Consider the following 144,179-nt stretch of genomic DNA (forward strand, 5'->3'; position numbering starts at 1 on the left):
TCAACAGAAATTATTGTGAGTTGTGATTCTTTTCACCACACTGAGCCATTACAACTGATTTTAAGAAATTATGATTCTAGAAATACTCCACGCATCTACGTGTTGTCTCTTTGCTGATTTTGTAATAAGCGATAACCCCCGTGACAAGACACTGAAATCTTCCATAAAGGAAGTGTGGGTCACATAATATGCACGTTAACGTCGTATTTTTAGATAATAAACTATATCGCGGTTTAGTATTTACAAACTCCGCGCGTGTGCCAACAAAGCGGTGGAAGCCAGCCGTATAATAGTAAAGTAAAATAAACTTAAGAAATGTTACTGTGCTTTTTTCGCTGTGGCAGCTCTATATATTTTTTAAGCGAATAACAGATGACACCATACGGCAAGAAACACGGTCTGTGTTTAAACAACACTCTCTCTAAGCTCTGGGTAACACCATGGAACAGTCAAAGTTAGTAAAAACATCCAACGCAGGATTGTTTGCGCTTAACGTGCCAGATTAAATTCTGTTGCTCGCGCCTTCCCAGCGCTGTGAAATCCGGATCAAAGATCACCGTTACACCGCGTGAACCATCCGACAATGAGGAGGGCCTCAATTCAGACATTCTGAGAGAAAACACAGCAGACACATAGATAAATAACACTCACACTTACTTGCGATCGCTTTCCGTTCCTCGCTAACATGACCGAACGTCACAGCAACCACCCCTAAGATACGGCAAGTGACCCGCAGTAAATTACCGTATTACTGTGAACACGGTCGCAGAGGCGCATACTGCTCCTGACCAGCAGGTGGCGCCACCTGACAGAAGAAATGCATACAGGAGGGGCCTTTTTTTCTGTGTTCTCACCAATGAAAGCTGCCTTCCGCTTCTCCCTTGTTCACAACAGCAGAAAACTCTCAAAAACATTCTAAACTCTTATCAGGGACACAGAGTTGAGTGTCATAATCATAATACTGCACACAATAAACACTGCAAAAGGAACAGCTTAGCCATAAGTGACACACACACAAACATACAAACATATTTCCTCCACTATTTACTGATTTAACAACATAAGCTGAATCAGATTAAAACATACACGAACGTCTTTACGTTTCTGCAATCCTTCCTGTTAAAGAGTAAACAAATTTCTTCTATACTACCAAAAGTTATTTATAATCTATTATCAAAGATTCCTTTATTGTCACTGTACAAGGAAATTGGCACAGAGTTTACATTTCAGAAGACTATTAGCTGAGTCTGCTGAAATGACAAGTGGTGGAGGAACTTTTTAAAACCCTTACTTTAAGAAAAGTAGCAATGAAACAGTAATAAAACACCCTGCTATGCAAAAAGTGTAAAAAGTAAGAATACTTTTTCTGCAGAGAAATATTTGCCATCAGTGTTAAATTGATTAATAGTACTGCTGCATGTGTTTAAGGCTGAGCTCATTTAAAAACTTTATATTCTGTTTAATATAAAGTATCATATTCTATAAATGGTGTATTTTTAGTGGTTGCCCTGTGAGGACCACAAGTCTAAAGAAAAATTATTTTTTTTAAACCCCTATAAACAGATATTCATGAGATCAGAAACACCAGCCTTTAGTGTGTGACATGGTTAACTGTCAATCTGCAGGGGATTAAAAATATTAAAGATGAACTGTTGGCAAACAACTGTTACACCTGCACTTGGTCAACTTAGTAAATGGACTGGTTCTTGTATCACAGTTTTTTACTCCACCTGAGTACTCTAAGCATTTTATACAACATGCCTCAATCATCCATTCATGCAAGCACATTTTTCTATGCTTAAGTGTTTTCTATCTAACATTCACACATTTATACTCTGATGGATGCATTAGAGACAACTTTGGTCCGGCATCTTGCCGATGGATATTTGGCATCTACACTGGAGCAGCGAGGGATTGAACCACCAAGTTTCCAATTAGTTCTTACCTACCTAATGAGCTAAAGGTAGCCACTTACAAGTTTTGTTAGCCTGGGCATGAGTAGAGCTGCCATCTCATCAAGACTTTCGTGCTAGTGTACTAAAGGAGTTATTAGCAATTTTTTTCACACTTCCATCCTCTTTACACTACACATGTTGCCCAAGGTGGTTAGTAAGAAATTATTTTAATTTATGTCTACTTACAGATTTGGCAAGTGCTGCTAGGTTCTTTGTCAAGAAGCAGTTAAGATAAACAGTAGGCAAATGGTTTGTTAACACTTTGTTAAACTTTAATGTTTATTCCTATGTGCTCAGTGACAGATTCTGTATGTAAGTCTCAGCTGTCAGAGATCCACCAGCGTACAGGAAGAAGAGTGAGGTAACACCAGCATAGTGATGCTTTGCTCATTATGCCATGACATGCTAGACACTGCCAAGCCTAGCCTAGAAAAGAAAAAGAGTTTTCATTCCCTTAATGACTCCACACCTGTAAGACACATGCTGGGCTGCTTTACTGGTTTTTAACAGCCTGGAAATGAAAACCCACTGTTTGAACGCAATATTGCAAAAGAGCTTTCAAGGAAGGAGGAGGTCCAGATCACTGACTCACAAAACAATGAGGTTTACAGACTAAAAACTGTGATCTCATTTCTTTTGGGCAGGGCCAATCCCTGATTGTGATCAAGTGTGCCACTCCCTAAATCCAGTTAAACTACATAAAGATGAAGGGATCAAGGAACGCAAAAAAGTGTTTTTTTAAACGGTGTTGCATATATCATACTGCAGTTAATCTCAGCAAAGAATGAAATCCTGCTAGCTACTATGACCTCCACAAACAGTGACTGAATTTTCATTTAAAATCAGCAAGAAAAAGAATCATTGAGAGATGCAAGAATCTTAGAAAGAGAAAGGTCTTTCACAGCAAAAGGAAGGACTCCAGTTTAAAGGCAGTTTTATGTTCATTCTGTTCAAACACTTCTTTGTACAGGAAGCCAATTCTACCAAACTTAATGTACACATAGGGATTACCTATTGTTTAAGTATTTACTGGATTTTATTATTTATCTCCTGCATTTTGACAGACAAACAAACTATCCACAGTGGATTCTGCATCTCGATGACTGGACTATGCAAGAATTTTAGTTTATTTACAAATTGTCTAACTACGTGTTGAATATAAATATAGAAAGACAGTCAGCTGTCAGGCCACAGGTAGACTGGGTGTTTTGGTTGCTGGCCTGCTTCTCTGGGGGGGGGGGGGGGGGGGGGGGGGGGGGGTCTGGGGAGGATCGGGCCTCTCAGTTGCATGGTGGGCACTCCGCTGGCTGTGAGGCAGTTCTTGGGGCTGGGGGTCTGGGGCCCCATCCTTGGCTTGTGCTGGTGTTGCTGGCCTATGTCTGCTGCCTCTGGTTCCCTGGCACTCCTGCCCTTGGCTGTGGGAGCTCCGTCCAGCTTCCCTCTCCCCCTGCTGGGGTGGACACACAGGTGTCATTGGGATGTGTGGCCTCAGGTCTTCAACGCTCTTACGATATCGTGGACGCTGGGGCCTCCAGGGTCTTTCTACAGAATTTAAAAAAAAAAAAAAAAACACTTTTCATTCCCTTTCTTGCTCACACACATATTGTGTGCTTCAACAGTGTTCCTTGTCATTAATAAATAAAACCTGATGAAGATGAAGATGATGAAGAGGTAATTTCATGACACAAATCAGTGATGCAAATTTAAAACACACTTTAACTGAAATATAGCAAAAGTACAAATTGTTCTGATAATTCAGGGATGCTGCTATGACTTAGAAAGTAGCTGCTTATTTTTATTATTTCTTTCTAACTAGCATAAAAAACATTAGCTAATGTAGATTAGATCACTAGAAATTTCAGAGATTTTCAGAACTTTCAGAGATACAAGTCTGGTGGCATATTGGTAATTGCCAGCCAAGAAGCTGATGCACTTTATTATATTTATTGGGTAAAGATTTTTATTGATATTCTGGTCTTATTAGGCTTCATTGTTTGTTTACAGTCCAGCTTCAGTAAAAGCAAGTCAAATGAACATTTACTGTCAATGGCCAATATTGACAGGTAAAAGTAGACCATATTCACCTTTAATATTGCTATGGATCAGTTTATGCCTTTTATTAGGTTGCAAATTCTATTTACTTGTTACATTTAACTTTTGAGTGACAGCACAAACACAGAGAGAGGAGGATGGGGGAGGGAAAGAAAGGGAGAGAGCAGTATGAAGAAAGCAAAGAGAGAGAAAGTTAAAAGAAACAGGTAAGATAGGACATGTAGCCAAAGTCAACAAAACGTTATAAAGCTTCTGTTTTCCCTGCATTTCACATAATGAATGTAGATCCCCAACCTGCTGTTAAAGTAATTACCGTAAGATTATATTTTTCTTCATTTTTAACTGAGTATGTTTATGTGTGATTGTCAGTACAAAGGTTTGAGGAGAATGAAGTGAGAGAGGACAAAGAAATTGTATGATAGCAGGAAGAGCCAGGTGAGCAAATTTGCAGATAGTTAACCCTGGAGAACCCATGGGGTCAAATTTGACCCCATGGTTTCCCTAGAAAACCAATGGGGTCGGCTCTGACCCCATGGGTTCTCCAGGGTTAAATGGAAAAACAATTATTTTTCACATAATTCACATAGAGTTTATGGATGCTTTGTGTGATTTCCAATTGCATATGATACAAATGGTAGCACTTAACATTTAAAGGTTTGTACTTAGAATCTCCCCTGGTTTCTGTGTTCACCAGCTTTGAATATCCAAAATGGTACTCTGGTAGTTTGGGGGATTTTATACTTTTGGAAGCAGAATTCAATGTACACAAGCTTCAGCTGACAGAGGTCCATTAGTTTACAGGAGGAAGAGTCAGGTAACACCACTGTGGTGACACTTATTATGTTATGACATGCCATGACAAACCCAGCCAACCCTAGCCTCCACAACTGTAAGACACCTGCTGGGCTGGTTTACTGGTTATTAACCTTCTGGAAAGGAAAACCTCTTGCAATACTGCAAAATAGCCTTCAAGCAAGAAGGCGGTCCAGATCAGTGAGTCACAAAACAGTCAGGTTTACACACTAAAGACTTGATCTTATATTTATTGGGCAGGGCTGCACTGGGACCAGAAAAAACCAAACAAACAAACAAAAACTCAGTTCTCATATTGTGGCTCAGACTGACTGTACAGTGTATCAACTGTGCCGACAAAGAAAACTTTGAAAAATCTCTTTGGATTGGTCACCCTTGATTATTGTAAAATCAGCTACACTCACCAGTGCACGCACCGCCCTGTTATCCTCCACCCCAGATCATTTTGGGGGCTAAAACAGTTATCCTGGACCTTTCTTTAGTACCTGGTGGAAATGCAACTAGGTTTTCAAAAGGTTGTTGGTCCCCAGGGAAGTTTCTTTGCTGAACAACTCTGAATACCAGAAATAATAGCTAATTATTGGTCATTTGTACTTCTGGAGAGAAAATTAAATCAGATTTTTATTGGTCCATCACTTTAGTTCAAAATATCTTACTGAAAATATCCTAATGATGATTTCAGAAGATTAATAATAAAATAAAATATAAGTAAGTGGGAATGTGTTCATATTGTGGCTGTGTGGAGCAACCAAGCCTCTGGAGGACACAGACAGACCAACATTAGACTGTTACAAGCTCAAGTCATTACTTAATTCAAAGGACTATTACATAAGTGCTGATGTTAGTGATTATGGTGAGCAGAATAAATGGAAGAAGAGAATACCCTAAAGATCACTTTGAGTAACGACTAAGGACAGAAGCATTTATCATCTCATCATAATAAGATGGTCAATAAGCCTTGCTTATTGACCTGTAGATTAGAAGTCTCCCAGCAGGCAGCCCATTATCAAGAGGACAATAGAGCAGAAAGAAAACAGAAAGATAAATTTGCCAGCAGCTCAGATTTCTGTGGAAATGGAATCCCGCTTAGCACTCAGTATTAAAAAACAAAACAGAAGGTTGTTGTGTATTAATTTGAGTATAAATCAGAAGAAATATTGGACATTAATTAAGATCACTTCTGTGGGGTGATGAATTTGTTTTGGGTTGTTAGACATAACTACTGATGTTATTCATTTCACTGCTTGCCACGTTGCATTATTTTAAACTGGGATGTTAAATGGAAAATCCATTGTGCTTTGATTGCTGTTATGCTAACCCAACACTAAAGCTAAAAAAAAAACTGATTTTAACATTTATAATGATTGCTATGAAATTTTACCTTCAAATATCAAATATTTTTGTGGGGGGCATTTGTGGAATGGTACATCTGGCAACTTTCAAACAGGCAAGGAAACCACACCAAAACATGTCCAGAAGTAGTAGTATTATCCACATGCAATGTCCAATGGGAAGTGGTAGGAAGGGGCAATACACCCTCCATGAACATGTCCCACTGAGCCAAGGGTCAGCAAACCCCAGACCCAAGCCCAGGCAGACACAGACTGACCATGAAAAACTTTGTGTTATAGAATATTAAATACCACCTAGCTCCTTATTGCAATACCGGGCATTAGGTACAGTATTTTTGTGTGACTAATATACTTTATTTTAATTTTTGTATTAGTATATATTCTTTACCTTCTTAAATATCCTTTTATAGATTCTCTCTTCCTTTCCTTTTCATGTTTATTTTTGTTCTTCTCAGTACCACAGTACCACCTAATTTCATTGTACTCGTTACAGTGACAATAAAGCTATTCTGATTCTGACATACCTTCAGAATCTAGTCTCTAGCCACTTTTCAAATTTGAAGTGTTTTATTAGTGCTCAAATATGGGACTTTTTCATATATTAACTATTTCAAAACTATTTATATATTGAAAAATACTTGATATATAAATGTTCATGTTTTTAACATTTTTTATGCATATCAGTGTTAAGTGTTAAGTTGATTTAAGATGGAATGATATATATGGGTTACTGAAAGCATTTCACTGCAACAGAATGCTTGGTATTACACTATGAACTTTATAGAAGGTTGTGTTTCCTGGCTTAATTTTAATTGTTCTCTTTCTGCCAACAAATTATTTCAAAATGCTTAGACCTGCATTGCAATTTTATAGAATCAGGAACAGCTGCAAGGTTCTGTCACGGTGACCACAAGTTCAGAGGAACTTCATTTGGAGAATCATTAAAGAATTTCGGTTTCTGCTTGACCAATTATTTTTTGTTTGTTTTGTTGTTGTTGTTGTTTCTTTTCTTGGGTTTCTTGGCTTTACTTATGAAGAGTGTTGTCTCCACCAGGAGTAGGTTTTCCCAGAAGGAAGATAGTGTGACAGGTGCAGGAAACCAGATCCAGCACGTCAATTATCAGAGGTGTTTGCGCAACAGCTCACTTACCCAAATGACCAAGCTTGCCAGATGAGATGCTTTATGTTTCCATGGAACTGTTGTTTACAGTGGGTAGTGTGAAAAGCTGCAAGCTCACAAACAGAACTGAGTTCAGCTGACAGCACATAAAAAATGTCTTCATATGTCTTTATTTCCATTCATGCAAACTGCTGCTGGAGACCTCTGCATTACTCTGCCAAATCGAGCCCTGCACTCACAAATTTCAATGTGGCCCACTTATCAGTTTAGGTTCCATAAATTTTGTCCCACCTAGTTGTTGCTGAGGTCTGCACGCGTGGCGCACATGCTAAAATCAACAATCTGAAGCAAAGGTATTCTGAGAATGACGGGGAAGTACTCCTTTATTAACTGTTAAGAGACGTTCATGCATCCTTCTGCCAAGTTTATGACGTTTTTGTAACTGGGAACTGAATCTGCGTAAAAAAAAGAAAAAAGAAAAAAATTGAAGAGGAAAATGTAAATAAATAAAAAGTCCAGCAGAGCTATTGCTATTGTCGCTCTTGAGTTTTTTGTTGTTTGATGTTCTTGAAAGCGGAGCTGCTGCCCGTTGTCATGCTGATAAATGAGCTAGTGTCCAAACACTGACGTCTGTCCCACACTGATGCTCCATCAAAGGCATCTCCATATTCGTTAAATTCGTTCTGACTACGCCCCGATTACCGGGCGTGTCTGCACTGTGCTGATGGAGATTCCGGGGTTTTTTTGCAGCCTGCTCCACCTGCTTTAAACCGTAGCGAGTTTGAATCCGATTTAGTCTAACAGCAGCAGCAGCAGCAGGATGGCCTCCAACACTGGGACTATGGCAAACCTTCCCAGCGGGGTCGGAATATGTACCACCATCCCCGACATCCTGTACCTCCCAGAACTGGTAAGAAACGGCGATTGTAGGAACTTTTCTCTGTCACACAGTTTTTACTCACAAAACATGCAGAAACTTTCTTATCCAGAGAGTTGGACTGTTGTTCAGATTGAAAGCCCTTAAAAAATAATTTAAAAAAAAAAAGAAAAGAAAGAAAATAATTTTTAACCATTTTCTACTTTTTATTTCAGTGACGGTTTTTGTTTTCTGAAACAGAAGGACAAAATTGTTTCATTTCTGGTTAACTTGTGGTTCAAAATATATTTATATAGTAGGTATAGTATAAAAGTAAGTTACAAATAAGGTTAACCTTCTCACTTTCTGTTCACAGCAGTAGTAAGAGGAGCTGATTTACAGCCACTTTGCAGAGAACGTGGTTCCGAACGTTTTTGTGCTGTCCTGTGCCTAATTTTAAGTTGGCTTCACCCTACTGATAACTGAAATTTATAGGATGCTGACTGAGGGTTAATGATGTGGGTAGGATAATCTTCCTACATGAGCAATATTACAATTAATTATATTCCAGTGAATATGTCATGAGCCAAACATCACAATAGGCGGATGACAGACCGAGCAGGTTGGATTCCTATGATGACTCTGTGCAGTGGAGGAAAACAGATATGAAAAGAAAAAATGTTTTCATAAGCCACATTTAACTTAAGGAAATGTCAGCAGTGGAGGAATGTAGCAGGTGTTTTCACATGAATGTGTGCATCAACTCAAACACCCTAACACAGACGCAAAGGGTGTGAACAGGTGGAGTTCAGACAGTGATGGCAGACGGTGGAGGAGGGTCAGGCTCCCTGAATAATGCAGTCTGTCAATCATTAAAGGTGTAGAGTAAACGAAGGCAGTCATGCCTGTACTGCATGCCCAAGTAGAAGTACAGGTTCTACAAATAACTGCAACACATGTTGTGGAAACATATAATTTCCTTAAACTAAAGCATTATGATAGTCCCAGATCTAACTAAGGCTGTCATTTAGGAGCTTCTAAGCCCTTGTGGAGATTTTTCACATGTGTTCCAGCTCTTCTCATGTATACATGATGTATACATGTTGTTGCAGGTTTTTGGTGGTCTGGTGTGGATCTTGGTGGCATGCACACTGGTAGTGCCAGAAAATCCTCAGGGCTGGGTCATGTTTGTCTCTGTCTTCTGCTTTGTGATGACTTTTATCTGGATGGTGGTGTTCGCCTGTGGGAGACATCATAATAAAGCCAGCTGGGCAGCAGCAGTAAGTCCTCCACAAATCATATCACACACACTTTCACTTGTCCTTGCTGCTTGGCAGCTGTCTGATTGTTGAACTTTTATCTCTATTTTTGTTATAAAAGTAGTTATAAAGCATCTTGAGGCTATTGTTCTTGATTTGGTGCTATATAAATAAAACTGACTTGAAGTGTGTTTGCTGACATTATAATGATACATTCATTCCTGTTTATGTAGCTCTATCATACCTTTTCTTGACTCCAGTAGCAGGAAGTACCCCTGGCAGATAGAGGATCCAACTTATACGCAATAGAAACTGACCAGCCTGAAGTCCTACCTCGTTGTTTTGTCTGTTATAAACTGTAGTATAATACAGCGAACAATATTAATATGGTTGCTTCAGAGAAACACGGATAGTTCTAATTGCAAATAAATGCAGTTAAATGATGGTAGATATACAGCATCTACCTTCATCATCAACCCTGACACATGCCTCACTTTAGAGGTAAAAAAGAGACAGGAAAACAGAGATTTTGGCAGAGTTTTAAGGAAAACGCAACCTTCCTTATAATTCTATATAATATACATATAGTACATATAATTATATATAAACCACAATTAAATGTTACAATTTAATCCAATTTACTTTTCCTTCTTGAGCTTGTGTCCATTCTATATCATTGTTCTGAACTTTTCTTCTGCAGTGGTTAAATGACAAGCATCAGTGCAAGATTGCTTTGACAATCTTCTTCGGTTGCTTTCCGTGGTGCTCTGACACCTGATATTTAAGAATTTGCAGCTACAAAACAAGCTTTTCGATGCAAACACACACAACACAATAGCTTTACATGCCAGTGTTTGACAGGATTTTCAAACACATGCCAGTGTTTGACAGGATTTTGCAACTATATGTGTGTTTTGACTCTATGCCAATGCAGGCAGTCACCATTTTGAAGACATCACCACATAACAATGAATGTCTTGTCTCGCTCTTTTTCTTCCTCCTCTGTCAGGACTTTTTGTATCACGGCATTGCTGCATTCTTCTACCTCAGTGCTTCAGTGGCGTTGGCCAAAGTGACGCTGGATCTGAGCGGAAAACAGGGCAACAACACAACTACAGAATCACGCAACTACAAGTTGGACGTCTCTGCAGTGGTGAGTCAGGCTGTTGACCGAGTTGTTACTTGTTGTTACTTGGGTGACACAAAGAAATGAATGATTATAAAGCTAATTAAATAAAGCCCACGGAGAATTACACACTGGTTGCAGTTTTCTTTCAGAGTTGGCTCTCAGTGAGTTGAAATAGTGATACAAGAGGTAGTCGTATATTTCAGTGAGGCAAACATAAAAATACCAAATAGTTTTTATTGCATTAACTCTTTCAGGCTTCATTTTTAATTTTACTTTAAATGTACTGATTTTTTACTTTACTTTGTAGATGTTTTGTTTTTGTTTTGAGGTATTTAACCTATTTTAGATCATGTTCCGATTAGTTGATTCCTTTGGATCTTTTAATAAGAAAAAATAGGAAGAATCAGAAGAAATCAAGTCAGTAGAATATTTGCACAGATCTTCATGAATTTCTGTCTGTCATGGATGTAATATTTGATCAACTCCATAGCCCTAACTTAAAAAAAAAATAACATAGGAGGCTATCATTACCTAGTAAAATGATCCCAAAATACTAAAAATAACTTTGAAATGTCACCTGCTTTACTTCTGCAGTCTTCTGCTGTGTAAGTATCGACTCGCTTAGTAGACATTTTTGTCGCTAGTGGTTTTCTATCCATTTGTAATCGTTTTGTGTCTATTTGCATTAATGTTCTATGTCTTTGTAGTCATTATATTCTATTATTTCTTGTTAATTAACTTGTTTTTTGTCTTTATACTAAGCTAGGCTAAAGTGGTTTTAATCTAGATGTTAAGTCTCAACAAAAAAGAGAATGTTTGGCACATTGTCAAACAACGGCTTTGAAACTGAAGCCAGCCTATTTTTTAAAATATGAAACTACTTAAGAATAAACTTTTAGTGCACTCAAGGTGGTGAAGTGGAGACTATTCTAAAACCTCTTTCTCCAGGGCAAATATTTCATTGCATTGCAGCAGCACCAGCAGATCTGCTTTAACATTTAGCTCTATCATACAAGATTTACTCTCAACACATTACTCTCAACAAATGACTTCTAATCAAAGATGGATATTATGAACAATTTAGCTTCAGTAATACCTGGAGGAAATGTTATATGTTGCTGTTAACAATGCTTAAAATCTGATACTGTGTTGGTTTGGATTTTTTTAAGGCTTTAAGTTTCAGTGGTTCAAAGATCTTTTAAGGTTTTGATGACCTTCTGACCTCCTGATGTTCTCTGTCTTTGCAGGTTTTCTCATATGTAGCCACTCTTCTCTACTTCGTCCACACAATCCTGTCTGCCATCCGATGGAAATCTTTCTAGAAGCTTCCTCCCTATAAACCACCATAACTGCACTATAACTGAACTGAATTTCATTTTGTACATACGGAAATGCGGATATGACGGGGGTTTGGTGATGAAGACTGTCAAGTTACTGATCTGGCTTTTCCCTCTGCTAAATGAAGGACAATCTGGATCTCACTGTGCCTCACACTGCCTCATGTCTACTGTTAACTTCCAGAATACCATACCACAGTATCACTACTTACAGCCACAAGATTAAAACCAGGGGCCACACAGTGTGTAGGGACTGGATATTTGTGAATGTGCTGGGATGCCAAGCACTGGAATGCGAAAGGTGGATCCTTTGCACTCCTTATCCCAGTAATAATGGGGTCTGAGATTAACACCTTAGATTAGTTTCAGATTTCATTTGCCATTTTAAATAGTTCTCATTTTGCAAACATTTTTAAGTTGACATAGTTTTCCAATAAAACCCTGCTTTGTAGTAAAATAATCAATGCTACGTATATGTCAGTAGTTTTAATGTTGTGGCTGTTTTGGTAAATGGTAAATGGCCTGTATTTGTATAGCGCTTTACTTAGTCCCTAAGGACCCCAAAGCGTTCATAATCACTACTCAAGCTCTCATTATATAGAAATGTCAGAACGCCAAAATAAAGAATAACCAGGATAGGAACAGAATGATTGTATAGCCAGACATAAAAAGATTTATCACTGCCCTGCAAAACTGAGCAAGCCAGCTTACTTAGAAAGACTGAGGGACTAGAGAGACAAGCTACACATTAACTTAGCATCACTTTTATTTGCTGATATCAGAACACCTGATATCATTTGGTGAGGAGTGAACTTATCACTTGAATGATCATTCTGCTCCACTCCATGAAAATAATATTTGACATATTTAGTTTAAATTAATGTGATAATTAATTTATCAGTGATTAATTTCAGGTTTCTATGGGTCCTTTACTCCTTTTCTTCTCATCATTATTATTTGGATAACTTTGTCCTTTAATGAAAACCTTTAGATTAATATTATTGTTCTGCTCTCAGCTGACTAAAGAAAGGATCGGGTGGGGAAACATTTATATTTTTGTAGGTTTATTCACATTGTCAATAAGAAAAAAAAGAAATTCAATTGCTGAACACTACAGGAAAACAGATTATATTTTTTCTTTTTTATTATAAGCCTTTTTAACTTTCAGCTTAACTTTTGTAATTTTTGAACAACAAACTAATTTCTTTGAAATTAAATAAATTTGGGGTTTTTTCATGAAATATGTGAAGTGTTTCTGTATGCTATATTACCAGATTTTTGTAAGGTGAATACAATACATTCAGATAGAGATTGTGGTTTGTTGAATAGTTATGCTATGTGTTGAGTGCTTACAAATTTTATGCCAAGGAGTCCAGACCAAGTCTGCTGTGACACACACAAAAGGGGATTTTGAGAACTTGTTTTTGTATCAGTTTGTGAACAGATTTTTTCAACATAATGCAGTTCATGAAGTGTGACTGATCAATATGTGGTATATAGAAACAGTATCCATTACATCACCAACTTTGAGCTTTGAAACTTTGAACTAGGACTGTAGTTGCGATTTTAATGTAAACATGGGGAACCAACCTTAAGAAGGGTCAAAAACTAGTTCCAGAGAAGAAGTTTAGCTAAATACAAAATAATTTGTCAATAATTTATTAATGAATAAAGAAAATCTGGTCCGTTCAATCAAATTTCATTTATATAGTGCAAAATGATAACAACAGTTGTCTCAAGGTGCTTTATATTTTAGGGTAAAAACTCTACAATAATATAGAGAAAACAGAAACCCCCAAAATCAGATGACCCCCTACGACAGGGGTGGGGAACCTTTTTTATATGAAGGGCCATTTAAATGTTTATATATTTCTCAGAGGGACATACTACTATGAACACATACCTAGCGATCCAAAAAGAAAGACCAAAAAAGCTACATGAGGTTTCAGCTCGCCAACACACCTCACAGCAGCCGGAGGTGATTGCGACAACACGAGCTTGACACAGGGGTCGAGGGGACACGAGAGAGAGGGAGACAAAGACATGACTAAGACACACAAAGGACAAGGGAGACTTAAACACAAGTTAGAACATAATACAAAAAAGGCACAAAACTCAAAATGCTGGTTCAAGATGAACCAGAGCTATGACATAACCAACTGCAAAAAAATAATGATGAGATTAATTTAAGATAAGATAAGATAAGATAACCTTTATTAGTCCCACGCGTGGGAAATTTTGTTACAGCAGTGGACAGTGCAAAGTTACATGCAAAATTAGAAAAAAGAAAAACACTGGAATAAGATATCAATAGATACTGTACACAACTGTACACAATAGAATAGAATAGAATAGAATAGAATAATATATACAATCGAATAAAATAGAATAAAATAGAATACAAATGCTATATACAATTGAGTATAATACAACGATGCCAGAAAAGAGTATTGCACTTCGTTTGCACTTAATTTGAGATTACAGAGCACATAAACTGCTACTGTTCTGAAGTGCGTTACTATTTAACTATTAATTACTGAACTGGCCAAATGGTTACATTCTTGGGGGCCCTTGGGATTTACATGTAAACAGAACAGCTAGAAAGAGACACAACACAAGATAGAAATGGATAGCAGCCATGAATATTTCACGTAGCAGAAGCTTGTGGTTTTTCTTTTCTGTTTTTAACCACAGTAGCATTTTACTGCTGGAGCAGCAGAACAGCATGAAGCAGAAGCATTAATGATTTATATCAGTTAAATAACAACAATAGCATTTGTCCTGAAAAGCAACTGATAACTATATTTTAATCACTCGAGCAATTTCTTCTGACATAAACACATAAACAACAAGATCCTTATAGCGTTATTTCCCGCCGTTATAAAGCGTTGAATTCATTTGACAGCTGTACAAACTTAATCAAATTTTTAAAAAGTAGTGTGGATGAGTCATGTCCAGATATAATGTCCAGGTTTGATCTTTTTATTCTGACCAGCAGTTAAGAGTTTAAATCAAAGAGAACATGAAAGCAGGTTTTATCGAAGTACAGCAGAGAGCAAATACAGAACACAGTGCCTCATACACAAACAAGATGTGTTTCCATCACTTCAGAGATGCACATTTACAATGGCATATTAATTTCATGGAAAATTCCCATGATCATAACCAGTACTTATTTAAAACTTACCATAATCCTAAACCTCGAACCTTGCTTCATGTCAAGAAAATATAAGTACACATGGAGCCATACTGGCAGTGTGGCAGGTCAGTGAACTGTAGCTGTGATGGATAATTGATGAGAGAAGGCAGGAGGTGATAATAGCAGAGTATTTCCATGAAACTGAAGACGAGAGAAGCCCTGGGATGATGCAGTCTGTCTAAATGACTATGACATTCTAATCTCAGACAACAAACAGTTGATAAGCATTATGGACAAAGATACTTCATGTCTGTGCCTCTTTTGTGGATAGTCTTGATGTTTTAGACAGCAGTGATCTTCCAACTTTGTGTCACCATTTTGGATTTTGATTGACATAGATAACAAGAACATATAATAAAAATTTGACATTTGGCTAAATAAATGGAACACAACAACCCCTCATGCTCAAAGCTCTATAAAGATAGAGGGAACAGTTTGGTGCAGTAATTGGAACTGACCCACACAATTCATCCAACCCCACTCCAGCAACTTTGGTTGCTGATTTTTAACTGCATACCAGAACAATATATACATTTCTTGTCCGACAGCAGTCTGCAGAATGATAATGGTTGTAGAGCAGGGGTGTCGAACTCCAGGCCTCGAGGGCTGGTGTCCTGCAGGTTTTTAGATATCACCCTGGGTCAACACCCCTGAATCAAATGATTAGTTCATTGTCAGGCTTCTGGAGAACTTCATGACATGTTGAGGAGGTCATTTAGACATTTAAATCAGCTGTGCTGGATCAAGGACACATCTAAAACCTGCAGGACACCAGCAGATTTCCAAGAACACAAGAGAAATGTTTCTGGGGAGACAATAACCAAACCAAACGAACCAGTTGCAGGAACCAAAATATGCTAAGAATTGCGCTGGGAGACACTTAAAAGAAGTGGGGGATCTATCGGTTTTGGGAGGAAAGAAAATATGAGAGTAGGGTTGCCAACTCCCTGAAAAATAAATAAGGGACACCTCATGGCCAGGGCTGGGCAACCCGATTGTCTTCACCCTTCCCAGTGTGGGGAATTTATTAGCTCTTTTTTTGGTGTGTGAAATTATTTTTTTAACCATTTGACAAAGTGCGTCCCTTTTCAGCTCAATACTTTTGTTTCTTTTCTTTTTTTTTTGCCTGTCCCGTTTGGTTCTTTTGCCATCAGAATTATTGTCTAAAGGCAAAGAAAGATGCCCAACGGATTTACTTTACCAAATGGACCATCCCAGCCTTGCCGTAATGGTCTATTTGATTCACCTTTTATTGTTTATTTTATTTTCACTTGCTGAATATGGGACAGACATGACTGGGGGAAAGAAAGAGGAGAAAGAAAGAGGGAAAGAAAAACAGCTGAGAAGAGGGACGGGGGAAAAGGGCAAAAAACAAAAACCAACAGACAAAAAATACATATATCGATCACCTGGATCACCTGTTGGGAAAGAAAAAAGAAAACAAGCAGAAGAAAACGAGAGTAATAGAATAAACAACATCACAATGATATATGGGAATATGACAGTAAATACTAAATATTAAACATTATTGTGCAGCACGTAAGATCAACAGCGCACAGTGTGCTTTGAGGTAGGAGCCAAAAAGGGTGTAGTTTGTGTGTGTGATCACCCGTGTGTACACCTGTGAGCATGAACGCGCTTGTTTTTAAAAGGTTCCTTCATGTAATGATCTGCTAGAGGGTGTGGGGGGCCACAGCCCCGTCCTCCAGGGCATGAAGCAGGTATGGAGGAGATCAAAACTCCAGACATCCAGAGGCCCCCAGAACACAAGAGACCAAGGAAGACCAACAAAGGGGCAGCCGCACCACTGTCCCAGAAAGAGCTGAGGAGAGTCCCAGATGAGGGGTCACTCAGCAGCCGCGGAGCAGAAGCCAGGGGGGGGTTGCAGTGACGTGCCCGTGAGCTCCGCCGGCAGCCAGCTGTGCCTGAGTGACCGAGCCCCAGGCCGAGAGGCCGAGGGCACCCCATCCCCGAAGTGGCCCGAGCGAGCCCCAGGCTCCAGGCCCCGATAAGCAGCCACCAAGGAGTGAGCCGGTGTGTACCTGGACGCCCATCCCCGGACACAAAGAACCACCAACGCACCGATGTCTGAGGGCGTCTGCCACCGGCAGGGGGAGTGGTGGGGGGAGATAGGCCTCCAAACCTTGGAGGGCCTGAGATGTCCCCAGAGAGGTGGCGTCTGATACCCAACCTGACATATAGACACAGACATACAGGCACACACAGATACAAACATCCATTCCCACCCTCATGCTCTCATAGGCAATTACTCCACACTCAACCAACGTGGAGACAGACATAAAGAGACACTGTACACACAATCACACTCCCCAAGCGTACTCTATACCCCAGGTCTAGGTACCCTTGCCCCTGGAGGGGGAAACTGCACCCAGACCCAGGTGGTGTTACCCTTTTCCCTGCGGTGGGGAGAAGCAGACTGCCCCGACTCCGCAGCAGCAGGGAGGCCCCACATTCCAGACCCCAGTCGGACGGCCAACTCCTCCTTCTAGCCCCCCCGCTCCAGCAGGCCGCAGAGACCGGGGGTGTGAGAAGACTCCAAACCTCCCTCCACCCGCTCATATGTAGTGTTGATGTATGTGTGTTCTAAGGTGCATTTAAAACCCAGGAGGGCATGGAGCTACCTGCCAGAGAGAAGCAGGTAAGCGCATAGCCCCAATACTTTTGTTTCTAAATACGGAACGATTCCGTTTTTCAAGGGACGGTTGGCAACCCTAGATGAGAGTGTGTTAGCTTAACTATTAGCCAAAAAATCCGTCATCAGTATTATATGAATCATGATAAAACACACCTACCATGTTTTGGGTTCCTGCAACTGGTCCGCCGAGTTATTGTCTCCCCAGAAACACTCCCGTTGTGCTTTTGGAACTCTGTTTTTTCCCATTTGTGTTTTCATTTTTCCTATTTCTGTTGTGTTTTGTGTGCTTTTGCAGCGTTTTTCTTATTGCTGGTGTTTTCTTAAGTTGCAGTCCATTTGGCCTCTCAGGGCCACCGTAGCTCTCTTTATCCAACACCATATTATAACAGCGCACCGTTCACAAACTGTTTGCTCCTCCTGAACATCAACACCTGGCATTAATTACTTGTGCCTACCTTAAATAGATTCACCGTACCAGGAAACAACACACACACACACAAAAGGTGACCCCTAGCGGCAGCTATAACAACCCCCAAAATGGCCCCTAAGATGGTTAAAATGCACATTAGTTTAGGCACAAAGAAAACTTCTTGTCCTTCTGTGCTTGATACTGTTGACCATAATATTCTATTAGAGCGATTAGCACATGCTGTAGGTATTACAGGTACTGCGCTGCAGTGGTTCTATCATATCTATCTAACAGACTCCAATTTGTTCATGAAAATTTAGAGTCCTCTTCACACACTAAGGTTAATTATGAAGTTCCACAGGGTTCAGTGCTAGGACCAATTCTGTTAACATTGTACATGCTTCCCTTAGGCAGTATCATCAGAAGGCATAGCATACATTTTCTTTGCACTTCAGATGATATCTAACTTAATCTATCCATGAAGCCAGATAATACACACCAACTAGTTATGAAGCAGGAATGTCTTAAAGATATAAAGACCTAAAACAGAGGTTATTTTCCTCGGCCCTAAAAACCTTAGAGATACGGTCGTAACCAGATACGTACTCTGGATGGCATTTCTTTGGCCTCCAGTAACACTGTGAGGACTCTTGGAGTCATTTTTGACCAGGACTGCTTTCTTCCATTTGACAATATCTCTAAAATTAGGAATATCCTGTCTTAGAGTGATGCGGAATAACTTGTTCATGCTTTTATTACTTCCAGTCTGGACTACTGTAATTCATTTTTTTAGGATGTCCTAAAAACTCCCTGAAAAGCCTTTCAGTTGATCCAAAATGCTGCAGCAAAAATACCAACAGGTACATTGTAATGTTTTTTCTTTCTGTTTATCCAACTTTTTATTGCTTTGTTTTGTTATATCCTCCTGAGAACCAAGGAAAAAGATTCTTCCGATTTAACTTTTTTTTGTAATTTCCTGTGTCTTTGGGGTCACCCAAACACATGAGATATCATTGGAAAGCCCAGAATGTCCTTTATTTACTACATTGGGCTGGTTCTCAGGAGGATTTATCATGTCATGTTAACCTGTACCGTTGCCTCATGTACACCAATATCCTCTGCAGCCACCTTATGGTGAAACTGCTGTACTACAGGTAAGGCATACACTTATTCACATTGGCGTCAATAAAAGCAAAACTGATAACAGCCCTAAAATGTGAATACACACAATGCACCTGTTTCTATTATTAGCTAAAAAAAAAAAAAGAAAAAGATAAAGATTAAAAAAAAAGAACAATAAAAGTCAGTCATTAATTGTTACTATCTTACAGTTAACTTTAAGATAACTTTTTTTTACAGTATAAAATAAGTAGAAACAAGTCTGAAATAATATCCAAAACTATTACCACAGCCCATAAGATATCTGAAAACTAGATATTTATTCATTTATTATTAGTGAAAGGGAAATGTACTGTTTTATTTTTTACTACTGCAAAGAAAAGAAAGAGCCTTCATTTATTTTATTTAAAAAATGCTACACTTGTAATTGGATGGTCCCCAAGTAAGCTCTGACATTAAACATGATCTTCAAAAGACAAAGGATTTTTTTTTTTATTATGGTTGGTAGCATGAAATCCTAGAGGTTTCCTGTTATTGAAAAATTCATGCTACAAATAGAACTGAACATACATTAGAAAAACTTATGTTTAGAAGGCTAGTTGTGCTGTGCATTAAACTATTTAATAAAAGGCAATAACATATACATTTTAAATATTTATTAACCAGTTTAAGAAATATATGTTGTAATCTAATAATCTACAAACAGAAGATTTTCAAAAGTGCTCAAGTTATAAGTATTGATAAATGCATTAATTACCAAAAAATACAAAAATTTAACAAAACCAAAAGTATTTTTGTAGCAAGTATAATTCCAGCTAAGATAAACAGGTATTTATATAATAAAGCCTCCACTTACAGACTGTTAATACATACACTGATACACTGAACTAGAAACTGATGTTGTGATATATGTTGATGAAAAGAGACCCATAACTCTACAGTCCATTCATGTGGAATCTGAATTTATTAAAGTATTAACTTTCATTTAAACTAATATTTGTTTGTAGAACGCACAATGCATTTCTGAACATCAGAAACTATTAATCACACACTAATATGGACATTTGTAAATTTTGTTTTGTTGTACCAGCATCCTCTGGTACCAGAACGCCTGGAGTAAATACACACAGTGCAAATAAAACTGAAATTCGAGACCTCCAAAGGGGCTGGTGAGCACTGCTGAGCAGGGACACTGCTTAACCCAGTTTGGAGATAATGATGCTACCTTTGATCCATAAGGTGTCAATGTCTTTGAGTGATGTCACTCTGTGGTGAAAATAAAACAGCTGCTGGCCATCCACAAACACACGAAATCTGCTTTGTTCACACCGAATCTCAATCTGTGAGGACAGAGGGAATGTTTATTTAATTTTACATTCTTTTTCTTTCAGGAGAGGTGTGCATTGAGTAGTTGCCATTCATTCATGTACTCCTTGTTATTGCCGATCATTTCATGACACTCGGTAACAATAACATATCCATAGAATGTACTCTATTTTGCGCTAACATATTCTACACATGTAATTTATATGTATAGCATAAACTCATAAATGCCATTACAGTATCAACAAGTTTATGGTACCTTGAAGGGCTGGTCTCTGATGAAGGGGAAAAAAGGAACAGCTTTGTCAACATCTCCCCAGGATCCAGACATGCAGGCTCTTCGTAGCACTTGTCTGTCCTTGAATCGAACACACATCTCCAGAGCCACATCAGGTGGAGGCTCCCTGGATGTGCCACAACCACATGTCAGGGCAATGTAGAACCTAACAGGGGGATGGATATACAGTATGAATCTGGCCACACCTTTCCTTAGATTATCACATAATAAATGAATTTTATATGCAGTGGTTTCTCAAAAGGGAATCCTACAATCAGGCATCGTTTTGGACTTGAATAATGGAGAAATCTCTGTAGGTGAGGCGATTACCATACTGATGTCACTGACTTTAAGCCCATCTTACTGGAGGTCCCTCATTACCCCTCAAAGTCACAGAGACCTTTTTTAAATTCTGTCTAGATAACTTTTCTTCAGCATTCACTTCAAAAGTCTTTAAGGCAGCTGTCTCAAACTCAGAGCTGCTGGGGGCCACTGCTGGCACTGTCATCTCATTTGAGGGCCAAGTATTCAATCAGAACAAAAAAGAAAACATCCACAAATATTTCCAAAAATGTAGTTTTTTTATTTTAAATATTGTATAATAAGACAAAACTGCAAATGTAAGCACAATTTTTTTCTCATGCTTAACTAACTCATCAGGCACTCTGCACTGGCTGCAGTGGTTATTATTATATTTACATGCTTTAATTTTCCATTTCTCGTCAGTAGCAACTCGTACTTTTTGACTCTCCTTTTTCTCCCTCCCTCGCCCTCACACACACACAACGGGAGGGGCTGTCCCACACGTTCTCCCTGCAGCACAGACTACACTGTCCATGATGCAACATTCTTAAAGGACCTGTAACACTCTGCTCATGTTGCCTTCATATTAAATAATTTTAAAGGAATAGGTATGGCGGGAAGAAGGATCTCATATATAGTGTGGTTATACTGTGGGAAGGATGGAAAGTCAGTAAAACATTTCTACCTATCAGGATGGGGATTCACAGTACCAATCACTATGATCCTTTTTCCCAGCTGCATTCCTCCTGGTATATGACCTCTGAAAGGAACTGCCTGCACACACAAGCATTTGCATAGAGCAACAAAATGCTGAAAAAACACAGTTAATTAAATTTGATTTAAATAATGAAAGACAAGAAATGCATGCAAGTTGAAAACTAAAAAATCAAAAGGCAAGCAAGTGGTGAGCCTAAATAATTTTGGATGAATCTAATGGAAATATATGGTACAATAAAATTACAAAAATTACTGAGAATTCAAGAATAAAGCTGAAAATTTTTAAGACAAAATGATAAGAATACAAATATGCTTTTTTGTTGAAAAAATTAAATTCACTTCTGTAGCACCAAATCACAACAACAGTCACCTCCAGGCACTAACTTTCTATATATTGTAAGGTAGTCACTGTATAAATGGTAGCATAATCTGACCAGAAAAGGCTAAAGTGTTACTTTATTTCCAAAATGTTTTCAAAGTAAAGTGTAAATTGGATAAAAATAAAAATTTTACAAGATCCACTGTAAAATAAATAGAAATATACACATTTTATATTATATTGTGACACTAAAATAGCACCAGTTATTATTATTATGGATGGAAAATATATGTAATCATATTTTGTTTGTTCTTTTTTGCTTGTGTATTAACAGTGACACAAAAGTCAGTCAGTACTTAAAGTATTTATGCTTTGTATTGTCATAATAATACTTTTTTTTTTAGCTTTATGCACTCAAAGAGCGACTAGCACATGCTGTAGGTATTACAGGTACTGTGCTGCAGTGGTTTGTATCATATCAAGATAACAAGATGTATCAAGATAACAACCCCCAAAATGGCCCCTAAGATGGTTAAAATGCACATTAGTTTAGGCACAAAGAAAACTTCTTGTCCTTCCGTGCTTGATACTGTTGACCATAATATTCTATTAGAGCGATTAGCACATGCTGTAGGTATTACAGGTACTGTGCTGCAGTGGTTTGTAACATATCTATCTAACAGACTCCAATTTGTTCATGTAAATGGAGAGTCCTCTTCACACACTAAGGTTAATTATGAAGTTCCTCAGGGTTCAGTGCTAGGACCAATTCTGTTAACATTATACATGCTTCCCTTAGGCAGTATCATCAGAAGGCATAACATACATTTTCACTGCTGTGCGGATGACACCCAACTCTACCTATCCACGAAGCCAGAAAACACACATCAATTAGTTAAACTGCAGGAATAGAATGTCTTAAAGATATAAAGACCTCTAACTTTCTGCTTCTAAATTCAGATTAAATTGGGGTTATTTGTACTCGGCCCTGACAATCTTAGAAATATGGTATCTAACCAGATTCAGTGCACATATTGAACATTTTCCATTTGCACAATATCTCTAAAATTAGAAATATCCTGTCTCAGAGTGACGCTGAAAAACTAGTTCATGCATTTATTACTTCCAGGTTGGACTACTGTAATTCATTATTATCAGGATGTCCTGAAAACTCTCTGAAAAGCCTTCAGTTAATCCAAAATGCTGCAGCAAGAGTCCTGACAGGGACTAGAAAGAGAGAGCAGATTTCTCCTGTATTGGCTTCCCTTCATTGGCTTCCTGTTAAATCCAGAATTGAATTCGAAATCCTGCTCCTCACATACAAGGACTTAAATAATCAGGCCCCATCTTATCTTAATGACCTTGTAGTACCATATCACCCTATTAGAGCACTTCGCTCTCACACTGCAGGCTTACTTGTTGTTCCTAGAGTATTTAAAAGTAGAATGGGAGGGAGAGCCTTCAGTTTTCAGGCCCCTCTTCTGTGGAACCAGCTTCCAGTTTGGATTTGGAAGACAGACACTATCTCTACTTTTAAGATTTGGCTTAAGATTTTCCTTTTTGCTAAAGCATATAGTTAGGGCTGGATCAGGTGACCCTGAATCCTTCCTTAGTTATGCTGCAGTAGGTGTAGGCTGCTGGGGGATTCCCATGATGCATTGAGTATTTCTTCTTCAGTCACCTTTCTCACTCACTATGTGTTAATGGACCTCTCTGCATTGAATCATACTTGTTATTAATCTCTGTCTCTCTTCCACAGCATGTCTTTATCCTGTCTTCCTTCTCTCACCCCAACCGGTCGCAGCAGATGGCCCCGCCCCTCCCTGAGCCTGGTTCTGCCGGAGGTTTCTTCCTGTTAAAAGGGAGTTTTTCCTTCCCACTGTCGCCAAAATGCTTGCTCATAGGGGGTCATATGATTGTTGGGTTTTTCACTGTATGTATTATTGTAGGGTCTACCTTACAATATGAAGCACTTTGAGGCGACTGTTGTTGTGATTTGGCGCTGTATAAATAAAATTGATTTGAATTGACATGAAATGACATGAAATTCAAATATATTGTGTTTATTTATTACACTGAAACTGATTAATAAGCTATTAATAATGTAACTGTTATTGACATGATGCACAGCCTATTTGTGATTAAAATAATAAACTTTAAATTTTAAATTTCCATCAAAGGTGAAATAGTGTTTTGTTTTATTTTGTTACTTGCAGCCTTCACATCAAAGTGTGTTTGCTTGATATTCATGTGACATTACCAGTTTTCTCTCAGTGTCTCTGTCAGGAGGGTCAGTATTTGCTTTTCTAGGCTCAGTCCCACCTCTCTGTGGTAAATTCCATTTCTGAAGGGAAACAAAAAAATAATTGCAACTTCACCGGAAGTGTAGATAGATAGATAGATAGATAGATAGATAGATAGATAGATAGATAGATAGATAGATAGATAGATAGATAGATAGATAGCGTGACAATAAATACATCACAATTACATAGACAATTATTTCGGTTTACAATAGAAAGCTTGGTATTTACTTCACTCCTTCCTGCTGGCCGAATGAAGTCAAAGCATAGGTCACAGTTTGATCACGTGCTCTCAAAGCGTGAACAAGGCAGGAAGCTATTTGAGTTGAAGTTGACCTTCAAAATATAAGCTTCAGATTTTAACTCGTGCTATAAACTTTGTAATAACAAATCAGAAGCTCACTTACGAGCAATTTACATGTTCAGTTGATTTAGGTGAAATTCACAGACTTGAAAGGCAGCGGATGAATTTATTTTTCGTGTTATAAGCCAGCGCAGTTTATAATTTCCCAGAAAAGAATGAAGTCAGTATTTTTACAGACCGGAGCTGAATAATAGTTTGATTCTTCTATCACGACCATCAACCCTTCTACGCTTATTGTTAAACCAATTATTAATTTGCTCAAGAACTGATATTGGAAAAGTAAAGCTGGAATATGGGACAACCATAATATAATTTAGATATAAGACTTAAGTTGATTGTATTAGTTTTATTTTTCTTTCTTTGTGCGCGTGTGTTTATTTTTATTTAAAAAACAAACAACCATGGGGCCTTTATTTTGGTGGCTCTAAGCGGAAGAGTCGCTTTACTTACTTCTGCCATTTTAAAACTACCTGTACGAGAACAGGTTGATAGTTTTCAAAACCAAGAAAGCTTAGGTTGTGTCTAAACAGCCACCTGAGAAATAGATCCGAAATCAAAAACGGAAAGTAATGAAGTAGTTTATCAGCCTGCTTCGTCTCTGTGTCCCCTCTCTGCTTCATCGTTGTGGTCACTTACCTTCCTGCCCTGCGCTGCTGTCAAACTGTGTGTTTCAGCCATGTTAACCTGAAGGGAACAAAAAGCAAAGAAATAAGCTGCAGATCCAGTTTGTCTGCCTCTCCTGTCAGCTGAATGAACGGTGACGCAAAGCTTAATCTCAGCACAGACACACACACACACACATTTTTGATAATCAGCTGCCCTGCATGCCTTCCTGTTTCTAGTCAATAACAAGTGCGCTCATTGTGAGGTTACAACTTAAGGCAAAATAAAATAAATCCGCTTCAAGCAAAGCAAATTAAATACAATATGTCTTATTTACTTCAAAAGCTTCAAGTTTACAAGTCTCATATTTTTCATACTGCCAAGACTTCTCGAAAAAAGTGCCTGAAAGAATGCAGTCAATTTATTTACCTTCATGTCTGAGGATAAAGTGCAGAGTTCACGCAAAAGCTCAGCGGGAGAAGATACATTTGTTCGATGGTGTGCCGTGTCAGCTGTCCACTGAATATTTATACTACCAGAAATGTTTCTTAAACCAGGTAATCAAACTTGGTCTGCATTTCTATATTTATTAATACAATGCAGAATATAGATATGCAGAGTAAAACAACTCAAGTGCACAGAAGAAATAAAAAAAAACAAAAAAACAATAAAACTGATTTGACTTTGAGCTAGCTATAAATCTATTCGTTCATCACTCAGTAATTCTCAAATTGAGAGCACCAATCATTAAAAATAAAGACAACCAACAAATATTTTTACTGTTTTTCAAGGGGAATATATTTTGAAGCTGTACAGTAGGACAGTGCATGAGGCCAAATACAAACAGAACCACTAGACTTATCTTAATGGTTACTGCCTTTAGATACACAATAGTTTTTAATCGGATACAATCAGTGTTCCTATCCCATTTGAGATCAGGATCTAAAGAATAGACTCAATCCATAAATACTCACAGTGTCTGCAGCCGAGCTGTGGAGCTTATTTTTACCTGTCTGTGGGCCTGAAATTGCATTTCTAATGTGATTTAGAGAATACTGAAACACTTCTTGTTGTGACTTTTCTGAAGTCACAAATGAAGAATCAAAGAATGGGAGGAAGCAGAGGACATGGAGTCACAGGAATGGGCTGAGCTGCAGGAAACAGGAAATGCAAGCAGCCTTAGAACAAGAGGCTACAGAGCACTCGCTGCATACCGTTACCGTGTTCTACATGCTGTGCACCACATGAAAGCATCTGTTGGTAGCTATAGTTTCTTCTGATTACACTAAACAGATACTTATCAGTGACCTATTGTTGATTCTGATTTGCTGTAATAACAGAAACAAAGCTGGCAGGGATATTCACATATGAAGAAGCTCCACCCCTTCTAACCAGAATGAAAATGTGATACTGTGCATATGTTAGTGTGAGAATACCTGTATGAATTGAAGGAATGACATACAACCAAAGCAACAGCAGGAAAAGCTACAACCTAAATAAAATGCGGGTTTATGAGATTTTCAAATCAGTACATGCTGTTTTGACTGACATATTTTATGCAGCATCCAAACAGTTTTGGAAAATGACAAAATGGCTACAGTGACGTTTAAAACTACAGATAATGAATGTAACAACATTTCAGACATCTTCAAAGAAACAAAATGACTATAAAGAGATGAAAAATGCTTACAAGTTATTAAAACGCAGAGAGAAAATTGGTACAAAGAGAAACAAAATAATATCCAGCACTGGAGGACACAGTCTATAAGGTAATTTGGTAAAGTGAATGCTATCAAGTGGATTTTCCTTCAGCACATACCAGTGTTTGTTGTTGCAGTATTCTAGAACCTTAGCATCCACCAGGTCTCTAGAAATCCATCTAGTGTTAGGGTTCAGTTAACACAGTAAATGGGCCTTTCTACTACAAGGCTCATTCCCCAGTCACACACACATTCATACAGTGCTTTCATCTATGCATAAGCACTTTTTCCCCACACACACACTCAAACCCTGATGGATGCATGAGGGGCAGAGAAGGTTATGTATCTTGCATACACATGGACTGTAGGAGCTGGGGATTGATTGGTTGTGGCTCTAGAATTTGAGAGTTAACATACATCCCATCATCCATCTTGTTCCACTTAATGAATTCAGGGTAGTCAGGGTATTCACAGGGAACAGTGCTAACCACCTCACCACCGTGGTTCTCTACGCCAGTACGTTTTTTATAGAATTTCCCTATTTAAAAAATCCCACCCATCCATCCATTTAGACAGGTTGGATCACATAAGTTGGATGAGGCCTGTAATCAGAGTAATTGACAGAGTAATGCCCCAAATATGACTAATACCACTAAGGCAGGATGGGATGTACTGAACTGCCAGGTCATGCAAGTATACAAAAACCGGACTCACTGGTACTTTGACATTTTGATACAAAGGCAAATATATCAATTTGTAAAAACTGTGACATAAAGCAAGAATGGGATGCCATTTTGAACAAGCCTTTATTAAAAGTTTGAATATACATAAAAAAAAAACATTTATTGCAACGTATAAAAATTACAAAAACAAATAAGCAGTGAAAAAGTTTATAGTTAATTTAATTTAAGTATTTTTTTAAACTGTCTTCAGGTAAAAAACATTAATATTTTTAAAAAACACTCAAAACCAGCAAAAATTCAGATAACTGAGAGATAAATACAGTCGTGTAAAGCAAAGATATAAAAGGTCCTATTAATTTATATTTTAAAAAACAACAAGGGAGAAATGATTTATTTTAGCTGCATTGATCAATGTCTCTCAAATTAATTGCCCTTTCCAATGAAGTATTCAACGTGACACAAATCACGTAAAATAATGCTAGCACCTACCTGAGACTGAAATACTTACTCTGTCTTACAAAGAGTAAAACATTCATTTAGAAATTCTGCATGACTTACTTTAAAATGCCAGTGTAACAAATGGACAGCTCAGTACTTTATATAGAGTTGTCGTTATGTCTCATAAAAGATATAACGTATAACTAAGAACAGGATAAGCTTCAAGTGCTTTTACACTTTTCATAACAATATGTCATCAAATGTCAGATATACAGTTTTCCTACTACCTTCTAAACCAGTTTTCCTAGTGGGAATGAGAGCGATGCTCCCACAGCCAGACCCAGGACCAAGAAGAAGGTCATCAAAGAGCCAGCTGTCTCGCAATCCTTACACCGCACCAACCTGAAGGAGACGAAAACACACAGTTACAACACTATCCAGTACAGTGAACACAACACACAGACAAGTCAGTTCATCTTTTTCATTTATTCTTCAACAAATACACATGAAAGTTTTTCACAAACCATCAGTACAAGTGAAGTGCTTGCGTCTTCATGTTGCCTGTATTACTTTGGTTTACTTCCTGTTTTATTTTGAAGGTTTAAAACCTCGCGTGGCTTTCTGTTTCCCCCCGTTGCCTTTCTCTTCCCTCTCTTGTTAATGCCTGATCAAGTTCAGTGTTAGTCTCCTTTTTTCCCTGTGTTTAGTCTGTTTTTGTTGTATTCATTGTCGAAAGTTTTTTGTCATTTGGGATGTTTTTCTCTCAATTATTGTGCAGCAGTTTGTTATTTTTCAGTTATTAGTTAAAGTACCTATTTTACTTCCTATAAATGCATCCTAGTTTGCTTTTTGTTCTGCAGTAGGGCTGGTGGAGGATTTCAGGGACCCCTGACCAATGTTCCCTCTAATTTTTCATGTGTTTGAGCAAACACACAAAGTCCCCGAGCGGTCCCTTGGACCACTGTGAGCAACAGTAGACATGTACACTGTGGTCACGCCGGCGTCGATTCCATCCAAGTTACATGGTTTATTAAAATAATCAAATTACAGCATTTACATTTATATTAGACTACTTTTAATTAAGTGCTTTAGCCCACTTACAATGAAAATTAAAAAAAATCTTGTTCATGACCTGTGTAGTATGTTAACACTATTGGAAGTAAAAATAACTTGAACTCCAATTTTGAAAACACAACTTTCTTTCTTTCTTTTTTTATAAAGCTCTGACTTGTATTATGAGTATGAGTCTGTGGTCTGGGAGAGAGTCCTGTAACTCTGTCTGCAAAATACAGTAAATAATGACCAATGTTGGGCAATTAATTATATAGTTACTTCTTCAAAAAAGTAACTGAGTTATGCAAACAACAAAGTTTTTTGCAGCTGTTTACCTAAAAATGCAGCCAAGGCATTTTTTTAAATAAACATTTCAAACTATTTACAGAACAATCAGCTGTTCTGCATCAAATTTGATGCCACACAAATTATTTGTGCCACTCCAAAAAATCATTTGTGTCCACTATGAGATAAAGGAGAACAACAGCCTGATACCTGCAGGCCTGACAACAGGAGATGTATCACTCCTGTAACACCTGTGACATTCAGCAGTCGTCTCATTGTTCTGACACACACAACAAAACTATTGACTACACTACACACTAACTACACAAGATTTGCGCTAAACGTCGCAAATCTCTCACATCTCAATACACCGCCGTCACCCCTAAAACTTCCCCCTTCCTAAACAACTAAATGCCATGTTGCCATATCATTTTTTGATTGGTTGACACGGTACTTTTTTCGACCAATAGGAAAGGATGGGGTTTTTTTGGTTTTGGTTTTGCTCACAGGCGGAGAGTGCTTTCAAGTGTTTTCCTTTTAAAACGCAGTTTTTACCGTTTCTTCCCGCAGTAAATATAAACAACGACAGTATTCAGGAAGAAAACCAAACATTGCAGATATTTTTATCATAACTCTGGTTTTACGTGGCCTATCAACACAATTTAAAAACTGGTATAAAGTCCACACTTTTTCCATCAATTGTTCCATCTGTCCTGCTCCCATCTCCAATGGTTGTACACGTTGTCATTAACGTGGCTTCACTCCACATCAGCCACGCCGCTTTGCTAGCTAAAACACCGGTGTCGGCACATAAGGACGCTGTCATAGCCTGTCAACGACGTTGATTAGCTGCGTATATACGAATGTGAATCGCATTATTGGCTGGACTATGGGATAAGGTGGCATCGTTCTAATCCCATACTCTGTCAGTGCGCCCCAGGGCAGCTGTGGCTACAATGTAGCTGGCATCACCAGTGTGTGAATGTGTGTGTGAATAGGTGGATGACTGAATGTAGTGTAAAGCGCTTTGGGGTCCTTAGGGACTAAGTAAAGCATTATACAAATACAGGCCATTTACCATTTACCATACGGGAGCAGCCAGTCACTTACTGACTAACACTGCAAAACAGAATTGTTAAAGTTTTAATTTTAATTTCAATTCAGGTTAGATTTTTTTCTTTTTTTGTGCACAACGCAGATTTTCTGTGCGCAGAGACCTTGTCCGCAGTGCGCAATTGCGCACGTGCGCAGCTTAGAGGGAACTTTGCCCCTGACCCTGTTCAAAATTCACACCAAAAGATTTTTCAGTTGCACCATCCAGCCACTAGGTGCCACAAGACATTCTTCTTCTTCTTGGGTTTTGTTCAGCCAGAAAATTGTGCTGAATGTCTTTGTTTTGTTCCACTGAAGTTTGTGACTTGAATGACATGTTTCACAAGAAACACAGGAATGGTGTGCATGTGTCAGTGGGTGTAGTGTTCTCAGTCAGTGGTAACATACATATAAGGTGCCATATAAAACAGGTGGTCTGCACCTTTGGCAGATTTATTTCTTTATTTCGGCTGAAATAAATCCTATGTTACATTTTATGTGTAGCTCATGTGCCCAACATGTGGGGACTCAGAGCTGTGACTGGCTTCTTGTGTCTGTAATTCTTGAGTTTGTTAAAGTGAAGCAAGGATTCAGTTTTCACCTACTTTCAGGTACAAACAGTTAATTTAATTTAAATATTCAAACAAATCAAATAAAACTCCAATGGAAATTTTCTCATTCTTATTTTTTATTTTAGATTACTGTTTTATAGAGAGATTTTCTTCTCACTCTCACACAGTAGACGTCCCTCACTATGCACCCGTGGCACTTTGACCTTATCCTGCTGCTGTAACACAATCATGTTCCTCGTGGGATCAGTCAAGTATTGATTTATCTTGTGCTTCAAGCTCCATCACATCTGCCTCATTGTAATCAAGTTGTGGAAGTTTTCACGTGTTAGCACACTGAGTCGCATCATTAAAGAGCAGTTTATATCCTATAGAGGGATTTTTTAAAAATTGGGGTCTGTTGAGGACTCACTGTGGAGCGTAGGCCATGCAGAGGCTTGCCAGGTATCCATTCGAGAAGGCGAACAGAGCCATGATGACGACAAAGGCGCAGTCGTGGCGGAAGACGGCGGTGAGTTTAGAGTCCTGGACATTACATAACATGACCAGAGGGATGAAGACCAGGCGAAAAAACACGACGGCAGGAAACCAACGACTCTCCTTCGACGGCTGCACAAAAACATACAGAAATCGGTCACTGAAGTAAACTGTAACATCGCAACTTCAAAGTCAGATTAAGTATAACATAATGACTCAATGAGTACTGTGTGGATTTCAGCTATCAGTCCTCTGGAGTCAGTAGACACACCTGCATTTCCAAATCACATGACTGATTTAAGATGATCTAGCAGCAAGATGCAGCCTCACTGAGTCTCAGTTTCAACTTGTGTCAAAAGTCTGGACTTTAAACTATAAAGTTTGTGGATTTTGTCTGTTATTGTTTCACATCACAATAACAGATAACCATGCAACAAAATAACCATGCTTATATTGTCTATAATGTGGACACATGTAACTGTAAATAACTAGAAGCTTTTTAGATATTTTATGATGTAATAACGATGCTATCAAACTATTTAAATAATATATTTAGACTATGGAGACTGTAAAAATTCCAATACTAAAACATTTTTTTTATTGTTTTCATAATCAAAATGGTATTTATTGAAATCCTTCAGTAAAGGCCGTTTTCCACAGGAATTCTTTGAAGTGGAAAAAAACACCTCCAGTCCTCTCGAAACAATGTTCCATTGGTTTGTTGATTTCTATCTTAGAAACAAAAATGTTTGAAGAAGGCAGGCTGCAGACTCACCCACTGGATGATATATGGGGTTGTGCGACCGGCCAAGTCCATGACATTGAAAACAATGAAACAGCAGACACAGGTGAACACATTGCCTGTTAGGAAGAGAAAGCAGAGGGTGGACTATAAGGAAGAATTCATGGGTGAGTGAGGAATTTTTGCAGAAGGTTTTCAATGGCCTGAGGGTTTCTCTTTCTCTTTAACTTGGTTAGACCATTACAGAAACTTGTGCTGAACACATAACCTGCTCTGGAGTCATATGGCCAACCAGATGCTTCTGTAGTCTGCAGTAATGCTGTAATGATGTCTTACCCCATTCAGCATTGTCGTAGACAGTCCTTACTCGCACTGTGATGACAGGAAACACCGACAGGGTAACAGCAAAGACACACGTCACGCACAGAGCCATCAGCCAGATCTGAGAAACACAGGAAGGTGTTAGTCAGTGATTCCAGTAAGGAGGCATTTGGGAAAGACCAAGAGCCTAGCGTGTGAAGATAAGCTCCAGGAATACACGAGGAACATTTTTCATCTGAGGTTAGCAAAAGTTTATCAGCTCTTTGATAGAAGACTTTGTACAACCTCTGAGAGCCAGTTTCCACTATTACATTAGAATGCGCCATCATAAAAATTTTGGGTTGTTAGATATAGAGCCACGGACCAGTATGTCTCTATGTAGGCAAAAGTCTAAACAGTTTAAAACATGTTATTGTGATCAACAGAGGAGGTTTGAGGGGTTTAGTCAATGCTAGCAGAAGAAGTTTAAAAAATGGACACCCAAGCTAACGTTTACCTTCTTAAAGACAGCCAGGACTGAGGAACGCTCCTGATTCTCCTCTTGCTTACTGAGCTTTCCGTTTGCCTCCAGGTCCTTTTTATTTTTTTCTTTGAAAGGAAAAATCAAAAGAATCAGTTGTAAGCCTCATTAACACTGAACGTAGCTCGGCTAACATGACAGCTATCTAACATAACGCTGAAAAAAAATCATATTTTTATTCATTATACTCAATAAGAACCAACCTGTGCTCTCAAGGAAGACCTCCTCCACTTTATCAGGCTGATGTCTGTTCAGATAGAAATCAGCAAACTTCTGCAGAGGAGTCAACATTTTCAGAAGACTGTAATGTGGCTTTTCTTCCACTGACATGATTCAATTAATTTTTTTAGTTAATATATGACAGAGATTTTTCAGTTCAGTTCAAAACAGTCATTTTCATGTCCTTTTGTGATAGTGATTTTATGTGGTGTCTCCATACCAGGCGTGGCAGCAGCAGGTAGCATACCAGAGTCCCCAGAGTAGCCACACAGGGTGTTATGAAGTATCCCAGTGCAGCCGAGCTTTGATCTGATTTACCTGCAGGCAAACAGCTTCATTTACACCTCCAAACTCCAATAATTTTACATTTTTTTACAGTGTGATACTGGTATATTTAGATAACTAACGATGAAATAAAAAAATAAATACATTTTGCCTGTGAGGAGGATCAATACTTGCCTAAAATAGAGAAGAGCATGGCTAAGGCGGCAAAGATCCCAGCGAGGCCCTGACCACTCATGAACAGAGTGCTGTAACGAGAAGGAAAGAGGCCCACCATACCGAAGAGACTGCCCTGCAGCACTGCTCCGCACACTGCACTCACACAAAGTTACATTAGTTACATTATGATTAGGACTATAATTCTTGTCACATTTTTGATAAAGACAATAAGCCTGAAAAGTATTTACAATTTAATGTTTGAACTACGTTGTGATTTGCCAGTGCCAAATGTAACATTTAGGGATCTGATACAAACATTTTACAGCTGCTACATAGTTCATCTGTAGTTATAAAAAATGTTAGTGCAATTATGTGATCATTTGAGTGAACCTACTGTTAATGAACCAGATGGTTGCCATAGTAATGGCAAAGAAGTTGTCCGGCTCCATGGGGACCTTGACCAAAGCAGCAGTGAGAGAGAAAAGGAGGAAGATGCCGACCAGGCTGAAGGGCACACGAACACGCTCCCTCACACTGCACAGAGACATGTCTTCATTACCATCAGATAACAGCGCAGATAATCAGACTCTTTAGTTTTCAGGTAAACCTGGTCCTGTCCTGTCCACTAAGGACAGCTTGGTTCAACTTTTATTAACATTGACATCATATTTCTGTCAGTACCAGCCAGATATGCTTACAGACTATTGCAGTAATTCCTAACAACTTTACAGAGATTTGGAGCAAATGTGCTCGTTCATTCAGTCAGTTTAAAGAAAAAAACATTAACATTACTACTACTGCTACTGCTTAAAGCAAAAAAATACAAATAAATACATTAATCATATAATTAACTCTAATTCAAAAACTCAATGAATGTAAATTCTTTGTTGTTACTATCCCACCCATCTGCAACAGCGCACCTAGAACGCTAACATCATGGAGGGAGGGTCAAGGGTCAAGTCTGGAAGACTTTGCGGCTGTCTAAGCCAACAGCATCTATTCTATGTTTGTAATAGTCCACTGTGAAATCTGAAAAGCTCTGACGACCAAAATGCTTTCCCTCTTGCCCTCACTGTGTCTTGGATTTCACTGTAGTTATAGTCAGTGTAATACTTGCTGGAAAGCATTTATTAAAATGAACATGTTATATTGTCATTGCATGAGAAACTAGGGTCACTCATAACATTTTAGTAAATTTATGTTTCTGGATCTATTTATTTGTTATCTTTATCCTTTTACAAAGTTAGGAAAGTAGATTGCATCTTTGTATTATGGTTATGATGTTGTCTTACACATAAAGAGTGATACATGGCCTCTTCTTCATAGTAATAACTACAGCTTATTTATTTCACTTCGGTATCAGAAGATACCTGAAGCCAAAGTGTCAGTAAAGTAGTGGAACTGCGGACAATGGAATTTTGGCGTCCTAGAGATTTAAAAACTTTAAAGGTCTTGTTCTTGTGACTCAAACTTAATCTAGAAGAGCCATTCAAGCAGTTTTAGTGCTCTTAACACTCACCGCTGATACAGGAAAGAGTTGAGAAGGGTAAACAGCAGCAGTGGCAGTTGGGAAAGCAAAGCCATCCAGCTGTCATAGCTATAGTCTTTGGAAGAAGTGCCTGATGTGCCAGTTGAGTTGAGACGTTCATTGAAATACTTAAAGAGGAAGATAGAAAAAGCAATTTACTATAAAAGGACATACTGTACATGCTATGAGATTCAAGTAACAGCATAAACACAGAAAGAACAAGAATGATTTGAATCCCTGTGCAAAATCGCAGACATGTTTTTTTTTTTACTTATTTTCTTCATTTATCTTCTCAGTAGTGTATCATGAAAATCATAAATAAGAATAAAATACAAGCAGTTTATAATTAAAATCATCATTACTTCATTATTTTAATAATAAAATCATTTAATTAAAATGTATACATTGAAACATCATCTATAAATAAAAAAAATCTATTATAAACCAATAGTAGCTAATCTTGTAACAAAACATTATGCGGAAACTTACCTGCCTACATACACAATTCATTTTCAAATTTAACAATGCTAACATGTTAAATAGACGATAGTCATGATGGTCTCAATTTAGAATAAAGAATCTGCTGCTAAAAATGTGGAAAAAATGACGTGAACATGAAACCTTAGATGCTGTGATGAAAAAGTTCCAGGGCAGCAGAGTTCCTAGACCGAGCACAAAGATAATCAGGGCCACAGCCTGTCCACTGTGAAAACAAAATACAAGTGAGAAGAAGTGCCAACCAGTGTAAAAGAATCCTCCAATGTAAAGGAGGATTCTTTTAGATGTGTGTATATCTCTAGAAATCAGACTCACCGGTCAACAGGTGCACTCTTTTCATTCGACATCCTGATAGTTTGTCACGTCTCTGCGGATGTCAATAGAAGACCCTTAATAATAATTAAAATTATGTGTTTCCATCACATGTACTGACTGAGTACATGCTCCGTTGATTGCAGGAACAGAAACTTTTTTTTGTTCTTGTTTTTTTTTTGTACAACCATTTAAAAATACTAGTATAACTAAAATTAGAGAACGGTCAGGTGTCACAATAAGTTGCCCCACAAATTATTTGTGACTGTAAAAATTTGTTTGTCTGCCACAAGACAGAGGAGAACACCACAGGGATAAACCCTGCAGGTCTGACAACAGGAGGTGTATCACTCCTCCGGTTTTCTACCTGGAGACAGTGTTTACATTGCAATCTGCCTTTCTGACATTCATTAGTACCCTCACTGACACACAAAACAAAACAAGAACAACACAACACACCAATGCTAAACGCCACAAATCTCTGATATTTCAAAACTCTCTCTCTTTGCTGCCGTCACTACCAAAACCTTCCCCTCTTCTTAAACAACCAAATCCCACGTATTGACATTTTTTTTATTGATCGGCATGGTACATTTTTCCACCAACAGGAAAGAGGTGGCTTTTTTCTGTCTTTACTGTTTTCGCACTGTCCTTAAAAAATGCTTTTTATATCTTCTTTCGTTACTTCTTTCTAGTATTTAGAAAAAAGCACACTTATATATATATATATATTATCATAACTCTGGATTTTGTAAAATGTAAAAACCAGTGTATACTTTGAAGTCCAAACTTTCAACACAAGCTGAAATATAAACTCAGCGTGGCTGCAGCTTGTTGCTATTTCAGCTTAAATCAGTCATGTGATTTGGAGGTGTCCGTGGACACAGAAGGCTAATAATACTCACCTTCATTCCATTTCCAGAGTGTAGCAACCAACCACCTGTGTGAAATCTGAAATGCCCATGGTGTTGACTCAAAATGTGCTCTGGCACAATCATAGGCATGGGTTGCTACTGAAAACAAGAGTTGTGCCAAAAAGTGATCGCCTGCCAAAAACTGATTTCCTGTATTTGCCAAAACGGATTGCTCATATTTAAAATGCTATAAATAAGTTGTTGGTCTATAATATGTAAAACATATGTCAAAATTAACCCTCATGAATGACATCAAGTAATCATGGGCCACAAACAACATCCCTGTAACAAGAAAAGCCAATCAGTTTTTGGCAGTGACTTTTATATATCCTTTATTTATCCAGTTAAAAAAAATCTTGTTGACATTAAAATATATTTTTTAAGAGTAATCTGGCCAAGAGGACAGGAACAAATATAACAATAGTTCTGTAAACATATTTTAAGTGGACAAAAAGGACCGGATTGGTTATAATGTAAGTACAATAACACAGAGTTATAAGAATACTTGAAAAACAGGTAATTTATACATTTTATATATAACCCTGTTGTAAACCTTGTTCACCGAAGTCTATTTACCAACATACGTAAAGATATTACACATAAAAAACACACGGAAACATTGGAAATCAGTTTTTGGCAGGCGAACACTTTTTGGCACAACACCTGTCCGCGCTATCGGGGCTGAACTACAGTCAATGGGCTGAACCATGTGTTAGTGATGGAGGGGTGGGGGATAACGCTATGCAATAAGTTCAGTTTTAGAATTTATATTTAGTGTTAACTGTAAAGGTGTTAATGCTTTCTTATTTTAATAAACAACACTATCATATGCAAAACTAGGGTGGCAAGACATCATTTTAGGGTGGCACATGCCACCCCATGCCGCAGGGTTTGTACTCTACCATCTAAGACTGGCTGTGAGTCATCGACTTGCATCATTAATATGCATTAACGTCACATCCCCACATGTTGTCTTATCACGTTATTCTACTTTATTTCTTAATCTACTGCAAGGAACATAATACATGTTCAACGAATTAAAGCATATTACTGTTTTTTAATATCGGTATCAACTGCCTGACTAAAGACTAAAACCGTGAAACTTCAGAGGATGGAACATTAAAGTGATATTAACTTTGAATAAATATATATGTGTCTCGTTATTCTAGCGACGGAAGCTGCGTTTGAGTTTAATTAACCCCAACTTTAATTGTTTTGATGAATTTAAATTTACCCAGCAAGTTAAACGACGAGTAACTGATACATTAAGTAGTAACAAGTACACGTGTTCCGATTCTTAAGGCGATATAAACCAAACCGACAATTGACATCCAAAAGCCAAACGCTGTGTTGAAGCAAGCTAATAAAAACAAAGCACTCGAGTCGGAGCTGACCTGCCAGTCGAAAAACGTCTTCTTCTGGGTATCCCTGGATGAATGAATGAAAACGCGGTCAAGAAGCTGGTTGTGGGGAAAACATGTGCCGCCAAAAGCGTTAGAACAAGGAAATGCGGAAACATGATGTGTCGGAACTGAGTATTGTCGCATTATGACTTGAAACTTCGAATTAGTTCGAGTGCTTCCCCCGCTTCCAACCCACTCAAGGATTGTGTTAATTACTCTAAGGATTGTAAGCATTCAAATTAAGTTCTTCTTCTTTTAACTAGAACTTGGCAGAGATGATGAGCCCCTTAGATTGGTGAGAAACCAGAAGAGAAAAATATGGAATGACATTTATGTTACAACAAATGCACGAGCAAATAATAATAATAATAATAATAATAATAATCTGAGCAAATAATTTCATTTCACTGGCGGAATTAAATTCCTCGCGCGTAAATTCAATAACCCGCGCGCGTATGAAGTTATGTGGAGGCGGAGCCCAAAGTAGGACGGGGTCCTTATATGATTGCTTACTTTGATGGACACTTTAGGTTACTTGGTTAATCTGAGTTACTCTTATGCAGCTATGAAGCGCTGTTTTAAACCGTTCTTGTTTACAATTTGAAAAATAAAGTTTGCAAAATTAACTATCAACAGTTATTGCTTGGTGTGCAGCAGTGGAAATACACATAACTGTCACTGGATTACTTTAATGTTGAAGAACCAGAGGATTCTATGGCAGGTTTTAAAGCATCTGCAGTGCTGTCCCATTAATCTGCTGTACAGTATCGCACAGCTTCTATGATTTAAAAAAAAAAATCCAGACAGTTAAACCAGCCAGCAGAAAGTTGCTCAGTCTGCATGAACAGTGAATTTTGGAGGTGGGAACATGATGGTGTCTGTTTTTCAGTATTTCAGCAGCAGTACTGCCACACTTCAAATAATTAAAGGATGAATGGAAAAACATACCAAGACATTCTTGATAAAAATCTGCTGCCAGATGATGCCATGGTGCCTTTCTTTCAAGTTCATCCCAAAATGTGTTATATTTTTTAAAGAAAGTGCTGTCAAGAGAAATTGAACCACACACTTGAGTTGGTTAGAAATATGCTGTAGTATAATATTATATAATAAGCTAAAGTCATTGGTATCCAGTTATTTAAAAAGCAATAGCTATTATTCATTTACTACTCCCGCATGAGGTTTGTGTAATCAAAGAAAACATCAGTCATGCTATCCTTATGTGATTTTCACAGCACCACAATGTTCTTAAAGGATGCTTAAAAAGAACAAAAGAAATAAAAATGTTTTTACAATTGTCTGTCAGTTGTTTAAATAGAATTGGAAAAAGCAGAAGAAGACGAAAGTAAAGATCAAAGCTGCACACAGCCCTGAGGGGCTCCAGTACTCAGTGTAGTGGTGTTGAGATGCTGTTACCGATCCGGACTGCCTGAGGTCTCTCCGTCAGAAAGTCTAGGAGTGGGGTTCGACTTCCTCACCAACACATCATTCTGAGCGCCAAACCATGCAGAAGTTGTTCAGTGCATCTGGTAGGGAGGCGTCACAATGGCAGGCAGGTGTCGTTTTCCTGTAGTTAGTGATGGCATGGATGCCGTGCCACATGCGCTTCGTGTTGCAGGGTTGACTTGAGCATATAGCTATATATGCTATAAAAAATTTATAGCATATAAAATTCATATCTGAAGATTATCAGCCTTGTCTTCAATCAGATGATTTAGACCTTGACAGGTTGAACTGTGACATCAGAGTTTAATTTTCCTGCATATAAGAAACATTGAATTCAGTCTCCTGCAATTCAGTGTTTAGTCTACACAGTGAGTAATTAGGCACACTGCAGTTAGTAATGTCTGACATGACTATTAGTGTATACTATTGTTCCTGTTGTTTAGGAAACGTTTTCCACCTTGGGATCCTAAATACAAAATCGGCTGTAAAAATCAGATTTAATACTCTCAGTAAAGGAACATGACTCATTTTCCAGGAACTAAGATCACTTCAAAGTTGGACAGTGCTCTTCATTCATTACAAGCACAGCACAGCGTTTTACCTTAACCAGACATAACGCTTTTAGGCAAGAGCCTTGTTACAGCTGTTCTGTTTATCCAGCACTTGTTATTTTTATCTGTTGTCTGTCTCTATGTGTTAACCTGCCTCAAACTGGTATAAGAAAATAGACGGGTCGATGTTTTAGGTATAATATCTGATTTAAATTGTGTTGTGACATGACTGGAAAAAAATACTAATAAAAAATCAAAACTATTTACATTAAAAAACAAACAAACAAACAAACAAACAAAAAACCCCAAAACAAACAACAACTACCAAGCTAACTTTTTAAAGTAAATTTAGCAACAGGATGAAGCTTGTAGGAACTCTACATCTTTGGGGACGGTTAATCAAAATAAACCAGTTGGTTTATTGGAAGACTCCTGTCTTCCAAAAGCCTACGCAGCAGCCTAAGGTACCAAAACGCATAACTGACACGTCGGCGTTTAAACAGACATTATTAACATTTTCAATACATATTATCCCAGCTTACTCATTTCCGGCGATTAAGGACCCTGGAATGTACTTGACACGTATTTTGCTCACTACCGACTTCTTGGCTTTAAATATATTATTTCATGCGCAGGATGTTTTATGCTTGTGTGCTGTCATCTGTGCTGTGTGGTTTACATTCTTCTTACATTTACAGTTACATTTCCTGTCTTTCATATATATTTTAATTGATTGTTACCAAACCATTGCCCTCAGGATTAATAAGTATTCAGATTCTGATTCCGATTTTGATTTGAATTTAGCTGAATGACCTAATGTGAGGAAACATTTGACTAATTAGAGAGGATCTCTTATTGGGGTAACAGCTGGAGCAAGTCATAAACCTAAAATCATAGTTGTTTGTGCACGGCTACACACGCAGACCACAGAGAAAACTGGAAGTACAGGCTTTGTATTTTCATAATAAAACAAGTGTTACTGGTGCAACCATCTCAAATAACCAGGTTCTCTTAATTAACTATGAGTAAACTAAAAACTAAAAGTAGACGTTCAAGTTTATAAGACAAACTACTGGCATTTACTTCAGCTTGAAAACAATTTGGTATTTGAGTAAGTATTGAGTATTTTGGTATTCAAGTAAGTTAAGCTGTTTTACTCTGAAATGTGAACCGGAAATCAGTAGCCTTGATAGCTAAGAGGCGCAGTTGAGTTTGAAAACGGTGAAGGCAGCATTCGCTCAGTGTGGTTTTGTTAGGAACTATATCGATAAAAAGTCGCCGAACTCCTGGTAAACATTTAAGTAACTGTGACATTTTATGGTCTAAAACGGCTAACAGCGTTTGTTCCTGGAACAAAGACATCCGGGACATGAGACTGCTTTAAGACGAACAGTAACTTCGGTGAGTTAATTGTCTAAGGAGTTGATTCTTTTCGTCATTGTTACCGCCACTAACGCCGCCTTAGTCCTCTGCAGTTAGTGGTAACCTTATGCTAAATATGTACCTAATGAACTAACACATTCTCTGCTTTTTCTCAAGTTTCACGATCGAAAAATGCTAACTAGCTACGAGTTACCGTAATGACGTTATATAGGGCAACAACAGTATACCCAATCTCTTAAACAATTCAAGATTTAGGTTGAAAGCGCCAAATAGCCATATAAGCGTTTTTTTAACTGACAAAATCCCAAACACAAGTTTGTTTGTTTGTTGTTGTTGTTTGTTTTTTTGTTTTTTTTGGGGGGGGGGGGGTGTTCTCGTGAAAATGTGTGAGTTTTGGGAAACGTAAATCAAATTTTATCGACGCTTTTTATGGTCGTATATGGTATTAAATTTCGTAATAAATTACGGTGACACGTCCTTTTCGTAGTGACTTGTAAAGTGGAGTTGGTGTCCTGTGTGTATGTGTGCCATAAACGGCTCTGAAGTGTCTGCAGACTCTAGTAACATGGCTTCTTTTCTGTAATAGTGTGTCGTACTGATTTGTCCACAATAGAGTGGCCACAAATAGAACTCCAGATATTTAATTAAAATGTACACACAGCATTGCTATATTCGGCAGCTCATTGAACTCAGGATTTGAAGTTATTATTCATATTAGGTAAAACATGTAGTGTGTGTATATTTAGTGTCTTAAACAGGGCTCTGTCCGTGGTGGTACTCCGTCCTGTCCTGTGGCCCAGCTGGCCTTCTTTGTCCTGGCCACACAGACTGATTAGCATTCACCATCCTACCAGAGCATCTGTCTCCACAGACGATGCTTTTGTTCCCCATTTTAATGTTAAAACTTTGCCCCTTTTGTCCAACTGTCCCCTCATATTAAAAGCCTACAGATGTGTCAGCCCATCTTCAAAGACGAATGTTGATCTAAAGCCTGGAAAGTTTGGAGTTCTAGGTGAGAGTTGCACCAGAGGATAAACAGAAGTGATGCTTACAGTTTACGTAAATTGAGATATTTCATTGTCAGAATATCACCGTTTATAGCTGATTTACATACTTTAACGTTTCCGTGGCTGTTGTTCAAACTGGTATTCAGAAACAAAAGGGCAGAAAAATTATGATATTAATCCTGAGGGCGAATCTGTGGGAGAACTCTGAAATGCTAAAGATGGTAGTTGTCCCAACTTTGTCACCAGAGAGCCAACCAACACCCAGATAATGAAACAGAAAAGCCATGTCTTTGACTTTTTACCACTGGAGTGAGGAGATCTCTGAAAATGTTGACTTTTTTTTGGCCGGTCCCCACTTTTTCACACCCCTCTTAGGTATCTGCAGAACATGCCTGCTCGTGTTCTGCAGGCACATCTGCGGAATCATCACAGAATGGTATGGGTCTTGTACCTTGTAGCTGGTCTGGTTTGGTAAACATCCAACACCTCCGCCCCCCACCCCCCTGTTATTTCTTTAATGTTACTGTACATGAGAGCTTATCCTGTTGTGTCCATCTTTTGCTAACTAACTTGTATAGTACCCATAACTCTTGGCTGACATTTCCTTTGAGCTTTAGGTTAGAATAACTTAATCTTTTATTTCAACTCAATAATAGTTACAGATCACAGAGTTTTAGAAATACTGGTTGGATGTTCCAAGTAAACTCATAATTTTCTAGCATAGTTCATAAATTTAAAATAGATTTCTTTTAAGAGTTTCATCATGTACATGTAAGCCATAGAAGGGCTCCAACTCTCATTGCCATGATAGTTCTTTGCACTTTAGGATTGTCTTAATCCTAATAATGGTTTTATCTCATGCTGGTGTTCTGGCTTGGCTAAATAAGTGTGAGCCATCCTGTTTGGTATTCCAGTGACTATTCTGCAGTTTTGTGTACTGTAAACTAGAGCAGGGCAATATGACCAAAAATATTTATCACGATATACATTTGAAAATTTGCGATAACGATATAACTGACGATATAATTGACACTAGACAAAATACTTTACAACTCCACAACTTTATTAGTGCAAAAAAACCCATCAATGTATTTTCACTTAAACAAGCAGCTGTTTTTTATGTGCATTAAAGTTATATAAAAATGTAACAGTGCAAATGCAAATTCCTTGCTGACAGTTTCACCAAAAGGCATTTCCAGTGGAAACTGGCCAACATATCCTCAGCATAACCATGTATAATATCCACAAAACTTAAAAAGAGGTTATACACACTCAATACGGTAATATTATGTTGAAGCACAGTACGTATCACTCCGCGAGGCTCCTGCCTACGATAGCCGTAATGCTCCGACAATCCATCAAGCGGTGCGGGTTCGTAGTTTAGCACTAAAACATTTGACAGATTTTCGAGCGCCGTGTACCACATAAAATTGTTTCGAGGTCAGTAAACACAACCAGAATTCATACATAAGGCACACGGGATTATAAGGGGCACTGTCGATTTTCAGAAAAATCAAAGGATTGATTTTATGTGTGCCGTATTTTCCAAACAACACGGTAATAACGACGGCCCGCTAGCATGCTCTACCAAAAATAGTGCTTTGTTGTGTATCTGACGGACGAAAGCTAAACCAGTTCCACACCACTGAAGTTGCAGCATTTTTACAAACAAGTTCTGGTTTCATCAGTTTCATTTAACGATCCACTTTCGCTCTTCTCATTCTGCGTCGCCGCCATGTGCATATGTAAACATAGGCACCGCGCATGCGCGTTTTACCCATATTCTATCGCGATATTTCATTTTCCTATCGTTGCCCAAAATTACACCGGTATTACCGTGAACGGTATGATATGGCCCAGCCCTACTGTAAACACCTTACTTTCACAGTAATGAAACAATATAGTGGTCAGATAGAGGTACCCGTTTGTGTCAGGTGTTATTCTGTTGTCTTTATCGTCTGTTTTTTTTTTCATAGTGGATAAAGAAAAAAAGTGACTAACAGCTCAATGTACAGTGCTGTGGAAAAGTATTTTCCCTGTTTCTGATGTCTTTCTTTTTTTTATTTTTGGAACATCATTTATTATATGATGTAAAGTAATATTAAACATAGATGGCATGAGAATTACAAATTGCAATTTTTAAATCATGATTTTATTTATTAATGGGGAAAAAGGCTATTTAGACATACCTGGCCCGATCTGAAAGTGAATTTCCCCCTGAACCTGCTGGTGTGGCACTTTTGACACCAAGAACTGCAAATGTTTGCAAGGGTGTTTCACATCACTGTAGAGGAAGTGTTGTTAGTTCATACCCAGATGAAATGGAATGTTAACTTTCCAAAAAGTTCACCTTTTGCCTCCTCAGTCTACGGGCTATTTTCCGAAAAGCTTTGGTTATCATTAAGATGTTTTTTTGGCAAATGTGACATGACCCTTTTGTACTTGTACTCTCCTATGGATTTTATTTTTCTGTGGCCAGCAGTTCTTTAGATGATGTTCTGGTTTCTTCTTTGACCTCCTGGGATGAGTTGTCAATGAATTTTTTGAGTGTTTTTGGTAGGCCTGATACTCCTGGGAAGGTTCCCCACTGTTGGAAGTTTTTGTATGTTTGTTTGTGGGAAATGGCTTACACCATAGATCAATGGAGTCTCAAAGCCTTAGAAATGGTTGGTAAACCTTTTCTGGCTGGTGGATGTCAGTGACTGTGTTTGTTTCTTTAGACTGTGAGATGTGTTGCGTTTTGAAGTCTTTTTAGTCTACTCCACTTTGTAAGTTTTGTTTGGAGGGAATATTTTACTTTCTTTTCTTGTTTGTTTCAGTATTAACATAGCAACTTTTTGGATTTTTCAGTTATGTATTTATTTGAGATGCGGTAAATCGCACGTAAGCCTTAACTTTACGTCTGAGATTTTTCTTTCATGTTTGCTGGAGGAGACATTTAGATTTTTAAGATACTTTTTGTTAAATTTTGTATTTGTTGTTTGGTCGAATGTGTAAGACAGATAAACACTGAAATGGCATGTAAACACGGTTATAGTGGAAAAAAGAAGCTAGTTTCTCTTTGTTTCCCACTCCACCATTGTGTGTGGGTTTTTTAAAAAAATATTTTAAATAAAATGCTTTTTTCTGAACATAGGCTTCTGCCCTTCTTTCTTTCTATTATGAGTTTGAGTAAATGAGCTGCATTTGCTCGCAGCTGAAAGAGAGTGCTGTTAAAACAGCGCTATTATTTTTTTTCTGTTGACTGCTTCTCTTAGCATTAACCAACATTATTAGCAAACTTGCGCATGGGCAAGTAAATAAATCACTTGTAAAAGCGATCAGTGAAAGGCTCAGTCTATTGTCGATGGTCAACCATCGTCCACAACCACCCAACCTTAATGTTATTATCTTGCTGTTACTGCTGAGTTTCCTGACTAAAAAAAAATTAAGAAAGCAGCAGACAATGTAGTTTGCAGTCAGGTATACAGCTGATACCCATCCGCTTAAGTTAACTAATTATGGTACACTAAAAATTTGTACTCTTTTATAAGAGGCTGATGTTGATAACCTAAAGTAACAGCGCTTCCATCAAATCTGAATCGTCACCATGCCAGTGGTGAGAAACGGCAGCCCAAACTAGGTCGTGTGAGGAGCCGTGACTCCATTTGAGCTTTGTGTTGTTGAGGCTGATTACAAATTGAGAGATGGGTCACAAAGGCGGGATACAATCAGCTCTGAGTTGCAGTATGAACATAGCATCTATGTCAGAATCTACATTGCTTTCACAAGAGGGAAAAGACGCACAAGAGACGCACACGAGAAAGAGGAGTGAAGTCACTTTAGAACTCAACCTTGTTATCTGGTGTCAATTTACAGATAGTGACTGTGTCTCTGCAACCCTGCAGTTCACTGAAATAAACTTTGCCATTTTTGAGGGCATTGGATAGTCATGGGGACATCGCTTTGTTGTAAATGCACTGAAATCACATTACCTCTTAAGCTTTCCATTCAGCTGCCATGAGATCCTACAAGGTTTATCTTTAATTTTAATCATAGGATGTTTTTAAAATGAAGTCAGAAATTGAAAGCTGTGTCTATATAATTCTTATAGCAATGAACTTGGAAACAGTGTGTAGTGTAAAATAATTATTACAATGTTACAGATTTGTTCAGAATAATTTTTATGTTGATAATTTTTCTGCTTCACAACATAATTCCTTTTGCAAGTGCGGCATTTTGAAGAAGTGACATATTTTGATGTACTTACTTGTAGGAAGCAACAGATGAATTCAGTTCATTTAATGCATTTTCCTTTTAATGTAAACCTGAGATAGATCCATACAGTAGGACATTTGGTGATAGTATGTAGAAAATCAGTTATTCTAAGTGATTAACCTTATGTGTCCAGACAGGAATGGCCTGTGATGAAGATGATGTGAATCACACGCTATGAATTTCAGTCAGCAGATGCAGCAGGTGTTACAGATCTATAGTTTAAGGGTCAGAATTTTTTATTCAACAATTTTATTCAATATAAAACACAAGTTATGGCAGCATCATTAAATATACTGGTCTGTGGTATCTTCAGTTGACCCTGTCCTTGTCCACAACTGAGATTCAGCCATAGCTAGTGTCAGCCTTCAGCGGTGTATTTAAAGATAGGCAGGTGGCGTACTACACCTATCATTAAAGCTCTAGTTGATAATTAATTGTAGCTGTAGAAACGTACCGGTGCATGTGTTTATCCTGGATTAGCAGGTACTGGCCCTGTTGAATGATATTTGCAAATAAGCATCAGTAAATAATACCATTTACGGATGTATATATTTTTTTTATATTTTTGTTTACTTATTATTATTATTATTATTAATAATAATACATTATTATTTATTTATGCAAAATTGTTTTAGATTATCTTACCTAACAGTATTTAAAGTAGGCTGATTATTAAAATTTGCTTTAGTGAAAATGCATAAGGTAACTGTTTTGTTTTAAAGTTCATGCATTCTTAAATTGTAAACTTGAAGAGCATGAGGACACCTGAGTGGGGGAAAACAACTCAAAAAGCTCTGATACTGCAGAAAACACATGAAAAGCTTCTGGGTGTGAAGTATGTGCTAAAATGAAAGGCTGACGGGAAGCAAGAAATGGCACAGCTTTTCAGTGCACGCTAACACAGAATAGCGCTTATCACCATCGGCATATCTTCATCTAGAAGCGAAATGCCACATCCTAACAGCTTTTAATACATTTTCTGCTAAGTTGCTTTGATACCAGCTTATCTTGATAGTGTCTTGATATACTCCTTGTTTCCCGTCACTCAGCTGTATCATGCTTTTATCTGTGGTATTAAGAGGAAACATGCCGTAAAGGCTTCAGTTTGTCCTGCCTGGAATAATGATTATGTTGGATGATGTTTGCCAAACTTAACTGTTACTCCTTCTACCTTCTTTCTTCTTGTGCTCTGAGGCCTGATCTGAACTTATTGGCTGTAGACAATTCTGCTTTGTAATGGACTTCTAAATATAAATATTGGTGAACGTTACAGAAATTTTAGTGTTTTGTTCATAAGCTTAAAAGGTCAACAACAGTCTTCTCCACTAAACATTTAGTTAATCATTTTAGTCTATACCACAAATATGTAACCAGTTTCCCCCACAGCCAAAAGATCAGGGTTTAACAGCCATTTGTATGCTTTACTGGGTGCAGAGAGAACAATCATGGAAGAGGAGCAGCTTCAGCTTCACCATAAGCTATGGCGTCACCTACACTACTACTGTATTGTCAACCTTTGTATTGTGGGAAAAATGGAAGCTGAATCTTCTAAAACCTTTAATCTGCACACTCACGTGTATTTTTTACATTCTCCACTCATTCAGTATTCGTATTGTTACTTTTATGGAGAAAACTGTTCAATGCAGTGAGACAGAGATGTCAGTTCTGGATGGGGTGTAACAAAGATGCATCATAAATTAATGCCTTAATAACTGAGCTGGTCAGGTAAAATGTCAAAGATGAGTTTAATGTAGCAGTAATATACTTATTTTCTCAACACTGAGTTGTTTTTTCCCTGTTCTGAAAAATGTGATTATGGGAAAACACTGTCATGGCCAGTCGGCTTGCATAGCACAACGTTTACTGGTCCACCAGCTATGCTGAACTTGTCCTTCTTAGCCTGTTACTATAGCCAACACTCATTGATAGTTTTTCTTCTTGCACTCCTTAAAAGTTGAGTGTAGAAATATTTTTTTAAAAACAGCCCTTTTTAAAAAATGCATTTATTTTTATTTATTTTTTTAAAGCGTTGCTTAAAATGTTATTTTTAGAATATTAGCAATGCCGAACAAAGAGCGGAATAATACCTGAATCTGTGATGGTGATCTGCCACACTTTTTCCATAAGCTGGAATATTAACTCTAGGGATTGCGCTCAAAGAAAAAAATTGGGGGTCCTTCAACATACCCACATCTGTGTGACAACCAGTCGAGATCAGTGCAGTATTTGTCATAATTGTGTAACACGCAGATTTAGATGATCATGATGTGTCCTCTTTGGCCTTTTGACATCAGAGCTGGGATTCTGAATACAGGCTCAGCTTGTTAAGTGTTTTCTGTTCTTCTGTTTTTTGTTTATTTCATAGTACAAAAGAACATAACATCAGTCCTGGCGTGTTTCTAAGTGAGTCAGCCTTCACAGATAAAATGGACCCTGCATTACCCCAACAACACTCAGTAGATTTGAATGGATACATTGTGTGCCACTGTTGCTCCCAGTACAAAGACACTGGGTGTATTGTAGCAATGAATAGGATTGTGTTGAAGCCTTTGTGTGTGTTTATATGAATGCCTAAAGGTTTTTAAAGTGAATATTCAGTGATGTATATTTTTCATTATTTTTCTTTAAAACCAAATCATGAAAACTTTTGATGATTTTATATGCAAGAATATAAACCTTGGTCTGATTGTGTCTGCAGGTGGTGGGCTGTGTGCCTCTTTCAGTGGAGAATCTCTGATGGTACTCAGCCTGCCTTTTTCAGAAACCTGCACAGATGTTTTCGCTGGGTCAGGAAAACATCTCCACCCACCTTATGTCTACCAAAGGACCTGTCAAATATGGGGAGCTCATCGTTCTGGGGTAAGCGGTTAATTACTGAGTTCACATACATTCATAAGTCATCAAAGCAGAACTTCTTCAGACCATTTTTTTTCTTTAAAATCCTTTTTAAAACTGTTGAATGTGTGGGAAATAAGCAGTTTTTGATCAATGTTGTACCTTCCAGGACGGAGGAAAAAAAAAAAAATCCTATTATTTTACCCACAGGCACACATGAAACCTCCTTCAGGCAAGAAATCAACGATGGTGAAAACACAGTGTTTGGCTTAACAAGAGGAAACCCTTTCTTACTTTTTTTTTTTAACAGGGGGATTTAGCTGTAAGGAGGGATTCCATTTGAGTTCTGTTGTCTCAATATCAAACTTAAAAGGCATACAGTAACCAAACATGAATAATAAATATGAATTTCTTCCGCCAGTGGAGATGGTTAATACAGCAGTCCCAGTCATGGTAAGATAAAGAACAACTGACATGGCAGGAATCAACATCCGCGTATTTGTTTTTTGTCAAAGGGAAAAGTGGTTAATGCAGAAACTGTGTACGCACACTCATTCTAAACCCACAGACCACAGAGCAAACTTGCTCTAAACCCACAGAGTAAAAGCCCTTCAGGTGGAAAGATGGGGTACTGTCATCACCCTGCCAGGCGGGTGGCGTGGGCACCTAAGTTTGTGAATGCGATAACTCGAGATCAAAGCAGCATAGGAGCTTCAAATTGATACCAGAGGCACGCACATCTACAAAAGATCTGGGACAAGTTTGAATCTCAGTGACCTCAATCTCAAGGTCAGAGTAAGCTTTCTGAAAATCTTGTGAATATGATAACTTGAGAACAAGGCGACGTAGATTTTTGAAATTGATACTATAGGTGTGTCTACTAGAAAGTTGTTCTATACAGTGGATGTAGAAAAAGGAGTTGAAAATTCATAACTGATAAGGGACTTTAATATGGTCTAAAACTAAATGTTTTAATAAATGTCACAACCACTCATTTACATGTAAAGGACTCTGGCCTCCTCCCGCAAGCCAAAGACATCTAATGTTAAATTAATGTTTTATTTTTAATTGGGTTTAGGCATGAATGTGATTGTCATTAATGACAGTAAAATCTTGGAAAAGGAAGACGGGATACATCCTTAATTTTGTTTGCACTTATAAAAAAAAGTTTAGTGCCTGCAAGCTGCAATCACTTATACAACTTTCTTCAATATTTTATCTATATTTTTATAAATATCATAATCACAAACTTCCATGATATATCATGATAAACTTTTGAGGCCATCTCAACCATTTCTAGACTGTGTCTTATAGATATGTTCCTGGAAACTTGTGTGCTTCAAATTGAGACAAAAAATGCAAAGACTGAAAGGAAGAGAAGCGCATTAAAGCAAGGCAAATAAGATCAAAGCTAAATAATGGAACTGAGTAGCTGTTAACACTGAAGGGTTACACCAGCGGCTCATAGGTGATTATAAACTGTAGAGTACTGGTGTATTAACCACAGCCAAACAACTGTGAGCTGAAAATCCATCAGTGGAAAAACATGGTAGAAATCTCTTTAAAATCCCTTTTAATTTCTAAAATGTACGTTGTAATTCTAAACCAAACGATAAAACAACTGGATATTGCAGACATATTTTTGATGTCATCAAAACCATTTTCGGAGTTTGATAACCGATCCTTAAATCTGGTTGTAACATTCAACTTCTTTAGCTGTAGTATAAAGTGCTACACTGCTGTTGATCTAAAAGGGCCTGGCAGTCTTTGTTTGTGTGCCTTGAAGTTTATAAACGTCACTGTTTTAGGTAAGAAATTGACTAAACTTGGGTTGGTTTAAGCAAGTCTCTTTATTTTAACGTGCCTTGTAGTGTGAGAAATTCAGTTGGGTGCTGCATAACTAAAGCTTAAAACCAGTCCAGTGTGTTGGGAAACTCAACCGCAGCCATTAAATGCTGCCGACTTCCTGACTAAAGGCCATTCACTGTGCACACAAGAGTGAGCCTGTGGTTCAGGGAGGTCGGGTCAGGAACGTGGTGGCTGCTGTTGTTTTAGCCCTTTTGTTTGCTTTTGTATTATTGCGACCACACGTGGAATTAAACAGTCTGGATTGCCCTGAGACTGGCAATTACACTAGTCATACGATTTAATTAGAAAGATCCACATAGTTTGTGAAAACATACATTGTAGCGTGGTTCATAGAGTGGAGCCACAGCGGAACTGGGGTGGCTAGTGTTTGTCTAAGAAAAAGGTGGCTGGTACTTCATCTCAAACGCAGGAAGTTTGCATTAACCAGTGAAAGAATGGCTTGTCTCAACTGTTTACTTGACCTGCAGCTAACAGCAGCCTGACTCTGAAGATAACTTCAGTTAAACTGACTCTTATTGGAGCCCCCATAACATTCAGGATTGTTTTCAAATGTTAAACACATCAGGACGAAAGCAGTGCTGTCATTGTTTTGTATTTTTTGTTTTTTGTTAATTTTCAAAACATGATAGTTTGCTTTTAAAAAAACAGACACATTTAATGGTATCCTAATGGCTCAGTTGGATAACCTATAAATCTCTTAACCGCAGCATCCTGCTTTTAATTCTGGACTGAAACCGTAGTTACTTTTTGCTCCCTCCCTCAAAGCTTCCTGTCTGCAGTGAAAGCTGTGGAAGGAATGTTTGGGCAATATCTCTGTTTGTCTTTTTACCTACACTACAGAGAAACGGCCTCGGTGTGTTTAGCCAACACAAACTAGCAGAGAAAACTGAAAGTAAAGCTGCTAGGGTTGTCAGGCATAAATTTCTCTTAGGTGGTTCCTTGTTGTTGGTGAGGCTGCAACAGTTTGTCTGGGAAATTCAGAGAAGTTTCGTTTTATTTGTTTTTCTATTGGATGCAGACCTGGGACCTGCAGGTTTAGCTAACGGCTCTGAGTTTGTTAACCATGAGTTGAGGGACACTTTGGGTCTTCTTTTCCAAAAAGTGAGTTAACTTCAACTCCAACTCACTTTACTGAGCACTTTCACACTCATCATAAATAAGGTCGAAACAGCAGTTGTGTTACAGATGTATATCAGCTCAGAATAAAAACTATAGTCTTCATCTTTCTAACTCTGTGACTCTGGCTGACCGTCTAAGAGCAGCATTTTTGTCAACAGTTTCCTCGTACTGCAAACCTAACTGTGTGTCACTTTATCAGGCGCTGTTTAAATAAAGCTTTAGCCATAGAACACACCAATCAATGAATCAATTGTTGTGTTGTAATTGGTCACACGGAAAGATAGCTGTCATCTTGGAGATGATGTGAAGAGTCTGAAATTTAAGACTTAAACTGTATTAAATGTATTTCAAAGAGAGCTTTAATTGCAGCTGCAGAGTCCGTCTTCTGAATATGTCATGTTAAAATTTGTTCATAGATTGAGATTTAGTCAAATTATGTCAAACAATATTTTGTGCGGTACAGTGTCTGAAATTCAGACGCTGAATCTCACATTTTTTCACTTAAAAGTGGGACATGGTGGGCCAATTCAGAACCTGATCCACCCGAGGGTATCATAATGAAGAGAGTGGAGTTCACTTGCAAGGCAGGATGGATCCAAGGCTGATCACTGATTTAGACCACGTCAGCCCCAGTTCCAGGCAGGCTAAGATTGGATCAGATTAGACATGGTTACATTGGCGAACATTAAAGCAGAGATTTTAAGAAATTGGAGTAAATGTTTTTTTGGATTACATTTTTACGGAATATGTCTGTGTAGGTCTTCAATCATCCAGGTCAAGATGGGGGTTGAGGCGCCTGACAAGGGATTTTAAAAAACGCGTTATAGGTGGCAAACAGTTGGTGTTGTAAGCCACCTGGTCTGTTCATCTGTCTTCTCAGTCTAAAATGTGAACATCGGTGTCCTCGAAGGAGTGACCTTTTATCTAATAGATGCGAATGTACAGCTGACGTCCTGTCGAGGTGGCGCTTCTATGTTGTGCTGTGCATTTATGGAGCAGCTGTTTGGTTTCTCCAGTGTAGAGGTCTGAGCACTCCTCACTGCACTACACAGCATGCATTACATTGTTTAGTTTGTGTGTGGGAGTCTCATCCTTGGGATGAACCAGTTTTTGTCTGAGGGTGTGGTAGCGTTTGAAGTCATGCTTGGAGAAAATTCTCTGATAAACCTGCTACATAAGGGATGGCAATGTTGTTCTGTTTGTCATTCGTTTTCTCCCTAGTTGGTGTCTGACCTTCTTTCCTGTGTATCTTTGACTGATTTAATGAAGGCTCAGTTGGGATAACCATGTTTAAATCTTTAAAGCTTTCTTTAAATCTGTGTTTTCCTAAAAATAAATAATAAAAAAAAATTATATGGAACTTTTATTGAGACAGTGGCCTAAGTTAATTACAACTACTCCTTTCTTCCTTCCTATGATTAGCACTGACACGTTACTGAAGCTCAGCAGGTTGAGCAGGTCCTCTACTAGTCTGGAGGTGTGTCGTTTGATCCCTGGTTGCGCCAGTCTGCATACCAGATATCCTTACTAACCCCAAGATGCTCTTCGATACATCCATCAGAGTGTAAATGTTACAAAAAAAGTGCTTGTGCAAATGAGTGAACAAGGCATGTTGAATAAAGCACTTTGAGTTAGGGCTGCACGATTAATCGTTAGAAAATCGCGATCTCGATTCATACTTATGTGCGATCTCATTTCCAAATGACAACGATCTAAAAAAAAAAAGAAAGAAAGAAAGAAAGAAAGACGACGACGATTGTACCGCATTTTGATCCGGGACATAATCTGCATGAAAACAAGCGCTCACTCTTCCTGCTCAACAAATGACAAGGGCGGAGCCTTATACCACCTGATACAGAAGCTGTGCCGTGATGCTCAAATTGGCAGGAAAAAAACAACGGAGAACACGTCAGGGGTGACGAGAAAGTGACAGGAGAAAATTTGTCCCGGTCAACCACCCAAACATCAATAACGGGAACCTTATACAGCGCTTCCCTATACACGTCGAACTCCCGCAGGCACAAAGAAATTACTTACTTATCACCTGACCAAAGATATGGCTCCCATCAACACTGTGCAAAACGAGGGATTTAGGAAAATGATCAACACCCTGGACCAGGGGTCGGCAACCTGCGGCTCCGGAGCCGCATGCGGATCTTTAGTCCTTCTACGGCTCCGCATGGTTTGGGGAAATAAATAATTTTTTGTAAGTAATTAGCTAAAGTCTACTTTATTTATGTTAGTTCTTTTTTAACTCGTAGTTCTAAATTGGAAGATTATTGTGATATTGAAATATAAATATAAAATTATATTGTATTAGTTTTTGATCGATCAAAATAAGCGTCACACTTGCGGAAGCCGATATACCCGCCGAAACGCCGTGCGAGACTTTCAACCCCAGGAAGGCCAATTATGGATCTTCGGATCCACATTATGTCAGCAGCTGTTCTCCAAAAACAAACACGTTCACCCCTCACAGACGACAGCTTACAGTCGTGCGTAAAGATGAAAGTGACTTCGTACAGCCCCGATCGTACAGCAGACGCTGTGCGCAGAGGTTCAGGAGCGGAAGTCCCATTGTAAACATATCACGGGAGACCCGACTATGTTTCCATGAACACGCTTTTCAGCATCTTTTTATTGACCACTTTTCACACACGGTTGCTTTACGCATACAGCCGGTGTTAAAGCTCGCAGCCCGACACACACCAACACAACAGCATAGGTGGCACAGATGTTAAGGCGGCGAGGCGTGATTGCGGGTACCGCTAAGGTGCGTCCGCCTCCCCTGCAGCGGCGCTGCAGTCCACGCCCCGCCACACACATTAACCAGGTAAAATACATACTTAGGCGGAATTTTGCAAAGTTCAAAATGTGTTAATTACATAAATAAAATGTAATTTTCTCTGTAGCACTTCATGCATTTAGGCAACACACCTTAGTTGTTCACACAAAGCATAAAGGTAAAAAAAACCCCAATATATACAGTGTTATGTTCATTTTAGATGTCAAAAAGTATTTGCGGCTCCCAGAGTTTTCTTTTGCGTGGAAATCGCGTCCAAATGGCTCTTTGGGTGTTAAAGGTTGCTGACCCCTGCCCTAGACAAACGCTACACAGTGCCCTCCCGCAACTATTTTTCTATTGTTGCACTACCTGCTCTATGCACGCAGTGTCGAGCAACGGTGGAGACGGAATTTCAAGCAGTACAACATTTTGCGGCAACAACAAAATGTGAGGCATTTATTGTTTTTATGTTTATTTATTGTTTTTATGTTCAGTTTCAACTGTTACGAAGTTGATGTGCAGTTAATAAGTGCAATAAATATTTATATTGGAAAAGAAAATCGTGAGAGAATCGTGATCTCAATTCTAAGCAAAAAAATCGTGATTCTCATTTTATGCAAAATCGTGCAGCCCTACTTTGAGTGCTCAGGTAGAGTTGAAATATCCTCAGTCTAGTGGATTAAAATGGAGGCACTGCTCTCTCCATTCCCAGGTTGATTCCTAATATTTGGAGCACCACTGACACTTTCTTTCCTTACTCACTGCTTAACTCTAGATGAACATACTCTAAGTTGATTTAAATGCTGAGCTGCCAGGAGATGATTTTCTGATTTGCCGTTGTCTTTGGTTCATTCATTCATAATAATGTATTATTAAAATTAAAATGCCTTTTGAAATGCAGCTGAACATAAAGCAGTTTTGCTCATCGTTATCCTCTGTGTTCAGGTGTAATGGGTCTCTACCCTGTGGAGACAAGGGGAGGCGGAAAAGCCGCTTCGCTTTGTGTCGCAAAAATAAGGCCAACGGTGTGAAACCGAGCACTGTCCACATGTCATGCACACCTCAAGCTGCCAAGGTGAGAGCTCAACACAAATTAAAGTGGCACATTTCTGGTGTATTCTAATCTAAATATGACTGAGTGTGAGGAAACTACAATGAATATGGAGCGCATATTTAACTCTTTTAATCAGTTCTATCTTAAAGGTCCTATGCCCTTTAGGATTTAACTAAAACATCTTGAATTTGTTACCAGTTTCAAAATACTCTTCCTGACATGCTTCCTCCCTCAGTATTAACATCCCCGCGATTGCTGTAGAAGAAATTCTTTCATGTCTTAAACACACTAACAGAGCTTCTTCTTTCATGTTTGTTTTGTTAAGGCCGTCAGCAACAAGGAGCAGCACAGTATTTCATACACACTGTCTCGCGCACAGACAGTGGTGGTGGAGTACACTCATGACAGCAACACAGACATGTTCCAGGTGTGTAGTTTGAAAAGCATACACCCTACATGGATATTAAACCTTGTGATTTTCAGTATTATCTTTTTAGGTCAAAGTGAACACTGGATGAGTGACATTGTTACATGTCAGTTTTCTTTATTAAAGTGGTGTCTACCACAAAATATGTTCTGTAGGTAGCATAATGAACACCACTGAAAACAAGCAAGACATGAGCACTTGTTTCTGTGTAATTACAGATTGGCCGTTCTACAGAGAGTCCCATTGACTTTGTGGTTACGGATACTGTGCCTGGAGGTCAGAACCAAGCTGACAGTCAGACACTTCAGAGCACCATCTCCCGCTTTGCCTGCCGCATCATCTGCCAAAGAAACCCACCTTACTCTGCACGGATTTACGCCGCAGGCTTTGACACGTCTAAAAACATCTTCCTTGGGGTAGAATGCACAAACTGCTCATTTCCTGTGATAACATTTCTTCAGTTTGAATGTGCTAAACATACATTTGAACTTTTCATAGGAGAAGGCAGCCAAGTGGAGAATGCAGGATGGGCAGATGGATGCACTGACGACAAATGGAGTTCTCGTGATGCATCCTCGCCACGGCTTCTGCCAGGACTCCAAACCTGGTCAATGGAGGGAAATCTCAGTTTGTGGGAATGTTTTTACACTGCGGGAGACCAGATCAGCTCAGCAGAGGGGGAATATGGTGAGCGACTCCTGTTTTCTCTCACACACCACACAAACACACACAGTTGTGTTTTCATATCCTCGTGGGGACATCTAATTGATATGCTTTCCCTAGCTGCTTACCCTAATCCTAACCTAATTGTAACCCTGACACTAAAACCACGTTTTGAGACTCAAAAATGTCTTCAAACACGTGCGAAAGGGGAATTTGTCCCCATAAGGGCTGTTGGTCCCCACAAGTATAGTAAACTTACAATTTTTGGTCCCCACAAAGATATGTAAACCTGTTACACACAGACATGCGCAGGCCCAGGTCATTAATCCCAGGTCATTAATCCCCCCCCCCCCCAAGGTGGAATCTGAGTCCAACGAGCTGGTGGATGGGTCTCTTATCGACCTGTGTGGTGCCACCCTGCTGTGGCGCACGGCCGAAGGACTTTCCCTCACTCCCACAGTCAAACACCTGGAGGCCCTGCGGCAGGAGCTGAATGCTGGGCGGCCACAGTGTCCTGTGGGCTTCAACACACTGGCCTTCCCCAGCCTGCGTCGCAAGGACGTCCTGGATGAGAAGCAGCCATGGGCATACCTGCGCTGCGGCCATGTGCATGGCTACCATGGCTGGGGAGGGCGCTGTGATCCCGAGGTCGAAGCAGAGTGTCAGGAGCGGGAGTGCCCCATGTGCCGTGCGAGGGGCCCTTATGTGCCACTGTGGCTTGGCTGCGAGCCGGGGTTCTACGTAGATGCGGAGTCCCCTACCCATGCCTTTGTCCCCTGTGGCCATGTTTGTTCAGACAAAACAACTGTGTACTGGAGCCAGATCCCGCTGCCACATGGCACACATGCCTTCCATGCCGCCTGCCCATTCTGCATCCAGCCGCTGAGCGGGGAGACCGGCTGTGTCAAACTGATCTTCCAAAGCCCGCTGGATTAGGAACGACTCTTGACTCTTTATCTGAAGCCTTAATCAACAAAAGAGGGATGCAATTATTTACAGTTTCGGAATTTTCATAACTTAATTTAACTTAATTTAGTGTGATTTTTATTGGGTTGATTCTTACCTTTTATACGGTTATATGGTTCAGGCACCAAAAAGGTGAAGGTTCTTCCCCAGATACAGCTGTCTGGAAAAGCTGTGATGATCTTTAACTTACTTACACTTAATTTATTCTTTTACCTTTTTAATGTAATTTTGTCCTATGAGTCAGTGCAACATTTCCCTGCATCTCTCTATAGCTGATTACCGTCTCATACTGCATTAAGGAGCTGATAACAAGATCCAGTTAAGAGTTGTGTGCAGATGTTGGTCTGGAAGCTTATTCAGGGGAAACACTGGATTTTAGATTTTTTAAAGATTTTTTTCTTACTTCGAGTGTAAGAATAATTTTTGATTTTTTTGGGGGGGATTGTTTTTTAAACTCCAAAATCAAGTGACCTCTTTTTTTTAATGCAAACTCTGAACTCAAGCTAGCAAAACTGTATCTGGGAAACTTTTTAAGCTGCTCTCCTGTGACTTGAAACATCTATAAGTTTATACGTTTTTCAACTAAAGAGATAAATGACTTCAAATCAGCGATCATTGTTTTAACAAATTGTTTGTACAAGCAATAAATATAGACTTACTTACAGACCTGGGTCTGTAAGGAAATAGTTATATTTCCTTACAGACCCAGGTAGCTCAGCAGCTCTGTATTCAGCATTTGTCCAATATCTTGAGGCCAAACCTGTCACTTTAAATTCATCATGTACTTCATATTTTCTTAATTATGTTTTATTCTGATTGTAAAGATTCTTGGACCTCTTTCTTGTACCTTTCTCTAAACTTTGTTTTTTGTCCCTGATGAGTTTTAAGAAATATTATCCAAGTATCTTTATTGTTATTTTTCGTTTTGACTCATCATGCAAGAAATTAACAGCATCATCAACCAAAACCCTGATGAGAGGGAATGTTAGTCTGAAAGCATCAAAGCAGATGCTGATAAGTTCACTCTGACTCATTTCCTGTGAACCAGGTATTCATTATATTTTGTCACTAGCCTGTTTTTAAAGTGTGTCACCTTCTTGGTTATGCAGTCATGCTGTACACTTTTCTTTTCCTTTTTTTTTTTTTTTTTTTTTTTGTACCGATAGCGAACAATAAAAACAAGGCTGAAATTTATGTGACTGTTTGTGTTTACTGTACATATACAACCAGAGTATTCATATAAGAGTAGTGGAAGTTAGATTTTAAATGTGTCTATCTATATATCAAGATATAGATATATACACACTGCTAAAAAAAAATTGAGTACATTGAAAATGAATCAGGCTGAGTACTGTACTGATATGGACTGGATAATGTGGAGCAAAAGGGACGTCATTTAGCCCAAACTGGAGAAGTACAGCTGATGGAAAGCCAGCTGGATCAAGATTGGTAAATGTGCATAAACTCATTTTCAAGTACAAGTCACATCTTTGGATTCATACTGAACATTTACACTTTGTATTTTGAATGTGATCCGACTCCAGTTCACTGGTCTTTACTGATTTAGCGAATTCAAGAAGATATAACCAGTTGTTCAATAAGCTATATGGCTCATTTGTGTGTTTAATGTTGCTGTTAGGCCTATAAAAGGTAAAATTCATTGACTGCATCTAATCAGCATCTTGAATTAATGTCCGCTACCCTTGTAACCTCATATTGAGCATGATTATCACACCTTGTCCTGCACCAGTCCAGTGCATTACTGTGAACTTTACCACAGTTTAGCCTGCACTAAAGTGTACTGAAGCGTCTAGTATTTTCATTCAACCTCTGAATAACATAAAATTATTATAATTACAGTTTTTTTCTAAAACATTTCACAATATGAAAAAATAAATATCTGGTCCTATTTTCCTCACGGCAGATGACCGCCCCTCCCTGAACCTAGTTCTGGTGGAGGTTTCTTCTTGTTAAAAGGGAGTTTTTTCCTCCCCACTGTTACCAAAGCTTTGTTCATATGGGGTCACATGATTGTGGGGTTTTTCTCTGTTGTATTATTGTAAAGTATGCCTTACAATATAAAGCACCTTGAGGCGACAGCTGTTGTGATTGGCGCTGTATAAAAATTGAATTGAATCTTGGGTAGATCCAGCATCCTAAAATGAATGAGGGCATTACCAGCGAGAAATAAATTAGTTAGCATTGTTGTATCACAGCAGGAAGGTTCTGAGTTCAATTCCACCATCATGCTATGCATGTTCTCCCCGTGTTTGCGTGGGTTCTATCCGCGTACTCCGGCTTCCTCCCACAGTCCAAAGACATGCAGTTCGTGGGGTTAGGCTAAATTGCCCATAGGTGACATTGTGAGGTTGTCTATCTCTCTTCGTTAACCCTGTTAGACTGGTGGGCTGTACCCTGGCTCTCGACAGCTGGGATAGGCTCTACCGTGACACCGTTTAATATATCGTGTTCAGTAAACCTATTTGAAATTATTTTAGCTTTGCGGCATGGCGAGTTATCCTGCTGGAAGTAGCCATCGAAAGATGGGGACACTGTGGCCATAAGAAGACGGAAAGTTCAATAGCACTACTCTCGTAGGTTATTCCATTAAAAATGATGCAGTTGTTACTGTAGTGATTGTCTGACAAAAACTGATTTCCGGTATTTGCCAAAAACTGATTGCTTGTATTTAAACTGCTATAAATAACTTGTTGGTCTATAATATGTGAAACGTATGTCAAATGTATCCCTCATGAATGATATTAAGTCACCTTGAGCAACAAACAACATTCATGTAACAAGGTAGAAAGCGCAATCACTTTTTGGCAGTGACTTTTATGTATCCTTTATTTATGCAGTTAAAAAAATTGTTGTTGACTTTAAAAATGTCTTTATTAAGAGTAATCTGGCCAAGAGGACAGCTGAAATTGCAACGAATGCAAAAATGGTTCTGTAAACATTTTAAGTGGACAAAAGGGAGCTGATTGATTATAATGTAAGTACAATAACACAGTTACAAAGATACTTGAGAAACAGGTAAATTTTTAACAAATTTTATATAACAGTTTAACAGCTGTATCTAAAGAAAAGTGGCCGGTGAGTGCGCACTTTGTTGTCTACTGTATACGGACCAATGACATTGATATGGACCGATTCAGCTTTAGTTAGCAGGGGGCAGCAGCGAGCTTTCAAGACTGAAACTTGCAATAAGGCAAATAAAGAACCTGACGTTGATGTTCCTCTTTCCAGCAGTGCATGATGGTCCGTATACCGGTATTAACTGCTGTGAGTCCTGTTGTTTTCCCCTCGCTTCCTTTAGTGCTACTGTGATTATGAAGAAAAGACACACCGTCCGCTTTATTTTACATGACAGGTAGGTGTCCAAATGAAGCCTCTCGGTCCCCTGTCATTCCTGGCTTTCTTTGGTGTTTTTATGTTGCCTGTTGGGATAGCTTATCCGGCTAACTTGCTAGCATTGGCTAGTCTACGTGTAACTGCCGTTGACAACATTAGCTGTAGCGTTAGCTCTAGCATGTAGCTAAGGCCGCGAATATTCTGCGCCACATCAGCCCCTGACAACAAAACTGCAATTAGTTTTGTGTGTTTAATGTTGCTGTTAGGCATTGACTTCACTGTCAGCGTGAACGGTTGTAATGCAAACACCTGCCAGCAATGCGTGCACTGTAGCTAGGGCTAAGGCTAGCTGCCTAGCTTCTGTTACATCTACTTGTCCTGATGGGAGGCACAGCAACGATGACAGCCGAAAGCATAAACATTTTAATATCAAACATTAAATGAGTACAAGTGACACCTGTTTTTTCTCCGTTCAGAAATAATCACGATATGTTTTATTCGGCGAGGAAATTTATAGTATAATTTATTAATGGTGCTAATTACTAAAAAAAAAATGCCATTAAGGCCACGATTATTTCTTGGCACAATTTCCGGAATATATTAGGGTTTCTGATTTACATTATAAGGCAGCGTTTATGTCTGAAAATAATCAGTTCTCGCTGAGTAGACAATATAATGATGGAAACAAGTAGAATCGAGTTCAGTACAGCGGCTCCCCTTGGTATTGTGATTTCACTTTTGTTGATACTGAGAAAAGGATTAAAGCTTGATTAATTAATAAGATCCTAATATAGGATGGTGCACACTGGTTGTTGTTGTTGTTGTTTTTAAACAAGTATTCCTTGTCCATACATGCCGTCCAAAACTATTCCTGAATAATTTGGATTTCTAAGAATCGGTAAATAATTTTTCTTTGGACTTAACATGTCAACATAGAAATATAACTGAGCTTTTATGATCTCAGCAAGAATATCTCTGTGCAGTTATGCTCTTGTTTTACTGTAATTTGCTGATGATTTATTGTTTTTGAGTATTTTACAACGGTTGTCTACTAGGGGCAGATGAAAATAATTGAGGAAGGTGTTATAAGCTGCTCGTGCTTGTGTTTTTTGGGTTTTTTTTTTTCTTTCTTTTATGGTTGGGATTCAGTGTTACTGCTTGACATGTCTTATATGTCATATAGTGAAGAACTAGCCAGTTATATACCTGATGTACCTGCATAAATAAATTCAAATAATACTTATTTTAATCTCTGGCAATCACCATATTACTGCCTTTCCTTCCTATTCCTTCAAAGCAGTCTGTCTTCTAAAAGATGAATCGGACAATCATTCCTATTTTTAGCTCCATGCAGTTGCAGTAGGTGGTAGAAAATTGACGGGCCAAGGATCCAAGATGGTTGTGAGAGCTTGAATCTGTGACAAGTCTGAAGTTTTATGTGTTACGATGGTTCTTAATATTTTGAAAACATTTTTTTAAAATGTAAAAGCAATATGAAGGAGCTAAAAACGGTTCTGATAATAATGGGGAGCGCGTAGATCTCTAATCCTCTCATTTGTGTGATGGGATTAACAGCAGAGGGTCATACACCTCCACAGTTTGAGCAGTCAGATTACAACTGACTGTTAGCACAGCAACATATCATTGGTTTACAGCTGTCATTTAACCAGGAGTTTTCTTTCAGTTGTTAACCACCAGGGCTGTAAAATGGAGCCAAGGTAAAACTCTAAAAAATGCAGTTCTTCCATGGCCACGTCAGCTTTGGCCCAAAAGAGAGTAATGTAACTCATGTTAAAATGTCTGCTTCTACAGCAGTTAAAGCATTTTACAGGGTGTTACACAAAACTGACCCTATAGGTAGTTTCTCCTTGTATAACAATTGTAAGACGGCCGAAAAGAAGCACAGGTCTGTTGACCCAGGCAGGTGGGGCTGGGTACTTTTTCCAGTTGAATCAGCAGAGCATCAAATATGAAACACGTGGTCAAAGTTTAGATGTATTTTGTGTTTGATCAGGTGTTGCCGCCTTGGTCAGCTTTTTGTCAGCTTGCATTTTTCGCTACAGATGCTGCAGAAAATGTCTGCATTAAGTTTAAAGAATTTAAGCACACCTGAGAGCACTTTCAACACGTTGCAGATGTATGTAGGCTTACTGACTGGAGGTTGATAGGCCTTAAATTTGTCACTTAACCAAAGGACTTTTCCATGTTTGTGTATTTGGAGCATTTTTAATGAAATGATCTGATAAATGATACTATTCGATATGTTATACAGTACATCAGAGAGCTACAAAAAGTCTTTTACTTTTTACTTAATAGCACATATGTATGTGTGTGTTGTATCAGTCAGTTTTTGGATGTAGTTTGCCAACATTAGCTGATAACCTCGCTCTTCACCTACTCATCCAGTTATGGTATCTTATACTTCAGGGTTGTGGGGGGGCTGCAGTCTATCCCAGCTATCTTAGGGCATAAGCAAGGTACTCCCTGGACAGGTCACCAGGTTCATGCAAAGCTAACACTGAACCTTCAAATGTAGTTTCCAAAATTAATGCATGTTATTATCTCAGTTGTTACATGCATCTTTTATAAACAGTCCATGTTTTCTCTGGTTTTTGGAGAACTGAGATGAATTTAGTGTTAACTTGTTTATCTAAAAAAGCTAAATAAATATTTCAAACCTCTTTTTAGATTTAATGCAGCACTGTTGAAAGCTGTACCAGTGTGTACATTACCACACAGCACACAGAAAGAGCTGGAGACTTGCTTGCACCAGTGGATGAACCAGGGCACGTTTCTGTATCAGTTTGATGTAGAACTTGTATTGAAATTGAGGCCCTTCACAAATTTTGATGTAACTTTAGTCTGCCTTGTACATGGCAAGCTGAACACATAGTCGTTCTCTACTGCAGCTAACAAGTTACACTAAAAGCTACTTTTGATTTGTCTGTTATATACAAGTGTTCGCTATAGCAGGTAGCTCAACACATTTTATTGAATTTTTTTGTACTGGATGTTCTTTCTGATGCAACCATTAAGAGGTTTGTGTCTTGTCCCATGATCAAACTTGGGATCTTTTGCTGGTTAGATGAATGTGTAAGACTTTATGGCAAAACTAAAGGAACACCAACACATTACAAGTACAAGAGCTGCTCAGCCATTGAAACCCATGCTACTCAGCATTTACTGAATCAGTAAAAGATTGGCAATTTTTACACATTATGCACTTCAACACTTAGCAATCACAGTATAACTTTGTACAGTCTGCCACTTTGAGGCTGAGTTGCTGCGATTCCTAAACGCTTCCACTTTGCAATAACATCCCCTACAGTACCCCCACAGTTGATCATATCTAGGAGGGAAGACTTAGACTAGGATGCCTTCTCTTACAGTACCACACTTGAATTTTCTGAGCTTGTTAGAATGATTCATTCTTTCACAAAAGTTTGTAAAGACAGACTGCATGGTCATGTGCTTGATTTCACAGACTGGCAATGGGTCTAAAAACACTCAAATTTAAAGGTTAATTAGATTCAGCCACCAATCTTTTTTTTAATGTAGTGTTGCTAACACTAATGGTGTACAACAGAAGGGGAAGACGTGATACTAAAAGCTGCCAATTTCAAGAAATCATCATTTTGAAACCACAAGCCTGCAGAGATGTGGAGTGAGACGGGGAGAAGAGACTTCAGAAAGTCCCCTAGTCATCCACTACAAAAAATGGTTCCCAAAGACTCACTATTACTATTTATTTAAAAAAAACAAAAAAACAATGCCCAGTGACTTTATGAAATTATTGAGGCTTTAACATCTTACAAGATCAATCTTCTGAAAACATCTGTGACTTTTTACAGATTGGGCAAAGTATTAAGAGAGATGGACCACATAACTTGTTTGGAACTTTGCTGATTTGGAGTTGATAGTGCTGATTATGATTTCTCTATCTAATGCTAGCCCGGTTTTCATCTTTTTTTCCAGCTAGCCTGCTGGGAGGCACGTCCCAATGACATGGCCTCCAGTCACAGCTCCTCCCCAGTGCCTCGTCCCAGCAGCGGAGGCCGAGATGGGATCTATCACAAGGAGCGAGATCCTTCCCCACCTCGCTACCGGCATATCCGCTCCTTGCCTGACGTCTGCCCAAAGGAGCCTACTGGTAGGAAGAATGACTGACTTCAGTGTAATGGCATGCATAGGCATCATTTTTAGCAGTAGAACATAACCAGAAAGTATACATATTTTGCAGTTAGACAGTGAAAATAGTCTATAAAAGGTGGTGAAAATCTAGATGTTCATCTATACATCTGCGCTAAGGGTCGTCAGTCATTTAAAGTTTACATACAAACATAAACAGTGATGCTAATATTTTTTTAAGTATACATTTTTATTTACATACTGGCTATCTAAAGCCCACTCTTTCTTTCACATTGTCATATTGAACACAAATGAACTTTATATAGACAAATTTGTGACACTGCAGGAAAACACAGCGTCTTGCAGTTTTTATCTAAATATGTTGTGCATTGATTTACTGCTGTGCTTGTGATGTTGCTGTTTGTTGCATTCACCTGGGCCACCTAAGCACAGCTGTGATTTAAGTTCAGGAACATGGAAACAAAACCAAGAAACCATGGCAGGCCAGATGCTTAAATTATGAGTTGTTGTTCTCTGCACAAAATGAAAGCACTGACTTTATTTCTATGTGGTCCTCCAGGTGAGGGGCAGGGCCTGTGTAATGGCCCATCTGTGGTGGCGGAGCACGACCGATGGACAGTTTATAGCTCGAAGGTCAACCTCCCAGCTGCACTGAATGACCCTCGGCTCGCCAAAAGGGAATCTGACTTTTTCACTAAAACATGGGGGCTGGACTTCACCGAGACGGAGGTGATGCCCTCATTTTGCCTCCCCAACATCACCAAGGAGCACTTTGGGCCCTACCTGCAAGAGATGACTCAGGTAATACCTAGAGCAAAGCTGACAAAGCTGCAGTGATACTGACTTATCAACAAATCATAAATGCTCTTAATAATTTTATTAAGAGCATTTATGATTTGTTGACAAGTCAGTATCACTGCAGCTCAGATCTGTGTGGAGTCAATGTTAAAGATGCTATTAGGATATTTTTGTTCTTGAGAAAGTCTTGATTGGGGAAACCTGCAGTCAGCTGAGACTGAAGAAGTCACTTAGATGAGTGATGAAACGTTTCTCCCAGTGAAAACCCTAGAATCAACCTTTTGGGGTTCCTGAGAAAGATTCTACATTTCTCTTGTTTTGGGTGTGTCAAGAATCTGAGGCAGTTTCACTTTGTAGACTATTTTTTGCTCAGGACATGTAAAGTAGAAGTCTAGAAATGCATATGTGCAAATGTAACTCATGTTACATTTGCACATGAGTTACATTGTGCAAATGTTAACTAAGAACATTAATTTAAGAAATCTTGTGCATGGATCTTGTGCAAACAATGCAACTGTCTCCCGCTGACGAGCAGCTGCTGTATTTTCCCACCATTTAGAACAAAGGTGGCATTATAGAAGAAGAAAAGATGAAAATGTCTGAATAAAGCTGGACCTGATCTGTTTTTTTTAAATCTCAGGAATTCAAACAGCCTGAATACTGGAGGTCTTTGCATTTCCTAGAGGAGTTTGCTAAATTAAAAAGCAATAGAAGTACTGATGCCAAAACTGTTGTGATGGAAAGATGTGTCTAAGTCTGTATGTTAAATATGTGATTTTCACTTTAACCAGTCAGGGGTTTTCATGTTGATTTTTCTTTTTTTTTTCTTCTACATGCACTCATTTGTTGACAGAGTTACTTATCAGAATGGTTGTGTTTAGAGCTGGGCGATATAAGATTTTTTCATATCACGATATGTTTTTTCATTTCAGGCGATAACGATATATATCACGATATAAGCCAAATAACTATATTTGTAAGATTTAAATGTGCCGTTGCTCACAAGTAAAATGTGAAATAATTAGCAGCTTGTTTTGATTTAAATATTTATTTCCCATAATAAGTTTAACAGGGTAGATGTACTTAAGGAACATGAGACTTCAGTTTCAGATAAATAAAGGCAAATATTGCAAACTACACAAAAGGCAGCCGCTAAAGCGTTTAAGTTTCAAAATAGAACAAACAAAACAGACTACTAAATTGTCAATTCCACTTAGAAACAAAATTTTAATTCTAAAAATAAATCTTAGTTCGTTTTACAGAAGAACAGACAAAATTGACTAACTTTTGTCAATATCAAATAAACTGAGAACTAAAAGGAAATTCTCAATCTCTCCTTGTTGTACAGCTTAGCTTTTCAAACAGTTTTAACAGTGACTTTAGTCTGACAAAAGCCGAATGACGAATTAGCGCTTTCAGCCAGAGATTGAGCATGCACCGGTTTATTGTATTTCCAGACTTGCTTTCGGCACAATTTACAGTGCGCGCTACTCTGTTTTTTGTCAGACTTGAAATAGCCGAAATACCTTCACACTACGGAACTTCTATGGCCCTTCCGTTCGACAATCTCTCCGGCATTGGAACCATCATCGGTTTTTTCTTCGGTAACCTTCGCTCACGCTCTCGGTTGATTTTTCTCTAGTTGGCAAACTCATTTCCTTCATTACCCGGGCGGCACGGCTGCAAAAACAAATACACATGTGCGCCTTGGCACTTGTGCTGTACGTAACAAGTCACGTGACGTGACGCTGCGGCTGTGATTGGTTCGGCTCTGCGCTACTTAATGTGGATTGGCTGTTCTTTTTTTTTTTTTTTTTTTTTTTTTTAAGAGGACAAGAGAGATGAGGCCTATCGCAATAGTTAAATTTTTCTATCAAGAAAAAGTTATTTCGCAATACATATCGTTATCGTTCTATCGCCCAGCTCTAGTTGTGTTACTCTGGAATTTGGCTGAGATTTGCTGTTCTTGTTTTGCCTCACAGTTAAGCTACATTAGTTCTAACTGATAGCTTCTACTGGAGGAAACATGACAACTGCAGTTGGTAAATGGTATATAGCGCTTTTCTACTCATCTGAGCACTCAAAGCGCTTTACACAACTTGTGCATTCACCTATTCACACCCATTCGCACACGCACATTTTTCTAAGTGCTTCATAGCTAACATTCACACACATTCATACTCCGATGGATGCATCGGAGAGCAATTTGGGGTTAGTATCTTGGGGTTAGTATTTGACATGCAGACTAGGGGAAGCCAGGACTCGAACCACCAACCTTCCGATCAGTAGATGACCTACCACCTGAGCTACAGCCAGGTTATGTATAGATATGAACAGTAACATACATGGTTACTGATAGTAATTTATTGTTTAATAGTAAAGTAGAGTTTGATTTACAGAAGTTAACTGGTAACCAAGCCAAATCAAGAGCGCTGTGGGTAGGATGACTAGCGTGGTTAAACAATTATGGAAGTGAAGTGAGTAAAAATGGCAAATTGAGATAGTCTTACGTTCATCATTAACCCAGCCCCAGTGAGGAATGTCTTTGTGTTTAAGAGACAGCAGCTGTACGTTTGTATTCAAGATTCAAAGTTTTAAAGGGAATCCAGTCTCGATACAGTACAAACACACCTTAATGTGCTGGATAAAACTTTCCTTTACTGGCTGTCATGTTTCAAGTAGAATAGATGTCTTGAAATGTAGCTGATGCTTTAATGTTGTCAACAAACATTCTACAAACAATTAAAATAATGAAAATAAAATACAATACGTTTTAAAGTTCTTATGTGTTTTTAAATTCTTAAATTGTCTTGGCCTGTGCTACTTCATTTTTATAATGCCTCAAGTGGCAAAAAAAGTTCTTACAGAAAGTTTCTGTTTCTCATTTAGTCTTTTCTTACTTTTATTACTAGCCGAGTGTGGTGAGATTGAGGTGTAACATCTCTTGCACTTCAGACAGTGCATTTCTGTTCTTGTAAGAGTCATCTAGTTTTTAGAAATGTTATTGTGGCTTTGTTTTCACTTCCTCCTACGGGTTTCATGCATCTGATTTCTTGTTCAGTGTGTTGCTTTGTTCTTCTCTAATGACCCACAGCTGTAACCTTTGTTAGTTTGTATCATCAAACTTGACTTCTGTGATTCACTCAAGCCTTTTTTTTCCTTCATGATTTCATTTTTAGAGGGAACGAATCCATGAACGTTGCAAGACGATCTGCCCCAACAAAGATGATGTCGACGCTGTCTCTAGTATCACCACCAACCAAGGTATGAATTATTAACCAGCTGCTGCAGGACTCTGACTGCCTGTATCCTCTTTTCTTGATAAGATTGGCAGCACACAATGAATTCAGATGCAAATATGCAGGCTACAGTGTATGCATATACACTGTTACATCTGACTATACCACACATTGAGTATGTGAGCGTAGTTTGGTCCTGAACCTTGGCTCTTTAATAGATTTAAGGGTTTTTACAGTTTAACACACGGGTTTTATTATCTTTCTTTTGATTTGCTTCCAAAACAATATTTTAAGTGTTTAATGCACATTTCAGAATTTGATCTGATAAACACATTTCTCTGCTTGCTGCACTTTTCACGAGTTTCCTGTCTTTTTTATTTTTATTGTTTAGTTTGTACAGAGCACACTCTAGTGTCAGTCTTAGAAACTAAACTTTATTAATCTGACCATATTTTATCTAATTAGTAATAATTGTGACAAATGCATATCTTTTAATTAGCTGAGCAATACAAAAGGATATTCTGACTCCTAAATATAACTACTGTAACTGATAGTGATTTAGAGCTTTTGTTGCTTATTCCAGACAAATCCAGAGCTGAGCTGGAGCAAGTCCCGAAGGTAATTATGCAAACATGCATAATATTCTTTCTGATTCTCTTTGGATTTCTCTTTCCCTTTAACTTTGACAGTGTGGCCAATGCTCTAATGCAGTTTCGATGTATTATTTTAGCTGTGGACTCAAACACATTGTGACTCTTTTGACACTTGCAACTAAGCATGTCTCATTTATTAGCTTATACATGATAGTGACACTATTGTGACAACAGGCTGTCTCCAGAGTGACCTTGCTGCTTCACTGTCTCACTGTGATTTATGTTGTCAGATTTTCATGAAGCCCGACTTTGCTCTTGAGGACCCGGCTACCTTCAACATGGTCCTTCCCTGGTCACACTTTAACAATGCTGGGGGGAAGAGCAGCAGAGACGTGGCTTCTTCCAAACTGCTCCAGGAAAAGGTAAATTCTCATCAACACATACAGATCACCCAGGGAGGGCGATCTGTAGATCGAGAGTAAACCTGCACTGATGTGTTTTCAAAGTGTTCCTTTCAAACCATCTTGGTAACACCCAAGGTAGTTATATAGAATGTTCCTTTGAAAACACATCAGATCACAATGGAGAAAAGCATCATGCTGAATATCTGTACTGATATGGACTGGGAAATGTGTAAGGAATAATAATAATTACTGTAGATACATTCTATAAGCTAACTACCTTGAGGTGTTACCAAGATGATTTCTAAAAGGTCATTGGTTGGTGTTGACTGGAGAGGTTAAGAAAAATGATGGATGGATAATTGTAATTTATTTATAATTGTATTTGATGGACTTGATCTAAACACAGAAATTAGACGTCTGTTGTTATATATTTAAGGATGAAATGCATATTGTTATTGTTCAGTTAATTTACCTGAAGATATTCAAAACTTATGACAAGTAGAATATAGTGGAGGTTTAGTATTGATCATGTGTCATGTGATTAACTGCTTACAGTTAACAGGATCCTAATCAAACAGTATAGTTGTTGATTTGCACTTTTGTGCTCATCAGTCATTAGTTTAGATCAGTTAAACCAGCGACCTTCATATGTAGAAGTTAATCAAATGATGTTCTTTTTCCTCCAGCTCAGCCACTACCTAGATGTGGTGGAGGTGAGCATTGCTCGACAGATCTCGCTGCGTTCCGAAGCGTTTTTCCATGCTATGTCGTCGCAGCATGAGCTGCAGGACCAGCTGCAGGAGACGCAGCATGCCGTGGCCGTCCTTCGGGGCCGTACAGCTGCCATGGACCGGGTCATGTGCCAAGGACCTCTCCAGGCTCTCCGCACCGCCCTGACTCGCAACAACTGCGTGAAGCTGCACAACAAGCTGAAGCTGATGGCCGCAGTGCATCAGACCCAGCCCACTGTACAGCTGCTGCTCTCCACCTCTGAGTTTGTTGGAGCACTGGAACTTATCGCCACCACTAAGGAGGTGCTCCAGCAAGAGCTGCAGGGAATCCACAGCTTCAGGTGAGAGTGTGTTTACTGGATCAGTTTTACTAGGATAGTTTTTGTTGTGATGTCTGAAATTGATGTTCTACAAGCAGCCAACAGAGCAGCTGTATCCTATTATATAGATGTACAATGCTGTGTTTGCATCTCTCAGACATCTGGGTTCCCAGCTGTGCGAGCTAGAGAAGCTGATTGATAAGATGATGGTGGAGGACTTCAGTATGTACGCTCACAGTGACCTGAACCGCAGCCTGAGAGATGAGCCACAGGTTCTGGAGAAGGTCTGAACGATCACCTTCAACACAAAGGGTCTAATAGATTTCAGAATGGTCATGTTTAGAAGATGACTGACAACGAGAACTGTTGGGGAATGTGCGGTTGCCATTTACATTTGCCTACATCTCTGTATACATGATAAATATAAGTATTCATGCTACATCTACACACACAAAACATCAACGTTTCTGTTCCTGTCACCAGTGTGATGCTTAATATTGAAAGACTAAATTATATTTCTTTGTCATTTTGAATGTGCTTTTGCTTTTAGTTTCAGTTACATCAAACAAAATGTAGAATCTGATTCTAAGTAATGAAACTGGTGGCAGCAAGTCATTATTATAGTCTGACAGAAACAATTATATACAGCTGTGTAGCTCTGCTCACGCTCAGTATCAGTATTAGTTTTTAATCTTTGAATGTGATTAGGTAATTGAATTCTTCTGTCTCATATTAAATTCATCTCAGCTTTCTGAAACCCTGCTGCCCGGTCATGTCAGTGTTTTAGGACTCTGTATTTTCTGGTGCGTTTGTCTGTGGATTTTAGGAGCGTCTGGAGTCGCTGGTGTTCGGCCTGCTGCGGCAGCGGAAGCTGGATTTTCTGGATATTTACAGTGATGAGATGATCATAGCGGCCAAGGCAATCGTCTCTCAGGTGTGACTCCTGACTCCTCCTGACACAGTCCAGTCTTTATCTGTTTCTAAGGGCTGCATTAAATATCAGCGTTCCAGCTGCGATTTATCATGTAATAGAAACCTTTTTGTGTTTGCAGTGTGTGGCAGATAGTGTTGTGCAGATAGAAGAAATAGATGCTGAAGTCGTTGTTAAGTAAGTTGGAACAATGTGATTAATACCACTGGTTGTATTAAAGCATTTTATGGAATGTTTAATGAGCACATTGACTTTGTAAACAAAGAAAACATCAGTCCAAGTTGAACCTCATGGAGACTTGTTGTACATGTGTGCGTTTGTGTTTCTCAAGGCTTGCTGACCAAATGCGTCTGATGACATTCCCTCAGTGGTTTGACCTGCTGAAAAATGTCTTTGAGAGCTTCCTTTTCTTCCTGCAGAGAATCAAGGTTAGTCAAAACAGTACAGAGCTCCTATTTTTAGCCTGCTAGACTTCAGAAGATGGTTCACACATCACAAACATGATCCAACATTTGATGCAGGTAAAAATATTCTTTCTGTGTGAATTTAACAAACTGAATCTAATTGTACCCCTTATTACCCAACTGCCTGTTTGCTAGGCCACTATGAATGTGATCAGTAATGTGGTTCTAGAGGTTCTGGACTCAAACCAGAAAACCCGTCTCCTGGAGGACTCCTGTTCAGAACCATCCCGCCAAGAGGCTTCTCAGGTCCCGTCACTCCTGCAGGGAGAGGCTGAGCTGGCCTACCTCACCCATGAAGGCCTGTTCATCAGTGATGCTTTGAATGATGCCCAGCAGCAACAGCAGGAGCAGAAACAACAGCAGGAGCAGAAACAACAGCGAGTAGTGCCGGCAGCCCAGGATCAGAGCTCTGCAGCAGGATTCAGGAGCCAGCAGGGCCGGGTGGAGACTGCCAGTAGTGACTCTGGGGCCACAGAAATGTCTGCCAGCAGAGAGCAGAGCTTCATGTATGTCACTCTTAAGTTTTTCTTCTTCTTCTTCTTCTTCTTCTTCGTCTTCGTCTTCGTCTTCGTCTTCGTCTTCTTCTTCGTCTTCTTCTTCTTCTTCGTCTTCTTCTTCTTCGTCTTCTTCTTCTTCTTTTTTTTTAAAAACAAAAATATCATGGTAATTGCAGTCCCGTTGCACCATAGCCACTAACTGACATCTGGTTAAAAGGCCGTTGCATTTTCCTTTTTTTGCAATTCAGGTCTTCTTATTTACTGAAAACAGCATCAAACCATAAAGTGACAGTTTTGTTCAAAAGTCTTGAGCCTTCCAACAAGACAGATTTTCTTGTAATTAAAGTTGTCTTGAGCAGCAGTTCTCCAGGCTTTCTGAAGGAGCTTTTCTTTAGACATTGGGTGCTTTTTCTCTCTTTTTCAGTTCGGCTCCTGTATCAGAACACTTTGCGAAAAACACTTTTTGTTTGTGATGCTACTTAACATTGACCCGTGAATTATTCAAGCATAAAAAAGGGATGAACCAGTATTATGACTGCATTTTAGATACTTTGTTACAGGTTGCCTATCACTACAACACAGGATGCTCTCATTTCTTTAGTTGATTCTACGAAAATGGCAAACACGCATAACTTACACGAGAACTGGACTTGAAAATCAGTGGCAGCAGATCTTACAGAGTGATGTGGACTGTAGTGGCTTATAATCTCCTGTAGTTCTCTATTAAATGTAGAGACTGGCTCTCTTAAAACAAAAATGGAAGTGTTGTTGCCCAAGATAAAGTACAAAAATTATTAACCAAAAGTGAAAATGACTGAGAGGGATTAAAGCTGTGAAACCTGCATTTATTATCTGTTGGCAGTGACTCGTTTCTTCAGCCTGTTAACAGTGAGTGTGTTTGTGTTCAGGCCTGGTGAGAACATGATGCCCACCGACTTTGAGCTGAACCTTGTGATAAACAACCTTCAGGAGCTCATGTACACGGCTTCCGACATCAGCCATGACCGCTGCGTCAAAGTGCTCACAGCCAGAGCCAAGGTATGGTGTACATGTGTCTGTATTTGAGGTTTTCTATGGAAAAGGATAAACCTGAAAATGTAATTGAAGTGTGTGTGTTTGTGTTTACGTTTAACAGGATGGATCTCTGGAGCGTCTGACCTCAGCGGAGTTCGTTTGTCTTTCACAGGCAGTGGAGGGATTTGTCAGGGACACAGAGGAGCTCTGTGGCAGGCGAAGCGTTTCCCTGAGGGGCGCGTTGCAGAGCCAGGCCAACCGCTTCGTCCACCGCTTCCACGAAGAACGCAAGACCAAACTCAGGTAACCTGCAAGTACCATTGTTTTCAGGATTAGGAGGTTTGCTTTTAAATATGATAACTTTGTGTGAGTGAGTGAAGGTTTAGTTTCATGGTTGAATTTGAGAGTGTATCTGGTCTTACTCCTGTAATGTAGCAGTGTAGGTGCTGAAGTTTGTTTTTGTGCCCCTTCAGCCTGCTGTTGGATAATGAGCGCTGGAAGCAGGCTGAGGTTCCTGCTGAGTTTCAGGATCTGGTGAACTCCATTGCTAATGGTAGAATATCACTACCAGAGCGCAAAATCCCAGGTATCAGACTCCACTGTCCGAAAACCCTCATTAACCTGGTTTTATTTGTAATTTCTGTAGTTTTAGTTATACAGTTCTGAAATGTTTTGACTACTTACAGAGTAACCTACGTACACATTGCATATATATGCTGACTTTAATGTAAAATAAGAAAATGGGTAAAGAAGTAAAGGTTCACAGTTCAGTCCAGTCAAGGAGTTTATAAGACCCCCAAAACATTAGAGAGAAAATCCCAACAATTAGACAGTCCCCTATAAGCAGCACTTGGCAACAGTGGGGAAAAAAGAACTCCCTGAGAGGCAGTTATCTGATGAGACCTGTTGGGTGAGGGTTGGGCAATTAATTTTCCTAACGGACCACATGAAGCAGAATTTATGTTAAAGTGCAGTCGTGTGTCTGCTTGGCGCTGCTTGTGCTGTTCTTGGTCTGTCAGCAGGCGCAGAAAAGAGCGAACTTGTAACATACAAAGAGTTGTAGTGAAACAGAGTGTTAAAAACAATGAAACCTGTTCACCGCAGCAGCAGTTTCCCCCTCCTCCAGTTTGAACAGAAACATGTATGCAGACAGACTTAAATTACACTTAAGAAGCTGGGAGTAGAGCAGAACTGCTCTGTGTTGTTGTTAGAGGCTCCAGGTGCTTGGAGATTTCTAGTGATGCACTGAGGCTTGGTTCCACAGCTTGCATACAGTGTAACAGAGAAACATCACAGCACAAGAAGAACAGCTTTATTATTTGTAACATTCGTTTTCCCATTCCAGGTCCCGATGACAGGAAACCCACAGAGTTTCTGCTTGTCAACGGGCAGAAATATGCAGTTGTTGGGTAGGTGAAATCACATATTTCATGATTTTAAATATTATTCTGATGTCCTCACATTGAAAACAACTGTCATTAAAGTTGGAAGTTAGACAGCGCAAATGCTTTTTAAATGTGAACATTTAATTTTAAAAGATTTTCTGAGTAGCCTTTGTGTTCTTTCAGGACGGTTCTGCTGCTGATCCGGATCTTTTTAGAATACTGCCAGTGTGTCAATGACATCCCATCCATCTCTACAGACATGCTGACGCGTCTGGCAGACCTCCTCAAGGTCAGAAACTCAACAGCACTCAAATCACACGATCCTACGTTAGTTCAGCCTCTTGTAGTTAGTAAACAGGAAAAGACTTTGTTGCCTAGAGACAATTTGATCACAACACTTAAATGTTTACATTTGACACAGCCCTGACATGCTGGTATGCTAGCCTTAGGTTTAGAGTGGTGGTGTTTACTGAATTTTCTTGGATTGTCTTTCTGCAGCACTTCAACTCTCGGAGCTGCCAGCTGGTTCTGGGAGCCGGAGCTTTACAGATCGTCGGCCTCAAGACCATCACCACCAAGAACCTTGGTATATAAAACCTGCTACACACACTGCTTACAAGTAGACCTGTTTTTTCAGTATGTGAAGCAACTTTTAATGGTTGAGAATGCTGATTTTTACTGTTAACTGTGTGTGTTGTAGCATTAGCTTCACGCTGTCTGCAGCTGGTGGTTCACTACATTCCCATCATCAGAGCTCATTTTGAGACCAAACTGCAGCCCAAACAATTCAGTGTTCTCAGACACTTTGATCACATCACCAAGGTAATACTCAGCATGAGCACTTTAAGTGTGGCCTCTTGACTTCCTGGCTAAATAAAAGTTTGAGAGAAGAGTTTAAAAAAAAAATGTCATGACAAAATCTCCAAAGATTTCAGCTCGATGTGAGTTGTGTTGCTGAGGCTGTTTGCTGTGTTGCAGGACTACAACGATCACATAGCAGAGATCTCTGCTAAGCTGGTGGCCATCATGGACAGTCTGTTTGAGAAGGTTCTATCAAAGGTAAGATGAGGGTTTTAGAACACTTTATGAATGGTTTTAAATTTTATGCAAGCATAAAAATAATCTCTATTTACAGAGGACTTTCAGTTGTAATGAGATTCAGGCAGTTGGCCACTGTGTAGGCCTAATATTTCCACAGTTAGTTGTGTTAATCCTTTTTTTTTTTTTTTTTTTTTAACTTTAATAATAGTATTGAATTAATGTAGACTTAATAGAATCATTGCTATTAGATAATAGAACAAACAAATAACCAATAATCTAACCCACTAAATTATACTTGCACTGTATACCTGATGGTCAGGTATCCTTTTCTGTCCTTTATTAGTACAGAATTTATGACTTTTTGACATGTGTAATGCACTTTCTCAGAATATTTTAGGTCTGTGTATTATAAATTGTTTCCCACTTGATCCAGCTGTATTCCAAATGTGCACAGAATCACATGACCTCAGCCGTATCCTTTTATGTCCTCAGTATGAAGTGAAGGCTCCGATGCCCTCAGCCTGCTTCAGAAACATCTGTAAGCAGATGGCAAAGATGCACGAAGCCATTTATGAACTTTTACCTGAAGAACAGACACAGGTGAGATCTCTTTTTGTTTTCTCTACACCGTGTCTGTGACAGCTTGTTGATCAGAGACTTGAGAGTTGTGTATCCATATACAGATGCTGTTTCTGAGGATCAATGCCAGTTTCAAAATGCATCTGAAGAGGCAGCTGGCTCGGCTTGGAGTTATTAATGATGGAGGACCGCAGCATGGGTAAGTGTGCAGCATTGCCCTGAAAACCAGCTAATGATTGGAGTATGTTGATATGACAGAGCAACACTTCCTGCTTCGCTCTGAAGAGAAGTAACACCTCTTTTCCTGTTGGTGTTCCCCGTTGTTTCACATTTTATTGAAAGAGAATTTTGAACATTACATGAATACTTGACATGTCTTTATATCTGCTCATTCCAGTAGTATTAAGGTACTAGAATTGTACTTAACAAACCTGACACACAAATTTAGAGTTCCACTTCTGTGAATTTAGTTTTGGAATTAACGGAGGTGATAGGTGTGTGTGTCAGTGACAGCTGCCACGGTGCCAAAATCATTGCTGCCAGGCTGTAAAATTTTAAAAGAATATCCTCATATGTGGCTCTCATTTTTCTTAAAAACAAAAATAAGGTAAAAAAAAAAAAAAATCTGGTAATTCTTTGTTTTTACATTCATTGGGCCCCAATGTGACCAAATATCAAAGAGAAATTAAAAATGCATGCTGTGGAAGAGTTCGGGTCTTAGGAGGTTATAAACTGCTTTTTGTCAGAGCATAGCTGTTCCCCATTTTTCATGTCTTTGACACTTTCAAAGCTGTAAGTTGTGGCTCGTGTTTGCAGGCTGGTGGTGGTAGACGTGGCATTCTACACCGAGAACATCCAGGGGCTGAAGAGCCTCGAGAGGCTCGACCTGAACATGGTTGAGGTCTGGGAGCAGAAGAGGTGATGGAGGATGGAATCCGGATCTCCAGAACTGACCTTACCTCAGCAATTATGGGAGCCTGACCCCCAGGGGCCGATGGTGGGCTGGCTGAGGCTGGAAGAGGCCCAAAGGGACCAAAAAATGCAAGTATGGGAGAAGAGCAGCAGCATACCGGTGCTTCAGAGACTGTTCAGAAACGCACAGCGCCTGGTGAAAAACTGTTGCCACCTCATCGCAGTGTGTGCAATTCAATAGAAAATAAAAAAGTAAATTATTACTGTTTTAGTGGGAGGGCAGGATGTGGATTATTCTTATGAAATTTGGGGGTAATTTATTTTTCTTTCTCCTGAAACATTCTATACTGTGTTAGGCTTTTTCCTCCAGCAGTCTGCAATGCTGGAGCTGACAGGATTTTTATCAACACTGCATGCTCGGCAGATTACCCTTTTGCATACTTGGAGAGCTTGGGAGGGGTCATTGTTATCGCTTAAAAAAATCAACAGGGTTCCTGTTCCATGTTAACACTATTCCAATCCTCTTTGATCAGCTGCTTTTGGGTTTATTTGCTTACTTTTTTGTACTCCAAAAAAATAATAATAACAGTAGCTGAGAGAAAGGTTTAATTTCAGTATGTGGACATAGTGAAAAGATTCACTTCAAAAGGTTTAACTTCCACCTTAAAACAGTTTGGTCATGCAGTTTCTTCAGCCCAGTCAGATCCTGGTCATTGTGATGATTGACAGTGGCACAGAACTCGCTAAACTCGCTAAAATGCAGAGAGTTTGCAGGATGTGAAGCATCTTCCAGTCTGTGTGAGCTGTTAGTTTTCTGCGAAGATGGAAGAGAAAATCTGATTAAACCTATCATCCAGAATACCTTCTTCTGATGCTGCAATATTGTATCACAACTCCCCACAGGGGTAAAAGTAACAAGTGCTTTCAGCTCTCCCCTCCTTCTGCTAGCGGAGTTTTCTTCATGACATCAGATTTGATCAGATTTTCTCTTCCTGACTGTTCAGCTGCCGAGAGCTCCTGTCACACGAAGCAAACGACCTGTCCAGATGCAGTCACAGATCAGTCTCTGCAGCAGTAAGAACACTACAGGCTGACAGGCTGCTGTTTGGAACCATTCGACTCCCAAATGCAAAGATTCATCTACTCTCCTAGTCTGTGTGATGGCTTTTGTAAGCAGCTTGTTTCCAAGATAAATCTCCTGGTATGAAACTAATGAGCTGGCATTGCAATAATTTGCCCTTCTGAAATGACTGATTAATCTAACATGTGCAGCCATAGTCATTGTTAACTCCTACACTAATCAGAAGGCATAAATGGTGTACATATGGTGACAAGCACAGTTGGATTAATGTGATGTGACTGCAACGGTCAGCGTCAGGCTCGCCAGAGAACAGAAGCATTAACGATCATCACTGTCTGCTTCAGAAGTGCCTACTTTGGATCGACTATCAGAGACGACACATCTGAGCTCTCCACTACAGTGTGCCTACCATACCACTGTGTGTGTGTATGTGTGCGTGTGTGTGTGTGTGTGTGTGTGAGAGAGAGACTTTTTGGGGTTTTGATGAGCATGTGTGTATGAGTCCAAATGAATTTGTTTCCTTCAAACCTGCTGTGAATAAAACAGGATGATGGAGTGACCTATTGTCAGTCTGTTCATCTGTTGCACATTGTCATCTTCAGAGCTAGCATACTTCCTGTCTGAGCCTCACAAAACATGTTAAGGCAAATGTAAGAGTGTTATTATTTCCAGTTAGCCAGTGTTACTACATCAGTCTATTCTGCACAGTTCTAGCTGTATTCATTTTCTTAAAACTCACATCAAACACTTCCTGTGAGGCAGCAGCAGTCTGATCTTTAGCTTGAAACCACTTAAGTTTTTTAAAAATTTGATTTTCGACCCTTTCTAACACTTTCCAAATCGATATGAAAGATTTTACATGAAGTATTTGATTCAAGCGGAGTTACTGAAGTAAGGATAGAGAACACTTAAAAGAGATCGTTTGACATTGCTGGATGTACTAGATCTTTCTCACATCGGCTTTTTGGATCATGTATCGCTTGCTTTCACTGAAGTAAGCTTTAAGCTCCAGTTACTCTAGACAGTGAGAATGGCAATGGCTAAAAAGAGATATGAAAGGTTTGTCATATCTTTGGTTGATGGAACAGCCAAAAACTTTACAAGGATTTTACTTGAAATATTACTATTACTTGATAACTAAAAAAAAAAAAAAAAAAACAGCATCAAGAACTCCTACCAATGAGCTAAAACAGGCCAGCCTAAACGACAGCACAAAACTCTAGTCGTGGCAGCACAAGGACCAGAGGCAGGGGTCAACCACAGACTGAGACTCTCCAACTGGGACTCATACACTGAAAGGCACAATTAAGTGACTAAGATGGTGTACAGGACCATCTATGGACTGGAAGTCCCAAGCCCTGATGGGAGACAGCACCAAAGGTGCTTGAGAACAGCAGGGTTATGGTCCTGTGACAATTTGAGTTCCAAGCAGCTTTTCGCCAACCATCTAGAGATGGTGGTGGCTGACAGGGAGGAGAAGATTGCTGAGATTGCCACATCTATCACAAATGCAGACAGCAACATCAGGAAGAAAGAAAATGAAAAAAAGATGAGTGCCAGGAGCTGAAGAGGCAGCTGGAGCAGATGAAGTGATCCCAGTGGGTAGGAAACTGGAGGAGCAGCTCAAGCAGATTCCAGCGAGGGGGACTGGTGTATATTTATTTATTAGAACAGAACACAGTTGCCCCAAATTAACAGTATAAATAATGACCAAAATCACTAGTTATGTGCAAGCTCTGAATGACAAAATGTAGACCAAAAAAAGCACTTTATTATTTATTCTAGTTACTTTTTGATTTGGGTATAAAAACCTGAATTCTAGTATATATGAATCTCTCTTCTGACCATTTAACACTGTGTGCTCTGTGATGAAATTATCATTTCTGAGTTTTGTGTGGAGGATCATCAGTAGTGATCCAATCTGAGTCTGCAACTAAGATCAAACAGGTTTTAAGTCTCCAAAGGCTGAGTGTAAGGTGACGAGCAAGACCAGGAGCATAATTTTTCACTGATCTTTTATCGTTGGGTGCAATAAGGAATTGACAGGTTTAATCACTTTATATGCTAATGGGGTTACAGCTCTTAATGCTCCTATCTACCTATAAGATCCAAATGACTTTGTATGTTTTTGAGCAAACCCAGCACATTGATGCAGGAGTAAAGGGATACAGCAGTGATTAGAAGTAGCAGCAACTCTGAGAATAGCACAGAGGTGCTGTGAGATCAGCCATCATTTTCATTTTTCTGGGCCTGTTCACAGAACTTTCTGATCTCACCTTGTATACAAAAAAACCAAACTAAATAAAGAATGAGTCCGACGTTTCCACAAAACACAGGAAGCTCTGCTGACCCGTACTGCACTTTTTTATTGACACAAGAAAAAAGATGACCACAGTGAGCCAGACTTTACAGTGATTGTCTGCAGTAACAGCAAATCTCTTCTACACAGTGCTGGAGAAATTTGGAAGCACGATGAATTTGACCTCTGACCTTTTCAGGCTCACTTTACACTGACACAACTGTTTAAAACAAAAGCTGTAACAACCCTGCTGTTCATCAGAAGAACAATCTCTTAAAAGTCATCTTTAAGATCCAAATGGCTTTGAGCATTTTTCCCAGAAGGCCTCAGTGGTCAAGGATCCGCAGATTTCCTGAAACAATCTTGTTCTCCAGCATGGCTCCAGCAGGAATATCTATCCGGTCACCATGATTAGCTATGATGATGACAGTACCCTGATGAATAAAAAGATTAACGAGTGAAAAACTGACATAAATGTCACGTATTCTTGCAACCTCTGTTCGAAATCAAAGGTTATTGTTAAAAATTATAGTTGAGTAGCCCTGACAGGCTGGTGACCCATCCAGGGTGTATCCCACCTCCCGCCCTGTGGCAGCTGGGATAAGCTCCATGAAAATTGTTGAGTTTGGCTAAAAATCTTTAAGCTGGTCTTTCTTTGAGCAAACATGTTAAAAGGTGAACTAAACATTCTGTGTATGCACTACCTATTTGCTCTAAATTTCAATCAATATGTTCACAATGGTTATTCAAGTTAGAAAGTGAAGGAGCTGCTTGTTATTATGTCTAACATGGGACATAAATGAAATGTTTAATCTGGTCTGCATAGTAATAATTCTCAAAATCGGGTGGGGCCGTTTCCCCCCCATTTCCTTGGAGAGTCGCAGTGTTTTAAAATTTAACTCTGAGTTTCTTTCCTTTCAAAATACATCTTGAAATGATCTCATTCAAATCAGAAAATAGTTGCAATGGAATTTCTCTTGGGAGTGGCTGGAATAAACAGAGGTATCAAGGAAAGATTTTAATTTTATACTGTAAATTCTATCGAAGGACATTTCTTTTGGCAAATATATTCCTAAATATCTCACAAAGTTCAGTTAAGTTGGAATTCCTTTCTAATTTCTGGAACAGTACTGTAGGCCTGAATAAGGCTTGACGTTAATTCAATTCAGAGAGCTTAAATAATGCTCTGTAGAAGTATTCGATTTAAGCCTATAGGTGGCGCTGTTCAACTGTGCCTCAGTTATTGGAGCTGTTGCTTACTTTGAGAGAGACGTTCTTCCCGAAGGTGACATCTCCAGACACAGTGAGGTGATCAAGCTCCAACATGTCAGGGATGTTTTCAAACCTTGCCAGAAACTCCTGAACCTGTGGAGCAAAAAAACAAAAACCAACCAAACACTGATTTTATTATTTAGGGTCTCTAACATTATAACATAAAACACCTTAAGATGACTGTTCAGACTTGGCACTATTTAAATAAAACTTCATTTAAACTGAAATGTTTGAAGAATTGCAACATGGTCCTACTTTCTCACTACGGTGAGCAGCAAGCAGGTCTGGCAGATCATGATGTTGTAGCTGAAAACATTATCTTTCCATTTCCTGAGAATTTTTTTTCCTTTAGTTAACTTGTAGTTAGATTTAATTAGAAATATGAAGTGATTAAACCTGTCAATTCCTTATTGCACCCAATAATAAAGTACAGAAGCTGAGAGAGGCTTGGATTGAGAGTAGAGATGATGCTTTCTGGGTTGCAGCTGACCTTTGTGAAGGAGCTGCCCAGTTTGACATGAGGCGTGGTCGGGAACTCTCTCTTCTTGCTCATGGTGAGAGAGCCGGCGTCCAGGGTGTACAGATTGGACATCACCAGCAGCAGGTCAGATGATGTCTTCACGGGCAGGAAGCGGCTACGGGGTACGTTCACACCCATGGCATTGTTAAAGCTTTTGATGGCAGCACCCACAGCTGTCTCTAGCTGGATGACATTCAGCCCACCATCCAGGGTCTACAGAGAGATGGAGAGCTTCAGTCAATAGGAGGAAAAACTTGACAGTTCCAACAGGCTCATAATCAAATATGGTCATTCCACTCCTTATTGTTCACTTATCTTAGTGGGGTACTAATACACTTAGTACCCCACTAAGATGAGTGGACGATAACGAGTCGAATGAACAAATTTTTTGAACACAGGACTTTACACAAGTCCTGTGTTCAAAAATAGCTTTCAAAACTAAAAACTAAAATAAACCAAATCTATTGACAAAATGTGCAGAAAAAACTGCTATGAGCTAATGTCAAAAATATCTATTGTGTAAGATAAGGCCTGGGATGTATGATAATACCAATTTGTATCCTAAGACAACATATTAACAGTATTCGTCTGAGAAGAGATAAAGCCTCTTGAGAAAATAGAAGCAGGGCTAAAAAGAAAAAGTAAAAGACAAGCAGCACACACCCAAAACATTTGAATACTGCCCCCGAAACTTTTCAGAGCCTCATTACTTGAAGTACCTTTAAAATATCGCTTCATATCACAACATCAGAGAACACAAAAGCTCAAGACTGTGATTATAAGGTTTTTAAAGGTACATTCCTTGAGTATTTTGTGGTACTTTGATTCTTAAATATCAGTTTTCTGATAAAGATTTGACATTACAAGTTACAAACTTTGCAGCCTCTAGGAGCAACTTATATGTTCTACATGCAGTTCTGAGTTTGACGTTCAACTCTTTTTCCTCCCAACACCAAGTGGCACCTCTTTGTTGGATGGTTGTATTTAAGAAGGATCTGAGAATTGTTGCTTAGTCATGAGGCAGGTGTTTTTTTTAAGTTATCCATGAAAAGGGAATCACAGTGTCACTCATGTCAGGCACACTGTATTCCTTTGGCTGAGGTTAGTGGTAATGTTTTTGCAGTGGTAGCTCCTGTGCTTCTTAAAAAGCCTCACTCCTACAAACAAGTCTAACAGCAAAATGTTAAACAAAAAGATTTCCGCAGGATTACCTTTGGATTGACGATGATCTCCAGGTCCATGGAGTTCTTCTCTTGCAACCGCTTGATGGCAGGCAGAGAGATCCACAAATTGTTGGTGTTGAAGATCTTGAACTTGGTAACAGACTTAAATTCATCAACGTGGGCCTTGGGGACCTGTGCGATCTCCAGCAGCCTCAGATGATCCTCATACTGGATCAGAGTACCACCCTGGACAGAAGGGAGACAGGCTGCACAAGCTGAGCCACACTTTCTTCAGCCTGGACCAGATCGCCATGAGGGAGATACTAAACATACCTTGACGTCGGCTCTGGTCTTGTCTGTGACCTCCATGATGAACTCGCAGCGTTTGTCGGCCGGCTGGCTCATCAGATGGTTGAGGATGAACAGGTCAACTGTGGCTCCCAGGTTGTCGATGTTGGAAACAAAGATGTACTCTTTCCCTTCAGCAATGAGTTTGTCCAGGAGCCCAGAGTTTTGGAAGCTGGCATAGATGTCTCCGTGCCCTGGTGGGTACCAGGCCTCAGCATTTTCGCCACTGGTGCCCATGCTCTTAGCAATTGGCAAGAGGGACTCCTTGTTGATCCTCGGATACCTATTAAGAAAATAAAGAGTCCCTCATTTAGACTATAAAGAACTGAAGAGCTCTCTATTCCAAGAGAAGTGAAGGAAAATCAGATGGTGGACAAAACAAATTTACCCTCAAAGCAACAATTTTACTTTTGGACAGCAGATGTAAACGATGGCCCTTATTTACCAACAGTTTTTACACACAAATCTGTGTGCACAAATGTTTAATGCTCAAATCACTGACTTATAAATTATATTTTTCTATATTTTGTGTACTTTAATACTTGTCTGTTTACTACCAAATCAGAGAAGACAGCATAGCTCTATATAATCTTCAGAATCTTGAATCTGGAAATGATTTTTAACATCATAAAAATTAGTAGTGAATGCTGATGCATACATGCCTGTTCTTCTTTATAGCTCATGTAGTGTGCTTCAAATCAAGAGACATTTCAAGTCTTCTAAAAACTTGCTTTTCTTATTTTTTCTTATAGTCGTTGTCCTAAAGCCTAATCTGACTGTTTCGCTCTGGAGTCAAATCACTGGATTGTACTTTTTGATGAGTCCTCTGTGTTTGCTCTCATGAAGTTTTCTTTTCAGTGCAGACCTGAATAATAACATCAGGTCTGATGGACAGTGATCTTGCCTTTACTTGGCTGGATGTTCTGAATGGATCCAGCAATCATCTCCAGCATTGTCTTCCTTCCAGGTTTTGTTTTTTTAAGAATGTACCAAAGATTATTTGTCCACTGCTAATGCTCCAGGTTTCCTTTTAATGGGCTTGTTATAGTTTTACTGCTTACCACTTTAACAATGGCATATTTAACTTCCATCTGTCTCTGTTTCCATCCAATAAAAAAAATAATGAACCATTTCTTTAATCACCTCTGGCTTTTTACACTTATTTCATACTTAACAGATTTTGTTCACAGACTCTCCGTATGTGTGTGTGTGCGCGCGCACTGCACCTGCTCTGATTGAAAGTGTGGATTTTGACTTGGTGGTGTTTGTATTTCTGCAGGATCTTCTTTGTATCCTCGTCGGTGTTGAAGGAGTTCATGAGTACAAGCGGCACGTCAGCATTAAAGGTTTTGTTTAGATGCTGAAAACACACAATTATATAGCACCATGTTAGAACAACAATCGCCTCAAGGTAGTTCAACAGAGGCAAAAACACGACCCTGGGCTCATCCTGATCATCAGAGGTTAAGATGTGCAGTGTTTTTCTGCATTCTTACCTCAATTTGTTTCACTGTCAAGTCCAAGAAGGTGTTCTCATTGCGGACACTGATCAGACTCTTTGGACCCTTGCAGCCCATGCTGGTTCCTAGACCGCCATTCAGTTTGACCACAGCAAGTTTGTTGAGACTGACAGCGATGTTGTCGGGTAGTCCCCTCGCCTTGATCCTGTCATAGGGCTGGATCTGAGCAAAAACCCACAAATGAGTAAGATAGGAGTTAAAAGTCTACGAAGAGTAGAGCTTTTTTTTAATACTGTAAAACAAAACAGTGAAGAGGCTCAAGTTAAGGTCAAGGTGAGATTGAACAAACAGTTCAGTTTGTTTTACATGCAAGTCATCAGGATGTTATGCAACAATACAACCAGGCTTTAGTCTGATAAGGACAGACAGCCAGACTCAACATAGCTAACAGCACTGCAAGTTACACAGTGAAACCCATCAGTGCTATATTTGTTTGTTCATTACAAAGCTGCTATGTCACCACCAGAAATGGGGAGTAACGCATGAAAAGTAGCGCGTTACTGTAATCTGATTACTTTTCTCAAGTAATGACTAAAGTAAGGGATTACTATTGCAAAAAGTAATTAGATTACTGTACTTTCCCATATGCACGCTGCGTTACTAAACCGTGATTTTGTTTGTGAGAGTGTCTCATGACAATGACGCACGAGCGTGCGACGTCCATGGCAGCAACAGACGTGTGTAGATCAACAATGGATAATATGAGAAATATATTATGAGATATATATTATAATATGAGAGAGTATGATCGTGCAGCGTTTAAATCTTGGAAGTACTGACATTACTTTGAGTTTGATTCCGTAAAAAGTGACAAAAACATTAGCGTCTGCTCTGTGTGGGAAGAAAACGTCTTTCTACAAAAATTAAAGTTCAAATTGAGCAAGCACCCAGCACGCTGCCATGGGAATGTGAAATTCACAGAGAAACCCCCGGATTCCCCCGCTGACATGGCCACTGCAGCACCGGGCAAACCTCCACCCGCCCCACTCCTGCTAAACAGGTGAAAACAGATTTAAGAGCGACAGGACTCAGTGCCACTGAGTTTTTGATTTTATTTATTTTTTGCTGTGTTTTACTTGCATGTATTTGAAAGAGTGAGTGTAAAAACAAAAATTATTTTATTTTATATGCTGGAATATGAAGAAAATAGGTTTAAATGTTAAACAAATTTCTTCAAGTCAAACACTGTTGCATATAATTTAATTTTTGCTTGATGCAATGTGCATAAAGTTGAAAGATTAAACCTAAAAAAATGTTTAAATTTTTTTTTCATTTGATTAAATTTTATATGATGGATTATGCAGAAAAAATAGAATTGGCCTGAAAGGTCTGTTGCTTTATTACGTATTTAGGTTGTGTATCATGTTTTTAAAAAGTAACTAAGCAATAAAGTAATTAATTACTTTTGAAAATAAGTAATCAGTAAAGTAACAGGATTCCTTTCTTGGAGAAGTAATCAGTAACTAATTACTATTTTAAAGTAACTTGACCATCACTGCTGACCACTGCAGACTGGGAGATATTTTGACCTAGTTGTCCAGCTATCACAATTTGCCCCTCTTTAAACTTGCTCAAATCCTCACGCTTGCCCATTTTTCCTGCTTCGACCAGATCAACTTTGGGGTCAAAATTTTCACTTGTTCCCCAATATATCACATCCATATTAGGAATATCTGCTTGCAGATATTACACAGAACCAAGAGTAATAAAAGACTGTTTGAAACTGTGATAGGAGCAGTCTGGCGCTTGAGCTTTTAGCTCACAGGTATTACCTCATTATTTGAAACATTGACCATGTTTGTAACAGCATATATTTCCATTACAGATAATAAGGAAAAACATAACACTTCCACATTCGTGATATAATGTTAATGTATATTTTTATAGAGAGATGTTTCTGTGGTACAAATGTCTACAGTAAGACCATTACCTTTACTTGAACCCTTTTTATATTCAGACAAATATGCACACAAATATGCATACCCAGATACAAATATATGTGCAGCTGGGTATTAGTAAGTCGAAATGGGAACATGGACAAGTAAACTAAATGTGTATATATGTATATTCATATCATTTCTAGTAAGAATGAAATAAAAATGTGTAGGGAAACCAATTTGGGTCCTTGGGTCCTTTTAATTAATCTCTTCTCCTGTGAGTCAATGATTAATTTGGAATGAGTGGTGTTTTTTTAGCTTCCAAATGGTGCATGCCGAATAAAGCCTGCTAGATCTATACTGAGTGAAACTGTAGTCTACAGTTATGGGCAGGGGGAGTATTCTATTTTAAGGTTTTACTTGGATATTTGTGGTTCCATTATTAAACAGTAACTTTTTCCAAAACAGATATCCTCCCGTAACTGGAATGAATAGAGTTACTTTTGGAAGTGCAGCCTTCTGACTTTTCAAACCTCATGACACAGTGTGACAAGTGTGACACACAGAAAGGACACATGTATTTATGGTCACACTACACACCATATCAAAGCTGTGTTTCTGCCCGTGCTTCTATAAACAACTATCCAACAACAGAGCAACTGTTAAATATATAGCAAGTCACACTGTAACAAACACTGGAACATCTTTTATATTGCTTTTCTCTTCATGCTTTGTGACGTTCTGAGGGTCAGAACGAAAAAAGTATTTCAGCAGCATTACAATAGGTTTTTAAAGATCTACTGGAATGGTGTGAGCTTGGAGGCCGACCAAAGACGGTCAGCTGCAGGTGATCAGTTATAGAGGAATTTATGACCTTTGCTCTATGACCTCAGTAAAGTCTTTCCTCACATGTTTGTGGATGTATTGGAGAGCAACTTGGGTTTAGTGTCTTGCTCAAGGATATTTGGCATGCAGACTGCAGCAGCCGGGAACTGACCAACAAACCTTCTGATTAATAGAGAACCTGCTCTGCCTGTTGAGCTACAGGAGGCCACAACTTGAGAAAACAAGTGGACAGCTCCACGGCCACCAGTGCATTTTGGTTTTTAACAGCAAAAATGAATAATATCCATTATTCCTGTAATATTCCTTTGAGATATCCACAGCTCATCATGACTGTAAATATATTAGTGTTTGTTTCAACTCTGGAAAACATTCAGTCGAAGACATTCAGAGGCTCTCTTTATGAAATAAACTGAAACATGAAAATGTGAGGATCGTTTCATGGACAATGTCAAAAACTGTGTAAATAAAGGATTTAAAACCTCTATCACATTGTCTTGATGCATGCTCAATCACCAAGGTAAGGAAATCCCACAAAGTCGAAGCTGTACATATAAAGGCGAGTGTTACGCATGTCTTGCACCAGTAAACTTAGAATACAGTGCCTCATTTTCTCTGAACTGCCCTCATGACTACAGCGGTGTTTTGAGGGACAGGGTGATTAAGGTTAGAAGGGGAGTACGAGTGGAAGATGTGTGGGTGCTCAGCAGTGTTCAGACAAACGCCAGTGTTTCCCCACTCTCACTGTCCTAAAACGACACTCTGAAATGCTCCAGCAGTCAGGCCATTCTTAGTCCTAACCTTCACTTGGCTGATATTTTTGGGAACACCGTAGGCAGGAACTGAACATGTGTCTGAAATGTCACCATGCTGACAAATAGTTGGCTTTGGCCTGAGTGTTCACTATCCTCAGATCTGGTTGCAGTAGCTTGTTTTTGAAGTATGACACCCGTCCCCACAGTGGTGTAGGAGAGTCAGGAGAGTGCATGTTAACCTTAGCATAAAGACTGGACTTAGGTAAGTAAGTGCTAGCCTCACTCAGTTACAAGTTAATAAGTAAACATTGTACTCTAATAATATGATTACTCATCTTTAAAATGTTCATTTTTGAATTCACCTTCTAAAACGCTGCCTGTTGATTTCTTTGAACTTTGAATATAATTCATCTGAAGGATAAATAAACACGTGAAAGAAATTGGTGTGGAATAAAGCACAGTGTAGATGGTGTTTGCAGCCATGAAGCCCATCACCACACTGGCTGCAAACTCAGGTACTTGGGACAGGACATCTCTGCATGAATTGAATTAAATTAATGATTAAGCTGAACTATGCAGTAAGTGAGTTTGCTTTTTAGGGGCATATAAAAGTGCATTGCTTAATTTAATTAAACACTGAACAAATAAAATTAGAAGTCTTAAAACATGTTTAATTCTTAATTTAAAAGCCAGGTTCAGCTTCAGAATGTCTTTTCAAAGACTGTTCAGAGTTGGAGTTGATCTAAGAATGGATGCTGCTCCTGCACATACTGTATAACATGTATACAGCTTTAAGATATAAACTGAAGCAGTTAGAAAATATTTTGAAAAATACATTTGCTCATCTGTAGATTATGTAATTATTCCCTTACAATTTAAGCAGCTGTGGATTGTTAGCAGGTCCCAACTGTGAGGTTTTTCTTATATATTTCTGTTGCTCTCAGATGGGTTATATTCTAGCTTACTTTTATTTAGCTTACTTCTAGAATAATTTATTAATCCCTGAGGAAATTATGTGGTCGCAGTTATTCCAAGACAGTAAGAACTGTAACCAACTAAACTAAAAAGTGTAGATGATGCGCAGAGAGCGAGGGTGTGCAACTATCACACTGTGTACTTGCGCTTTAGATGGAACATTTAAAGCACATATGACAATATGAGCACCAGCACAGAGTACTGCAATGTAAAAACTCAAGTCGTGTTAACCAGAAACACATTATCTTGTGCTCACCAACTCCTCCGGTGGCCGGCTGATCTTGGCCCAGTCCACTGAAGGCCCTTTGACTTGCAGGAATCTGTGGAAGAGCTTCTTGAAACCATCAAAATCTTTTCTGGAGATCTGAAACAAAAGAATTCAAATATCAAAACTCACTGATTAGGAATCTATGTTTAACGTCTATATTTTGCATTTATCTAGAGTGATTTTTCACTGGCTTTCAAACTACCCTGCCTACATTAAATAAATCAATACAAAATAAGCTTTATTAGAAACAGTTAGTCGGAGGCCAGAAAGGTTGGCTATACATCAATAAAAGCTTCAAACTAAAAATACAAAGGTGATTTTATTTACAAACATTTTGTTTTTGTCAGCTAATCATATTAAAGCTCTAATCTGCAGGTTGGTTTACATGTCTACCCTGGTTTCTTAAAGTGCACCCCTAATAATATTTTATGTAGTGCACAAGCATAACAAGGACAAAGTGGACTTCATTCACAGTGCATACTGTGGTATATTAGTGCAGAACAAGACCAAGGGGATGTCTTTAGAATTTCAACTTCTTATGTGATCATAGCAGATGAAACCTTCATAACTTGGATGAAGACAGCTGGTTTCAAGAAGTGAAATGGCTATTTCACTTTAAACCAGCACAAAAACATAATCAACATAGATCATGAACAACCACCTCATTAAAAGACAAACTGAAAACATTTCACACAAGCACAGTGTCCCTGAACTTTGAGACCTCACACACAAACACAAAGTTCATCTGTGAAAATAGGTTAGAAGTGTCTAAAGTGTGCTTTTTCACTTTCACTTCACTAGTCATCAAAACAGGTTTATAAGCTATCAATTAATGTTAAAAGAAAAGGACCAACATTGTCTTCATTCATCCTTCAGAATGACAGCTACACCACATTAAAATCTTCATAATGTCTGAGGCCGATTACTGAAGCAGGTATGTTTCATTTACAGGACCTCTGGGTTGTTCACCTCAGGTTCCCCCGTCAGGCCAAATTTCTCCCAACAAAATCTACGTGCTCAGATGAACGTAATGGACTCTCTGTACACAATAATGTACAAATATTTGTTCTACATATATAACAGATCAATGAGTCCATGGCATCTGTCACTTCGTGTGTCCCCCAAAAACTACAGGAATGTAGCAGAAAATTACAAATTTAACAAAAGTAGCGAATCAGATGCTGTCTTATGCTACAGTACGAACACCACATCCTTCAAAAACCACATCGCTTCAGAGCTAAATCTGACAAAATGAAAATTACTAGTAAAAAACAAACAGTTAATGGCAAAAAAGCTGATGGCGCTTTGTGTCATTACAACCTACGCTCCAACTCTGTGACGACCGTGTGATAGAAACTTTGTTTTAATTTAACAAAACGATAAGAAAGCAGATGACAAAAGCTCGAAGGATGAGAAGAACAAACAGAAAAAAAACTTACACATGGCCAGTCGCCAGTCTGCGTACAGTAAAAATAATGGGTATGTGTTACCTTATTTGACATATGCATGTTTCCTCTCACATATTAACTACAATTAGGTAAATGAAACCTTAATTAACAAAACTGTAGCGGGAAAAAATAGCATTAAATTACGAAAAAGCTTTTCTGGGGCTGCACGAGATAATCCTATGCAGAAAAATCCCACGTTTACTCCTGTCCTGTGATGTTTGAGAGGATTTTTCAGAGTTTCAGAGCATTTGTGGGGATGTTTGGAGGGAGCAGCAGAGCCAAAGCCGTTCCCACCTCTGCTTCAGCTTTGTTGGTTGTGGTGAGCAGAGCCTCCAGCTCGCGGTGCATCGAATCCTCATGTTGCTGACGGAGCTTCTCCTCAAACTCTGTCATTGCTCTCCGAGTCAGATCTGTAAGCATACGCATGGATCGTCTTCATTTAATTTAACTATAGATGTGTTGCTCAAAGATTAAATACACAGGCTGTTACTGGTTTCCAAATATATTTTAGAAAAAGAGCCACAGTTAAAGGAACAATTTTAATCTGTGAATTGGAATTTATTCTTTACTGCATTCTTAGGTGCCAGCTGCAACTTGTCAGAATTTTAATATTAATTTAGCTAATTTCTCTGTTCTTTTATTTCTCTGTCAGCTACATAAATTTAAAAAGTGCTTTAAAAAAATAAAACTTTAAAGCTCAGGTTTGACAGGAATTGTAATTCTGGAATTAAACGCTTGTACTTTATCCTTAATACATCAAATATTAGGTCACACATTAAGCTTGGGAACAAATAATTACATACGGAATTACATAAGAAAAAAAAAAGTTAGTGCACCGCAAACCAATCAGCAGAAGCTCACTTTTAAAACAGTACGAGGTCCTTTTATGTCAGTGTTTGTGTCAATACTAAAGTCTGACTTTCAGGATGTCTGAGGACGTGGTGGAGGCTTCAAGTCGTGTGTCAGGAGGTTTTTTTTACCCCTCTGGTAATCTTGGTGACTAGGAGTTTAAGGAAAAACCAGAAAATCTATTGACACTAACAACACTAATGTCTGAGAGAACAGACTTGCACTCAGAAAGTCCATCCTGCCAACCAAGATGCAAACTTACCAGCTACAGTCAGAGTCATTTTAACAGTGCGGGCGAGATCAGCAGAAACGAAGCAGCTGGCAGCTTTTGGTGGCAGGTGTGTCAGCTCACAGTGAAAAATGGTCCCAAAGAAAAACAGAGTGAGCAGCTGTCAGAGAACAACACACATACTCATCCTCAGCTCAGAGGAAGCTCACAGAGCCGCTGCTCTGACCCCAAGCTTGATTCAAGGCCTGCCCCCAACCCCACACACCAATCACAAGCTGCCAGGGGGTTTGTCACAAGGCGCTGTGTACCGTTGAAACATTCAGTTTATCAGTTCTTTAAGAAACCGAATACAGATTGGCTTTTTATGTCTTGCATTACAGTAAAATCTGATTTCTAGATTTCGGGACTGGCATTAGAAGTAAATAAAATATATGATGACAGAAACTGGACCTATTAAGGTTTTTTTTAAATGTCAACTTTATATCAAAAAATAAAAACTGTCCAAAGTCCTTAAAGCCTTGAGGTAGATCTGGCTGACAAGCCAGGGTCAGGATTGCTCATACTATAACAACTTCCTCAGTCACAGTATGTTTTAGGTCCACCCTAAAACATACTGTTTATTCGTCTATTTTACCTTTTGCAGTTGCCCACAGTTGGGGGTTGCCCACTCATTTCTTCATATCTCCCTCCTGAGGATTTCCACCCCATCATTCTACTTTGTCCCTCAAGCTTCTGTAGATTTGATGGCCACAGCCTTTCAGTGGGATGTGCAGGTTGGCCAATAATATTCACTTTGGACTTTACCATGTAGTTCTTCACCAGAGATGATGTATGTTATGGGTTGTTGTTTTGAAAGACACAGCGATAACCTAGATCTAATTTTGCTGCTGAACACTTGAGATTTCTTTCAAATTTCTTCACGTCCTTTCTTTATGATTCCTTTCACAATACTCCCAACACAGTGTTTCACTGAGAGGATGGTGTTCTTTGGGTTGTATGGCTGACCTTTCTTTTTCTAAACATAAGAAGAGCTTCAGTTTAATGTCATCTGACCAAAGGATGGCCTTCCAGTATGCATAATCTTTCTCCAGGTTGTCCTGAGCTTGAACATATCGCTTGTGCAGAAGTGGAGTTTTTCTTGGTGTGTAAACTTGCAAAGTTGTGCAAGGTTCTGGTATTGACCTTCTTTAAGACTATAATTTCTGACTGGGAAGTCAGTCATTACTGTCTTCGTAGTGGTTCTGGAGTCTTAAGCCACTTCTCTCACTAGTTTTCTTTTCAGCATGTTTGAAATCATCCACTTTTCATCTCTGTCAGGCTTTTTCTATACGGTGTACAGAAAAAGTCTAAAATGTTTTTTTTAAGCATGTTTTTTCAAGTGACAAACCCTTGCTTAAGTTTTCATACTGTGTGTAAATTGGAAGTTATCCTTCACCTTGAACTCAATTTTGCTTTGAGCATTACAGAGACAAAGCATTTTCATTGCACAGCCGTACTTCATGCTAGTCCAGTTTTTCAGGGGGCTAATATTGTTGACAATTCTTTTTTTTTGTAAGTTATTCTATTTTATTGTGTGCAAACAGAAATAATTTATGCTTCTAAAGAAAACTGGTATGTGTAGAAACGCTATGCTGAAAATAAAATAATAATTAAAAAAATCAATTCACCTTTTTAAATGTGAGGTTTTGCTATATTTCTTCCATTCAGATAATCAATTTAGTTGGTTTTCCAAGTTATCAGTAGTTTGTTGCTGAAATCACCTGCATGTAAATTAAGTTCTCAGAGAAGCTTTAATGGTGACCTTTACCCTGATCTTTACACTGCTGTTTAAAGGTCAAATGTTGAGATTCCACTCCAGCTGGCACAACGTAAAGGCACGTATCATTGCACCACAAAGAAAAAACTGCAACGTTTGCTTAAAATTCACTAAAGCTATCAGCTGCAGATTGTTGTGTGGCTATTTGGCTGTAGGGTGTGTGAAGACAGTGGTGAAACGTTTCTGTTTAGCGCGCACACACACGCACACAGGGCAGTTTCGTGTTTGAGTGCTTTTCAATGTTCATTCACGCTTCTCCAAACACCTGTTTTGACCAACGTTTCGTGCAAAGCAGCCACAGCTCTTACTGAGCTCTTACTCACCTGAACACACTGTCAAAGTAACGGAAGAGCCTCAAAACACACCCGAGAACAACACGGACAACTTCAGACGCGGATCGAGTAGGGCTCAGACCGGGGAGTTAATTTTAATTTAAAAACAAATAACATTAAAAGGTGCCAACACGATGAAATGTCGTCATCCTGCCTTTAGCTTGTAGCTGACAGCAGCCACAACCAGCTCCGCGCAGCGCGAGCTCAGCCCACGGGATGGTAAGTGACGTAACGGTGCGCCATTTAGTGCCAAGTGGTGATTGGCTAAAAACGCCTGTCAATCGAAGCAGGGGGCCATAGTTTCAACTGCGATACTGCTGGCCATTAACCCTTCTTCCATTTTCTACAGATAGATTCACCAAACTGCAAAACTCTACAAAGAAAACCAAGAAAACCCCAAACCCTGTTAACACCTGTTTAACACGTCCCCAAGCCCCCAAAATTGTCACATCTAAAACTTTTATGCTGTTTGCTGCAAGTTTTAGCCCCATTTCTTTATATTATTTATTTATGGCTATAACGGGAGGAATGCATGTTTTTAAAAGGAGCTGGTGGATATTTAAATTTATCCATTTATCTGTCTCTCTGTCTTTTTAAACAAAACAAAAACAGCTTTAGTATAACTGCCATTTATTCTTTTGAAGTTAACAAGCTTTCATTACTGATCTCCTGTTTCCACATATCTTACTCTGGTTTTATTTGTATTGTATTCATTTCTATTAAAAAAAGAAAAAGAAATCTTCTCTTGGTTCTATCCTAATTATTTTTCAAGGTGAAGTCTGTCAGTCTTTCAAAATACTACAATTTTCAGTCTATTGTTGATTAAAAAAAAAAGTTTCATTTATATAAACACTGGTAATACAACTGAAACCCTATAGTTACCTATTAATTTAGTTGCAAACAGGAAGAGTCTGATTATAAATTAATAACTGAATGGAACGCAACACACCAAAAAAAAATCCTCAGCTGTTTATGTGCAGATTGATACTGCCCTCTTGTGGCTAATAGTCTTTTACTGCAAGTGTCTGGAGGATTTAATAGAAATCATAAAGTAAAGGTATCATCACCATCCGGGTTGAGCTTTGTTCTGCCTTCTGAGGTTTTCAGAGTGGTAAAACACCACACTATGCAGTGTCTACCTTATAATGATACACAGTACCAGATTCACTGGCTAAAATTTTATAATATTGGTGCTCATTTCCCACACATCACTTCAAGTTGATTTACAAGATTGAGATATAGAAAAGATATCAATAATATTTTAAAATAAGACCTTAAAAAGGTTGTGCTGCACATAATGTCCCCTATACTGCATTCATGTGTCTTTCAGACTGTATTCTGACAGCGGACCATCTATTATAACAGATCCAGTAGGGTATGATAGTTTAACCCCAGTCTTTAAAGAAAAGTTTAAAACCTGTATTGTATCCACTGCTGAGACTCCTAAACATCAAAGAAGCACAAGTGAGGCCTGATTTGGTCTGTCGGTTTCTTGCTTTATTGGTGACATGTTCTGTTACAGTTTCTGGACAGCTACTGTGTGTTATCTACCACCACAGACATTTTTCAGTGTCTTGCAGATGTAGGAGGCCAGGCTATGTTCATTAAACAGGTTTTCTGAAAACCTGAAGTGGCCAAGTGACACACACTCACTCACACGCATAAACACATACACACAGAGGTGACACGCGGGCGCCAGCTTGGACGGTTTATTATGGTGGAATCTCAGAGCCGAGAGCAGCGCGCCTTTGGGGGAACTAAATTCTGGACACCGGGGTGTGACAGTCACTGGGAGAGGAAATCCAGGGCAGTGTCTCGCTCCTCCACCAGCTCTGCCGCTGTGGCGTCCATCTTGGCTCGGGAGAAGTCATTGATGGGAAGGCCATCGAACACTTTCCAGGTCTTGTTCTGTGGATAGAGAGAGAAGAGTCAATGGTCGAGCTATGAGATTTATTGCATTTTGTCCAAACTCTGTCAAATTTTGCATGAGCTTCAACTAAGCCTGTCAGCAAAAGAGCATTGTTGTTACACTGTTATTGTTACTGTGCGACAAACATCAACTAAAACCATGAAGTGACTTACATGTGACTAACCTACAGTTTTGGACACTAATGTATCTTATACATCATCTGGGAGACGAGTATATACACTTTATATACAAGTACCAGTTATAATGCCGACTAAATTTACATGAATGTGATAAGGGGCACACGTTCATTTAGCAGCGGTCAAGTAATTAGGCAAGCTAGCCAACCAGCACCCCACTGTAATCTGATTTTGGTTAAGCATTGGGTAACATTAGCCAGAAGACAGTCACATTTGATCACGAAAACCAAAAGATCTGTTCAGTGAGATAAATGTTCTGTTGATGTCCACTGCAGTATTCTGCTGTTTGACAGGCTTTAATATTTACAGACTGTTTTTTTTCTTCTTTTTAGCTGATGTCAGCTAACATCAGCTTACTTGCTAACGCTGACAAACTGCTTGATGCCCAGGCAAAAAGAAATACACCCTCAACAACCTTAAAGAGTTTGGGCCATGTTAATTTTCTGAACCGATGGAGGCAGAAGAGTGCAGGTGGACATGCTGTTGAAAAGACAAATCGGTTTGCTACAGATTTACAAGCACTAACATTGTTTATTTAGCTTAACATAAGGACCATAAAGCAGCAGGAGTGTGGGAATGATCTGCAGTAAAATAAATGAATGTTTATGTAGACAGATGTATGTAACCTGTATATAAACCAGCCCAACACAAGAACCTGGACAGATTTTGAACAGTCACTTCCTAATGTGGACCTATTTTACGGTCCAGCATGTATTCACCTTGATTTGGACTGGGAAAGAATAGATAAGGTCCTCTGGGATGTTGTAGGAGTTTCCAGAAGCATAGACACCCATGGAGACAAATTCACCCTTGAAGACAGGTAACAGCGTCAATCAGTTTGCATCAATAACATGTAAGCAGAAATGTATAAAGAAAGACTACAAACTCAGCAACTTGTCTGGAAAAAAAGAAAAGAAAAAGCTTTTTTGATGTAATCTTACATGTCTAAAGATGAGTACTTACCTTTCTGACCATCGGGATTCTTATTATTGTCAAACACTAAAAAAATTAAATAAAATTGAGCTGGCATTAATCTCTGCATCCACACTGACCTCCTTGGTGCCAAACCAGATGTCCCTCATGTGGTCACAGATAGCCTTGGCGGCAGACATGGCACTGGACAGCTTCCTGGCCTTGATGACAGCAGCACCACGCTGCTGCACTGTCTGCAAGATGAAGAGGAGAAGGTTTCACATTAGAACAAAGTTTCTGTCTGTTTGTTATGTTTGGCATGGAGTCAATAACTCACAGAGATGAAGTCTCCTCTGAGCCAGGCATCGTCCTTGACGGCTTGGTAGGCTTCCGTCTCGACTCCCTGGAGGTTGACCTTAGCATGGTGGACATCGGGGTACTGGGTGGAGGAGTGGTTGCCCCAGATGATGACGTTCTTCACTTGGTCAGAGGACACGGCACAGCGCATCGCCACCTTCAGGAGAGAATACAACAACAAAAACAGAAGTAGTATTTTAAAATAGTAACCATGATATGTCAACACTATAATTAATGGTGCGTTTTCCAGTTAGTGATTATTCGATATAAAATCTTTTATCAATATAAGCAAAAAACCCCAAAACAAACTGTTACTGGGGAACTCCCCTTAAATCTTCGTTTACAAAGTGTATTTTTCCATCTAACAGAACACAGAATCTAACCAAAGGAAAGTTGGAGCACCTGAAAAAACACTTTGTGGAACTAAATGTTCTGGGCACTTGTTTGTGCGTGATATTGTTCAGCTGTCTTTGCAAAGACAAATGTCAGTTTCAGATCTTAATGTACATCACAATATTATAATATGGTTTACTCATTGCCACCAAAAAACAAAACAAGTTTAAAGCATGTCCAGACATATTTAGGGCAGAGACGAACTACAGTCACCTCAGATAGGATTTTATGCATTACTATAGTTCAATGTAATTTTACAATTCAAAATAATTTCATGATGACAACTCTCGTCAGCTTGATTTAAGAGTTTCTCACAGAAACTGTTCCAACAGGATGAGTGTTTAATTGCCTCAGTGAGTGTGGTCAACAGTTGGTTGGAGATGTGAGCAGGTTGTCCTGTATTATACAAATGTAAATTGTAAACAAAACAATAGTAAATTGTAAACACATGTACCTGGGAGCAGGCTCTGTTGTGGTCCAGTCGGGTCAGGCAGGAGAAGTTCTCTTTAGGGATGGATGGAGCAGACTTGGAGGCGATCAGACAGTTGGTGTTTGCGGGGTTTCCAACCACCAAAACCTGTCAGGGTGAGATCCAAACATATCTATCAGAGTCCGAGACAATTTCCTGAATTTGCTTTGCTTGCAGCAAGCAAATGAACAACTGGCAAAACAGAGCCCTTCTTATAGTCACAGGGTGAGCAGAATTTAGAAGATGCTCAAATCTTCTGTTATCCTGAAAATACACATTTATTTTAAAAAAACTTAAAACTTTTAAACTAATGGAGTAATCAAAAACGTAATGTCGGTGTTTACAGTAAAGAACGGCACTTGCGATTTAGCTCTACGCTGGTAGTGACCTGAGTTTGTAGCTGCTCTGTTAAAAGTCATTTCTAAGCAGGGCGGGTTCTTATGGCCCACGGCTCTCTGTTGCATAAGCAAACTCAGAAATGAATCACACGAATAAATTTAGCTCTCTTGACAAAAAGGACTTAAAACACAAATATTCTTCTCCCCTTTGTAAACAGAACTCTGGCATGAACATAATTTTTTTTGTTGGAGAAAGAAAGATTTTTGAAGATAAAGTACTCGGGACTAATCCTCACTGAATTAGAGATTTTAAGATTAGTCACAGTACAAAATGCAAGTTCAACAAAACACACTTGGAACCTTTGGAGACCTGCAGTTCTTTTCCACATTTGAGCTTCTGCAGCAGCATGACGCTGCTGTGTGACGTTCAGCAGAGAAACAAATGGTTTTGACATGCAAAAGACTTTTTCTGGATAAGCACTTTCACTTCCTGTGTTCATCAGCTGCAACCAAATATCTGAAAATAATATTATAATAATATAACCCCCCCCCCCAAAAAAAAGCGAATGAAATGAACGTAAATATGGATATAGTGAAAGTCGAGGGGTCACCTTGACAGTCTTCTTCGCATACTTGTCCAGGGCAGCTCCTTGCGTCTTGAAGATGGCCACGTTGGCCTTGAGCAGGTCCTTCCTCTCCATGCCCTCCTTCCTGGGCATTGAACCCACCAAGATGGCGGCGTCAATGTCCTTGAAAGCCACTTCTACCTTGTCAGTGGGGATGACCTCTGTTGGAGACGATGCACATTAGCTGTCGCAACTGGGACTTAAATATTCCAATATTTTGACAACATTTTGATGAGCAAGATGAGAGATAGCCTTTATTTGTCAGTTGCCCACAGCTGTTTTAGTCTGCAAACCCCAAGCACAATCCTGTCAGGAGATTTTCTTTCTGTGTTTATCATTACACTGCACCATGAGCTATCTGAACAAAGGGGCCCCTGCAGAAACGTAATGATAAGAAAAAGTAAATGCATGGACTGATAAGACACACACTGATTTTTAAAACCAGCATCGGTACCCAGCGTACCCAGACACTCTCCCTGCAAGCGTAACTTTGCCTTTAAATAGAAATTTGAGATTTATTTCCCCCAATTTAACTTTTTTTTTTTTTTTTTTTAAAAACACCCTTGTTGCCTTGACTCTGACTTTTAGGACATTTCAGGGCCTGGAGATCAGCTAACTAGGGTATAATCATAATTCATGGTGTAAATCATGACTGTCCTTACACATTCTGTGATCACATGACCTGAAGACAAAGCCTGTCACTTACAACTCAAGACAAAAAGCCCAACTCAGACATTTTGAAAGTTCTGACTAAAAATAGCGACTACTTTAATGAAAGTTACAGAAGCTTGGCATCTCAAAGATACGTGGGGTATAGATGATTGGCATGCCTACTATGCGATTTTTTTGTTCTTAGTTGTGTACAAACTTCGGACAGTAGTATTTGTTTTTTAATGACAAAATCAGTGTGATAATTTATAAAAAATGATCATTTCCCAAGTAAAGATAGTCCTCGATAGGGTCACATTAACCTTCTCACAATTTTTACTCTAATAAAAGGTCATTGTTATTGAGTGACTGAGTCCACCTTCCACATGAATATCTGCAGCCTTGGCTGATTCTGCCTTTGCCGATAAGATGTGCTTGATGTCTGATGTTAGACGTAAGCTGGCTGCTATCAGCCTGGACTTCAGTCGGGGTTCATCTCTACTCCATTCATATTTGTCCCACCACTGCTCTGATTGGCTGCTGTGGTGCCTGAACCAGCAGCCAACCAGAAACCATACTTTAGACACTCCTCCAAAGAGCAGCAGCACTAGACAGAGAAGGCTTCTGCCCACAGTTTATGAAGGGCACACGCACACGCACACGCACACACACACACACACACACACACACACACACACACAGAAATGGTGTGTGTACTGCATTCCAGATGGAGCACAACAAGCATCTGTGGCTGTATCTGGCCGCTGACTTCTTAAAATCTCCATCCTTCTATCCACTTGAGCTTAAAATGAGCAATAAACAGCTTTTGAACAATGTATTGCATGCTAACATAATAGAGTGGTTTCTGATTCAAAATAATTTCACCGTCATAGCAAAAGCTCTGCAGAATATTTGTCAACATCTTCAAAGGCAGGCAACACCTTTTAAGATTCCAGAAAATAAACAAGCAGTTATTTTTGTAATTAAAAGGCTAGTTTAGACCCAACTGATTGAGAAGATTCACCATGAGTTCTTGCCATGCTCAGACACACGGTGTGGGCTTACCCTTCAGAAGGGGGAGGGCGCAGTCCTGCAGCTCCATGACGACTCCTTCAAGCACTGGCAGCATGGGGGGGATGTCCAGAAGGATCAAGATGATTGGCTGAGAACACAACATGGTGACATCACAGTAAGATGTAAGACAACTTGAATTATGGTGTTCAATGTGCATCATACAAGTTCAAACCAAACACTTTATTGTAAGTGATATAAAACAACCAAAAACCCCAAAAACTTTTGACTGATTTATTTGTAAGCGAAACAGGGTTTATCCATGAAAAACACTGATGTGGCTTAAAATTAGATTTTGCTAGTGGCTAAATCTAGGGACAGATAGATACTTGGGGAAATCTATGGTTAACATCAGCCGGGCATCTACAGAATTATTTCGTACTTTGACTTTCATCTGGCTAACACTGGCTAATTCTAGCATGTCCTCTAATGTGTAAGCTCTTTCTAGTGAAAATGCTATCTTGAACAGACAGGATCAGTAATTTATCCAAACTCCCTGTGCTGTCCAGTATCTTGGCAGACAAAAGCAAGCAAACTTAAGTCACTTAATAATGCTTTGATAAGGTTATGCAGAGCTCATTTTATAAATGTCGGGAAAAATGTGCAAAACACTCAGTGCAGCATGTTCCAGTATAAGCAAGATTATTATTTTTTTGTAATTAAGGTGTATATAGCATGAAAGTGAAAGGATTTGGGACAGATTAGCTCCTTTCTACACCTCGTACAAAGACCTTTCAATGCATTTCCCGGTGTCACCTCCCACATGGAGTGACTCATTAAGGTCATGTTTTAAACTGCAATACTGGCATGGAATCAGGTTTCAGATGCAATCACTAAAGTAGAACCTGTTGTTCCTAAAACTTGTTCTTCCAACCCTTAACAAGGGATCGTGTGGAAGTTTTCCCATGCTTTTCTCCAATGCCTTCCTAAATCCATATTAGTTATTAAAGCTCTGTTATTTTATTCTAATAGCATACCTTTGCATGATTCCGAGTTTAATACTCTTAAATTGGCTTCATCTTCTAAAACAAGCTGTTTTAGCCCCTCCCACTTAGAGACCACACTCCCTTTAAGTCAACTTTCTTCAAACGGCTGCACTCATCAAACATAAGAGCGAACAGCAAGTGGGAGGGGCTTTTGTGCTTACAGGCAGCACTGTGTACATGAGATGTCCATATCAGTGAAAGAGCGTTTAGAGCAGCCTGAGCTTTAGGCTCACAGAGATTACTTGTTCATAAAGAGGCCTTTTATTTGAAAACTTTGTTCACCTCAGCTTTTTCCCTACACTCTCTCACAGATCAGAACTCCATTAACTATCCCTGAATTAAGGCATGTTCATTACTCATGGTAATTCCATTATATAACAGTCCCAGTCAGAGATCGGGATCTGGGAGAAGGGGAATCTGCTGCTTCTGAACATTATGTAATCAAAGCTCAGAATGAATCTCACCTGGTCCTTCCCGAACACATCTCCCTTGGCGATGCTGTACAGCAGGGAGTAGGCAATCTGGCCAGCAGCGCCGGTCACCAGAACACGGATTGGTTCAGCCTGCGTAGACAGAAACATTAGTGTCACTGACCCAGTTAAACAACTGAGGCAAGAAATGGAGGAGCAGTAACTATCATTGTTGGCTCACTGGCTGTGACTATTCTTTCTAGTTGAAAAGCACATATGTATAACAAACTAAATCTTTACATTGAGGACAGTGATGTCTTCCTCATAGACAAAACTTCACAACGAAGCCCGTTATGAAAATTAGGACAAACAGAATGATCTAATATTCTTGCATAATAGCAAGAGTAGCAAAATTATTGTTTATTTTCTGTGAGCATTGTCCATGCATGAAATTCATCAAGCACTGGACAGCCATACTTAAGTATATACAAGCATGAAAGGAATTCCTTTCATGCTTGTATAACTTCGTACTCACTTTAATGAGAAATAATCAATGAAATGGGAATGGGCGAATTGCATACAGGGTTAACGTGCATTTTAAACACAAAATAAACTGCAGACAAGTATGTTCAGAGCCCGCCTTGCATCATATTCTAACTGGGCGGTTTGTAAGAGAGATTTCAATCTGATGGAGCTCCTGTTGTGATTGGTTACCCTAACAGATTGAAAGAAAAGGCCGCTGATGTAATTTGACGCCGATGCCACGCCACCGCCTCTCGTTCATATTAAAATGGAGGTTTTAATGTACAGTGAACCAGCGACTGTTAAACAGTACAGCGGTGCACTAACCCGCAACAGACCGTTGCTGTATTACATCTTCCGTATTTTCGATAACGCATCTCCTTCCTGCGCCACAGCCTGCGCGTGTCTGCTCTGCCCTTGGGTCTCGAACGAACACAAAGATAACCTTTATTAAAAACTCGTAACACCATCAGCATGAAGTGAGATGAAACAATTACTCTGCCGCCTTCTTGCCAATGTCAATGTTAACGATTAGTGCATCATTAAATAAACCGTTTTTTTAACCAAGATAAACGGTATTACGATATTCGACGTCTAATTTACATAGTTACTATCAGCCAACGAGGTCAAAATATTCTATCTTACCATTTTAACTAGCGAATGTAGATGTGCGGTGCCTAATCCCCCTGTCAGAGTCGGACTGGACTGCGGGGTCACCTCTAGCCTTGTGTTGCAAGTCAGGCGGCGAACCGACTCGTCACACTCACCATGGGATTTGTAGTCCTTTTCAACATTAATTCAGATATTTTGACACAGCCGAGAATACAGAAAAGAACCCATTTTCCCACAATGCATCACTCTGGTGAAACCGCGCCCCATTGTGCTGAATATGGTGGATGATTTTCTGAAAAGCGTCCTTTTTAACAGAGCATCTATAAACTGTATGTTGTCGACATCTTGTGGTCGGCAGCGGAACATCATCATTTGTTTCGCAAAATGACAGCTTTGAAACTCAAGAACGGCATTATTTACACTTAAAGAAGTATGTTTAAGACCCTCTCTATGGAACGTTTTAAGAATGAGCAATCTAAAAAACGAAAACACTAATGGAATAACATAATAACACTGGGAATATGGGGACTCAGCACTGACCCAATGCAACCTCTTCATGAGACAGACAGCCTTGAAAATCTCAACATGAACCCGTGTGAATGGAACTCCATAAACTTTTCTGGCCCTAAAACTACCGAAATATATCAAGAAGTGGATGAATTCCCTTAAAAATTCTTAGAATGCTTCAATAGTCAATTAAGTATTCACAGAACTGAGGTGAAACACACACACACACACACACACACACACACACACACACACACACACACACACACACACACACACACACACACACACACACACACACACACATAAATTCCCCTCTCACTCCTGCAGGCAGTCTTTATTCTTCAAGCTGGGTCTTCTACCAGAGCTGGCAGCTTGAGGGTCCTGCACAGTATCTTTGCTGTTCCTAGGACGGCGCTCTTCTGGACAGAGATCCCGGATGTTGTTCCTGGGATCTGCTGGAGCCACTCACCTAGCTTCGGGGTCACTGCACCTTGTGCTCTGATTACCACAGGGACCACTGTTACCTTCACCCTCCACATCTTCTCAAGCTCTTCTCTGAGCCCTTGGTACTTTTCCAGCTTCTTGTGTTCCTTCTTCCTATCAGTACGGCCGTCTTCCTCTGCTTGTCCACCACTACTATGTCTGGTTGGTTAGCCATCACCATTTATGTCCATCTGTATCTGGAAGTCCCACAGGATCTTAGCTCGGTCATTCTCGACCACCCTAGGGGGTGTCTCCCATTTTGACCTACGGACATCCAGGCCATGCTTGGCACAGATGTTTCTGTACACTATGCCGGCCACTTGGTTATGGCGTTCCATGTATGCCTTGCCTGCTAGAATCTTGCACTCTGCTGTGATGTGCTGGAGCGTCTTTACACAGCCTTCATCTGGGGCCTTGCCTGGTTGTGATAGACCCCAGCCTCTAAGGATCTTGTACTTAGAGCTTGTTCCTGTGCTTCCATGATTAGAGCCTCTGTGCTGTCTTTCAATCCAGCTTTGTCAGCCTACTGGTAGGATTTCTAGATGTCAGTCACTTCCTCTATCTGCCGGTGGTACATACCGTGCAGAGGGCTTGTCCTTCCATGATGGTTCCTCCTCTTGCTCTACTTTCTTGGGTTGCTGCTGCCTCAGGTATTCACTGAGCACCTGGTCGGTTGTGGCCATCTTCCTGATATACCCAAGGATGTTCATTGTCTCATCTTCGACTGTGGTACTGACACTCACTAGTCCCCGGCCTCCTTCCTTCCGCTAAGCGTACAGTTTCAGGGTGCTGGACTTGGAATGAAACCCTCCATGCATGGTCAGGAGCTTCCTTGTATTGATGTCAGTGGCTTCTATCTCCTCCTTTGGCCAACTTATTATTGCAGCAGGGTACCTGATCATGGGCAGGGCGTGGGTGTTGACAGCCCAGATCTTGCTCTCTTCATTCAGCTCACTCCTCAGGACTTGCCTGACCCTCTGCAGGAACTTAGTGGTTGCAGCTTTCCTAGCGGCCTCTGCGTAGTTCCCATTTGCCTGTGGCATGTACTTGTAGCTGTCTTCAATGTCTGCAATGTTGCCTATGCAGAACAGCAGTGGGGACAGCGTATCTCCTTGGTAGATCTCACACTTGATGGTGACTTGTGCTATGGGCTTGAAGTCGACCTCTATTGTTGTACCCATTGAGTCTGTGATGAAAGGTCTTAGAGTCCTAAAACATGGTGGAGGTAGAGATTGCATGTGTGGTTAAGAGTTTAAGTGAGTCACTAGTGCTTATTGATGATTTAACTGCTGATAGCAGTAGCAGGATCAATCTCAAGTGTACAGAATCTCTTCATTGTATCAGTGAGCCTTTTACATGAACCAAACCTTTTGGACCCTTATCATCCATGGAAAGTACTTCTGGAACTTCCTCAAAGGACTTGACGATTTTTTCCATTAAATTCAAGATGAAGTTCATCATGCATTACATGACATTAAGTGTTTATAGATTAATGTCAAACTGTTTTCTTTTCCCGTTAATGAGTGAACATTTTGCGACTGTGTGAGGTGTCAGAATTTCTTATAGTTTGCATTTTAGAATTCAAATTCTTAACAGTCTTTTCATTTCTTTTATTATTATTTTTTTGTTGAAAAACAAGAAAAATCAAATCAGGCCAGCAAACAGGTGTTATTGCACAGGGATTGGTATAATACAGGTTTATACTTCTGAATTAATTTTCTATAGTACTTTCAGGCTCAGAATTGGATATGAATAATGGAGTCATTTCAATGATTTCATGTTTACGTATTATTATTATTATTTTTATAATTACAAAAATAAAAAAAACAAAAACAAAATAATTTTTCAACTATGAGATAAAGTATTTCTCATTCTCTCTGTAAGTCAGAAGCATAGTAGATGACACCTTTTGGCTACCAACAATATTATAAATAGTAAATGCATTTTTGCTTTACTTATAATATCTCTCACTATTCACACCAAGCACATTTATTCTACATCTAAGTACTTGGAACCTGTGTATTTTTAAAAGACCAGGCTTTTCAGGCTCATCAGAACTCATGAGGTTCCCTTACTAACCTCCTCAAGAATCCCTGAAATCCTGTTAAATGTTTGCTCTGGGATTTTTTTTCCCACTCCAAGACCCCTATAACATCATGTAGGTTTTTTTTTTATTTACCACAAGTCTTTGCCTTTGAGACTTTTGTTTCAGTTGATTTGTATCCCCTTTAAAGCATCTAAAACTCTAAAGATTTCATTTCAAACTCTAAGCAGCAATATGTTTTCCTCAGAACATTGCCCCTACTGAAAGATGCAGATAGTAGAAAAAGTCTATCTGAAAAAGTCAGTCAGTTTTACAGTAAGGTGTGAATTATTTTGATTGCTTTCAAGTCAGGGTCAAAAGTGAACAGTTACTTTTGGTGAGTTCACTTCATGCACTACAGGAAGCTAACATGATCAGCTGCTATCTTGTTAAGTTGCCAGTCAACCTAGCAGGGGGTAAAGTTGCACTGAGCTGAGCTATCTAATCTGCTGTTGTGTTGTGGCACAACCAAGGTCACAAACAAGAGTCAGGAGGCTGAAGTGACCGATAGCTTAGCGGTTAGAATGCATTTCACATGGGGAAAATAAAATAACTTCAAGCTGTGAGTCCCCTGTTTGTCGCAAGTCATTCCTCTGCCCTCTTTCCACTCTAACTATCCAATGATGCCAAAACTTCTTTCTTTTTAATGTACTTTCTCTATGCATCCTTTCCCATTGCTCATTGAAGCTTAACCTATAAAGGAAATCCAAATTTAACAACAAAATGTAGTCTTTTAAAAATATTTAACCACAGTTATACTGATAGTTACACTGATAAATATAGGATATAGTGGTAAGGTATGTATTTAAAGAGAGTGTTTTTTTGGCTTTAAATGGGTGTCAATCATAATCAGGGACTGCAAATATCCAATCTGAAAAAGAATTACAACACAATGCAGAAAGCCTGAATGGGAGAGTCAAGGCTGTAGTGGCACATTTTCATATTCAGCCATCACACATTTTTTTTGGCTGTGTAGTGTATTTTAGCAACTGATAACTGAAGGGAGAAAAGTGAACGAATGCAGGGTCTGTTCTAGGAGAAAGAAAAAAACAGAGGACCAAGTGAGTTTTTCAGTTACAGTCAGAATTCTTCTGCATATCATTCAGCTCAGCCATATTGGATTTGTGTGGGCTCAGTTAAACTTTCCCGAAACAGGTCTGTGTTGGCGGTAGCTGGGCGGGAACTGACCGCGGTGCTGATAATCTGCTGCGTGGTGTACTGAATCAAAGCAGCGGGAACAACCACCGGTGTATGGCCTTCAAAATAAAAGGATGAAAAGTGTATAATATTTGCTAAGCTTTCAGTGGCAGACAAAACATCTATGTTACACGATTTATGTCCTTTTATTCTGTTTATATAGTTTTAAGGATGTTTTTCTTAGGTAATCTGTACATGGGTTCCTGTATGAGCTGGGAGAGACTCAAGTCAGGGAATTTTTTTTTTGTTCATTTTTCATGCAGAGCAAAGGTTTAGGGTGTTGATTTATTATTCATTCAAATGTTTTAAGTTTACTCTGTGTAATTATTCTTTTCAATTTTACTTAAAAAAACAACATGTTTTATCATAGTTTTAATTTGGACATTATCATAATATATTTACTATTGTACTTTTTGCCGTGCCAAGGGTGTATCTTCATGCTGGAGTTAAAAAAAAACAAACAAAAATCGGGGGGGCTTTTTCTTTTATTTTGAAGAAACCCTGTGGAAGTTGGTTTGCTTATTTTAGCTTGGTTGTCAGTGTAAGCTTTACCAAAGCTGTTAAGTGTGAAGGCGACGGCTGTTGTCAAATCAATGACAACGGGGTGGGAGAAAGCCGCAACCTGCTGAGTTTCTTCATTCACATGAATGTAGCATAGGTTTTCCGGTAGCCAGTTTCATACCAGTAGTTAAACGCAAAAGGCCCAGGCGAAACACAACACAGGGCTGTATAAGTTAACCATCGGTTTACTACAACAGTTAGAACAAACGACAATGACATGCACCTGTCTAACGCAGACATGAATTATTAATATCAATTAGTTCGAAAGCTAAAGTGAATAGTGACCGTTTGCATCGGTCAAGTTTAGCTCCCGAATTTGACTTTAATGATGCGTTCAAGGACGGGTTGTCAGCTCCGTCCCCAAGGTGGTAAAACTAACATCCTATGCTTTGCTGATGCTGATTTCCACTCACCCGCGATGAAACGGTCCGCATCACCAGATACATGGAAGTCAGCAGCGTTAACATGGTGCCGCTGGTGTTTAGTTGTCTTCTACTAAAAACAGACGTCCTCTGAAGCAGAAATGGCGCCTCAGTAACGAGAGAAAGACACACAGACACCCTCAGAAAGAGAATACGGCAGGCGAGGATACCACCGCGACACCAAAAACGACTGTACCCGCGGTGCAGTCACATTCACGGCTTCTTGTTTCTCGTATGCCCGAGTCACACCGCCACTCTCTACCTATACACGCACATTAACACACAAACACACACGATTGCTGCAGTCCGTCTAGTCCCTTAATGAGATTTTGAGGACGCAAATAGCCTCTGACCAAACCGCTAAAGCTTTTCCTCTGCAACCATAGGTGTAAATTAATCGTCATAATGGGCGTAATATAGTAGTGCTTTTCTAATAAGAATATCTGTAGTAGGTGACGTCACTGCAGGGGAACGGGATATCATGGCTGCTCCAACCCAAAATGTATGTTTTTCAGGTCACATGAGGACTGCTGCAGAATCAACGCTGTCTTGGAAGGAAAGCAAGGAGCAATAGTAATGCAGGTATTGATACAGAGATGTGCAAAGACATTCAGACAGGGCTCGATTTAAAGACAGAAAAACTCACAATGTTCAAATAAACTGTTTTGAGGTTAGGGGAGTTTGGGTACAATGAAGTTGGCCACAATTATATTTGATCATGTAATAATCAATCTATTGTTTCTTGATTAATTGATTTAACTACTCTTTTGATGATAAATGTTCAAATGGGAAGATGGAACCTAAAGTGTATTTACATTTTAAGGAGACTAAGGTGAAATATAAGTTTGGACACACCTTCTCATTTAATGTTTTTTCTTTATTTTTACTACTTTCTACATTGTAGATACATACTGAAGACGTCAAATATATGAAGCAAGATATATGGAATTATGTAGCAAAGAAAAAAAAAGATAAATAACTCTAAATATATTGCTTTGCTGACAGCGCCGCAAACCGTTGGCCTTCTCTCACTGAGCTTCATGATGTAGTCACCTGAAATAGTTTTCACTTCACAGATGTGCCTCGTCAGGGTTCATTTGTGGAATTTCTTGCCTTCTTAATGAGGTTGGGACGATCAGTTGTGTTGTGCAGAAGTCAGGTTGGTACAGAGCTGACAGCCCTATTTGACAACTGTTAGAATTCATATCATGGCAAGAACCAATCAGCTAAGTAAAGAGAAATGACAGTCCATCATTACTTTAAGAACTGAAGGTCAGTCAGTCCAGAAAATTGCTAAAACTTTGAATGTGTCCCCAAGTTCAGTTGCAAAAATCATCAAGTGGTATGACAAAACTGGCTCACATGAGGACCGCTGCAAGAAAGACAGTGTTAAATCTGTCAGTTTTTAAAAGCAAGGCTCCATTGTGTATATTAGCATATTTATGCATAGTGTAGCAGTAGTGTTTCATGTCTACTTTAAAATCACTTTAAAAAGCTAGTGTTCACAAAGAAAGACGCAGAGTTGCAGTAAGCTGCAATAATTAAACATACTGATGCCAGTAGCTGTGCGTGCTGACATTGTTCACAAGGGACATTTTACATGCTGGCAGGTTTCTGACTGGGGGATCTGTACCCATTAAGATCATTCTGTGAAATCTTTATGGGTTAGTAATAATGATAGATTTGAACTTTTTCTCCCCTCTTATGCACAGATGCAGCACTGATTCATTCTGTGAGTTATATGCCTTTTGTATTCTTGTACTATTCTTAAGTCAGAATTAAGTCATTTAACAAACTTTCCTATGAAAGTAGTCAGGTGGAGACTGACCAATAATAACTGAAAAAGTATCCAATACTCACTGAAGAAGTTGCGTTTTGCACAGTACTGTGTGTATTATCATTCTCGCTTTAAATACTGCAGCTATTTAGGGAAGGGAAACAGAAAAAGAACGGTAGACACAAAGTAACCCCTAAAAACTATACAATACTTTTCAAATTATTGTAAATGTGTGAAGTTTCATACTGTTGCACCTGCTGACTCCTGTCAGTAGAGGTCACTATATGCATACAGGTGCAATATGGTGGCTTCTCTTTTGCAGTCAGAGGGGTCATGTTTCGAGAATATTTGGAGTAGAAAATAGTTAAGCACACATGACATACTGTAAAAAAATATGTATACAGAAATTAAAGAATGTTATTTCAAATAGTTAATAGTAATGTCAATAATTGTGTGAGTCTAAATGCTATATATTAATATTAATTAACTCTCTCCGACTGCTCTGTGGAACAAGACATGGCTTTTATTATTATTATTATTATTATTATTATTATTATTATTATTATTATTATTATTATTATTATTATTATTATTTTGTAAAGTGCTGGTCTTATGAATTAATCTTATGGTCTATGAATTCTGTCTGGCACAGTGGTTAGCACTACTGCCATATAGCAAGAAGGTCTTGGGTTGGAATCCACCATCTGGCTTCTGTGTAGAGTTTGCATGCTCTGTCTGTGTGTGATCTCACTGGGTACTCTGCGTTCCTCCCACAGTCCAAAGACATGCTGTTAGTGGGGTTAGGTTAATTAGTAATTCTAAATTGCCCATAGGTGTGAAAGGTAGTCTGTCTCTCTATGTAAACCCTGTGACAACTAAAGCATTTACTTTAGCATTATATAAACCTTTTTGCAAATTAAAAAAAAGAACAATTCTGGTGATGACAAATACTCACATAGCTGTGACCACCACTGACCTGGCAGCCTGCCCCTGCTTCAATCTTGTGATAACTTATTGTGAGGTGAATTCTTCTTTCATGCTGATATTGGTAGCACAGATAGTCACGACTAGGCACACTTAAGTTATTTGAACAGCATGTCCAAACCTGGCAAATAACAGCCAGCCAGCTAATCAGTTGGTCAGTCATAGCACACATAATCTGTGTACGTATCAGTATAAGTAATATGGGGAGAGAAATCCTTACACTGGGGCTCTTAAAAAGACAGTTTGTTTGGTTTTAACATCATGTACAGACAGGGGTTAAAGTTAGATTTGGCAGATGGGGGGACTCTAAGATCAGGTGTACTGGTGCAGAGTGGGGAAAAGAACTATTTATAAATAATCAGTATAATTTGTGTTGTGAGCCACAGTAGATTTTTCTTGCATACAAAAACCCGGAACCCGGAAACACTATAAAGTTAGAATAAAATATATAGTTGAGTGAATCTAATCAACATCATCACTTTAAATATAAAATGATTTCTGGTACTCGTGATGTAACCTAGTAACAGTACCTTAGATGTAACCAATCCAACATACTGCATCACTGTAAATTTGATCACAATAGTACAGACTAACTAATTTAGCCTGCCCTTAACTGCCTGTATCATGGCAAAATGTGTAATAGAATAGCACAAAATTATCATACATCGTTTTTTCCCCAAGATATAAAAAAATAAATTAGCAAAACATTGTGGTTAGATCTCATGCCGTATTTAAATTCTATAAAATAAACAAGGACATTAGATGTAAGAGTTAAAAGTCTCAAAATAATCATCCTTCCTATCCTGTCCTTTCCTCTCCATAACCAGTGTGGCACATTAACGTTTTTACCTTGTTTTCTTTTTTTTTTGTTCTCCCTGGGAAATACAGCAACTACACATTTGAAAAGTTGAAATTAACAGGCACTTAAAACTGCTACGTGTCTTCGACATCTAGCTAGACGTTTAAGTATCAGCAACCACAATTTTACATCTGCATCATGAATGAGTTGAAGGTGTGAGTCGTGGGACGATATTTTGTTCTTATTATTGAGCAAGCATCTCAATGCTGTCAGTCTCTGTTTTGCAACCCTATTCCGTGCTCACTTCTCATTTAAGAGTTGATTCTGCTCTATTTTTATTAAACCGTTGCAGTCACTGTTTTAATTATGAAAATGTTCATGGTATCCAGTTGAAGACACTGTTTACAAAGCTTAATTCGGGAACAGTGAAGTTGACATTTTGACATTGTCTTTCACATACTGGAACATGTCCAACATCTAGCGTAAAGCTTCATGTTCTAGTTTATACTATAGATCATGTGTTCATTGTTGTTTAGTTAATTAAAGTCATAAGATAAATGTGAGAAACTGTCTACTCAGGGCCCTTGGTATACCAAGTGCTTGCAGTGAACTGAGGGTTTGGCCTAATATTCATTGGCCATTGAGCTAGTTTCATCACACAGACCTAGAAACCCTAAACAAAATAAAATTTAGTTCAGATCCTGGGCTTTTGCATTGCATTGTATTGTCTTACTTGTGGACCTATTACAAGTGTGCTTCACAATAAAAATGTTTGTAATTGAGAATTGCTCTTTTGAAACTATTTCTGTTTTCTGCTACCTGCGGACAAATGCTCTGCTCTGTTTACTAACTTGTCTCTGTGTGATTAGATGCTAACCATGGATTCTACGGAAGCTTTTTGTTTCTCCCACTCTTTCTAAGCGGTACAGGTGACAGTTCTTGGGCTCTTTCTAGTGACCTTTGTGTCATTTTGAACACAGTTTTAGTGTCAACTAAGATATTATAGTTATGTCATAGTCTTTTTCTTCTTCTGAGTAAAACGTTCATATACACCAGGGCTCATTATTTAGTTTCAAACCGCGCAGACATCCTCTGTAATAATGATATTGGTTGTGGATCCTTTCTGGCCTTTGGATTGTGTGGTTCGATCCTGGTACGCTGGACTTTTTATAATTCAGCTGCAGATGCCCAGTCAGGTTGGCATCTGATGTTATGGTGCAGCAGGGGACAATATTCTGCAATGGAAGGTAGCCGCTGTTGGGGAGTGCCATTGTCACGGAAGGGTGTGTTTGAGCTGCAACAATTTTCAAGTGGGTATAATGTGCCAAAGTAAAAAAGAATCTTAAATTCACTAGAGGAACCAAGTAATGAGATGATAAATATAATAACTTCAGCTGTCATTATATATAACAGTTGTAAAGTCGTAGTATTACACTTCTGCCTACAGTACATTTATGAGGAAGTATGAATTTTTTTCTTCTCATTCTGAAGCTTCGGGAGCTGGAGTTAGTGGGACCCAACATTTTTTGCTGAAAGCTTAGATTTCACTCATGGTGAGCATTCACCATTCTGTATGTCTCCCATTGATATACATTCTTTATGTAGAATAAACACTTCTAATACAAATGATGTTTTTTCTGGGAGGTTAAAACTGCTTTTACATGCTGTTTTCTGTTGATTACTGAGCTACTGCAGCTCAAAACTACATCCAGTACCAGCTCTTACTCTAAAGTCTAAGACACCAAGTCTAAAACCTGAACCATGAAATAACTGCCAGAAATCTTTAATTTTTTGATAATGGAGTGTTTGTTGAACCTTTAGACAAAATATATAAGAATATATCTAATTGTAATCTGCATATACCTGTATATGAGTTTTAATTTGTATCACATTTGCTACATAAGGCATTTTTTTTAGTCAAATGTGTCATGCAACATGTGTACACACAAATGCAAATCAGGAAGCACAAAAAGTCTAGTGTGTGTTTTGCATGTGAGGGCTCGTCACATGAAACACCAACTGCCTGTTACAAATATTTATCATCAGCTGGTACTAATGAGCAACATTTTTTCTACTTTAAGCACCTCTTCAGGTTTGACAGCCGAAGCATGAACAAAATGCTGTGGTGTGGAGCTGACATGTCATGTTAGTTGCTTGACGGCAACAGAGGCATGGCTGAGCCTGTTTGCCACATCTCTCATTACTTTGTATTGTCTGTACTCCCTGTCCTCCGTTTTAGCTGTCAGTCTGTGACATATGCCTGTGGAAGGAGATGTTTCACACACACACACACACACACACACACACACACACACACACACACACACACACACACACACACACACACACACACACACACACACACACACAGAGAGAGAGAGAGAGAGTAAACAACCCCCTGTAATTGAACAGTTTATTTTCCTTAAATTTAATTGTGTTAAATCAACATTATTTATTTTACTATGTTAAAATATCAATGAAATTACTAATTAGACTTTGAGTTAACATGTAAAAAAAAACATGAAAAACCTGTAACTGCGAGTAATCATATAATTTAAGTGAGAAGCCAGGCAAAGAGTGATTAAAACAACCATTATGAAGACAACCAAGGGAACAGTTTCCCCTGCCCAGGACAGGGTTCATAAGGCTCCACCCGGGAGCCAGGCCTAGGAAGTGTGCCGGAGGGAGAGTCCAAGAAATAGCGCAGCCTGAAGAGGAGACATGGGCCTGTTCTCCTTTCGGCCCACTACCAAAAGGAGGCGCTGAAGGGGTTTGGTGCAGTGTGTGTTGGATGGCAGCCACGTGTGGAGTCCCTGGTGGATGGAGTCCCGACTATTGCAGCTGGTGTTGATGGGTCATGGAATGTGACCTGTCTGGTGAGGAAGAGCGAGTTAGGTTGGGAGATGTTGGGTTCATCTCAACACACCTCTTAAACTCTGTTCCAGTCTGGAGTTGCCCTCAGTGAGGGCTTGTGGGCTAGGACGGTTGTCCATCTTCTTGGTTTGCTGCCTATACATTGGCATTTTTACTGGTGGGCAAAAGGTTGTTTCCCTGCACCTTTGGGCCAGCGACCAGGTCCTGATGTTTTTTTTTGCGCTTATGCAACAAACAACTGTTTAGAGTACCCAACCTCCTTAGAGTCGCTGGATGGGGTGCTCAGAGGTGATCCATCTGCTGACTCCATTGTTCTACTGGGAGACTTCAAAGCTCATGTGGGGAACTGCAGTGAGACCTGGTGAGAGGGGTGTGATTAGGTTGAAAGGCCTGCCTGATCTGAACCCGAGTGGTGTTGTCATTGGACAAAAGTTTGTCCATAAGAAACACCATGTTTGAACATAAGCACGTCCATAAGAGCATGTGTCACCAAGGTTAGAGGTGGATTTTTTTAATTGTATCATCAGATCTGTGACCATATGTTCTGGACACTTGAGTGAAGAGAGAAGCTGAGCTGTCAACTGATCACCACCTGGTGTTGTGCTGAATTAGGTAATGGGGAAGGATGCTGGACAGATCTGTCACACCTTAAGGTATAGTGAGAGTGTGCTAAGAATGCATTGCATCAAGCATTGGTCTATAAGATCTTCAACTCTGCAAGAACCATTTTTAGTGAAATAAAAAAGAGCTCTAGAAATTCGAGTCTGATCTTGTGCTGTATTTTATCTCCATAAAATACAGCACAAGCCATGTGGTTCGTGTACTGAAAAAGGGTTGTTTTTCCCAAAAACACTAAATGCACTATGCTTAAAAGTAGAGATGATTTCTGTTTCCCCAAACCAAACTAAGTGCTGGATCCAAAAGAGAGGGGCCTGAGAGCTGAGGGCTCTCCTTCTCCTTTTAATTTTAGAAACTCTAGGAACCACAAGTATGTCTGATGCTTGAGAGAAAAGTGGTCTATTGGGATAATATAATACTAAAAGGTATAATAGGGCTTCATTATTCAGGAATTAGTGAGAGAAGAAAAAGAAAGGAAAAGAAAACACAAGCAAAGTATGGGAAAATGATGACAAAAAGAATTATTGACATGCTGCAGTGATATCTAAATTTAGGGAGTAGAAATAGATGGAGAATAAGTAGTAAGTGTATTGCATGAAGTCCTGCAGCAGTCTGAGCATATAATAGAATAACTAAGGGATAGTTCAGAGTCAGCCGATCCAGGCCTAACTATAAACTTTATCAAAATGGAAAGTTTTGAATCAAATTTTAAAACTAGAGAAGATGTATGTCCCTTGAATCCTACACAAACCTCGTGAACTCCAGTTTTATTTTGGAGGAAATAGTCACCCAGCTTCAGGAATACTACAAGAATGTTATAATACAAGAAACTGATTCAGGTTATTTTCTTTGGTGATTACATTTCATCTACGCCCTGGCTCTTGGGATACACTGAGATAGAGGCACACACCGTTACTCAGATTTAGCAGAATCTTCAGAGTGAGCTGTTTGGCATAGGTAGTCCTATTAAGGAGTGTGCGTCTTCCACATTCCAGCAGTCCCTTGCCACATGGTCACCTCTCTATTGCTGTTGCTGCCAATTACTTATTGCCCTGCACTGCAGCAAGCTCTTTGCAAGAGGAAGTGTGGCTCCAGGTGACATTCTTCCCCTGCGCAGCCTCAGTTCAACCCTGTATCTCTTTTGGCACCTACCTACTGGTGTGTCCTGTGCAGAGAGAGTCTGGTGAGGATCTTCTGCCGGAACTTGAGAATGAGCTAGCGAGTCCTGTTCCACCTAAACCTGAGCTGGAGGAGTTTCAAACTGCCTGTGCATGACCTTCTCCACTTCCACATCTTCCTCCACCTCCGCTGCAGACCGCCAGCCAACACACTTTGTTTGCGGTTTCTTTTTTTTCATTTAAAAAGGTTGCTGATAGAGTATTACTTGTGTCCCTTTTCAGTTTTTTTTAAATCTGAATTTGAGCTCCCTGTAACCATAATGCTAAAATATTTACCATACAGCCCCCAGAAAGACAAGCTGCATAGCTCAACTTGGAAATAGTTTGTTGACAATAATATTTCTCATTACTGTGAGCTCTGGTTGCAATTATGAAGCTGTCTATCAGCAGCTCAGGTTGTCAGGATGGAGGAGGAATGTGGAGAATGCAGTTTTCTGTCTGTTCAGCTGGATATTAGCGCCGTCTTTCACCAATCGTAACTGAACATATAGAGACAAAGAACTTAAATATTCCTTCTTCTGAACCAGTTGTTGTCACTTTTGAATTGGCATCACTCCTGCAGCTTGTCACTTGTTTGTTATGACTCATGAACCAACAATATGGGGATTAGGAATATTTTCAGGAACTTTCAGGAACAACAACACAGACAAAGAGGAATGTGATTGTATCGGACTAACGGTTTTTGTTTGGTGCATGGTTGACACTTGAAATTAAGGGTAGTGAGAGCTTCTACTGACCTAAGGTTGAACTTACTGTAGACGATCTCATCTACGATGGGTGGCTGTCTCCTCAGTTGTGCGTGACTCAGATACATGAAGCTGCCGGCTTGGTGTCTCCATGCCGTCTTTGTCTTCCTCTTCACCCCTATGAAGCCAACACCCATCCGCCTTTTTGTACCTGTGGTTTCCAACCTGGTGGTGGTTAGCTTTGTTCATCTGCTTCTTGAGGCCACTCTGCTGGCCGCTTGAGTAGATTCATATCTCAGCAAGAGCGACATGTGCACGGTCACATTCCAATGGGGATTTGTAGAGTAGATCACAGAAACTCATCTAAACCCAGGATTAAAACTCAGAGCCAGTTCAGATGTTCTGATAGCAAATGCCGCCGGCTTCCCTATATTCTTCTCTTGTATTTTATGGGAAAGACTATCAGCGTAGCTGTTGGCAACAAACACAGGCTGTTTACAGAACCACATTAATGACTTACATCCTGGTATCAGAAACCTCCCCACTGCCCCCAAAATTATCAGTGGAGCTGGAAACCCATCACTCGGCTCTAAAAAACCTTGTCATAGCATCAGCACTTGGCAAGCCTTTGGGATGATTAAGACTGGTCGTGCCCTGCACCCATCCATTCTCTGCACACTCTTATCCCCCCTCCCAATGCTTGCTGGCAGCAGCCTCTGTTCTGTCTCTGCTTCTTCCACTTCTCCTGCCAATCACACTTACTCTGCCATCTGCCTGGAATGGGACTGATAGAAAACACCCTAAAGTGCTGGTTCAGGGCCAGAGACGGTTCTCTAGACGCTGATCAATGGCTAATGGTGAAGACAGAAGAAGGAAAGTGTTGTGACTTCCTTTGCAGGCCAAAAGGATGCTTCCCCTCCCTAAAGACTGACAGAAAGGCTGTTTGGCCTCAGACAAACACAACAATTTGAGGAATTTTCAGGCTGTCAACTCACATTTCTGTTGTCAGTCTGGTTCAGAGCACTCTGCTTCAATATCTTAAACTTAAAGAACCTTCTTTTTGCTAATTTTTGTCATGCACTATTTTCTGTGCATGACAAAATGTCTTTTTCGAGCGTATGGCGTTATTTTTGTGCTACTATTCTGAGCTCACGTAAAAAAAATTTGAGCGCACGTAGAAAAAAATTGCAAGTGTTGCATTTTGAGAAGAAATTTATTTTGAGCGAAGAAAAGCTAAATTTGAGTGAACAAAATTCATTGCTGCGTGCAAAAAATGTATTTCAGTGTTTTCTATTATCCATACACACACACAATAGCAGCTCCTCTCGCTCAGTTTTTTGCATTTGCGCTTGCTCGCAATGTGTTGCTCGCGCTCTCAACATTTCTGCCCGTGCGCGTTCAACTCTTTCTGTACACCGTTATATTTGTGCCAGAAAACCAACCAATCACAGACTTGGATGCAAAAAAATCTGATTGGCTGTTTTGGTCTCCAATCAGCTCGAAATGACGAAATGCAATATCCCAGAATCCATTTCGTCCAAAACTCAAACGAGGCAGTGGCGGAGGAACACAGAGTGGCGGAGTTTGAAATATTACTCTTTCTGGGTCACAAAATAAACTTTTAAGATATTTTCATGCGACAATGGTGTTGTGTAAACTTCAAATATCTGCTCGATTTATCAAGACATCACATATTTGCATAAGTGCTCTAATGTTTTCGGAGATGACCGGGTGGTCACTTGGGTTACACATAATATATAAGGCTGAACTGACAAAAAATCGACCGACTACACCACCAGGTATTATTATAGGAAAAACCATAAAGCCTTTGAACTAAAACAAACGCTGTTGTGACAGCGATGTACACTGTCTTGTTGGTATATATGTATGATTTGTATCACCTTCATGTTTCCCTCTCACCACATATCCAAACGGATATCATGACCAGCAGCTTTTACAGCTGTGGCTCCAGCAAACATCAGCTGATACTAGAAAGTAATATTAAATAAATTCTAACAACAGCTCCTCAAGCTTGAACGTGCTGCTGTTGTTTAGCGCAACATCCGCTGGTTTCCTCTTTCTGGCACAAAGTGGGCGATAAACAAACAAGAGAGACGATTAGCTGATCATTGATCAGTTTCATGAGAGAAGAAGAGGCAGCTGTGCACCAAAGACAGAATAACTCCAGCTTTGTGTCTTTTTTTCATTCTAGCTGAAGTACGGGACGAATCGCGTTCCTTTTCCCTTCAATACGGATGTATTGTAATTGGTCCAGCCCAGAGTTGATCATGACCAATCCACCACCTTTCATTGTTTATACCGTTACAAAAACAAACAAACATAAAAATGAAAAATCACCATAGGCCCACTGGGCAAATGCCCGGTAGGCCCAATGGCCAGTCCAGCTATGCGGTCAGCTGGTGGGTAACAGGCATCTCCGAAAACCTTAGAGCACTTTTGCAAATATGTGATGTCTTGATAAATCGAGCAGATATTTGAAGTTTACACAGCACCATTGTCGCATGAAAATATCTTAAAAATTTATTTTGTGACCCAGAAAGAGTAATATTTCAAACTCCGCCACTCTTTGTCCCTCCGTCACTGCCTCGTTTGAGTTTTGGACGAAATGGATTCTGGGATATTGCATTTCGTCATTTCGAACTGATTGGAGACCAAAACAGCCAATCAGATTTTTTTGCATCCAAGTCTGCGATTGGTTGGTTTTGTGGCACAAATATAACGGTGTACAGAAAGAGTTGAACATGCACGGGCAGAAATGTTGAGAGCGCAAGCAACACATTGCGAGCAAGCGCAAATGCAAGAAACTGAGCGAGAGGGGCTGCTATTGTGTGTGTGTATGGATAATAGCAAACACTGAAATACATGTTCACTCAAATTTAGCTTTTCTTCGCTCAAAATAAATTTCTCCTCAAAATGCAACACTTGCACCTGCAAATTTTTTTCTACGTGCGCTCAAATTTTTTTTACGTGCGCTCAGAATAGTGGCACAATAATAACGCCATACGATGGGTTCTCAAAGTTTTCACAAGAGAACATGCAGAGAGGTTCTTACATTCGTAACCCAGTACACCTGTGTTAGTGGGCACAGTCCACTACTTTAGTATTGTAATAAATAAAGTTTCAATTCAATTTCAGAGACTGTATTGACACTATCACTATTATTTTCAGTCGTGTCCACAATGAATTGTTGTAATTTATGTTAGGTCAGTCTGTCTTGTCTCTGCTAGCCAGCTAAATAGGCCTCTTAGTTAGCTAGTTTAGTGTTTTCTGTTAATTTATGTTGTAAATTTATGTTGCATGTAGCACCTTGGTCCTGGAGGAACCTTATTTCGTTTCACTGTGAACTAACTGTATATGGTTGAAGTGACAATAAAGCTAACTTGAACTGAGTTGGCAGAATCAGTCTCTACCCTGTTAGGGTTTACTGGTTTTATTTCAAAGCCTCACTTTTAGTGTCTGTTTAAAAGATGACTTATTTTTAGTTTAGACTATATAATTTTGCGCTAGCTAATAGCTTTTTAAAAACTACAGAGATAGTTATTACATTACATGAAAATGTAATTGAGTTGAACTAATGTTAGCTATATTGACTTTAGGCTTAAGCAGAGAAACCATGAAACCTTGCAGCACTGAAGATTTTACAACTGAACATGAAACATTTTATTTGTTTTAGAAAACAATACTGTATTTGTCTGATATAATTTAATGAGCCTCAAACAAAAAATTAGAGCAGGGAAAAATTAAACTATACATACTCCAAATTTTAGAAGCAGAAACTGGTGATGTGAAAAACATACAGTGCTTAATAAATTTACTAGATCACCACCCAATGTAAGGTTTGTGCCATAGCTGCCCTAAATTACTTGTAATCAGTGTTGGTCAAGTTACTTGAAAATAGTAATTAGTTACTGATTACTGAGTTACTTTTAAAAACATGATAAAAAACCTGAATAGGTAATAAAGTAATAGACCTTTCAGCCCAATTCTATTTTGTCTGCATAATCCATAATATAAAATTGATTCAAATGAAAATGTCTCATTTTAAAACTTGTTTTATTCGTTTTAATCTTAAAATTTTATGCACATTGCATCAAGCAAAAATGAAATCATATTCAACACTGACGTGAAGAAATTTGTTTAGCATTTATGCCTATTTTCTGCATATTCCAGCATATAAAAAAACTTCTTTGCGTTACAGTCACTCTAAGCACTATGTCCTATTGCTCTTAAGTCTATTTTCACCCGGTTAGCAGGAGTGGGGCTGGTGGAGGTTTGCCCCATGTCAGTGGGAGGATCCAGGGGTGTCTCTGTGAATTTCACATTCCTGTGGCAGCGTGCTCGGTGCTTGCTCAGATTTGAAGTTTAATTTTTCACTGTAAAAAGAAGTTTCCTTCCCCCGCAGAGTGTACAGCGAACGCTAATGTTTTTGTCACTTTTTATGGAGTCAAACTCAAAGTAATGTCAGTACTTCCACGCTTTAAACGCTGCATGATTGTACTCTCTCCCACACTCCATATTATCCATTGTTGATCTACACACGTCTATTGCTGCTACAGATGTCGCATGCTCGTACGTCATCGTCATGAGACACTCTCACAAACAAAATCACGGTTTAGTAATGCAGTAATGCAGCGTGCTTACGGGAAAGTAACAGTAATCTAATTACTTTTTTGCAATAGTAATCCCTTACTTTACTCGTTACTTAAAAAAGTAATCGGATTACTTCCCATCTCTGCTTGTAATAACCAAAATCATTTTCATGTGTTTGCATGTTTAATCCATCAGTATGGGTTCTTTAATGTAAATTATATTTAAATGCTAAAAAATAATTATTGCTGTTATCCATGAATGTTTAATTTGACTGTTTTACACAAAAAGCAGTGAAACTGTATTGCTTTCATTAAGATGGTTAATTAAAATTGATTACTTGCATAGAAAACCTTTGTTAGCCAATGAGTATGCCACAGATAATCATCCGCTTTGAAACATAGTATAACCAAGATTTACAAAATAGGTCTTTATTTTTAAATTCATTATGACCCAAAGTAAGTCACTATTACTTCAATTGTTCTTTTGCATTCAGAACATGAGTGCTAAACTGAACCAGAGACATCAGTCTTAGATGATTTTCAGTTTTGACACCACATTCAGTTAAATTACTCTGAAGTTGGTGATTACTCAACTCACATTAAATCTAAACCACCTCAGTTTATGTTGTAAACCACTTACTATTTTACCTTCTACTATTTGTCCTCTGTCACCTTAGCCTGCTCTAATCCTGCCCCCACCCCCAGTCCTGTCTTTGCCTCAAATTTTTGCATGACTGCCTCCATCGCCTTTCTACTCACCTTTCTTCTACCCTACGGATGAACTTTTCAACCCTTCAACTCTGCTCACATCCTCGGGGACAGGAGGCAAAGTTCTGAAGTGTTTCATGTCTTTTCTGTCTGTGTGTGACCTTTTAAAGTCTGTGGTCTTATTTGCTTACCGGCACGCCCCAGCAAGAGGCGTCACCTCTTGCATGGCTTCGACTCCTGCGGCCATGTTGTATATGCCTACACCTGTGACCTGATGAAGGCATGCACTGATAAGCTCTTGTCCTCATCATGTCCCCATCATTCTGACATCTGGCAGTTGACAATATACATATCAGGCACGTGCACCAACATGACATCTGTCACTATGTGGACACTTATTCTAAACATCATGACTGGTACAGGATCTCCTTAAACTGGGAGAATTATAGTAAACATAGTTGTGATGAATATTCCTTTTTTATTTCAGTAACTGATTAAAGGTTGTACACGGTTGTGTCCGGCAGCCTCGCCTCTGTCAGTGCGCCCCAGGGTGGCTGTGGCTGCAGTGTAGCTTGCCATCACCAGTGTGTGAATGTGTGTGTGAATGGGTGGATGACTGGATGTGTAAAAGCGCTTTGGAGTCCTTAGGGACTAGTAAAGCGCTATACAAATACAGGCCATTTACAGGCCATTAACTTTAAAAATGATCAGCAAATGCTCATTGCAAAAACTTTCTTTTTTTCCTTTTTTTCCCCCACTTGGGTTGAAACATCCTTGGATTTCTCATGTGGAAAAGATTTACGTTTTGTTCGTACTCTCACTGTGAAACACCAGGCAAACACATGTTAGGGAGAAAATTATTAAAATAATTTGAATTCAATTTTATTTATGTTGCACCAAATCACACTATCACTCCATCCAACCATCCTTGACACATCTGCATGAGTTACTTTCACCTGATGTGTCACATGATCCAGTCTTTTTTGGGAGAATCTGAGGAAGCCTGCTGGATGTGGCTGTGGTAAATCCTGGCGCCACTCTGTCCACCCATCCCTACATTGCCTCCTCAGGCTCTGTACTCCTTTACATCACCTTTATTCTGGGCAAGAAGTGAGCCGAACATCCCCCAAAAGACCTACAGGCCAACAACAGAGAAAGAAAGAGTGAGAGCAAAGGACTGACAAGGAGAAATCAGAGATACTAATAAGAGTAGAAAGTTTGAAGAGAGAGAGAAAGAGGTGTAATTTAAAACTTGGAATTAGTGTGACACAAGGAAAATCAACAACATAGCCACTAACAGAAACATTTATAGCTGTACTGTTTATAGAGAGTTCCTCTCAGCTGTCTTACATAAAGACAGCTACTCTGTATATAGAGTGAAGTAAGTAAACCTTGGACAGCAGTGTTGAAAAAGTAAATTTCAACTTGCTTTTGTTGGACTAGTTACACCAATTTACTGTGCATACTGTACTATGTGTGTATTTGCCTGTCAGCGCATACTGACATTTAGAGGATTAAAGCTTTTTGAAAAAAAGTAGTTTAGAGCTTCTCGTTTAATGTCTTTCCCCAAAGACAGATTGAGAGACATGTTCAAAGCCTGGTTACTTCTACAGTATATAGCTGCATAGTCGCTACACAATGTGAAAGTCATTGTCAGGTTGAGCACCCCTCATTTTGTTATGAAATGTGAGTTGCAAACACTGTTCAGTAAGAGTAACTCTTTTCAGTGCTGTAAGAATTAGACAAATCTTTCATATAGTATGATTTGCTCATGAAAGTGACCATTTTAGCATCTTCTCCTACAACATACCATTTGCTTGACTTAAGCAATAGTTATGGTTGACACTGCTTTCATGGTGATTTGACTCACTGCAGTCTACCCCTAAACTATAGTTTTCCAGCTCAGAACAAAGACAGTGGTTTGCCTCTGATACAATTAAAAGAAGTTGAAACAGGAAACAGTGATTTTTATCATTCTTATTATTTATTCTGTTTTATTTTGTTGTACAAGATAGATACAACAGGGCCATTTGCACAGTACAACCCTAATTTTAAAAGTAAAAAGCAGAATGCAATCATTTGGAAGTCTCATATAAACCCATATTTTATTCATAGTAGAACATAGAAAACATATCAAATGTCCAAATGGACAAAATGATTCATTTAAAAAACAAGATTAGTTCATGTTGATTTCAGTGACTATCACACTATAGCATGCTCTCTTCTTTGAACAACAGCTGTAAAGTCTGGGAAGTGAGGAGATCAACTGCTTGCCTTTTAGGAGAGGAATGTTGACCTCTTTCTTGTCTGATAAAGAATTCTAGCTACTCAACCTTTCTGTTGCATTTTTGGTTTTGTGATGGAAAAAATGTTTTCAGTTGGTGGAACATCTGGATTTAACCTGTATTTGTAGAGAGCAGCTATTTCTGGAATTGTTCCTGAGCCCGAGTGATTTCCATGCCAGAATCATGCCTGAGGACCCGTAGATGACAGACACTGAATATTGATTTTTACCCTTATTCCTTGAACATAGAGATTTCTTCAGATTCTCAGAATCTTTTGATGATATTATGCATCGTATATGGTGAGATTTTCAAAATCTTATGTTGATGGACACTTTTCTGATTTTTGTTGTTGTTGTTGTTATTATAGAGCCAAGAATCAATCCTTAGAAGCAGGAACGACCTGGCTCTCTGCACCAACCAGGATCTTGGCTTATGTTTCAATTAAGTAGATTCACTAACGCAGAGAGCATCTGGCCGAAACAGCTTGGGAGGACTGTATATATTGACTTTTATTTATTATAGTGTCTTTGTGTATCCATGAGAATAAAAGTATTTGGCTGTTATCATGTTAATTCTGCTCAAGTTTTCAGCAACTTGTGCTTGTTGAATGTTTCTAGTTTCTTGTTGTTTATAGCAGTGCAGTATTGTTCATTAGATGCATACTGCCATTATTTCTCTCCCTCATAGTAAAGAGAGTTTGGGTATGCAGTTAAGGACCGTCCTACATTTCTTTATCTTGCTTCTAAAGATCTATGTTTTGGGTCATTGTTGTGTTGGAAGACAAAACGATGACCTAGACCCAGTTTTGCTGCTGACTGCTTGGGGGTTTTCTTTCAAAATCTTCACATATCCTTCTTTCTTCATGAATCCTTCCACTTCAATAAAATTCACAGTCCCAAACTCACATAAGCATCCCCTAAGTAATTGTACTCCCGCCACCGTATTTAACTATGGGGATGGCCTCTCCCTGCTTTCTCTGTAAGCAGCGTAAAATGAGACGAAGCCATATCTCTTTGGCCAAAGGACACACTTCCAGTATTCCGGAACATTCTTTTTAGTAAAACTTACCTTTTTAGCCTTTTGTTGCACCTTACCGTAAAATGAGATAATATTTTTCACTAAATACCAAAATGTCTCAGTTTAAACATTTTATTTTAATGCTTTGTTTTGCATCTGCAGTCATTTATTTTGGTAAAATGTTATTATTTAGTGATGGTACCTCCCTCCTATTCCTTGCACATACACGGAAACATGGAGATATGGAGTCCAGGGACAAGAGTCAGACACAGAACAGAGTGGATCATCAGTGACAAAAATATATGACGCTGATGACGATGATGCCCAACATGGGCTGGAAGATGGTCACAAAGTTGCTTACATATGGGCAGCAAATGATAGCTCACAGGTCACCATAAATGAGATACTGGGTTGATTATACAGAGATTTCAAACACTTCATATGATTTATTATTTGTCTTTTACGTAAACATAAAAACAAAAGTATTTTCTGAGTTAGAAACTTCCTCAAAGTCCTCAAAGGGTAAAGAGCTAGTACTCTGTTCTGTGACTGGGATGAAAACTGCATTGTTCCTCCTGCATCTGAGGTTTGACTAACGGATGGACTCTCCTCTCCAGCAACCTGGCATAGGCTTTCCCAGGGTGACTATAGTTGGAGCACATCCTCTGGTCCTCCTCCTTAAAGATGGGAACCATCACACCGGTCTGCTAATCAAGAGGTACCGTCCCAGATCTCCATGCAGCATTGTAGAGGCGTGACAGACGAGATAGCCCTACAACATCCAGAGCCTTCAGGAGCATCCACCCCAGGGGCCCTGCCACCAAGGAGTTGTTTAATTGCCTCAGTGACATCTCCCCCAGTGATGAGGGAGAGGTCACTGTTTTGAAAATTATTAATTATTGATATAAACAGGCTGATATTGGCCCAATGAACCATTTGATGGGTTTGATTAATTAAACCACACAGAGACAATGTAGTTATACAGTAGCTTTGAACTTTATTTTTTCTTCTGAACCATTCATTTTATTAACATGTACAGTAATTCAATTCAGTTCAGTTTTATTTATATAGCTCCAAGTCACAACAACAATCGCCTCAAGATGCTTTATAATATAAGGTAAAGACCCTACAGTTGTGTGAGATCCAAAAGCAAGTGATCTATAACAGATACATGTAAACACACTTACACACTGCCCATGTATTTGTATACATATCTTCAAACTGCACAATCACAGAGAACAGAATTCGACAAAGGTAATTAACCCTGTATAATTGAGGCCGGCTGGAAGATGAGAAGACGAGAAGAAGAAGAAAGAAGAAAACAAGGGGAGGCAGAGGGATACATGATCTCACTGCTCATCATAATGAATATATAAATGCATCTTTTCGAGCTCTAGGAATCTCACCGGAGCTGGGGCATTATCCTGGCGGTGGTGTGTCTTTGTTCTTCCCTATAGAAGAGCAGCAGTGAAAGCAATCTGTCCTGTAGTGGAGCTCCATCCAGCAGCCTAGCCCTGATAAGGAGACCCCCTTGGCCACCCCACTGGTGTCTGGTCCAGCGGGCTTAGCTTCGCCTTGCTAATCCCCCCCAGGAGAAAAAAAGTGCTTTGATTATTTGCTGACCATTAAAGCCCAAACTGCGAGCAGAGGTGGCATTTGTTTCAGGGGTTATAGACAAGGTTGAGGCCATGATTGGCACATTTATTTCACAGCGTTTATCACTTCTAGTGATCCGTCTGCCTGCTTAATAATGTCTGTCTGTAGGATCAGTGCAAAATGTTTGTGCTTTTTGTTCAGCTCTTTTTCATTCCCTTTTTTACTTCCAGTGTAAAAACAGCCACTTAGAAAATGGAGGGTCTATGAAAGAAGCTAATCTCACAGTGTCGAGAGGCTTGGTTCATAGGGCTACAAGGTGCTACTCAGGCTGCCATGCTACAGCACCTACAAGCCAAGGTGGCAGGTATGCTGTCCGGTCCAAATATGAACCACAAAGGCCTAATTATGGCACACACACGCCCCCTCTAGCCCCCAAAACCTCCAGTGTAAACCCTTGACGATGCAAATGAACCATGTAGGTTTGGGTGAGATAGCACGAGGCCTTTAAGCTATGCAAAAATATTCACAATTCCAAACTAGAAAATGAAGAGAAAAATAATAAGATATGAAAAGTAGGAGAAAAAAATGATTATATTTTGCTTTGCTGGCTGTATATTTAGGCTGTATATTTAGGCTGGAGTGTGCTGGGGATTTGTTACCGTCTATCACCTTTCCCTCCCTCCCCTTCTCTGCATCATCTTCCTCTAATTAAAGTGTTTGTTGTCACCCTCAGATCCAAAGTGTGAAATTAAGTTAGCAGTTTATGTAAGAGCCGTGGAGAAAATCAAACACTTTGTTCATCAGAAAGACAGGGACTTCAATCACTCTGAGCTGGGATGTATGTTCCCATTGTTGACTTTGCTATCTGCATGCTAAGCCAATTTTCTACTTAAGTCTCCCAGCTTTAAAAAAATGTTATTTGGTTCCCTATGTGGTGTTAATTCTTATCCCTTACTGATAAGCACAGCCACAGCAGGTTGGGAAAATATAGGCCCAATTATAGAGGACTTTACATTCCAAATAATTCTAGAAAGACAAGAAAAAATGATTTTGATGTACCAGTAAAAGAGAAGGTGTATTCTGAGGCCTGATGGTCCATTTCACAAGCAAAACTGTCCCTCACCCTTAACAACTTCCTGTTTCCACATCATGCTGTGTGTTGGTGCCATATAAACACCAGAGGTAATATAAATATATAGGTACTCAGGTAAAAGAGAAAAAGTACAGTTTACACATTTAAGATAACTGAACTTTGTGCTATATTAATATAATAATAAAATAAGTAAATGAGTTATAGCTTTCTGACTATAACCCATTAATCCATTTTATTTGAACTATTTCACTTTAAAACAAAGTAATGAACTGGTCTGCTGAGTGACATTTGTCCATTAGCAGGGAGCATTAGTGAAAAGCAGTCAAATGAAAAAAACAGAGACCTGGGGTTATTTTTCTGAAGCTCAAACTCAGAGATTTTCTTTGCCCAAACATATCTATTGCACAACAAAACAGTAGGCTAATGCAGCACTCTTTCCGATTTATTTTATCCAGGACGCCGTGTATCACTGTTCCCCCAACTTGGTGCCAGCTGAACTTGCTAGGAGATTTGTCATGAAACTCCAAAGCCTCTATTGATATCAGTCAGCAGTGTTACTATCCAGCTGGGTGGAGGACTGGCCAGGTGTTACATCCTGTGTTGCTAAATAAGCTTGTGTGGCGTGGAGAAGACTTCGGTCAGTCCGGAGACTCAAACCCCGGCCAGCTGCAGCTGCTGCTCAGATGTGGAGATCAAGATTTTTTGGTGTGTGTGTGTGTGTGTGTGTGTGTGTGTGTGTGTGTGTGTGTGTGTGTTTGGGCTGGTAGGACAGGTGTGGCCTGATGCTGGCCCACTGGTTGTGACAGCAACCTGGCAAAGATCTAACCCCTTCGTGCCACCTGCACCCCCCACCCCACTTCATCACCACTAAACCTACCCCCTCCCCCATACCCCTCAGGGGGAAACAGGATCTGGTCCAGAGGGATAACAGGAGAGGAAGAGAATCCAATTTCTTATCCAGCCAGGCAACTGACTTAATTCTAGTTTTGGCAGCCAGTGACTAGACTGCTGCTGCTGCTGCTGCTCGACTGCCTGCAGCCTCCCAAACAGAGGAAAATATAGAACTACAGTACAGGAAGAAAGGTAGGAAAGGAAAAGAAAAAGGAAGAAATTACTATTAGTTCTATAATGAGCTTCATGAATAACAGAAAGTAGAGTGGATGGAGGATAAAATAACTGTCATATTATCAATTATAAAACTTTAAAGGTACTAACTGTATAACTCTGAAACTGGCATTAAAGTAGTTTTTCATGTCATTCAGCACCATTCATTTCCACAGCAAGCATATTTTATTCATTTTAAGTGATCTTTAAGGATCAAAGGAAAAAATGCAAGAATGGATATAAAAAGGTTGGAACCAAAACCCCCCAAACAGGACGCAAATCAGTTTGCTGGTTAAAATTTTAATAATTTATGCCACACTGCATGCATATGCAATACATTTTCCAAAAAAAGCTACAACTTTACAATCCAGACAGTTTTCATAGATACTTTACAAATCAGGTTTTAACCAGATGGTTATCTTTAAGTATTACTTCATTTCTTGTGAAAACAATAGTTAACAAAATCAATTAGTTTGTATTTAATTATGTTTTCGATTTGTTTATAACAATTAAAGAGTTGGCCTTAATGGAGACTGCTGGATTCTGGTTATACAGGGTGGGCCATTTATATGGATACACCGTAATAACATGGGAATGGTTGGTGATATTAAAGTCCTGTTTGTGGCACATTAGTATATGTGAGGGGGCAAACTCCTCAAGATGGGTGGTGACCATGGTGGCCATTTAGAAGTCGGCCATCTTGGATACAACTTTTGTTTTTTCAGTAGGAAGAGGGCCATGTGACACATCAAACTTATTGGTAATGTCACAAGAAAAACAATGGTGTGCTTGGTTTCAACGTAACTTTATTCTTTCATGAGTTATTTACAAGTCTGTGACCACTTATAAAATGTGTTCAATGTGCTGCCCATTGTGTTGGATTGTCAATGCAACCCTCTTCTCCCACTCTTCACACACTGATAGCAACACCGCAGGAGAAATGCCAGCACAGGCATCCAGTATCCGTAGTTTCAGGTGCTGCACATCTCGTATCTTCACACCATAGACAATTGCCTTCAGATGACCCCAAAGATAAAAGTCTAAGGGGGTCAGATCGGGAGACCTTGGGGGCCATTCAACTGGCCCACGACGACCAATCCACTTTCCAGGAAACTGTTCATCGAGGAATGCTGGGACCTGGCACCCATAATGTGGTGGTGCACCATCTTGCTGGAAAAACTCAGGGAACTTGCCAGCTTCAGTGCATAAAGAGGGAAACACATCATCATGTAGCAATTTCAAATATCCAGTGGCCTTGAGGTTTCCATTGATGAAGAATGGACCCACTATCGTTGTACCCCATATACCACACCAAACCATCACTTTTGTTGTTCCAACAGTCTTGGAGCGATCCATCCAATGTGGGTTAGTGTCAGACCAATAGCGGTGGTTTTGTTTGTTAATTTCACCATTCACATAAAAGTTTGCCTCATCACTGAACAAAATCTTCTGCGTGAACTGAGGGTCCTGTTCCGATTTTTGTTTTGCCCATTCTGCAAATTCTGTGCGCCGATCTGGGTCATCCTCGTTGAGATGCTGCAGTAGCTGGAGTTTGTAAGGGTGCCATTTGTGAGTAGCTAATATCTGCCGAAGGGATGTTCGACTAATGCCACTCTCCAGTGACATGCAGCGAGTGCTACGCTGTGGGCTCTTGCTGAATGAAGCTAGGACAGCCACTGATGTTTCTTCATTAGTGACAGTTTTCTTGCGTCCACATTTTGGCAAATCCAACACTGAACCAGTTTCAGGAAACTTAGCAAACAGTTTGCTGACTGTAGCATGGGAGATGGGTGGTCTCATAGGGTGTCTTGCATTGAAATTTGCTGCAATGACCCGGTTACTGCGTTCACCAACACAATTTCGATCCGCTCCTCACGTGTTAACCTCTTCGATATGTCAATGGCTGTGAACAAAGAGAAACTTGTAAATAACTCATGAAAGAATAAAGTTACGTTGAAACCAAGCACACCATTGTTTTTCTTGTGACATTACCAATAAGTTTGATGTGTCACATGGTCCTCTTCCTATTGAAAAAACAAAAGTTGTATCCAAGATGGCCGACTTCTAAATTGCCACCATGGTCACCACCCATCTTGAGGAGTTTGCCCCCTCACATATACTAATGTGCCACAAACAGGACTTTAATATCACCAACCATTCCCATGTTATTACGGTGTATCCATATAAATGGCCCACCCTGTACATTTAAATGGCTCAATTTTAGATTTTCTGAAAATGTTCACACCAAGTGTTTCGGGTTGGTTTAAATCTTATACATATTAGTGTTTTAATTCTGATTTCACGAGCATAAACAATAAAAGAAGGAAGAAACACACTACACTACACTACACACTCCTAAAAATACACAAGTAAGAACCACAACAGTTCCAGTCCATTCGTCCTGTAAGAATCGTCCACTGAGCCAAGCAGATTGAAAAGGAGGAGCTGAGGCTGTGGAGTATGAAAGAGGATAGAAGAAGAAGACAACAGGAGAAAAGTGAATAAGAAGAAAGGAAATAGGTGGGGGGGCAAAAAAACAAGAAGGGAGGGTCAGTCTTCAAACAATTCCTCCTCCACCCCACCACTTAAGAGACCCTTTAGGGGGGAGTCAAATTGTTAACACTCCTACGACCACTTTAATGATGAGAAAAGAGGCTGTGTGTGTGTGTGTGTGTGTGGGGGGGGGGGGGGGGGGGGGGGGGCACTGATGTTTCACCCAGTCGGTCAATTTCTACTTTAATTAGTCTCTAAATGAACCCACTGCAAACACAAAAATACACACTAGGATACACATATGATAATTTAAGTGCTTTTTTTCTTTTGTTTGATATAAACTTTGTTTTAATTAAAGCTGAAAAGTTGGCTCACACATTAGAAGTATTGATTCGGATGTGAAAGTCTTAACGTTTAGCCTGGATCTGTCCTCTGGGTCAGCTGGTGTTGAAATTTGTGACACTGTTGATTCTTTCTTTCTTTCTTAAAAACTGATGCAAGTTGTCTCCTCATCCAGTTGCTGCACGTTTGCCTAAATGAAACCCAGTGTTTACTATTGTGCAGATACTCAGTGAAATAGAAACAAAATGCATTCATATTTTTTTAATGTATCTGATGTTTTTTAAACTGTAAAAAAGCCTGTAAAAACCCCTTGAAATTATGTTTTTTAAGTTAGATGTAAATTTTAAGTTAGATGTAAATCTAATTCCTTTTATCATCTTAGTTTATCTGGTTTAAATCTGATCATTACCGGTGTTGGTCAAGTTACTTGAAGATAGTAATTAGTTACTAATCACTTCTCCAAGAAAGTAATCCCATTACCTTCTTCATTACTTATTTTCTAAAGTAATTAGTTACTTTACTACTTAGTTACTTAAAAAAAAACATGATACACAACCTGAATACGTGATAAAGCGATAGACCTTTCAGCCCAATTCTATTCTTCTTTTTTTTTAGAAAGACGTTTTCTTCCCAGCAGACGATAATGTTTTTTGTCACTTTTTACGGAGTAAAACTCAAAGTAATGTCAGTACTTGCAAGCTGTAAACGCTGCATGGTCATACTCCATATTATGCATTGTTGATCTACACACGTCTGTTGCTGCCATGGATGTCTCGCACTCGCACGTCATTGTCATGAGACACTCTCACAAACAAAATCACGGTTTAGTAACGCAGCAACGCAGCATGCTTACAGGAAAGTAACAGTCATCTAATTACTTTTTTTGCAATAGTAATCCCTTACTTTACCCGCTACTTGAAAAAAGTAATCGGATTTTGTGTTACTGCCCATCTCTGATCATTACACAAACTTATTTATTTATTTATTTATTTTTATTCTAAACATCTTCTTCAACTTAACACAAGTCAGTTGGTTGTAGGCATGGAAGGAATGGAAGTGAATTCAGTATAACCTTCACTTGGTTTGTATGGCTTACATTATTATGTAAAGAAACAACCTACAGAAAGTGAGTTTCCAAACTACAAAACACTGTCCTTGGAGAGTTTTATCACTCCAAAGGTTTTACATTTCTACATCTACTGGGGCTAGTTCTAACCTGCTATGTTTGACTGAGCATCTGATACACAGGACATTAGACATTCGCTGACTGGTAACCCACAGGTAACTGGTTTGAGTTCCCTTTCAGACGCTGACATCTCTAAGATGAATGTATGATTTCTGCAGCACTCAATCTAGATTTGCACATTTATTGTCTATGTGGAACACAGAACACAGTTAATGCACACAGACACACAGACACACTGTGTCTGCTGTTTTTCATGAATACCCTTGCATTTGCAGTAAACGCAAAATGAAAATAATCAGTAAAGCGAATAAAATAAAATGTACCTTAATATCACATGTGGTCATCTTCCAAGTGGAAAAAAATAAAGGTTCATTAGAAAAGACTCTTACTTTCAAGTTGTCAGGCTTCTGACTCAAAAAGTAAAGAATTTTATAAATATATAAAAGTTGACTATGACAACAGCTTAAATTGTAGTTAGTATGTTCTGGCAATGAACAGAGTAAAAAAGACACCAAAGATCAAGGAATGAATAGATGTCTTTTTTTCATATTCCTCATATTGAAAATGGTAAGGCAAGAGTGCTGTTATTTGATGGACTGCCACATTTTTTGTTAGATGACAGTATTAGTCATACTGGGAGTGAAAAAAAGTGTGTGCTTTCTATCATTTAGGATTGACGTTCTCTTACGTGAGGTCCAGATGCCACCACACTTTCCAAATTGATTCCGTTTAACTGAGATCTAATCTAGATTGACTCTCAGAATTTAATTCTTTGTTTTATAACCTGCTCTTAATCGCCTTCCATCTCTGCTAATGATAAGGCTGCCACTTTGCTTAGAATAAAGCTCCTCATTGTGAGCCTCTAAAGCTCTTAAATAAATAAGATTAGCACATATCTTGTGTTACATTACATCCATCCATCCATCCATCCATCCATCCATCCTCTGCTTATGCAGGTCAGAGTCAAGGGGAGTTTTCTGTCATTTCAGCATACAAGCTGTAAATGATGTGTATTTTAAAATAGGCACATTTTTTTCTACTGATATATGGTTAGGGTTAGGATTGCTGCTGATCACAGCAAATATAGCTGTCACATTATGCTAAACGTATGCGGATCCAACAGTGTATGTTGATTTGACAGAACACTGGATCCTGTGTATTCCAACTAACCCAGCTGTCACGGAAAAATCTAGATCATGTAATTAATCTGATTTCAACTTAAGTTTTTTTCTCCCTACTTTAAAGATGCGCTAACACCAACATTGACACGTTGCATAATATCATTAACCAGGTAGTGATATTACACAGCGTCAACATTGTGGCCCAAATCTGGTGAAATATTCCCATGATTCTCTAAGTTGAAATGGGATAAGTTTGCCAAATTTTAAGAGACTGTCTAAGCCCTTTCTTTATGTTTCTGATGAACACATCTGGTTAGTGTATCTTACCCAAAGATATTTTGGCATGGAGCCAGGAGCAGCCAGGGATCAAACCGCTGACTTTCTCTACTCTATATATTAACTTCGGAGAGTTTGCAAAAGCAAAGTCTATAGCAGTAGTTAGCAACAGATCAGGCACTAACTCTGATTTCAGCCAAAAGATCTCACTTAGTGCTGCAAAAAAAGAACATGGCTGAAGTTTAAAGTGGGTCAAAAGTCTCTTTAAAACATCAGTGTTTGTTTTTGCCTGGCTAAATTTAATCCTGGGTTCTTGTGTTGCACAAGCCTGTCTGTCAAAGCAGTGACAGCAGCAATGAAACCTGCACACACATGCTCTGACTTGTTACTGGTGCTCTAGAAACAAAACCATCCAGGAATGCTCAATTAATGATACGTTTTCATAGTGATTGAATAACAATACAATAGAAATTTGTGGACAAGAAACTGTGTTTCGTTTCAGAATGGTGTCACAGAGACTAACTGTTTTATTGGAAACAATGAAAAATAGTGTCTTCTGTTTCATGGCTACAGGTTTCAAACAATTTAAAGATGTTCACTACGATCTTCAATAGAAGGACTCTAATTGTTGCTTCTCTATTAACATAATATTTTTAGTGTTTTTGCATTAATATGTGATTTTTTTGTGTTGTTTTTATTTTTGTTATTCATAGCAGATATTTCCCAGGCTAGTCTTAGTCTGTTTTACTTGGTCTTTGTCTAACATTAAGACGACTTGGGATTTTTTAAGTCCTGCAGGTTACCAGTGAAACTGTGTCATTTGTGGATGCTGTTGACATGGGATAAAATTTAAAAAAATGCTGCTTAAAAAACACTTGTCAGGGTAAATTTTAGATAAGTACAGGGACACAGTTTGACCAGGTCAAGTTGAAATGGCAGTTTCATTGAGTTTAAAAAACTACTATGATAAAGGTAATCTCGATTTATGATTGTCATCATAAGTCCTAGATTTTAAATGGAAAGATAAAATAAACAGCATTTTCGCATGTCACACTTCCTTAACTTCCTGATCATAGAGATTGAAATTGTTGCCACCAGTTTTAATACATTTTTCATTGTGAGAAATCAGATTTTATGCAAACCACAAATGCTTACACTTGTATCTTTTACCATTAGATGTTTTCTAAAGAAAACAGAGCTACTTCCAACCTAAGCCATTATAGTGACTTGTGACGTGAGACTTTGCCTCTGGGAAAAAAAGAATGGGATATTTACTTCTAGTGCCAAGGGTTGCTTAAATAGTGCTTCCCATTTTGAAACCCCCATTACTCCAGTCAATACAGCGCCAGTGACAGTTACGGTGGTTAATCATTGTTTATGGGTAAATGCTGCTCTTGTGTGTTTTGACCGCTATGATTATGCCATCTGTCATTTAAAAATCTTTCAAGATATTGGCCAGGTGTTGTTTCCATTCTGAGTGACGATTTTTGTCAAACAAAGTTTTTATTGTCATATGCTGTGTTTTCTCCAGAAGTCCTCATAATGTTTAGTTCCAGGGACTAATGTCTGGGATGGTTCCTTTAGCCCCTTTTTATCTTCTTTTTCAACACACTCTAAAGCCCCATGAAGATTAGGCAAATTAGTTAGCTGATATATCTGATTGCATATCACCATTTCCCACTGGATGTCCTTTTCTGCATAAAGGCCTGTACTTTGCAGTCGATCCTTCTGAGGATTTCTTCTGAACCTCAGTAGTATTTTGTTGAAGCACAAACGTTTTTGCTGTTGGAGGCTTTAAAAATGACAGAAAGCAGATGCAGATTCTTACTTACTTCTTTAACAGAGACCAAAATGACGTCTACCATCAATTGGTGCATGTTTACAGTCAGATTATATGACAGGGGAACGGTCGCAGTTGCATGTTTCAGTCTTGGAAGCGGTCACAGATCAAATGGAGGAGGCCAGCTTTTCCATTACTTGTGAAATAGACCAGGATCACAGCTCAGCAGAAACACATTCCTCTTTGCCACCCCAAGTCTCAACTTAATGGGGATTCCCTAGAAGGCACAGACTGTCTTCTTTCTTTCTCTCTCCCTCTCTGCTCTTCTTTAAGTGTTAATCCTTGGGAAACTTCCATCCGTAGCGGCTTGTTTGAAGCAGACCAGTGGCAATCTGCTAAGTACAGCCCCCAGTCATCAGAATCATTAGATTAGGCTTAGCCACGGTCCTGACAAAGAGATTTCCTATCGCCATTTGTTTCAAGGAGAGACCATGCTTCAGCCAGCACAACCTTAGAACTGGGAGGCACTTGGAAAGAAAACGCATCAAACGTAGGAAGCTGAAAACAAGACACACTCCATCTCTCTCTGATTTAGGGTATCGGTATTGGTGCAGCCTATGCTGTTTTCATGTTACAATAGGTTACTGTCCTGGAATTGTACAGATACACTTATTGAATTGGTTAGTGGTGAACTGATTAGTAATGTCCACACCTTACACACAGAATCACAAAGACAAAAGGTTAACTTGTTACAAATGCATAGATAAACATTTACAAGGGGTTTTACAATGACATACAAGCTAAAAGATCAATGAAGCACTGATAGTATATATCAATAATAATATGCCTACACTGTCATATTATTAGTGTAAGCATAAATGTCATAAATAACATGATGCCTCCATCCAAAGACTACAGAAACTTTTAGCTATGTCACTCATGCTGTCCCCACACTCTCAAATTAATATTAAAAATAATTGATCTAAATCGTTACATTCAAAATGCATATGAAGTCCGTGTGTCCATGATGGTTAAGAGGACTTTAGTTATCATATCATTCCATTTTGTCAGCCAGTAATAAAAGTTCACACACAATTACTTTACTATTACAAGTATGTTGTGAACAAGCAAACTGAAGTTCTTAAGAGAAGAAATTGAAAGACACCAAAAACTCATTCACGCCCTGAAATCGTTCAAATGTTCATAGGTTTGAACACAAACGTCTTTAAGTTTGACTGAAGTTTATAAATCTCACCAACTTCCTGTGCAGCTAAGTTGCTGAAACGTGAAGAGAAATCACTTCAAAGAGTCTGCTTTTGTCTCATGCAGCATCTAATCTTCCCACTTTGAAGACAAACGTCATTGTCTTTTCCATTGGTGACAGCTCTGATAGGAACATTCATGTTGGTGGTGGAGGAAGTGGCGTTGTTAGTGGGTGTGTGTGGGACTAGATTGGCTTCTTAAACAGGTTAGAAGCCATTTTGTGCTGAAGGAGTCCCGGACATGTCAGGGCTCTTGACAGTCTGTGCTTGGGATTAGTGGGCCAGCAGTAAGGCAATCCTTAATCCCTCAGGGTAGTAATCTATTTACCCACCATGCTAAAAGGGATTTCCATATGAAACTATACACACAGAGATGCAGTCTGTAAATGTTCAAAATTATAACTTACTTGTTTTTTTTTTTTATCCACTTTTCCTTGATTTTTTTCTTCTTTTAAATTCTAACAGCATACAAAAACGTGGGGTAAATAAATTATCTGTTGCAGGAAAATTGAAACACAATTTTGCTTTTCTCTAGTTTCTCTACTTGAGAAAGAGAATTAATTCCTGAATTCAATAAATGTTTTCACAGATAAACACCTACCAAAGTATAGTACATGTTTGCTATAGGTGTCTCTTAGATGACATTTTGCCATGATTACACACAAACCCCACCACACATACACACAAATATTGTGATAGTGTATTGATCTAACAATCAATGCACTATCATGACGTGCAGCAATAAATTTGGAGGAATGCAATCAAGGCAAATTTAGGAATAAGTTAGAAATTTCCAGGACTTTACAGAGATGCTTCTGTTTGTATAGAGCTGGAGGAATCCTGATACTGGACTTGAATCCTAATACTAAGTACCATACATTTAATTCATATAAGAAAAAGAAGTGCAGTTTCAACAGCACTCTTTTTCTACATGATAAAGAAATATGTCAGCATGACTCTGTGAACAGAAAATAGAAAGATTTTGTTAATTCACAGAAAATTCATCTTCTGTAAGACTTATGAAAATAGAGTTAAAAGTCCAAAATTTGTGCATTCCTTTACATTTTGGAGGAGATTTTGCTGGGCTGATTCCAGCCCCTGGGCCTTATGTTTGACACGCCTGACTTAATGATGCTTATTATCACCCAGGCACAAAATGATGCAAATACAGTGTTCCTATAATCCTAGCTGACCTGAATGACACAACCATGGATAAGCAATTGGAGTGAGAGGAAAAAAAAATCAATCTAAAAAAAATGGAAAATGTATAAACATATTTAATAATAATGGTTTGCTTATTTATAGTAACTGGTCGGGTTAATTAGTGTCTTTACACTGGCAGCAAATGTGAATGTGACTGTAACTGGCTGTCAGTAGAGCGCAGCACATTGTTTGACAGAGATTTCAGTGTTTAGTACCGTCACCTCCACCAAGAAGGTTCTGGGTTTGTATAAGCTGCTTGGTTTGTGAATGTTGCAAATACAGTATTGTGAATGTATGGTGTGAATGTGTACAGGTTTGTGAATGTGTGGGTAGAGTCTGCTTGTCTGTGTTCTCTCTTGGTACCCTCATTTCCTCCTAAATATATCCTTTGTAGGTTAATTACTGATTCTAAATTGTCTGTAGGTGTGAATGGTTACCAGGTTCTCTGTGTTAGCCCTGTGATAAACTGGAGAGTGTCTTAGGTGTACGTTGCCTCTCACCCAGTGACAGCTGGGATACACTCCATCATCCCTGTGTCATAAAATTGATGCTTTTTTTTTTTTAATGAAAGTGCTATTAATTTATAAAAACACCTGTTGGGTGGGCTTAAAATTAAAATCTGCACATAACTGATATCTTACTAAAACATATTAGCTGTGTGTAGCACTTGCTTATCTGACAACAATTCATATTATTTAACAGAGGTCTCAGTCTCTAGTAAAGACACGATGTAATATAGTTTCTGTTTCTGTTTCTAGTCTTTGTGCTAACTTAGACAAAATGCATCATGGACTCTGTAACTGACAAACAAACATAAAAACTGAAATATGAGTACGTGCTTATTTGTGTCTGAGGAATTTGAAAACATTTGCGTTCACCTGCACATTTAGCAAGATTTTTATAAAGACTGATCTCCTGTCATTAAGTCCAGGAAGTTGCTGTGTTGCTACCATCTCCTCTATGAATCATTTATTTTAAATCAACTACACTCATGAGGAAACTTTAATATCCTCGAAAGTGCAGTTACATCAGGAAAAGTGAGGTGATCGCCTGTGAAATCATTGTTTTCAGCAGCCTTCAGGAAAACTGAGAAGCAGAAAAAGCAGAGTCACTTAGTCACTACAAGGATTCAGAAAGTAAATATTCATACCCTCAGGGAGAGGCCCACTGCACAATAAGGCATATGAAGCAGGCATTCAGAGGGAAGTGTCCTTTCTCTAAATGAAACTGCATTTATTGGCTGAACATGGCCTGAAGATTAGTTTGTTCTAATGTGCTAAATCTCGGCTCATGTTTGCGTGAATCTGTGGTGCGTGCAGCTAAAGCCCAGCGGGATGCAGAGCGGGTAAACACACAGCGCTGATGCCATGTTTACAAAAAGCTGTTTGTCCAGCTGTTGGACAGACACAGTGAGGAAGCGGGACGCCACTTAATTAAAATCGTGATTCGTCCC

At 39.1% G+C, this 144,179-nt stretch overlaps 8 protein-coding genes across 11 annotated transcripts in view; 3 read left to right on the forward strand and 5 right to left on the reverse strand.

The window, feature by feature from the left end:
- pgap4 (post-GPI attachment to proteins GalNAc transferase 4) overlaps window positions 1–723 on the reverse strand; it is a 12,858-nt gene extending 12,135 nt beyond the window's left edge. The window contains exon 1 of one of the 2 annotated variants that reach the window (XM_063475696.1): window positions 658–723. The gene's annotated coding sequence lies outside the window, so the exon portion shown is untranslated. Of the gene's footprint in view, window positions 1–651 lie in introns of both variants that reach the window. The other variant, XM_063475697.1, reaches the window with a different exon arrangement.
- A 7,389-nt stretch (window positions 724–8,112) lies between these two features.
- LOC134628397 (myelin and lymphocyte protein-like) lies at window positions 8,113–12,242 on the forward strand. The gene is made up of 4 exons (XM_063475061.1): window positions 8,113–8,202; window positions 9,261–9,428; window positions 10,417–10,560; window positions 11,784–12,242. The coding sequence occupies exons 1-4, from the start codon at window positions 8,113–8,115 to the stop codon at window positions 11,856–11,858; spliced, it is 477 nt and encodes a 158-aa protein (XP_063331131.1). The 3' UTR covers window positions 11,859–12,242.
- Window positions 12,243–19,696: 7,454 nt separating this feature from the next.
- On the reverse strand, window positions 19,697–26,542 carry LOC134628398 (galectin-related protein-like). Its single transcript, XM_063475062.2, has 6 exons — window positions 26,440–26,542; window positions 25,499–25,546; window positions 24,456–24,539; window positions 21,845–21,933; window positions 20,839–21,022; window positions 19,697–20,596 (listed from the first exon to the last, which is right to left on the reverse strand). The coding sequence occupies exons 2-6, from the start codon at window positions 25,538–25,540 to the stop codon at window positions 20,453–20,455; spliced, it is 543 nt and encodes a 180-aa protein (XP_063331132.1). The 5' UTR covers window positions 25,541–25,546; window positions 26,440–26,542; the 3' UTR covers window positions 19,697–20,452.
- A 1,504-nt stretch (window positions 26,543–28,046) lies between these two features.
- Window positions 28,047–38,739, reverse strand: LOC134628399 (equilibrative nucleoside transporter 2-like). Its single transcript, XM_063475063.1, has 13 exons — window positions 38,652–38,739; window positions 36,347–36,398; window positions 36,155–36,236; window positions 35,525–35,661; window positions 34,400–34,539; window positions 34,024–34,158; window positions 33,785–33,882; window positions 33,549–33,618; window positions 33,322–33,413; window positions 32,841–32,946; window positions 32,538–32,623; window positions 31,698–31,894; window positions 28,047–28,688 (listed from the first exon to the last, which is right to left on the reverse strand). Exons 2-13 carry the CDS (start codon window positions 36,376–36,378, stop codon window positions 28,577–28,579), a joined length of 1,287 nt encoding a protein of 428 aa, XP_063331133.1. The 5' UTR covers window positions 36,379–36,398; window positions 38,652–38,739; the 3' UTR covers window positions 28,047–28,576.
- Window positions 38,740–41,868: 3,129 nt separating this feature from the next.
- Window positions 41,869–60,195, forward strand: LOC134628886 (E3 ubiquitin-protein ligase pellino homolog 1-like). The gene is made up of 7 exons (XM_063475699.1): window positions 41,869–42,058; window positions 50,003–50,163; window positions 56,858–56,987; window positions 57,292–57,393; window positions 57,612–57,809; window positions 57,892–58,080; window positions 58,414–60,195. The coding sequence occupies exons 2-7, from the start codon at window positions 50,078–50,080 to the stop codon at window positions 58,990–58,992; spliced, it is 1,284 nt and encodes a 427-aa protein (XP_063331769.1). The 5' UTR covers window positions 41,869–42,058; window positions 50,003–50,077; the 3' UTR covers window positions 58,993–60,195.
- Window positions 60,196–62,257: 2,062 nt separating this feature from the next.
- vps54 (VPS54 subunit of GARP complex) lies at window positions 62,258–81,146 on the forward strand. Its single transcript, XM_063475700.1, has 23 exons — window positions 62,258–62,395; window positions 66,352–66,526; window positions 67,085–67,326; window positions 70,503–70,587; window positions 71,146–71,180; window positions 71,446–71,577; window positions 72,246–72,631; window positions 72,768–72,894; window positions 73,437–73,544; window positions 73,663–73,718; window positions 73,873–73,969; window positions 74,141–74,511; window positions 75,411–75,540; window positions 75,638–75,819; window positions 75,990–76,102; window positions 76,862–76,925; window positions 77,085–77,190; window positions 77,400–77,487; window positions 77,602–77,723; window positions 77,880–77,960; window positions 78,435–78,542; window positions 78,626–78,720; window positions 79,338–81,146. The coding sequence occupies exons 2-23, from the start codon at window positions 66,382–66,384 to the stop codon at window positions 79,441–79,443; spliced, it is 2,979 nt and encodes a 992-aa protein (XP_063331770.1). The 5' UTR covers window positions 62,258–62,395; window positions 66,352–66,381; the 3' UTR covers window positions 79,444–81,146.
- A 1,669-nt stretch (window positions 81,147–82,815) lies between these two features.
- LOC134628400 (UTP--glucose-1-phosphate uridylyltransferase-like) lies at window positions 82,816–97,221 on the reverse strand. 2 transcript variants are annotated; one of them, XM_063475064.1, is made up of 10 exons: window positions 94,914–95,030; window positions 94,097–94,212; window positions 92,343–92,450; window positions 87,613–87,798; window positions 87,343–87,476; window positions 86,102–86,399; window positions 85,817–86,014; window positions 84,576–84,818; window positions 84,074–84,178; window positions 82,816–83,247 (listed from the first exon to the last, which is right to left on the reverse strand). In XM_063475064.1, the coding sequence occupies exons 1-10, from the start codon at window positions 94,930–94,932 to the stop codon at window positions 83,140–83,142; spliced, it is 1,515 nt and encodes a 504-aa protein (XP_063331134.1). In that variant the 5' UTR covers window positions 94,933–95,030; the 3' UTR covers window positions 82,816–83,139. The 2 variants fall into 2 exon arrangements, with proteins under 2 accessions (XP_063331134.1, XP_063331135.1); XM_063475065.1 differs by lacking the exon at window positions 94,914–95,030 and adding an exon at window positions 97,020–97,221 and having other exon boundaries at window positions 82,819–83,247.
- Window positions 97,222–98,503: 1,282 nt separating this feature from the next.
- On the reverse strand, window positions 98,504–111,972 carry LOC134628888 (malate dehydrogenase, cytoplasmic-like). 2 transcript variants are annotated; one of them, XM_063475701.1, is made up of 9 exons: window positions 111,726–111,972; window positions 105,399–105,497; window positions 103,943–104,039; window positions 102,215–102,390; window positions 101,251–101,373; window positions 100,384–100,560; window positions 100,187–100,300; window positions 99,854–99,943; window positions 98,504–98,936 (listed from the first exon to the last, which is right to left on the reverse strand). In XM_063475701.1, the coding sequence occupies exons 1-9, from the start codon at window positions 111,777–111,779 to the stop codon at window positions 98,814–98,816; spliced, it is 1,053 nt and encodes a 350-aa protein (XP_063331771.1). In that variant the 5' UTR covers window positions 111,780–111,972; the 3' UTR covers window positions 98,504–98,813. The 2 variants fall into 2 exon arrangements, with proteins under 2 accessions (XP_063331771.1, XP_063331772.1); XM_063475702.1 differs by lacking the exon at window positions 111,726–111,972 and adding an exon at window positions 106,512–106,650.
- Between the last annotated feature and the right edge of the window lie 32,207 nt (window positions 111,973–144,179).

This window comes from Pelmatolapia mariae, linkage group LG6 (genome assembly GCF_036321145.2).
Source record: "Pelmatolapia mariae isolate MD_Pm_ZW linkage group LG6, Pm_UMD_F_2, whole genome shotgun sequence".
NCBI classification, from domain to species: domain Eukaryota; kingdom Metazoa; phylum Chordata; class Actinopteri; order Cichliformes; family Cichlidae; genus Pelmatolapia; species Pelmatolapia mariae.

Coding starts and splice junctions, on each gene's coding strand:
- LOC134628397 (XM_063475061.1), top strand. CDS start 8,113: ATGGCCTCCAACACTGGGACTATGGCAAACCTTCCCAGCGGGGTCGGA. Junction 8,203..9,260: donor TCCTGTACCTCCCAGAACTG/GTAAGAAACGGC, acceptor ATGTTGTTGCAG/GTTTTTGGTGGTCTGGTGTG. Junction 9,429..10,416: donor AAGCCAGCTGGGCAGCAGCA/GTAAGTCCTCCA, acceptor CTCCTCTGTCAG/GACTTTTTGTATCACGGCAT.
- LOC134628398 (XM_063475062.2), bottom strand. CDS start 25,540: ATGGCTGAAACACACAGTTTGACAGCAGCGCAGGGCAGGAAG. Junction 21,934..24,455: donor GAGACACTGAGAGAAAACTG/GTAATGTCACAT, acceptor TTGTGTGTGCAG/GCAGTTCCTTTCAGAGGTCA. Junction 21,023..21,844: donor GTGAATCCCCATCCTGATAG/GTAGAAATGTTT, acceptor TCCCCCTGTTAG/GTTCTACATTGCCCTGACAT.
- LOC134628399 (XM_063475063.1), bottom strand. CDS start 36,378: ATGTCGAATGAAAAGAGTGCACCTGTTGACCG. Junction 34,540..35,524: donor AACTCTTTCCTGTATCAGCG/GTGAGTGTTAAG, acceptor GTCTCTGTGCAG/TGTGAGGGAGCGTGTTCGTG. Junction 33,619..33,784: donor ACCTGCTGCTGCCACGCCTG/GTATGGAGACAC, acceptor ACTCCTCTGCAG/AAGTTTGCTGATTTCTATCT.
- LOC134628886 (XM_063475699.1), top strand. CDS start 50,078: ATGTTTTCGCTGGGTCAGGAAAACATCTCCACCCACCTTATGTCTACC. Junction 50,164..56,857: donor GGGGAGCTCATCGTTCTGGG/GTAAGCGGTTAA, acceptor CTCTGTGTTCAG/GTGTAATGGGTCTCTACCCT. Junction 58,081..58,413: donor CTCAGCAGAGGGGGAATATG/GTGAGCGACTCC, acceptor CCCCCCCCCAAG/GTGGAATCTGAGTCCAACGA.
- vps54 (XM_063475700.1), top strand. CDS start 66,382: ATGGCCTCCAGTCACAGCTCCTCCCCAGTGCCTCGTCCCAGCAGCGGA. Junction 72,632..72,767: donor CAGGGAATCCACAGCTTCAG/GTGAGAGTGTGT, acceptor TGCATCTCTCAG/ACATCTGGGTTCCCAGCTGT. Junction 76,926..77,084: donor CAGAAATATGCAGTTGTTGG/GTAGGTGAAATC, acceptor GTGTTCTTTCAG/GACGGTTCTGCTGCTGATCC.
- LOC134628400 (XM_063475064.1), bottom strand. Junction 86,400..87,342: donor CACACTTTCAATCAGAGCAG/GTGCAGTGCGCG, acceptor TTTTCTTAATAG/GTATCCGAGGATCAACAAGG. Junction 83,248..84,073: donor GGAAGAACGTCTCTCTCAAA/GTAAGCAACAGC, acceptor TTTATTCATCAG/GGTACTGTCATCATCATAGC.
- LOC134628888 (XM_063475701.1), bottom strand. CDS start 111,779: ATGTTAACGCTGCTGACTTCCATGTATCTGGTGATGCGGACCGTTTCA. Junction 104,040..105,398: donor ATGTGTTCGGGAAGGACCAG/GTGAGATTCATT, acceptor TTGTGTTCTCAG/CCAATCATCTTGATCCTTCT. Junction 100,561..101,250: donor ACAACAGAGCCTGCTCCCAG/GTACATGTGTTT, acceptor TCTCTCCTGAAG/GTGGCGATGCGCTGTGCCGT.